Here is a 144,179-nt window from a genome sequence, read left to right on the forward strand (position 1 = left end):
CACATAATACCCCCTGTAACTCTCTCACAGTGCAGCCATCCCCCCTCCTCCCCTGTCTCTGTGACTGTCACATAATACCCCCTGTAACTCTCTCACAGTGCAGCCATCCCCCCCTCCTCCCCTGTCTCTGTGACTGTCACATAATACCCCCTGTAACTCTCTCACAGTGCAGCCATCCCCCCTCCTCCCCTGTCTCTGTGACTGTCACATAATACCCTCTGTAACTCTCTCACAGTGCAGCCATCCCCCCTCCTCCCCTGTCTCTGTGACTGTCACATAATACTCCCTGTAACTCTCTCACAGTGCAGCCATCCCCCCTCCTCCCCTGTCTCTGTGACTGTCACATAATACTCCCTGTAACTCTCTCACAGTGCAGCCATCCCCCCTCCTCCTCTGTCTCTGTGACTGTCACATAATGCCCTCTGTAACTCTCGTGCAGCCATCCCCCCTCCGTCTCTGTGACTGTCACATAATACCCCCTGTAACTCTCACAGTGCAGCCATCCCCCCTCCTCCTCTGTCTCTGTGACTGTCACATAATACCCTCTGTAACTCTCACAGTGCAGCCATCCCCTCTCCTCCCCTGTCTCTGTGACTGTCACATAATACCCCCTGTAACTCTCTCACAGTGCAGCCATCCCCCCTCCTCCCTTCTCTGTGACTGTCACATAATACCCTCTGTAACTCTCTCACAGTGCAGCCATCCCCCTCCTCCGTCTCTGTGACTGTCACATAATACCCCCTGTAACTCTCAGTGCAGCCATCCCCCCTCCTCCCCTGTCTCTGTGACTGTCACATAATACCCTCTGTAACTGTCTCACAGTGCAGCCATCCTCCCCCTGTCTCTGTGACTGTCACATAATACCCTCTGTAACTCTCTCACAGTGCAGCCATCCCCCGTCCTCTCCTGTCTCTGTGACTGTCACATAATACCCTCTGTAACTCTCTCTCAGTGCAGCCATCCCCCCCTCCGTCTCTGTGACTATCACATAATACCCTCTGTAACTCTCTCACAGTGCAGCCATCCTCCCCTGTCTCTGTGACTGTCACATAATACCCTCTGTAACTCTCTCACAGTGCAGCCATCCCCCCCTCCTTCTCTGTAACTGTCACATAATACCCCCTGTAACTCTCTCACAGTGCAGCCACCCCCCTCCCCTGTCTCTGTGACTGTCACATAATACCCCTTGTAACTCTCTCACAGTGCAGCCATCCCCCCTCCTCCTCTGTCTCTGTGACTGTCACATAATACCCCCTGTAACTCTCTCACAGTGCAGCCACCCCCCCTCCCTCTGTCTCTGTAACTGTCACATAATACCCCCTGTAACTCTCTCACAGTGCAGCCACCCCCCTCCTCCTCTCTGTCTCTGTAACTGTCACATAATACCCCCCTGTAACTCTCTCACAGTGCAGCCATCTCCCCCTCCTTCTCTGTGACTGTCCACATAATACCCCCTGTAACTCTCACAGTGCAGCCATCCCCCCCTCCTCCCCTGTCTCTGTGACTGTCACATAATACCCCTTGTAACTCTCTCACAGTGCAGCCATCCCCCCTCCGTCTCTGTGACTCACATAATACCCCCTGTAACTCTCTCACAGTGCAGCCATCCCCCCTCCTCCCCTGTCTCTGTGACTGTCACATAATACCCCCTGTAACTCTCTCACAGTGCAGCCATCCCCCCTCTCCTCTGTCTGTGACTGTCACATAATACCCCTTGTAACTCTCTCACAGTGCAGCCATCCCCCCCTCCTCCCGTCTCTGTGACTGTCACATAATACCCCTGTAACTCTCTCACAGTGCAGCCATCCTCCATCCTCCCCTGTCTCTGTGACTGTCACATAATACCCCCTGTAACTCTCTCACAGTGCAGCCATCCCCCCCTCCTCCCCTGTCTCTGTGACTGTCACATAATACCCTCTGTAACTCTCTCACAGTGCAGCCATCCCCCCTCCTTCTCTGTCTCTGTGACTGTCACATAATACCCCCTGTAACTCTCTCACAGTGCAGCCATCCTCCATCCTCCCCTGTCTCTGTGACTGTCACATAATACCCCCTGTAACTCTCTCACAGTGCAGCCATCCTCCCCTCCTCCCTGTCTCTGTGACTGTCACATAATACCCTCTGTAACTCTCTCACAGTGCAGCCATCCCCCCTCCTCCCCTGTCTCTGTGACTGTCACATAATACTCCCTGTAACTCTCTCACAGTGCAGCCATCCCCCCTCCTCCCCTGTCTCTGTGACTGTCACATAATACTCCCTGTAACTCTCTCACAGTGCAGCCATCCCCCCCTCCTCCCCTGTCTCTGTGACTGTCACATAATACTCCCTGTAACTCTCTCACAGTGCAGCCATCCTCCCTCCTCCCCTGTCTCTGTGACTGTCACATAATACCCTCTGTAACTCTCTCACAGTGCAGCCATCCCCCCTCCTTCTCTGTGACTGTCACATAATACCCCCTGTAACTCTCTCACAGTGCAGCCATCCCCCCTCCTCCCCTGTCTCTGTAACTGTCACATAATACCCTCTGTAACTCTCTCACAGTGCAGCCATCCCCCCTCCTCCCCTGTCTCTGTGACTGTCACATAATACCCCCTGTAACTCTCTCACAGTGCAGCTATCCCCCCTCCTCCCCTGTCTCTGTGACTGTCACATAATACCCCCTGTAACTCTCTCACAGTGCAGCCATCCCCCCTCCTCCCCTGTCTCTGTGACTGTCACATAATACCCCCTGTAACTCTCTCACAGGGCAGCCATCCCCCCTCCGTCTCTGTGACTGTCACATAATACCCCCTGTAACTCTCACAGTGCTGCCATCCCCCCTCCTCCTCTGTCTCTGTAACTGTCACATAATACCCTCTGTAACTCTCTCACAGTGCAGCCGTCCTCTCCTGTCTCTGTGACTGTCACATAATACCCTCTGTAACTCTCTCACAGTGCAGCCATCCCCCCTCCTCCTCTGTCTCTGTGACTGTCACATAATACCCTCTGTAACTCTCTCACAGTGCAGCCGTCCTCTCCTGTCTCTGTGACTGTCACATAATGCCCTCTGTAACTCTCTCACAGTGCAGCCATCCCCCCTCCTCCCCTGTCTCTGTGACTGTCACATAATACCCTCTGTAACTCTCTCACAGTGCAGCCATCCCCCCTCCTCCCCTGTCTCTGTGACTGTCACATAATACCCCCTTTAACTCTCTCACAGTGCAGCCATCCTCCCTCCTCCCCTGTCTCTGTGACTGTCACATAATACCCTCTGTAACTCTCTCGCAGTGCAGCCATCCCCCCTCCTCCTCTGTCTCTGTGACTGTCACATAATACCCTCTGTAACTCTCTCACAGTGCAGCCATCCCCCCCTCCTTCTCTGTGACTGTCACATAATACCCTCTGTAACTCTCTCACAGTGCAGCCATCCCCCCTCCGTCTCTGTGACTGTCACATAATACCCCCTGTAACTCTCAGTGCAGCCATCCCCCCTCCTCCCCTGTCTCTGTGACTGTCACATAATACCCTCTGTAACTCTCTCACAGTGCAGCCATCCTCCCCTGTCTCTGTGACTGTCACATAATACCCTCTGTAACTCTCTCACAGTGCAGCCATCCTCCCCTGTCTCTGTGACTGTCACATAATACCCTCTGTAACTCTCTCACAGTGCAGCCATCCCCCCTCCTTCTCTGTGACTGTCACATAATACCCTCTGTAACTCTCTCACAGTGCAGCCATCCTCCCCTGTCTCTGTGACTGTCACATAATACCCTCTGTAACTCTCTCACAGTGCAGCCATCCCCCCTCCTTCTCTGTGACTGTCACATAATACCCCCTGTAACTCTCTCACAGTGCAGCCATCCTCCCTCCTCCCCTGTCTCTGTGACTGTCACATAATACTCCCTGTAACTCTCTCACAGTGCAGCCATCCCCCCTCCTCCCCTGTCTCTGTGACTGTCACATAATACCCCCTTTAACTCTCTCACAGTGCAGCCATCCCCCGTCCTCCCCTGTCTCTGTGACTGTCACATAATACCCTCTGTAACTCTCTCACAGTGCAGCCATCCCCCCCTCCTTCTCTGTGACTGTCACATAATACCCTCTGTAACTCTCTCACAGTGCAGCCATCCCCCCTCCGTCTCTGTGACTGTCACATAATACCCCCTGTAACTCTCAGTGCAGCCATCCCCCCTCCTCCCCTGTCTCTGTGACTGTCACATAATACCCTCTGTAACTCTCTCACAGTGCAGCCATCCTCCCCTGTCTCTGTGACTGTCACATAATACCCTCTGTAACTCTCTCACAGTGCAGCCATCCCCCGTCCTCTCCTGTCTCTGTGACTGTCACATAATACCCTCTGTAACTCTCTCACAGTGCAGCCATCCCCCGTCCTCTCCTGTCTCTGTGACTGTCACATAATACCCTCTGTAACTCTCTCTCAGTGCAGCCATCCCCCCCTCCGTCTCTGTGACTGTCACATAATACCCTCTGTAACTCTCTCTCAGTGCAGCCATCCCCCCCTCCGTCTCTGTGACTGTCACATAATACCCTCTGTAACTCTCTCACAGTGCAGCCATCCCCCCTCCTTCTCTGTGACTGTCACATAATACCCTCTGTAACTCTCTCACAGTGCAGCCATCCTCCCCTGTCTCTGTGACTGTCACATAATACCCTCTGTAACTCTCTCACAGTGCAGCCATCCCCCCTCCTTCTCTGTGACTGTCACATAATACCCCCTGTAACTCTCTCACAGTGCAGCCATCCCCCCTCCTCCCCTGTCTCTGTAACTGTCACATAATACCCTCTGTAACTCTCTCACAGTGCAGCCATCCCCCCTCCTCCCCTGTCTCTGTGACTGTCACATAATACCCCCTGTAACTCTCTCACAGTGCAGCCATCCCCCCTCCTCCCCTGTCTCTGTGACTGTCACATAATACCCCCTGTAACTCTCTCACAGTGCAGCCATCCTCCCTCCTCCTCTGTCTCTGTGACTGTCACATAATACCCTCTGTAACTCTCTCACAGTGCAGCCATCCCCCCTCCGTCTCTGTGACTGTCACATAATACCCCCTGTAACTCTCACAGTGCTGCCATCCCCCCTCCTCCTCTGTCTCTGTAACTGTCACATAATACCCTCTGTAACTCTCTCACAGTGCAGCCGTCCTCTCCTGTCTCTGTGACTGTCACATAATACCCTCTGTAACTCTCTCACAGTGCAGCCATCCCCCCTCCTCCTCTGTCTCTGTGACTGTCACATAATACCCTCTGTAACTCTCTCACAGTGCAGCCGTCCTCTCCTGTCTCTGTGACTGTCACATAATGCCCTCTGTAACTCTCTCACAGTGCAGCCATCCCCCCTCCTCCCCTGTCTCTGTGACTGTCACATAATACCCTCTGTAACTCTCTCACAGTGCAGCCATCCCCCCTCCTCCCCTGTCTCTGTGACTGTCACATAATACCCCCTTTAACTCTCTCACAGTGCAGCCATCCTCCCTCCTCCCCTGTCTCTGTGACTGTCACATAATACCCTCTGTAACTCTCTCGCAGTGCAGCCATCCCCCCTCCTCCTCTGTCTCTGTGACTGTCACATAATACCCTCTGTAACTCTCTCACAGTGCAGCCATCCCCCCCTCCTTCTCTGTGACTGTCACATAATACCCTCTGTAACTCTCTCACAGTGCAGCCATCCCCCCTCCGTCTCTGTGACTGTCACATAATACCCCCTGTAACTCTCAGTGCAGCCATCCCCCCTCCTCCCCTGTCTCTGTGACTGTCACATAATACCCTCTGTAACTCTCTCACAGTGCAGCCATCCTCCCCTGTCTCTGTGACTGTCACATAATACCCTCTGTAACTCTCTCACAGTGCAGCCATCCTCCCCTGTCTCTGTGACTGTCACATAATACCCTCTGTAACTCTCTCACAGTGCAGCCATCCCCCCTCCTTCTCTGTGACTGTCACATAATACCCTCTGTAACTCTCTCACAGTGCAGCCATCCTCCCCTGTCTCTGTGACTGTCACATAATACCCTCTGTAACTCTCTCACAGTGCAGCCATCCCCCCTCCTTCTCTGTGACTGTCACATAATACCCCCTGTAACTCTCTCACAGTGCAGCCATCCTCCCTCCTCCCCTGTCTCTGTGACTGTCACATAATACTCCCTGTAACTCTCTCACAGTGCAGCCATCCCCCCCTCCTCCCCTGTCTCTGTGACTGTCACATAATACCCCCTGTAACTCTCTCACAGTGCAGCCATCCCCCCTCCTCCCGTCTCTGTGACTGTCACATAATACCCCCTGTAACTCTCTCACAGTGCAGCCATCCCCCCTCCTTCTCTGTGACTGTCACATAATACCCCCTGTAACTCTCTCACAGTGCAGCCATCCTCCATCCTCCCCTGTCTCTGTGACTGTCACATAATACCCCCTGTAACTCTCTCACAGTGCAGCCATCCCCCCCTCCTCCCCTGTCTCTGTGACTGTCACATAATACCCTCTGTAACTCTCTCACAGTGCAGCCATCCCCCCCTCCTCCCCTGTCTCTGTGACTGTCACATAATACCCTCTGTAACTCTCTCACAGTGCAGCCATCCCCCCTCCTCCTCTGTCTCTGTGACTGTCACATAATACCCTCTGTAACTCTCTCACAGTGCAGCCATCCCCCCTCCTCCCCTGTCTCTGTAACTGTCACATAATACCCTCTGTAACTCTCTCACAGTGCAGCCATCCCCCCTCCTCCCCTGTCTCTGTGACTGTCACATAATACCCCCTGTAACTCTCTCACAGTGCAGCCATCCCCCCTCCTCCCCTGTCTCTGTGACTGTCACATAATACCCCCTGTAACTCTCTCACAGTGCAGCCATCCCCCATCTCCTCTGTCTCTGTGACTGTCACATAATACCCTCTGTAACTCTCTCACAGTGCAGCCATCCCCCCTCCTCCCCTGTCTCTGTGACTGTCACATAATGCCCTCTGTAACTCTCTCACAGTGCAGCCATCCCCCCCTCCGTCTCTGTGACTGTCACATAATACCCCCTGTAACTCTCTCACAGTGCAGCCATCCCCCCCTCCTCCTCTGTCTCTGTGACTGTCACATAATACCCCCTGTAACTCTCTCACAGTGCAGCCATCCCCCCTCCTCCTCTGTCTCTGTGACTGTCACATAATACCCTCTGTAACTCTCACAGTGCAGCCATCCCCCTCTCCTCCCCTGTCTCTGTGACTGTCACATAATACCCTCTGTAACTCTCTCACAGTGCAGCCATCCCCCCCTCCTTCTCTGTGACTGTCACATAATACCCTCTGTAACTCTCTCACAGTGCAGCCATCCCCCCTCCTCCTCTGTCTCTGTGACTGTCACATAATACCCCCTTTAACTCTCTCACAGTGCAGCCATCCCCCCTCCTCCCCTGTCTCTGTGACTGTCACATAATACCCTCTGTAACTCTCTCACAGTGCAGCCATCCCCCCCTCCGTCTCTGTGACTATCACATAATACCCTCTGTAACTCTCTCACAGTGCAGCCATCCTCCCCTGTCTCTGTGACTGTCACATAATACCCTCTGTAACTCTCTCACAGTGCAGCCATCCTCCCCTGTCTCTGTGACTGTCACATAATACCCTCTGTAACTCTCTCACAGTGCAGCCATCCCCCATCTCCTCTGTCTCTGTGACTGTCACATAATACCCCCTGTAACTCTCAGTGCAGCCATCCCCCCTCCTCCCCTGTCTCTGTGACTGTCACATAATACCCTCTGTAACTCTCTCATAGTGCAGCCATCCTCCCCTGTCTCTGTGACTGTCACATAATACCCTCTGTAACTCTCTCACAGTGCAGCCATCCTCCCCTGTCTCTGTGACTGTCACATAATACCCTCTGTAACTCTCTCACAGTGCTTCCATCCCCCCTCCTCTTCTGTCTCTGTGACTGTCACATAATACCCTCTGTAACTCTCTCACAGTGCAGCCATCCCCCGTCCTCTCCTGTCTCTGTGACTGTCACATAATACCCTCTGTAACTCTCTCACAGTGCAGCCACCCCCCCTCCTCCCCTGTCTCTGTGACTGTCACATAATACCCTCTGTAACTCTCTCACAGTGCAGCCACCCCCCCTCCGTCTCTGTGACTGTCACATAATACCCTCTGTAACTCTCTCACAGTGCAGCCATCCCCCCTCCGTCTCTGTGACTGTCACATAATACCCTCTGTAACTCTCTCACAGTGCAGCCATCCACCCTCCCCTGTCTCTGTGACTGTCACATAATACCCTCTGTAACTCTCGCACAGTGCAGCCATCCCCCCTCCTCCCCTGTCTCTGTAACTGTCACATAATACCCTCTGTAACTCTCTCACAGTGCCGCCATCCTCCCTCCCCTGTCTCTGTGACTGTCACATAATACCCTCTGTAACTCTCTCACAGTGCAGCCATCCCCCGTCCTCTCCTGTCTCTGTGACTGTCACATAATACCCTCTGTAACTCTCTCTCAGTGCAGCCATCCCCCCCTCCGTCTCTGTGACTGTCACATAATACCCCCTGTAACTCTCTTATAGTGCAGCAGACGGGACAATGGCTGCGATTTACTCTGGAATCCACCTGAAGCTGAGGAACCCTAAGGTCCCCTGGGGAGACAGGATAAAGCTGGCCCACTTCGCCTGGGTCACTCATCAGTGCTTCATTCCTAACAAGGAGCAGGTAAAGCGCGGCGTTACGCAGAGGCCGGAGTGCCCTGACGCTTGTCCTCCCAGGATATGGGCGCATTATGGTGCAGGCCGGGGGTAACGCTCTGTATCCCAGGTCTATTAAGCTTCTGTCTCTTATTGTTCATGCAGAGATATCACCACGTCTAGGGAACCGTCCATTGTGTGTGTCTCACATATTCATATTTCTCCCAAATTCTTCTCGTCTTTGTTATAGGACAGTAAAGGAATTTATTACACACACTCTGCTGTTATACTGTTATAATTGTTACAGAATTTTCACACTTTTTCTTTTGCTGATCTGAGATGCCCGTCCCTGTCCTTTACCATGTAACTAATAACATACAATCCTCTCATGTAACCCCTGGTGCAGTCCCCGCGTACAGGGGGCCCTGGTACAGTCCTTATGGTGTATTTACAATATAATTATCATAAATAAATTAAGAATAAATAAACCTTAGACACTAAACAGTACAACATGGTTGATGCAATATAACATTATAATGATAGCACCTATTCACCAATGCTGTGTTGTGCAGCTGATCTTTATGTACTGCGCCCCGTATATAGTTTATTTCCCTTTTTGCTACTGTCCTCATTGTGTGCAATGATTGTGTACCTATGTTTCCACCCTTAAGCTGGGTACACACTGGGCCGACATATCGGATCCTGGGTACACACTGAGCGATGGGCCGACATATCGGATCCTGGGTACACATCAGACGGGCCGACATATCAGATCCTGGGTACACACTGAGCGATGGGCCGACATATCAAATCCTGGGTACACACTGAGCGATGGGCCGACATAACGGATCCTGGGTACACACTGAGCGATGGGCCGACATATCAGATCCTGGGTACACACTGAGCGATGGGCCGACATATCAAATCCTGGGTACACACTGAGCGATGGGCCGACATATCAGATCCTGGGTACACATCAGACGGGCTGACATATCAGATCCTGGGTACACATTGAGCGATAGGCCGACATATCAGATCCTGGGTACACACTGAGCGATGGGCCGACATATCGGATCCTGGGTACACACTGAGCGATGGCCGACATAACGGATCCTGGGTACACACTGAGCGATGGGCCGACATATCAGATCCTGGGTACACACTGAGCGATGGGCCGACATATCAAATCCTGGGTACACACTGAGCGATGGGCCGACATATCAGATCCTGGGTACACATCAGACGGGCTGACATATCAGATCCTGGGTACACATCAGATGGGCCGACATATCGGATCCTGGGTACACATCAGATGGGCCGACATATCGGATCCTGGGTACACACTGAGCGATGGGCCGACATAACGGATCCTGGGTACACACTGAGCGATGGGCCGACATATCAGATCCTGGGTACACACTGAGCGATGGGCCGACATATCAAATCCTGGGTACACACTGAGCGATGGGCCGACATATCAGATCCTGGGTACACATCAGACGGGCTGACATATCAGATCCTGGGTACACATTGAGCGATAGGCCGACATATCAGATCCTGGGTACACACTGAGCGATGGGCCGACATATCGGATCCTGGGTACACACTGAGCGATGGCCGACATAACGGATCCTGGGTACACACTGAGCGATGGGCCGACATATCAGATCCTGGGTACACACTGAGCGATGGGCCGACATATCAGATCCTGGGTACACATCAGACGGGCCGACATATCGGATCCTGGGTACACACTGAGCGATGGGCCGACATATCGTTTCCTGGGCACACACTGAGCGATGGGCCGACATATCGGATCCTGGGTACACACTGAGCGGTAGGCTGACATATCGGATCCTGGGTACACACTGAGCGATAGGCTGACATATCGGATCCTGGGTACACATCAGACGGGCCGACATATCGGATCCTGGGTACACATCAGACGGGCCAGCTTATCAGATCCTGGGTACACACTGAGCGATGGGCCGACATATCAGATCCTGGGTACACATCAGACGGGCCAGCTTATCAGATCCTGGGTACACATTGAGCGATGGGCCGACATATCAGATCCTGGGTACACACTGAGCGATGGGCCGACATATCGGATCCTGGGTACACATCAGACGGGCCGACATATCGGATCCTGGGTACACATCAGAACAAGGTAATGATCCCACCTGCAATGGGGCCACATGCGATAATGTCCATGTTGGACGTGCAAAACCGCGCGTGTCTGAAAAGGGGGCGGGGATGAATTACGATAGGCCACATCCCCGTACGTCACGCCTCCCATTTATCGTCAGGCTGGGTGTGAGCCTAGCACTACGTCAGTAGCTGGGCTGCCCCAGCGCTCTCCCTGCACTGAATGGATGCTGCGTGCATGCCAACGGCATCCATTCTTGTTCCCAGGCGCCGGCACCGACGAACAGCTGCGGCGGTGGTGCTGCCCAACTACCCGACCACCCACGGGACATTTCGTCCCACGGGTGGAACCGGGGCATTGCCCGAAAAACGGGACTGTCCAGCTGAAATCGGGAATGGCTGGGAGGGGTGCGCCCCTGTTCGATCGCGCTGGTCGAACATGCCTCGAGCCGGCCCTGCCGACACCGTCTCAATGTTTACCCAGCTTTAATTACAGCTTTATCTATTGTATTCTATTAGATCCTGCTTTTTGCCCGTCATAGTTACTGCTATTGCCACTTCATTATACCATGGCTGCCCTTAGACAGGGCATAAGTACATTCTGTATAAGTAGAATATTTCCCGGTGTGTTTCCTGCCTCTCGCTTTCTCAGCTTCCAACGCCATGGTTTTTTGTTTTTCCCATCATACCCCATAAAGGTAAAGTGGCATGTTGTGGTACCGTATTCTACCATTGTGTGCAAAGCCGACATCGCGGCCACACCACACATCACGGAGAATTGCATGTGTGAGCCCAGCAATATAGTTTTAGATATGTCAACAATGCCTATCGGAAAAGTTGCCAATGACCGTGGATGTGACAAGCGAGCGATCCTGCGCCTGAGCCTCGGCCAAGTTCAGCCGTCCTGTGTGTCAGCAATGAGTATAGAGACAAAGTGGTTACTATTTGTATAGATCACGGCTGCCTGACAGTATCCATACAAACACTTTCCCTGTCTGCATCTATAATTATGTATGAAGTGTTCCCCCTCTTGTACAATCAGTTTTACCTCCTTGTATAATATTAAGAGGGGTATTCAATATGAAAGGTTAACTTCCCTGGCGAAGTTAACGTTTCATATCGGAGAATTTTTCAGCGTAAAAGTATGGTGCGCGCTCCCGCTTATCCCCGTATTCAATATCAAATTAACGAAAACGGGAAACTCCGAAGTTGGATTTGCGTAAAGTTACGAATTTTTCCTTAAAATGATTGTAAGACCCCCTAAAGTTGTAAAAACACGGGGGATCACTATGGATACCCCCGTTTTAGCCTTTAATTGAAAGTCGGGGATTTAAATAGCCGCAGCAGGTGCTTTTTTCCCGACATTGAAGAAGTGATGCAGAAGAGCACTTAGGTTATTTTTTTATTTTTTTTAAGTGCTCCCATCAAATTTGGGGTACATGAAAATGGGTACTAGCATATTTTGGTGACCCTGAAGTAGTTTTTTAAAAATTCTGCATTTGTGCACCTGCCGCTATAATTCTATTCTAGAAAACACCTGCCGCTAATAATCTATTCTAGAATACACCTTCCGCTAATAATCTATTCTAGAACACACCTGCCACTAATAATCTATTCTAGAACACACCTGCCGCTAATAATCTATTCTAGAATACACCTGCCACTAATAATCTATTCTAGAACACACCTGCCGCTAATAGCCTATTCTAGAATACACCTGCCGCTAATAATCTATTCTAGAATACACCTGCCGCTAATAATCTATTCTAGAACACACCTGCCGCTAATAATCTATTCTAGAACACACATGCCACTAATAATCTATTCTAGAACACACATGCCGCTAATAATCTATTCTAGAATACACCTGCCACTAATAATCTATTCTAGAATACACCTGCCACTAATAATCTATTCTAGAACACACATGCCGCATTCTTGCAGAATAGCCCTGAACCTATTTCCCTATTGTTTAACAATTTCCCATTTATTTTTTTTTTGCACCCTAATTTTTAAATTAATTTTTTGGGGTGTCCCTATTTTTTTTTTTAACTTTTTTTGACCCAGTTCTTTTTTAAATGTCAATCTCAGGGGTGCAGGCTATTTTTTTTAAGCCTGCACACCTAAACCCCAATTCTGCACTTTTTCTCGACACTTATTCAATGGTGAAAAGTTATCCCTGTTTTTTATCAAAGACTTTTCAAAACTGCGATAAGTCTTTGAAATTGAATAGGGTGTAAAAGTAAAACAAATGATATTAACGCAAAAAACGATGTTATCGCACCCATATTGAATACCCCTATATGTATCATCTCATAAAGGAACAGAGCTGGGTAAGATGCGGACTTTATAAAGGATGATAATGATGGATTTCAATTGCAAATTCCCTCTTTGAAACATCTAAAACAAATGTTATTAAACTGAGCATAGTGTTAGGAGAGCCCGGCCTTTCCTGCAATACATAGTATCTGTCAGATTGTTATGTGCTAACGTGCTGGAGAGAGGTGGCGCCATTTATCAGAGACCATTGTTATGTAAGTTTCTGGTGAGGAAATTCATAGCTACTAACAGCAAGATATGCCTATAATAAAATGCCATTTATTAGTCTGATGTGTGATCTTTTCTTCTAGGTCTTACTGGACTGGGTTTGCCACGCTTTAGTTGGTCATCATACAAAGAAGCTGAATCTGAAACTAGATGTTGAACAGAAACTTTGGGGCTTTCTTGACAACGTTTTACTCAGCAAGAGGCTGCAAAGTCTGGTGAGAGAGGGAAAATCTGTGAAACTTCGCTTCGCTATTGCGCAGGTAATAAAAGTGAAGTGGCCGACGATTTCTGGTGCATTGAGTGGCCCTGTTATGTGTGAGTAACAAGAGCATTCCTATAATACCCCTTTTCCACCAAAAATCCTGGGTCTGACCTAGGATATGGAACACTGGGCCTGATTCAGAGCTGAACGCTCTGACCAGAGCGCTCGCTCTGAATCAGGGCTGTCGCAGCTAAATTTGGAGCGGCCCCCTGGCCGCTCGCATAGCTGTGGGTGACCACCCACAGCTTATGCGAGTGGCCAAAAAGATGGTCGCGATGATCAAAGACCATCGCGACCATCGGGCTTGCGGCGAGATTCTGCGGTAGGGTCTTGCTTCCGCAAGCCCAGGAGTGATTTTGGCTCTATCAGAGCCAAAATCACTCCCACTGACATCATTACTGATGTCAGTGGGGCCGGACTCAGACGGTAGGCGTTCCCATGGGAACGCCTCCGTCTGGCAGTCACGCCCCCGGTACGCCCACCAAAGGGGGTGTGCTGCCAATCACCATCGACAGCACGCCCCCTTTGGTGCGAGACCCGGAGCGACGGAGAGCCCTTCGCTAACCGGGTCTCGCGCATGCGCACGACGGAGTTCCCCCCGTCGTACGCATGCGCAGTGGGGCAACATCGACCCGTTTGCGAGTGTCCTTTGCTCGCGAACGGGTCTGAATGACCCCCATTGTTCCAAGCCGGGTCAGACTTGGGATTTACCCCATTTCCATTGCACGTCGACCTGCATCGATGTTGTTCTCGCTGGACCTGGGTGCAGTGCTGGTGCTTGGCGATGATGTCATGACCAAGCGCCGGAAAGTACAGCTCTCCCCTGAACGCCGAACCAGGGCAGGCCGGTGACCAGGTGAGGGGGTCCTTCCGGGAGGGGGAGTGGCTGTCATTTGGGAAGATGTCTGTGACAGCTGGCACCGGGCAGGGACAGACTACAGTCTCCACGTATGAAGCGTTGATGGGGTAAAAAGCGGAACAGTCCGGACTATACGGGGAGGCTGTAATCTCTCCAACACAGACAGCCTCCCGAATGGCAGCCAATCACCATGCGGGAAACTGGTCCCGGGTCGGAAGACCCAGGTAACCCGTTTCCCTTGAGCCTGAGAGCAGGGTTTTACCCGCGTAAAACCCTGCTCGAGACCCAGGAACAAATGATTGACCCGGGATTTTTTCCTAGGACCGTTTTCCACTGAGCCGCTATCCGGGTTGACACTGCAATAACCCAGGTATTTTGACCAGTGGAAAAGGGGTATTAGTGACACCTGTAAATGTCATCAATATACCTGCATAGAGCAAGGAACATAATTTTCACCTGTTGCAGCCATTACAGACATCTGCCTGGAGGTACATCCACACTTCCAAAGCAGGTATAAATGGTTCCCATTTATCAATGAGTTTTATCACTCACAATGAGCGTATGATAATGGTTCTCCAGCCAATCGGCTCCCAAATGCCATTTTTCAAACCGATCAAAACAATCAATAAAGGTATGGGTGTCGGCGCTATCCTATGAGAATGTATAAAATGGGCAAAGGTGTGTAAAGATGTCCTCAAATTTATTATGCAAAAACACAACGACAAATAAATTGAAAATAAGATGATGACACAATAAGCAGTCTAAAGTGACAGAGTGCATGTAAAGTACATGAATGGTTCTGAAGGGTGGCACAGTACCCTAAGAATAAAACAAATAGCAACAATATGGTTTCATATGAAAAGTGGCACCGTGCAATAACATTCCTTCTTAAGCCCACATGGGTTCATGGGGAAGGAAGTGACAGTGCGAAGATTTCCAGTCTGAGACGTGATGCAATCATATAGTTCTCACCCCTTTCTGGTGCTGCGGTGGGCTAGTCAGTGAAGACAGAAGGTCCCGAGCTGGAGAGCTCGGCACCTCCGCAGAGAGCGTTTCCAACCAAAAAACGGGGGCGTTCTTGAAAAAGGTTTGATACCGAAACGCGTTGCACGGAGGACAGATCAGGAATCAGTGGATTGGAATATCCCCCCGTGTTTTGGTTGGAAACTCTCTGTGGTGGTGCCGAGCTCTCCAGCCCGGGACCTTCTGCCTTCACTGCCTAGCCCACCGCAGTGGGTACGGAGCTCCATGTCATAGTCCTGTACCACTTCCTGTGGGCTACGTTCTCTGGTCTTCTAGGCTTAACCTCTGTCCCTAAAAAGGCAAAAAGTATCACTTTTATATAGAGCGCTCCATGGTGACAGCAGCCTACAATATCCTAAGTTTTATCATCTAGCCAGAACCAAGAAGCCTATACAAACAAAGGATACGTGTGGCTATTGAGGCCTTGATAAAGACCTACCTGAGAGGTTGAAACATGTTGGAGAGGAGGTGGCTTACAGGAGGATCAACAACACCAGGACATATGCACTGGGGCCCGTCCATTTCCATCCCCATGATTTGTTCTGCCGGAATTCTTCGAGGTTCGGTGGTCAAGGGGTCCCATTGCATACCAGCTTGGTATGTGCCCATCCTACCTTCACTATACTAGTTTATTATAACATCTCCCTAAAAGGTTTTTTATACTTTTTAGGGTAATTTATTCATTTTAACACTGCTGTTCTTATATTGTTTTTATTGTGTTTACACTTAGTTTAAGGGTAATGTGCGTATAATAAATGCTTTCAAGTGATTAATATACGGTACTAAGGATTAATATTTATTTCTCTACTTTGATGTGTGTTTGAATGTATTTATGGGGATAGGCGCCACCTCAATATCCACACTTACCCTTTAACCTCTGTCCCTGGCTGACCAGTTGGGCCATGTCATTGGGCTGTAGCCTGAGAGTGCTATTTACCCAACCTCCAGGAACCATTATTTCGGTACCTTTTGATGCTTCGTTCCTTTCTCCAGGTCTGGAATAGACCACCTGTTTCTGTCTTTGCTGATCTTTTGGGTAAGGAGTTTTTTCGTCTCCGTTTTGGGTCGAGAATCTGTCTTGTGCTCCCTGGCCCGGTCTTGTGTCCTCTGCGGAAGGTCAGGGTACCACTTTGATATTGCAGTCATTGTCTGTCTGTACTATGGGCTGGTCTTATCGGCTGAATTTGCTTATGCGGCTCAATTCCTCCTATTTGGTTTTGATTTCTTAGGAGGGTTGCAAGCTTGGCTTCTTGGGAGATGAGGGCCTGCCGTGTGACACATCCATTTATCGTTGGATGGTTGCGCTCCTGGGTGCAGGTTCCACTTGCAATGTTAACTGGCGATTCTAACATTTACGGATGTCCATATGTCCAACTCTCCGGTTTCTGCTGGAGATCTGGTGCACTGCTCAGGATTGAGGAGGATTCCATTTTCCTTTCTCTACGGTCTTCCTTCCATCGGGGCTTCTAGGTTGCACATAGCAGTATTGTAGTCAGGGCTTCCGGGTCAGTTTGTGTTTGAACGTTCTCCTTGGTCAGGTCGGTATCTTCCAGCATGAGGCTCCTTTTTTGAGTTTTTTTACTTTTTCAGCCCCTCACGGGCTTTCCGAGGCCATTTTTTCTTTTGGAGTTTTTTTTGTTAGCTCCTAGACTTGGTGGCTGTGCTCCTGTGTATTGTTCTCTTGGAACTACACTTGTAATTTAGCATTTAATGTGTGTCCCTTGTTGATAGTTTCAGCTTATAGTTTTATGCTGGCATCTCAGTACACTTTCATTGTCACTCCTGTGCTATTTGGCTGTCTGGTCACGTTTCTGCCTTTATCGTTCCTGTTTAAGGAACGTCTGGCCTTATTCCAGACATTCTACCATTTCTACTGAATGTGCCACATGTACGGCCCTCTTCTGTTCTCTTGGTTGAGGTCTTGGGATCTCCATTGGCCTTGGAGGTGCTTTTTCAGGTTCCTTAATTACCCTGGAGTGGCTTACTTGGAGGGTGATGTCCTGTTGGCCATTGTTTCCGCTGGGAGGATCTCTGAGCAGCTCCGTTTGCTAGTGCTCCATTCCTGATTTATTTTTTTACTTTGCCCAGGTGATGCTCAGCACTATGCTGTCTTCCAGTCTTCTACACTTCTTGTATGTTATGTTATCCGAGCTTTGTGGATTTTGTGGCTCTGGCCACGTCTGCTTGATGGTCGGATGGCCTCTCGGCCCTTTATGACTCTCACCGGTGGGGCGTACATGCCTCCAAATTGTCTGTTACTTATGCTATTCTGTATGCTTACGACTCTTGGGTCAACCGGTGTCTGACCCTTTCTGGGTGCATTTTCCTTGGGCCGTGAGTGCCTCTTGGACATCACGGCATGGTGCCTTGGTTGAGCAGCTGTGCCGGATGGCTCCTTGGTCTTCCATACAGTCTTTCTCTACCTTTTTTCAGGTTCCCTTTCCACGCTTTGTGACCACTGATGCCTGCTTGAGACTTAGGAACTCCCACAGTCTGCAGACTCCCCCAGATTGGATGAAAGAGGATTGTTGTTTTTTTTTTTGTGTCTCAGTAAAATCCATTCCTTTGAGTCCATGTGGGGGGGACACTGTGTACCCTTCCTAGTATTTATTGTTGTGCTGGTGTATGGTGAGGTTTTCTTTCGGCTTTGTTAGATGAGTGACTGAGTGCTGCAGCTGGGATGGGGTGGGGGAGGGAATGAGTTTCGGCTCCAATAGTTTTAACTATTTAGTGCCTTCTCCTCAGCCTCCCCTCTAAACACACAGTCTGCAGCGTCCCCCAGATTGACTCGGAGGAATTGATTTTGCATGGAGTACAAAACAAATCCTCTTTACAAACATAACTCATTTTTATTAATATTTGCTGCATACCTGATGTATGGAAGAGTTTATAAAGGAATTACATCTCCTGCAGCTCCTGTGACCTTTAGGAACTGACGGTAGCGAGTCCTCTGACTAAAGTCTGTCTCCTCCATAGTGTCATTCTGCTGATCGCGAGATCAAAGAAGATCAAAAAGCAATTTGTTAGTGTGTGATTTCTGACATGTTGGAGGGGACTGGATTTATATAGTGAGCTATGGCTGGTTTCATGGGGATTGCAGAACCTGCAAGAACATGCAAATAAATGCACTATACTAAAGTGTGTGGATGTTTTGGGGATTTGTTATATGGACCTTTAAGGATACAGTTACTAAAATGCGGGTTTTTTTAGAAGTGGAGATGTTGCCAATAGCAACCAATCAGATTCTACTTAACATTTATCTACCACCTTCTAGAAGATAATAGCTAGAATCGGTTTGGTTGCTATGGGCAACATCTCCACTTCTAAAAAAAACATGCACTTTAGTAAATATATCCCTTAGTATCAGATTGAACACTCCTCAAATATAAATTAGTGGACTGAGCGTTTAATTTAATTTTTCCGGTGAGAACTTTTGGAAATATTATGTTGTATTACAATATAGACCATAGAAATAGGAGTTTCCTTAATCTTATCGTGTGATTGATTCTTTTATTAACTGTCTTAATAATCCAATGTAATATTTAGATCCTGGTTTGGGATCATTTCAAGTTTGCTCACTAATTCATTTTGGTTTTCCAAGTGGCTACAATAAGGTGTTTGCTTGTGGGTTGTGTTGTATTTATCAAAGACCTCTCACTGACTTTTTTTTACATTTTTATTTTATTTTTTTAATTTTAGGTTATGAATGATTTTATTGAAATTTCATCTACGAAAGAAATCCCTCCGGCTGGTATTGGATTGGTTTTAAGCTGCTGTCGGAGCGTTCTCTCTACGCCAGCTCTTGCCTGCGTCTACACAACCAAGTATGAGCTGATGGTAGACCTTCTACGTAAGCTCTGTACATTAGCTCGTCACTGCTTGGCTTCAGATCAGACCGTCACACCCCAAGTGCTAAGTCTACTTCACTTGTCTCTTATACAGTATCTGCAGGTACAGAGACAGCAGAGCAACCCAAACAGAGTTTTTACACATGTGCTCGCCCAACTTTTTCAACCATGTTTGGTTTTAAAGAATGCTTTGGGCATCCATGTGTTTGGTAAGAACAATAACCGTGAATGTTACAACCTAACCAAAGACCTTGAGCGTGACCTAGATGCTGTACTGCACAGTGCTCTCTTCCATGACGAGCTCCTGTCTTTCTACAAAGATGAGCTGCTTCCTGAATTGGACAAGTCCGAGAAGAAAAAGGGGTCTCTTCGAGCGCTTTTGACTCCGGCATCGTCCATCATTACAAAACTGGAGGACGTGACCTTCTGTGACCCAGAAACGCATCTCTCGGTTGTCGCCAGTTCTGTCCCTCTTTTGTATAAACTATTTCTAGACTCTTACTGCAAAGACGGAAAGGAGTTAGTCTGCTTTCACATGCTGGTCAAACTGTTTACGTGTATCCAGTCATCCATTACAGTGAAGCGAAAGGTTCCTCAAGTAGCTTTCTCAGGCCGGGCCGTGGCGCTCTCCTCTCTAGAGCAGCTGCTAAACCTTGTTCTCACTCACAATATTTACAATGTTGCCGTGGACCACATACGGCATCATGATGTTCAGTACCAGTTCTACCGCACGTTGGCCGAAAAGCTAGTGGGAGAACCGTGCGCCTCTTCAGCTTCTTGGTTTCGTTGCCTGAAAAACTTAACCCTATTAAACCACCTTATCATTGAACCAGACCTGGCAGACCTGCTGTCACGTGCATGGGTTGGTGCAGACATTTCAGACGTTCCCGTCAGGAAAGCGCAGGAAGCTTTGATAAGCAGCCTTCTGCAGACCTATGCCAAGCTTCGCCAATTTCCAAAACTCTTTGAAGCAATTTTAATGGTTATATGTAAGCTGACAGGTGATGAAATAAGACCACCACCGATTCTTTCTTCTGGGTCAACTGTAAATCTCACGGAATTTCTTGTTCAGCTGCCCCCTAATCAAATATTGGATATTTGGGACTTGGTTTTGGAGAGGTGCAATTGCTTGATCCTTCCAGACCTAAAAGAAAACCCAGATCTTTGCTTAAAATTCTTTTCTCTAAGCTCTATTCTTCATTTCTTGATGTTTAACATAAAGACCTTAGACAATAATACCCCAGTGCCTGTCCTCCAGCGGTTCCAAACTCTAATGAAACAAATGACCGATGAACTGATATGGCCGGCTCTAAGTCTTCTTAAGGATGCAGCTGCAGGGCCTTCAACCTGGCTTCAGCAGCTCTGTGATGCTGCCCTCTTACTCCTCTACTCGTGGATAGAAGTGGACACTGTGACTACACTGAATTGCAGCAAGTATGATTCTCCGATCAGGAGACCGTCTCTTCCGTCAGACTCTAAGATTGAGGGTTGGGACATCTCATTATTTTATGAAGATAAAGACTATTGGAGGAAAATCTATAGACTTTGCACAACATCTGAGGCGGTGGGCAAGTTCTGCCTACAGCTTCTCTCCATTCAGAAGCTGAAACATATCTTAATGCAGATTCCTTCCCCAAATGACCATGATCAGCTCACTGTCCGAGCAGCCGCTGCTTTTGTTGTGCATTCCGGTAGCTGTTTTACAGTCCCCAAGCATTACGAACCTTGGAGCGGAAATGCTTGTGCGGTCAATGTGAACTGTTTCCCTGTGGCCCGTTGGCACCTCGTTGTATCAAATCTCCTGCTCCTCCTTCCGTATTTACCTATGGACGATATCAACGATATCACAGATTTTCTCCTTGAAACGGGGATGTTGGCCCAAGACACAGATGTCCAAATCTACAATGAGTCTTCAATTAGTTTAGAAGAAGTATCTGTAAGTTTCCTCCGCAGTGATCTATTTCCTGAGATGCCCGTTTTGCAATGTGCCTTTATAAACAGTATCCTAAAGAAGTGCGCCCTGATACTAAAAGCGCAAACTGCTTTAAGGGAGATCCTTAATCTCCTTTCTGCAAAAGACATACGTTGGCATGAAGATTTTGTTTCTGCACACAGTAAGGCTGCAGTAAGTGCGAATCCCAAAATTGGCGCCTCCGGTTCGGAAGACTCAATTGGCATGAAGAATCTGGAGGCTGTCGTACACCGTATATCCTCAATGACCAAAACAAACGTCGCTGTAAACGTAAGCGAGTCTGATCTCAACGATCTGATCAATGTGATAGAATTTATTTCCGCGTTGAAGTCCGACAGCCTGGCGCCCTCAGACCAATGCCGCTGCTTTCTCCTGCTGTTGTCTTTAGCCAGTTCCAGTTCTCTTCTCAACCTGCGACTTGTGCGGGTTTGTTACAGACTGATGACTTTCCTCTTAAGTGGGAAAAATGCAAATTCTTTATTCAAGCTGTTTCACGCTAGTGACATCGTAACGATTGTAATGACTGGTATTCAGTCTGCCAGGTGGCAGTTGGCCGACTTTGAGAAGGAGCGGCAGTGGGCAGAATTTCTCCAAGTCATTCAGTGTTTCTTTGAAGCCTTCCTCACTTTGGTCTTTGAGAGAAAACAGAGCCTCCTTCTTAATCTAGAGAAGCTGACAACCTTCTTGGTTACTTCCTTCCCCACTGCAGACAGCAAAAACTGGAACTCGAGTGTTGGACAACTGTTTATTGCTGCACTCAACAGTCTGTGCGGCCATTTAGCAGCTCACGTCCAGAAACAAAAGGCGGATAAACAGCGGACTGAAACGTTTTCTTCTCTCTTGCAACAAGTTGTTGTGAAAATGAACATGGTTGTCCAACAGTGCATAAAGGCCAGTGAACCGTGTGCGGTTCTCCCTTCATTCCTGGTATCCTGTACAGCCACTCTACTTGAAGCGGAGCTTAACTGCCACCCTAACGACAGCCTTCAGAACATTGAACTGTACAGAAGTTTTTGTGCACAGATTCTGAGAGAGCTTTGTTATGCCAAGGAGCAAAACGCGTTTCTGACGTCTGCCCTGCGTTATTTGAAAATGTGTATTGGGGTAAAAGACATTCGGACTGCGCAGGAAACAATGGTCGTCTCTGTCTTCATAGCTCTGAAAAAACTACTCGCTAGTAAGTATTTTCTGTTACATTTTATATCCTTACCGCAGCTGGGCTACTATGTAATTAGTATACCGCACAGTGAGTCATTTACTATCATTGGTAAATAGCTTTTATCTATCCAGTTCCACTTACACCAGTGTTTCCCAACTCCAGTCCTCAGGGATCCCTAACGGTGCAGGTTTTACACATCCCCCTCAGTATCGCATTTAAAATAATTAGCTCTACCTGTGGTTCTTTAAAATTTGTCAGCCAGTAAATTACACACCTGTGCACCAACTAGGTAATCTAAAAAACATGCACTGTTAGGGGTCCCTGAGGACTGGAGTTGGGAAACACTGACTTATGGCCCCCATACATTAGCGGCGGATTGCAGCGTTCCTGCGATCCAGAGATGCCGGGTTGCAGGATCGGTGAAATCCAACGTGTGTTGGACTTCATTGATTTTTCGATCACGATCAGAATATGATCGTGATTCGCAAATCGGTGAAATTTAACATCGAGAATTTCGACGATCCTCCGACAGATCGCGGAACAGCGATGGCAGCTGGTCGGCATTTCCGATCCCGTCGCAGGAGTCGGCATTTCGTCAGATAGTGTTTGGGGAGCCTTTAGACAATGAACACAAATGTTTGGTTACTTTAGTTTACTAACCTGGTTCGTTGATGCAGATCTGCACTATATAAACCTCTGCTAAAAAATAAAATGTAATTGTTCACCTCCAAAGAGTATTAGCAGTGTTTATATAGCATCTTTCTCCCTAACGCGCTTTACATATTTGCAGAGGGTAAGGCAGTCATCTTGGGTGTGCTCAATATTCCTTCACATTAGTTCCCTCGCTATTCGTCCTCCCCAGTCCAATGTCCCTACCACTCACAGAACACACTTTGGGCAGATTCGATTAGTTTTGGGGCTTACCGTGCAGCTGTAGCCCTGTCCTGCGCTATTCACTTACTGACTCAGGAGCTGCAAGGAAAAATCTGCATTGAGCGCTCGCCCTGGGGCTTTCCGCGCACGGGATTGGCACAGCCTCGGGCACTTTACCCAGGAGCTATGAGTTAGCGCATGTGAAAATTGCAAAGTAATTGAATAGCTCTGGATGTTTAATCCGAGAGCTTCAGCTGGGTGGAAAATCCCGGGACTAAGTGAATCTAGTTGGCTGATTGGAAAGAGAACCTTTAGATGTGTGGCCAGCTTTAGGGTGCCGTGAGGCCCGAGTTAGGGAAACGCTGTTCTGAGGAACAACCTTACTAAGCAGTGACTTGAACTACTCCCCCGCAGTGTAAAGCTGGAAATGTAACGCTGCAATAATACTATTCGCAGAAAAACGCGCCAGGATTTCCTTTGAATAATAATGCTGCCTTAATTTTCTTACTTAAACACGTCCAGTAGAGGGGTCTTTTGCAAGCCACCACCTCGTAAATGTACCCCGAAGGGGGCAGTGCAATTTGCAGTAATGGCTGCAATGTACTTACAGATCTGTGGCACTTTAAACCACCAACATCACCAATTTCCCTCTCGGCCCATAAAGGGGTGCAGGAATATTGGTGATGTTGGGGTGTCATATTCTACCCCATGAGGAATTGAATACAGGCTTTAGATTATTGTTACATGTAATAGTACATTTTTAACGCTACCCACTTACTTGATCTGACGATGAATAGTCAGATCGGCCAGCAATATCGCAATACGTGAATACAGAACGCCCGCATGTTAGGATAGATGTAGCAAGTGTCAGAATATGAATTTGCCACTCTTAATGGAGCCTTTCAGTTAAAATTAGTGACCGTGGTCCTGTAATGTCTGTACTGCACTAGAGTGAAACTAAATTAAGAGCAAATAAGTATATATCGGGTGTACATTACACATCACAGGTTTTGATATTCATTCATGTCCAAAAGTTGAATTACCATTGTATAAATCTGAATTACTGCCGCAAAGGGTTTAAGTTCCCCACTAAAATGGCTGTGGAGGGTGAATTTCAGCAGGAGGACCAATCAGAAGTCACAATCTCTGCAGGGCTTCTGATTGGTTGTTCTAGCACCCTCTGCAGCATTGCACAGATCCAATTATCATCCAGGGCTGTGAGGCGAATCACCCAAAGCTCACCCTCCCTGGTTACCGCTCGCTGGTGCCCTGGGTGCTGCTCTGTGACTGGGGCTCCTGTAAAAGACACCCATGGGTATGGTAAAATATTAACCAACCTCAGATGGCCGCATTAAAGGATACATTAACACCTGAGGTTGTGGAGGCGCTTTGTGTGTCTGTGTATAGACATGAGAGGTTTAGGTCATGTACAATACATCAGGAGCGGATGCAGCCTTAGGGGGATATTTGCCAAAATTGTATCCAGAAACAAAAACAAAGAAAGAAGATATTCCAAAAATGGGGCACTCGCAGGGTTACCAATTAATCCTGTTCACATTTTACCAATCCTTAATCTGGTGAAGATGAATAAAGGTTTAAGCTCTCATACATAAAATATAACTTTTAATAATTCATTAAAATTTACAATCACGCGAAATATGACATTTGATTGTTCTATTATTTAATATAGTATAATTGTCCAACAGCTCATCTCTTATCATTTCTATATGTATCCAATCGTTCACGAAGTTGTTTGATGACTTGTATCCCTATATTGTTTCACACAAGTGTATCCGTATCTGAAGATTGTGAAATGATTAGTAACGAAGATCCTAATAATTCACCTAGTGTCATATATTACCAGATAAGTCCTTCAGTAATTTTAAGGACATTCGTATTACATGAATATATAGATGTCACATGAAACACATATACACAATAAGACCACGGAAATAGCATATAGCGTATATTAATTCCTATTGTATCATGTGGCCAGTTAGAGTATAGTGGTCTCTTCCTCACATTTCCATATTAATGGCTTCCTTATAATCAGTGAGTGCAATGGATCACGGACACGCTACACATAGGATCCTGCTATTGTGTGTCCAATAACGAGGAATATTATTGGATCAGCAGGATACACTAATGATCCTCTATGGATCAGCTGTATCCTATCTCTTCTGTCATAATCAATGAGCTAGGAGATGAGATACCCTCTTCATGTGACCTAATATGTCGATTACGTATATTGGGATCTCTCACTGGGTATAACAAATAAATCCCTCTTAATGTTCATTCATCAACATCGTTGTAATAATTAAATTGTCCCAATATTGTGCCACAATTAACAACAATGTTATTTAAGTGACTCCCCGTTTAGTGTAAATTCACAAACCCTGCTGCCCCGACGTACGTTTTGCAGAGGATTAATCCTATGACTAAGCATGTTGTGCGAAACGTACGTCAGGGCAGCCGTGCACGTGGCTAGTGTGTTCTGCGGTTTTACCAGTTACAATATCTCCACATTGCTCCTAAACTGTTTGTTACAAACAAGATACAGATTAACAGAAATATATGTGAATCATTAGGGTTTGTTAATGCTAAATAACTACTGTGTGTCTGTCCACTACTAGATGTAATAGCGACATTTGATAATGAGCTAGGACGTCACTGAAATCTCCATTGTGCTCTATGCTTATATAAAGCGATTTACAATAAACGGGGAGTCGGTTGAATAACATTGTTGTTAATTGCGGCACAATATTGGGACAATTTAATTATTACAACGATGTTGATGAATGAACATTAAGAAGGATTTATTTGTTATACCCAGTGAGAGATCCCAATATACGTAATCGGCATATTAGGTCACATGAAGAGGGTATCTCATCTCCTAGCTTATTGATTATGACTGAAGATAGGATACAGCTGATCCATAGAGATAATTAGTGTATCCTGCTGATCCAATAATATTCCTTATTATTAGACACACAATAGCAGGATCCTATGTGTAGTGTGTCCGTGATCCATTGCACTTACTGATTATAAGGTAGCCATTAATATGGAAATGTGAGGAAGAGACCACTATACTGTAACTGGCCACATGATACAATAGGAATTAATATACCCTATATGCCATTTCCGTGGTCTTATTGTGTATATGTGTTTCATGTGACATGTATATATTCATGTAATATGAAGTCCTTAAAATTACTGAAGGACTTATCTGGTAATATATGACACTAGGTGAATTATTAGGATCTTAGTTACTAATCATTTCACAAGAGATGAGCTGTTGGAGACAGTTATACTATATTAAATAATAGAACAATCAAATTCACATTTTAAACATAGTCATATTTCACATGCTTGTAAATTTTAATGAATTATTAAAAGTCTTATATTTTATGTATGAGAGCTTAAACCTTTATTCATCCTCACCAGATTAAGGATTGGTAAATTGTGAACAGGATTAATTGGTAACCCCATTTTTGGAATATCTTCTTTTCCTTTGTTTTTGTTTCTTAATGTATGACTATATTCCCGGGAGCACACCTTCATCAATTATATTCACAAATAAGATAAGATACAGGAGGTTACATACATTCTGAGCTGGTCTGTGCGGACACAATTATTTTCACAATTGTATCAACCAATCTAAAGAAACGTCCTGTTTTGTATTGTTAGTATAAAAGTTGTAACTCGCTTTACACTTTCTCCATGTCTGAGGTGCCTGGGCGGACGGTGGATTTGTTCAAAAGGCGGACGTCCAGATAAATGACTTATTTACTGAGATGACCGAGAGCTGCAGCTGTGAGGAGTTCTGCGCTATAATGAGATCTACATTATATGGACTCCAAGTCTCCAACTTGTGGAAAAACAATTATAAGGTTGGATGATTTTTTTATATATATATATATATATATATATATATATATATATATATATATATATATATATATATATATATATATTTTTTTTTTTATTTTTTTTTATTTTTTTTATCAGATCTTTTGAGAAAAAAAAAAGGTACAATTATAGGGATTAAATCAGCGCACTGTACGTCACAATTGCAAACCATTAAGGTCCTGTTCAGTGTTTCTGTATTATTTGCAATTTGGAAAACTTACTTGAAAATGTTCAATCTTCGATCCCCAAGAGGTATCGCTATTATTGAGAACTGCTGTCCTCTCGGGAGCGCTGGATAAAACTTGTTTACTGCTATTATTATTTTAAACCGATTTTTCTCACAAGAGCGAGGTGCGGCAGGACACTGATGGGATGCAGGAAGTGAAGGGGTTAATGAGAGATACATATTAGACATGATTTGGTGCACAAACATCATTAAATGTATTTTCTATGTATATACATACACCCGGGCAGACCAATAAATGGGCAAAACCGCACAAATCCCGCAACTGGGGCACTGAAAGCCTCTGCCCTGTACGACGGTACATTAACAGAGTAGAGATCGCTCATCTCCCCCCTCCTGTAAGTCTATGCGAGGTGCCCTCCGTTAGTAAAGTTTATAGATCTGCTTTTGTTTGCTCCAGCACTACAGTTCTTTAAACCTTATACTTTTACTTGGCGGTTTGGCCTGATTGGGGCCTTGGCGGTTTGGCCTGATTGGGGCCTTGGCGGTTTGGCCTGATTGGGGCCCTGGCGGTTTGGCCTGATTGGGGCCCTGGCGGTTTGGCCTGATTGGGGCCCTGGCGGTTTGGCCTGATTGGGGCCCTGGCGGTTTGGCCTGATTGGGGCCCTGGCGGTTTGGCCTGATTGGGGCCCTTTTTGACTTAAGAATCTGTCAGAACCTGAGCGTGCTCAGCAATATGAGAGCCACGGGTGAGGTTTGGGTTGTCTGCGACGTGGTCTGCACGTGTCCTTTCATTTCAATGAGAATTTGTGACCGGCTCACTCGTACACCAAAGGTTTTCTGATACCGGTGGTGTGGTTTGAAGCACTTTATTTCAGCATTTTGATAATTTAGCCTCCAATGGATGTTTTGCATCGTGTAGAAGGTATCTTACCCTGTACACTTTATTTTAGTTTTTGTATCTATTCATATGAGATTCCTGCTGATGAGCACACAGAGATTGGTCCTTTCTACTTCAGGGTCCATAGGGGGTCCACAGGGTTGACCTTGGGGTATAGGTTGGGAACCAAATCCGGGCACCACGCAGTTAAAGCTTTTAGCTCTCAGGATGCACTGGGTCCACTCTCCCTATAACCCCACCCCCAAGCCAGAGGCACCTCAGTTTAAGTTGGTGCCCGGCCGGAGTCGGGTCACCGTTAGCGCAGGGGGAGCTGATTAGCAGCCCCTAAGCTTATTTTATTTATTTTTTTAGGGACAAAGTTTATTCATGGACTTTGGACTCTTCAGAGCGGCAGCGTCGGACTGTCCATAGGACGTCTAAGCTGCCGCTCCGTCACTCCGCTGGCGCTGAGACGCCAGTACAGATCTGGGGATCTCAGCGGGACCCCAGAGTCTGTACTAGCCGGACTCTGCGGGCGCCCAGGACTGCTGCCGGATCCACGGGGAGCAGGTAAGGTCGCGGATCACCGCTTGCGGTGATCCGCGCATTTCAAATGCAGTCCTGTGCCTCCGGTCTCAGGGGACAGACCGGAGGTGGCGGCGGGCCCCCCATACCCCGTGTGTCCACTAGACCACCAGGGACTTAACGATCGGTGCAGGGAGCCGGCGTCCCGGGGGTTAATAGCCGGCCAGGGGAGGCAGCCTTCCCTGTTACAGCGGCTCCTCCCCTCAGCTCAGCGCGCCTTTCAGTATCCATAGTCTGGCGTCGCTGAGCTGCTTCCTCCGCGGGCCACGCTTCCTCTGAGGTCTCCAGCGGCCATTTTATCTCTGTGGTGCAGCAGAAATCTCTCAGGATGGCAGTGAGTCCAGTCCCCCTGCGTACCTCACCATCAGGTCAGTGTACACAGCGCTGTAGCCTTCCCAGACACTGAATCTGGGCAGTTGAATGCAGTGTAATAGTGCAGTATATTATATGACATGTTTATGTATATATGTATATATCTGCATTGTATGTGACTTATGCTAGTGCTGACTGTACTTTATTCTCTCACCTGTCAGTGTATATCTATCCCTTTCCTTATCTGCCCTAATACAGCTGTACTTGGGGTGGTTCTGAGACCTCACATTTATATACTTGTTAATATTTGTGTGGTTTGTCACATACTGTTGCGTGCTGCACGTTGCCATATTTTAGATGGAACTGTGTGTTGCATACGCTGAAAATGGGTCCCTGCAGCTAATTTTTGGCATCAGTCAGGACCAGTATAGTGCTGCTTAATATTTCCGCCAAGATTGGTCAGATATGTCTGACCAGGAGATAGAGCGTTATACTGCACCCATTTTTACTATCCTGCAAGTCATGTGCTGCAGGTGTTAGTGCGGAGGATTTGACTCATAAAGGGTTCTGTATGTGGCGTCATCTGGTGCCGGCCTCTTTCACGACCCCCTTGGGCGGTTTGTTTTCTCGGGATCCTCTCAATTGCGGATCGCCGGGCGGGCCCCATTGTTGTACCTCACTTGGGGTTACTTCACCATACTGCCCTTTTCATCTCAGGGTATCTCGCAGCTTCTTGCACTCTTCCCCTGTGACACAGGCTACCGCTCCCTGCAGGGGTTTTTCGCAGTATATGAATTCCCCCTGGTGCCACAATAGTCTGTCATTCCCCTTGCAGGGATTACCACAACAGCCACCCTGGGTGGATGTCGTTTTCTACGAAACGCTAATTGGCGTGGTTGACGCCCTGTGGTTACTTCCCAGTTGGCTCTGCCGTGAACTGGGTACTGTTCGGGGCTCTTTCCCTCTTACACGGGGGGAAGCCTATTTCAGGTATTATTATCCCTGCTTTAGGGCTGGTAGCAGGTCCATTCTGGTTAGAGTGAATGTTGACCTGCACCTGTATCATACACCCTCAGTATTGCGTGCCTTCGGGTGACCTGTTGCTGACTAGTGGGTGGATCGCATAGCGGGACTCTGGCTGTTGCCAGATAGGAGGTGTTACAACAGTGTTTGGCCTCCTGTCCCAAATTCCCTGAGGGTCATCACGAGCCCCTCCTGGGGGGGATGGGCGTGTTACTCGTCTGATTACAGACGTTACTACGCCTCCCATTCCTGCGTGGTCGGATTCTTCGGATCCGTAGGTGGTAACTCTGCCTGAAATCAGTATACTTGCTTTCAGGAGTTGTTACCCATCCTACCATGGCTATAGCATGGTTGGTTAATACTATTGCATATTGGGTTGATGCATTTGTAACGTTTTTTCCCCTCCAACACGTCGGGGGTTCAAATGTATTTGGTCGCTCACGTAATATATGCTGTTGTCATAGGTGGAAATGCCTATATTGGATACCAGTCTCCTAACTTTCAGAGTTCCGGCTGCGACTGTATCCTCCGTAATACCCTATGGCTGCGCTCTGGGAATGCAGAGGTGCAGATACCATCTTTAGGGTTGATTTTGTTTGGTCCTGACCTTGACAAGATTGTAGTAACATTGGCAGTATTACTAACGACAAGTTTACCGCTTTCAGCTATGCCCACTACAAGGCCTCAGACTAAGTCTGTTAAGTCTTTTTTGTCCTCTGGGTCAGCCTAAAGGTCTGTTTCTTCGTAGACTGTCGGCATCTACAAGGGCCGACATATCCAGTACCGAGCAGGCCTGGACTGCCAGCCGATCCTGCTTCTGAACCTACGGATATCTCTTCAGTCTGACGGGACAGGCCTACAACTGGGAGATACCGATTTTCTCAGTTCGCCCGGTAATAGTGTCAAGTTGCCGCGGCTACGTGGGTAGGAGGGTACGCCCTCTTTACAAGGGCCTTACAGATCCAGAAAGCTATGCAGTTGTTGCGGTAAGCGGAGCTAATTAGGCCATCCCCACTATCTCAGTGAGGGACTGGTTGTTCTGTTTTCTTTCTGGTGCGGTGGCTGAATGGTCCTCTTTGGCCTATTCTCTGTCTCAATTCCCTGAACCAGTTCCTAAAGCTACCTGGGCTCAGGAGGAAATCCCTATGCTCCATCATACGATGTTTGGAACCTGGGGACTTTAGGGTATCACTGGATATACAGGACGCGTGCCTACGGGTACTTACAGAGACCTTTCCTCAGCATGGGCTGAGGTTTGCTGTATCACAGCAACACTTACAATTTTTCGGGCTCTGCCTGTTGGGACTGTCCTCAGCGTTTTGGATTTTCTGACAGTTCTTCTGTTCAGTATATCCCAATGCTCCTGTACCTGGACGGCCTCCTGCTCTTAGCGGGATCACCGGGGTACTTTACGGCCAGGTCAGGATGACTGTGGCTTCTTCAGGGTGCAGACGTTTAATCAACGGGGAAAAAGTCCTCCCTGCATCCCTCTCTGGATATTCTTCATCTAGGATCCCTGCTGGATTCTCAGAATCTGAGAATTCTTCTGGCGTAAGACGGAATCTCCTCTCTTCCATTAGGAGTACATGGTTGTCTGCGCAGTCGACAGATGTCTTTACACTCTGGGATGCATGGTGGAATGGGCTCAGTTCCATTCCAGGCCTTTCCATAATTGGCTCATCTCCAGATGGAATGAGTTTTTTCTGTCGGATAACTGTTCAAACGATGATGCTCTCTCCGGAGGCAAGTCGGTACCTGTCCGGGTGGCTATGGCCATCTCGTCCAGGGTTTTCTTTGCTAGGGACAGTGTCTGGATCGAATCCTTTTCAGTGCAGTTGGACGTCTGTCGATTCCACCCTGTCAATTAACTTACTCTGGCATAACTCTTGTTTCCCGGTGAACCTGAAAAGGTTCAGTCCGACAGGGTCAGGACAGTGGCTTCCTTTTTAGCAACACTGTTCGTTGGGTGGCAATGACAGGTATGTCACATATTCGGACATAGTCCGAGGGTCTCCTCCCGACCATCTCGGCAGCGTTCATTTCAGGAGCTCTCCATTGGGAAGCGGGAGTCCTCAGCCGTCACGACGTGCATCCCGGGGACTAGTCTCTTCCCCAAGAGAGGTTTCATCTCCTGGTGAGCAGGGGGGGCCCCCCTGAGGTGACCCTCATGGCCTTCTGACTTTATCACACTATGGTGTTACAGTTCAGCTCTGGGGATTCTGAAGCAAACTTCAGCGACTCTTTGTCGGTGAAGTGGTCCTTCCACTTTGTGTACCTGTGTTCTCCGGTCTCCCTTCTTCCTCGAGGTCTTTGGAAGTGTTTTCAATCGAGACGGAGATGCTTTCCTGCTGGTGGCTCCTGATTGCCCCAGATGTCAGGGGTACTTGGATCTTCGGAGTCTCTACATCGATACTCCATCCCTGATGCTTCACTGCCCGGACCTGTTGTCTCAGGGTCCTTGGTTTTGCCTTGGACCTGGGTCGTTTGTCATTGACTGTGTCCTTACAGTGGTCTTACGGCTTCCCTGGCTTTGTCATCGTTGGAATGATTAGAGCACATGGATCAGCTTTTGCTGGGACCTACCACAAACTGTGGCAGCCATAAATCTTATGGTATTGTACCTGTCGATACAATCCTCCGGTGTCCAGGATTTCCAGATATTCTGGCATTCCTTCCGGCTGGCTTGGGTTTCACACTTGGCCTGGTCTTCCTGACAGTGCGGATCTCTACACTGTCAGTATGGTTAAGATATGGAATTGCTTCACTCTGGTATCCAGTTCATCCTTTGGAGTGTTTTCTTGATTATGCCTCCATTTGTCCTCCCTAGGGACTCCTTGGGAGTAAGTAGTGGTTCTTCGTTACCTCCGGGGACAGTCAATGGAACCGCTGGTTGTGATAGCCATTACATGGTCTATTGCTTAGGCTCTCTCTTTCTCTCAGGGTGTTTATATCAACCAGGAGAGTGTCTGAATTGGGAGCGTTCTCATGTGGCTCCCTCTTCTGGAGGGCATCATGTCAGGGTGGGAGTTGCTCTCGCCCTGTGTTTCTTCTTAGTGGTTTTCAGGTTCCATATTATTCTGGAACTTATGGTACGGCCATTCTGTCCCCAGTCCTCTCGGCTGGTGTGGCCTCATTGACTGTGGTCTGGCCTCTTTGGATTTATGTGATCCGTTCAGGTTCCTTACGGAAATCGGACTCCTTATTGGTGGTCTGAGATTTCTGGTTTTCACAGGAAAGGATGGCCGGCCTATAACCAAATGTTGGCTTGGATGGCCTCGTAGGTCTTCCTCAGGGGCCTACCCATGGGTAGGCCTTCCTGTTGTTGATGCTTGTTTTTTCTCGGGCCATGTGACCCTCGTGTGCGGCTCGCTGTGGCGCCTCGGCTGTTTTGCCTTACTAGGTGGCCACGTGGTCTTCTGTCCACACCTTTTTAAGGTTCTAGGCATTGGTTTCCTTTGCCTCTCAGGATGCTTCCTTTTTGGCGACGGATTCTCCTCTCAGCACAGGAGCGTCCCCACCCTTGGTTGAACTGCTTTGGGACATCCCCAAGGTCAACCCTGTGGACCCCCTATGGACCCTGAAGTAGAAAACAAGAGATATGGTAAGAACTTACCTTTGTTATCTCTGTTTCTACGAAGTCCATAGGGTCCACAGGGCGCCCGCCCTGACGCACCTGGCTTCATATGGGCTGTGTGGCTGGTCACCGGTTTTCCGTCTCCCATTTCGGTGAGTATGGTTATTGAGTGTTCCAGTTTTCTCTCTCTTTTTCTCTCCTCCTCCGGCCTTTGGCTACTTACAAACTGAGGTGCCTCTGGCTTGGGGGTGGGGTTATAGGGAGAGTGGACCCAGTGCATCCTGGGAGCTAAAAGCTTTAACTGCGTGGTGCCCGGATTTGGTTCCCAACCTATACCCCAAGGTCAACCCTGTGGACCCTATGGACTTCGTAGAAACAGAGATAACAAAGGTAAGTTCTTACCATATCTCTTGTTTTTTGTGTCCTGTTTTGGAAAGTTGTTGTTGTGTTTTGCAGGAAGTGTTTGCCAGCGTCACAATGACCAAACTGCTGCTGAATTCTCCATTAAAAGAAGACAAAAGAAAATTGTTCTGGTGCACAGCGTCTCAGATTATATCCGCGCTCGTGGTAGGTATCAAGCGTTTCCATTAATCCAGTATCCAAGGACTTTGCTGTGAAACAACATTTAAATAAATGAATTGTAATAAAATTATAAAAAAACAGCTGAGGTTCTGCACAAAGCTAAAAACAAACCCAGGCGATTGGGAGGCAAAAATGTTTTTTTTTATTATTATTATTATTTATGTGATTCTTCTATCATCCAAAATATTTTAGCAAATCTGCATGTTGCCTAGAAATAGTGTAACATATGTGTTTATGCATCTTCTGTAGACTCTGTGCACGGAAGCGTGCAAGGACCGTTCGCTGCTCGCCAGTATTGCGGTGCCCGTGCTAGACACTATTGCCTTGTTGCTAAGACGAGGAGAAATGGATCTGATGAATCCCCACCATGTTACGCTCCCGTTCAGCGCAGTCCTATCTGTGCCGCTGGACCACTTGAAGGCTGAGGAATATTACAGCGTGTTTCTGGCACTACACGAAGTGCTGTTTTCCTGTCTGCAGTGTCATTCCAAGGTAGTTTCACCGTCTGTAAGGGTACAAAAATGTTGCCATTAACCCTTTCTTATAAGAGTGCGAAAGATGTTTTGTTTGTTTAGCTATTGTTTTCTAAACAGTTCCCAACCCTAAAGTGCCAGCTATCCCAACCTGCGTAAAGGGGAAATGCCCAGTGACTATTGTTGGCAGAAAATCTGTCTGCTAACTGGCAGTATATGCCCGCCAGCATCCTGTTCAGAGAAAAGAGGGCTAACGAGCAAAGAACCCCAGACACGAAGTTGTACACTATCCGTACAATAGAAATGTCAGTCCAATCCAAGTGCCTACTGTATCCATATTCCAACCAGACTGCAGTAGAAATGTAGCAGTGCCCTTATTACCTTCTTTGTAAGCTTCAACCATAATGGCACCCCCCTGGGGCTCCCATAACACCCGCAGTGGGGTAATCTGTGACCAAACCACTTTAATGTGGAGTCAATGGAAAAAATGTTACCCGAATGAGTCTTATTCCTGTGATAGAGTCTAGGTTATACCCCCTAAGTGTGTAATCCGCCGCTCGGGGGCACCCCACCTTGCTAATTCGCAGAGAGCAAAGGGTTAAGATGAGGCCATCTCATTGGCAGGACACCCACTCACCGGGCCGCACCTAATTAAAAATGGTAGATAATGCCTTCGTCTTGACATAGTGATGTGTGTAATGCAATTAGCGCAAAGGGAAGTATCCATGTTCTGGAACTGATTGTTGTTACTTATTAATGAGAGGAGAGAGGGGACCGGACAGCCTGCAGTATCCTCATTAGTGCGAGCACATTGCTATATGGATACTTGCTAGCCGTACTATCGAGGGACTACTAGAGAGGTGGTAGCATCGGCTAGGTAATGCGCCGACTGGCTATATCACCCTCCTGAGCCACCGCTGACCACGCAGGAAGGGACTGAGCGGGTGGAACAGCTGGAAGCCCATGTGGCCGAGCCGGGGCATGCTGGACGCAACGGGTAAGTAGGGGAGGGACAAGGGGGATACTAAGTACAACAACAGATTAGGGAGGGGGGGTGAGCGCAGGGAAGGGGGAGTGGCTTCAGTATGACATGAGGAAGGCCTGGCAGCACAGCAGGTGAGTGCCAATGAGGAAAGGCGGGCAAAGAAACAAGCAGGAAGAACGGAACAAAGATGGAGGGTGAGCTGTACAGATGTGTCCTCCGACACCTAGCCTCAGTACGCCATGTGGGGCGAGTGAGCCGCCAGGTCCCATGTGCTAGTTCCAGGCGTCTTTTTGCGAATGCCGCCAGGTCTATAGTGAAGGATCTGCCTGCAGCATGATTACGGCTCGGGCAGTGTCAGCCCTGCCAATTACCGTTCACTGTTACAGCTTGTGATGCCGTCCTCCCAGGCTGGGGTGCAGATGAAGCTTCCGATGTCGGTGGGCCCAGATATGCACGAGGAGTGAGACACCTGATGGGTGACTGGTGTAGTCCTGCTCACATCGCTGCTAGTTACACTACCGGTGATGATGTGACAACAGGTGTCATGTGACAAGCGCGCCGTCCCACCTGTAAACCTGCTCATGGCGTCAGTAGGGAGAGTTATCGTTGGGCACAAATGAGGGGGGGGGATGAATCTATCAGGGTGATAATGGCACTCTGCATAAGAGCAGGACGGGGGGTGGCAGAACCCCACTGAGATAAGTTAGTGGGAACACTAGATGTGCATGCAGAAGCTTTCACTGTGTCCTTTTATTATGAAGTTTCAAACCTTTTATTTTACATTTTTGCTGTTCCTTCTATTACTAATTTTATTGAGAAGTTTGCAATGCCTCTATAAATAGCAGTAGTGACATTTGTAGTATTTATATATTGTACATGTTTTGCAGTACTATTTTTATCCTTTTTTTTTATTTCTCCCTCACTTTAATGTGTTTTTTTTTTTTCCCTACGTCACCTACAGGTAATGTTAAAAGCAGTTGCAACGTTTTTGAACAGTTTTCACCGATTGGTTGCGTCAGTCATGCTCGAGGGACGACAGAAAGGAGAGAAAGGTAATCTTAGTGACATTTTAGTGCCAAACTAATATTACGCACTCGTCATTCACCGGGTCACCAGTGACAGCTGTGAGCGGAGCCTCCCTCCAGCCCTCTAGTTGTCCTGTGCCAGACATGGCTCTAGCTTGTTATATGATGTATCTGCACACCTGAAAAGGAAAACAGACCATTTGCACAGGAACCTATTGGGCAAAAATTAGTATCGGTAGATGGTAACGTGGACTCGTCTTGTCTTTATTTCCACCAGCCCTAATCAACTTTGGGTGTAAATTGTATTCCAGCTTATTGAGTGATAATTACTTCCACACATTCCGCGGGTTGTAGCCACTATCATATAATGCGTTTTTCATTGTGCTTCTTCTACCACAGGTACCGCTAATGAATTGGAGACCGTCCTAAAATGTGCACGACTGGTGGAACGCATGTATACTCACATTGCTGCAAAAACTGAGGAGTTCACTGTGTTTTCTACGTCCATGGTCTCACAATACGTCCATGAGCTGCAGAAGGTATTGTGCCCGTTGTGCGTGTGCGTGCCCTTTACCTGGCTGCTTTGTGCGTGCGTTTCTCCGTTTCCTGCGCAGGGTCTGTGGGCTTGGGTCAGTTATTCTGCAGCTAAAGACGTATAGACATGAGAGCGAATAGTTTTCTTAGCGGCGGTTTAATAAATTACAACCCACACATTAATGGAACTACGGTGAAATGGTTTAATTTCTGGGATATTGCAGCAGATTTCCTTTTGTTAAAATATGGGCCTCATTCTGCGTTGTACGCTAATCCAGTCACAACTGCGACTTTTTACGCAACTGCTGTGTGAAAATATGCAGCCCCGCCCCACTGAAAGTTGATTCTCCCCCCCCCCCCCCCCCCCCCAGTGGTATTATCCCCTACCCCCATGGGACATTACCCCTTCCCACATGCAGAGCACAGCGGAGCATGCGTCGGGGGGACTGATGATCCGTCCCCCGTGGCTGCAGCTTATCTCTGCAAAGGCGTCAAAATACTGACACCTATCTTAATCCCGACGCCGAAGGATGCCAAGCCAAACGAGGTAAGTCCGGGGCGCCCTTAGAGTTAGCTGCGCTTAGGTTTAGGGAGCGTAGCGGGGTTAGGGTTTTAGTGTTAGGTTTAAACACTAATGGGGAGGGTTAGGGTTAGACTACAATAAGGGAGGGTTGGGGGAGGATGAGGGAGGGTAAGTATACTTATCCGACCTCCGTCATAATACCATCCATCGGGATGCTGCTGTCTGACAGGAGGCACCCCGACAGCCGGCATTACACACCCATTCCGTTTTAACGAGTCCCTTCTCCTCTAGGTGACGCTTCAGCCGGCTGTAAAGAAGCATTTAACACAGGGAATCTTCCACATTATGGACCTGTGCATTGAGCGTGACATTAAGTTCCTAAATGCATCCTTACAGATGGAAGTGAGAGAAGTGTTCAAAGAATTGTACCAGGAGTATTCCAGCCAGCACAAAGCCAGGGAGCAGGGAGAGGAGAGATATACAGCATTATAGTGGCTCCCTATTGTCTGCATGTAACAAGCTGGTGCCAAGTCTTTTCTGACGCTACACATCACCGATGGATTGTCGCCATTCCCTGATCCCCAGACGCCAGGGACATCGGTGAATTCCAACATGTTGGCTTTTCCTGATTTGCTAATCCCAACCAACATATGATCAGGATCGGTGAATCGGGGGGATTTTAACATGAATAATTTCCCAGACTGATTAGCAATCATCGATGGCGTTTCCGATCGGCGAATCGGCCGTCTCTGTCAAATCGTGGAAACGGCCGCCTGATTTACTCAGCCCGTCACCTGTACTATGCCAGGCTTATTAACTATTATCATATGTACATCCTCACCAATTGTATAGTCTCTTGGGAATAAGCTTATTGGATACCCGACTCCCTCTGCCAGTATGTAATAATATAACTTGTGTGCTGACCAATCACCAGTGACTATGGTTACCGCGCTGGCGTGTATTACTGCTGAATACGAACGTTCTCTATTAGGAGCCAAACCTAATGATTTGTTTCAGCCTGGAATGTGCTGGATACACTGTAGAAACAATATTCTGTCTGTAAGTGCATTATATCTATACTAATGGACCTTCTAGCGCAGTATTACTTAGTAGCTAACGTTCAGAGAGCGCACACTCCAACTTCCGACAAGGGAAATGTGTTTATGGGGCACAGCTGGCGCTGGAGCCAGTCGGTGCTTTGTAGGCGGAAAATCATATTTGCTGAATTCTTGCAAAGAAGTTTGGCCAAAGTTTATACATCCAGTGTAAATGATATTTCTATTTTAGTAATTAAAAAAAAAAATGAATTCTATTTTCATGTGAGAAATTATAGACGTAGATGACTTTTAATACATCGGGTATACAATTCCGTAATCAAATTGGTTTATGGATGAATTTGATATTGCAGTGTGCAACATTGAAACTGTATGACAAAGAAATATTACTTACTGCTAGTGCATTATACAGTAGCTGCAGTAAAGCATTTTGATTTGAGAACCTCTGTTTTTTTTTTTTAATACAATGTTTCTTATGGAGGGATAACAGGAGCTACCTGACAACTTGTACAGGTGCTCGGCCTAATTCCTTCAGTCTGTCTTGCAGGGCCCTGTGCCCGCCATGCCCCCTGTGCCATGACATCATGCCACCCACAAGGCACTCCCCTAGTGTTGGCCCTGTTGTCTTGTGGTCTCCGGGCTGGGTCACAGAGCCAGGCAAACTGCTCAATAACATCAGAAGAATAATTCCAAAACTGCCCTCGGGGAACTCCCTGGGGTCTAATGATTATTTGAATGAGCATTACTATCATATAACATAATTCACATCAGCCCCCTTGGAGCCTATGGTCTAAATTTCCTAACCCACACACATTGGGTCCATTGTTGCCAAGCCAGTATGATTTTCGGCTATGGGAGGGAACCGGAGCACCCTAAGGAAACCCCATAAACATGGAGACAACCTACAAACTCCACCTGGTTAGGATCTGGCTGTAAACACACCATGGTTGGTTTTGAACTAACTATAAGCTGACGGCTATTGCAGGATTGGACAAATGGTGAAACCACAAGTCCCAGCATGCTCTGCCAGCTGATAGCTTGTTCCACGTAATCCACGGGGTAACAGCTGGCACTCACCCTGCTGTTGGATGGGCATGCGCCTTTGTGTACAAAGTGTCTGTTATCACGGTAGGGAGATGGCATTTGGGAGTCCCTCGTTTCCATAGCCATAAAGGCACCGATGTGGTTAGACAGACCCTCTGATCATTTTTGTTCCGGAGCTTGTGATCACTAGAGACGGCCCTGTCTCTTGCATTCAGCCTAGCACAGAGTACACCAATATGCTGCCTTCTCTGACGTACGGGGGGTCCGGGTTTTCAGACCCCCTAGAACTGTCATTGCCAGTACATTGCCTGGTGAGTAATGTCTGTGTCCGAGATGGAACCTGTTGCCTTTAGAAGGGTGGGCAAAGCCAAAATAATTTTGTGAGGGTCCATTTCTATTAGAAGTACCCAGATCCTTAGAGACTGTCTGTGGGTCTGGCTGCTGTGATGAACAGTGGGCACCGTTTTATAATGTATAATGTAGAGGTTTTATCATGGAAATCAATTGGGACTTCATTACCAGTGTTTTGTTATTGGTATAGAAGACAACAATGATCGAATTATGGCAGAACATGCAAGATCCTAAATAATAATTCATCCTATTTCATGTAACCCTTTCTGTATACGTATTATATATAATACTACTGATCACTGGGCCTGATTCAGAGCTGAACGCTCTGACCAGAGCGCTCGCTCTGCATCAGGGCCCTCCTCCATAAAAATGCAGCGTCCTCCTGGACGCTCGTATAGATGTGGGTGACCACCCACAGCTATAGCGAGTGTCCATGATGATGGTCGCGATGGTCTTGACCATCGGGCTTGCGACGAGACCCTGCGGTAGGGTCTCGCTGCCGCAAGCCCTGGAGTGATTTTGGCTCTATCAGAGCCAAAATCACTCCCACTGACATCACTAGTGATGTCAGTGGGGCCGGCTTGAGACGGTAGGCGTTCCCATGGGAACGCCTCCATCTGGCAGGCACGCCCCCGGCACACCCACCAAAGGGGGTGTGCTGTCAATCGACAGCGATGGAGAGCCCGTCGCTCGCCGGGTCTCGCGCATGCACACGACGGAGCTCCCTCCGTCGTGCGCATGCGCAGTGGGGGAACATCGACCCGCTTGCGAGGGTACTGCCGCTCACGAGCGGGTCTGAATGACCCAACAGTGTACTGTTTGACGTTTCAGAACGTAGTCTCTTTTTTTTTCAGGGAATGACAAGTAACACAATACATCTTCCCTTTACATAAATAACACAGCCGGACCCACGCATTCAGTCTTACCCCACATAAAGAAGTTATTGCAACAAACAGTTGGTTCTACCAAGTACTAGTTGGCAGGGGTTGAATACTTGAGCAGTATTTTATTTTTATTTTTTTAACAAATAATGAATTGTCTGTTTAAGAGAGTAATAAAAACTGTCTGGAACAATCCGTGTAATTGTCATTTGTACTGCAGACAAATCTGTTGACTTTTTAGGGGTTGAATACTTTTGCAAACCACTGTATATAAAATATAGGTTTAGCCATGTTATGAAACATTTTAATGGTAGATGGATTTGGGTAGGCAAAGGTGTTGAGGAATGGGTATGATATACCGCCGGCCGCATGGCCAGCGGTTCGATTCCCATCAGCGGCAGCCCGACAGGAGCAGAGTGCGACGCAGCGGAAGCCCAACAGCACTGGAAATCCCGATCGTGGATAGGTAAGTATCCACTAACCTAACCTAACCCCCCCCCCCCCCTAGCATGCATTAAGGACCCCTAACCCTCCTTAGGGGTGCCTAACCATAACTTCCCCCCCAAGTGCCTAACCCTAACCACCCCCTTCCCCGCTACCTAAACCTAAGTCCCCCCCGGGGGTGCCTAACCCTAACCCTCCCGGGGGGTGCCTAACCCTAAGTCCCCCCCGGGAGCCCTAAACCTAAAAATTCCCCCAGGCCCCCCCCCCCCCCCCGCGCGGCTGTCCGCACGCGGCGCCCGGCATCACTACGATCGTGATGCCGGGTGCCGGTCTCCCGGCATCGGGGAAATGCGGGCATCTACATCTAGACGCCCGGCATTTTACCCATGCCGGGATAAGACACTCGGGAAGCCGGCTGCTGGTATATAGGCAGTCGGCTTCCCGATTGCTTCCCGGTGTAGACATCCCATTGTAGCATGCATTAAGGCCCCCATACATCAGAGATTAATTGCAGCAATCGTGCAATTTGCAATCATTTGTGTATAAAATCTTTCCCTTTTTCAATCGATTGCAAATTGCACGATTGCTGCAATCAATCTCTGATGTATGGGGGCCTTTAGGGAAGGTCAATATAAATAAATATATTTGTAAAATGTGCCACTGTAATAATTCCTACATCTCTGCTGAAGTCTGAGGATGACTGAAGAAATGGTAGCAGTAGAGGCACTATGCTGGCACTGCCCTGCTGTAATATCATATATAGAGTATTTACATCTCAGATTATTACTTGTTACAAATTGTCCACGCTACCTTCTAGGCTTCCCTTATGCTGGTATTTAGATCAGCTTCTCAATCCTGTTACTGCTGCTATGTGGAAAGCCCACTTGTTCCTCCAATAACCCGTGGGAAGGAAAACCTGTGCATCTGCTTGAAACAGAACACGTACAGTACCTGGCGAGCTAATAATTACAGCGATTCCACAGGATTTATATGGCTTCCGCTGTGTTCCAGATATGACCTTACAAACTCCCTCTCAATGTATCCAACTATTGCAATTTTACTCTCAGTAGCTCTCCAGCAATGTAATAATCTTCTCTGACAAAACTGTGGGATCTATGTATTAATAATCAGTTTTGCTTCGGATATTTTATTTTTATTTTTTTATATATATATATATATTTTTTTTTATTTTATTTTAAACCGAAGCAAGGAAATCATTGACATGTACATTGTATACACGTAAAGAAAAGAATATACATATAATACAGAGTTCAGTTATATACTTGAAATCCATCACTGTTTAGATTTTTTTCCGTTAATCTTAATCTCAGTATTACATGCTGTCACACATTTCTATCAATCATTTCTATCATATATACAACATACATTTGTATTTAAATAATTCTCAATAGAAAATATGAAAACATATAACATAGTAAATCTCCGTCTGGCGTCCGCCCATTGATCACGTCCACACTCTCTATTTGAGTGCACAATCTACCTTAACGGCAGTTAAATTAATGAGTCTCCTACCAATAGCTTTGACTCATACCATTGTGTTTTTCGCATACAGTTATACATTTGCATTGTGTTTGACAAGGTGGGGATATAACTCTCCCAAGTGTCAAAAAAAGAAGAGGCCTTCCTTTCTCTATTAAACATGGTCTCCACCCAATCCATTCTGAAGATAAATCGCAGTTTTTCTTTATACAATGTGAAGGTTATGGGAGTGAGTGGAATGGATCCATTCCTGTAAGATAGTTTTCTTACCTGCAGCACTTATTGCTATCAACAGTTTTCTGCTGCCTTGGGTAAGTCTCTGCCCCCTTGGGAAAATACCCAATACCGCCCATTCAGGTGTGAAGGGTACGTAGTTACTAGGTGTCGTTCAGCGTCTTGTTTGACTTTTCTCCAAAAGCCCTGGCCTACTGGACATTGCCATATGCAATGATATAAGTCTGCCTCTATTGTATCACATCTAGGACATGTATGAGTGTCTGACAGACCCATTCTGTATCTTCTATTGGGAGACAGATAAGTTCTATGGTAAATGTTTAAAATGAACTCATTGTATGTACTAGCACTCAGCAGTGCAGGTGATCTTGATAGCCCTCGTACCAGGTCTTTCATTGTGAGGGTTGGGAATTGACTCAACCATTGTCGCACACCTTGGCTAACCAATGCATGATCCAATTCTTCGCCAAGAAATGTGTAATATATGGATATGGCCTTCTTACTGGGATTCTGTCTACCTATTAATCTGTCTAATGGATTATTCCAATCAGAAGGTGAGAATACCCGCGTTATTGATGTGATATAATGTTTTGCCTGGAAATATGCCAGGGGATATGCCCTTAAAGTCTCAAATTTTTCCGTTGCCTCTAGGAACGTCCGGGGTCTTTTCTCATTAAATTCCAACAAATTACCTATATTATGCACCCCTGCGGCCCTCCAAATTGTAAAGGGATATGTTGCCTTTCCTTCTTGAAAATCCAAATTACGCAGTAATGGGAGATATATTGATTGGTATGCTTTGAGTCGTTGTTTGTGACGTAATATATGCCACAAACGTCTAGTTGTCATGAGCAGAGGGTTATCTTGGATTTCTATTGGTACTTCTTGATCATGTATGTGTAAAAAATATTTTAAATCCATAGTGGGAAGGAATTGTGACTCTATTGATGTATTAGTGTAAACCTCCCTATCATACAGCCAATCTATCAATATCCTCAGCGGTGATGAGTGATTGTAATCAAGAATATTTGGGAAGTTTATTCCTCCGTTTGCCTTAGGTTGACATAACTTCCTTTAACTTATCCGGGCCCTACCATTCTGCCATGTAAAAGACCTAAATAGTTTATTAATAAGTTGAATGACTTTTGATGTGAGTAAAATAGGTAATGGCTGTAGCACATATAGAAGGCGAGGAAATGTCATCACTTTTATTAAAGTCGCTCTCTCCAAGTATGAGAGAGTTAAGTGTTGCCAACTCCGAAGCTCTTCTGTAATATTTCGAATAGTACGAGTGACATTTTTTGCATATAAAAGAGCGGGATTTTTTGGTATTTGAATACCTACATAATCCAAATGTGAAGAGGCCCTGGAAAATGAGAATGAGGAACCCCACGACGGGATGTGTAGGTTAGGATGTAATAACATCGCAGTGGATTTGTTTTCATTAATTTTAAGCCCCGAAATATCACCAAACTGTTCGATCCTGCGTATAATTTTCGTCAAGGTAAATTGGGGATCAGCAATGTATAACAGAATATCATCTGCGTAAACTGTGAGTTTTATATTATGTGCGCCTATCTTAATCCCACAAAATTCTGGCCACTGCTGAAGGATACGGAGCAGTGGCGTAACTTCATCCCAGGTGCCCGGAGGCAAGATAAATGTTGGTGCCCCCTCAAACTAAAATGTACCACCCCCCCAGCACCTATGCCAGCCCCAGCTGCGCCGCCCCCCTTATGCAGTTCCTTTTATATAATGCTCCCAGTAGTGGTCCCCCTATGCAGTGCTCCCCAGTAATGGTCCCCCTATGCAGTGCCCCCTGTAGTGAGGCCCCTGTAGTTGCCCCCAGTAGTGAGGCCCCTGTAGTTGCCCCCAGTAGTGAGGCCCCTGTAGTTGCCCCCAGTAGTGAGGCCCCTGTAGTTGCCCCCAGTAGTGAGGCCCCTGTAGTTGCCCCCAGTAGTGAGGCCCCTGTAGTTGCCCCCAGTAGTGAGGCCCCTGTAGTTGCCCCCAGTAGTGAGGCCCCTGTAGTTGCCCCCAGTAGTGAGGCCCCTGTAGTTGCCCCCAGTAGTGAGGCCCCTGTAGTTGCCCCAGTAGTGAGGCCCCTGTAGTTGCCCCAGTAGTGAGGCCCCTGTAGTTGGCGCCAGTAGTGAGGCCCCTGTAGTTGGCGCCAGTAGTGAGGCCCCTGTAGTTGGCGCCAGTAGTGAGGCCCCTGTAGTTGGCGCCAGTAGTGAGGCCCCTGTAGTTGGCGCCAGTAGTGAGGCCCCTGTAGTTGCACCTTGTAGTTGCCCCCAGTAGTGAGCACCCTGTAGTTGCCCCCAGTAGTGAGCACCCTGTAGTTGCCCCCAGTAGTGAGCACCCTGTAGTTGCCCCCAGTAGTGAGCACCCTGTAGTTGCCCCCAGTAGTGAGCACCCTGTAGTTGCCCCCAGTAGTGAGCACCCTGTAGTTGCCCCCAGTATTGAGCACCCTGTAGTTGCCTCCAGTAGTGAGCACCCTGCAGTGAGCACCCTGTAGTTGCCCCCTGCAGTGAGCACCCTGTAGTTGCCCCCAGTAGTGAGCACCCTGTAGTTGCCCCCAGTAGTGAGCACCCTGTAGTTGCCCCCAGTAGTGAGCACCCTGTAGTTGCCCCCAGTAGTGATGGCCCCCACCGCGCGCACACACAAAAGAAGCAAACACTTACCTTTATCCCCGCTCCAGTGCTGCTGCCGTCCATCCCCGGTATCCGCTCCTTGGCACTATGGGAGTGATGTAATTACGTCACTCCCATAGTGCACTGCGGGACCCGGAAGACAGAGCTCACTCCTGAGCTCCGTCCCCGGCATCTGCTCCTCGGCACTATGGGCGACCGCACCTCTTGCACCCTCCGTAGTTACGCCAATGGAGGTGGAGCGCCGATCAGCGGCGCTCCTTCTCCATGCAGCTCCCGGGGACAATGGAGCCAGGTGCCCCCTTCAGGGCTGACGCCCGGCGGCAAATGACTCCATTGTCTCCGGGAGTTCCGCCACTGATACGGAGAAGAGGATCTATTGCAAGATTGAATAGTAAGGGTGAAAGTAGGCAGCCTTGACGCGTACCTCGACCCAGTTTTATCGGTGGACCACATATTCCATTTATTAGCAATGAGGTAGTGGGTGAATTATACAAAAACCGGATCAGTCTGATAAAATCGGGTAAATTGTCTTCAAGAAAAAATTTCAAATAAGTGTGGCCAAAGGACCGTATCGCACGCCTTATGAGTGTCAGGGCTGAGAAGTATATTTTGAGCGTTAGGTAGTTTGCTAGATGCAATAATAGCGGCTAAAGCAGCACGAATACCCTTCACTGAATGTCAGGGATATTTAAATTTTTAATGAAAATATCCCTGCTATGTACTAAGTGAAATTCGCAGGGACAGCTGTAGTAATAACCGCGGTCCCTGCGAGTTACTTCCCTGGCGTTTTGGGGGAGTCTTTCTCATTTGTGAAATACTCCTCTGGGGGATCAGACACTGCCCACGTAAGAGCAAAGTGAGTGACCTGGGAGAAGAGATGTGGCTGTGGGTGATCTGACACTGCCCATGTAAAGTGAGTGACCTGGGAGAAGAGATGTGGCTGTGGGTGATCTGACACTGCCCATGTAAAGTGAGTAACCTGGGAGAAGAGCTGTGGGTGAGACTCGCTGCCTGTCGTCATCCGCAAGGCAATGCCACTTTTCAAGCGATCAGTGCACAATCAGTTAAATGTCTCTTCCCCCGGCTCTCTCATACCCAGGTGCTGCAGATTAGAGCGAGTCCTCTGTCCCAGCTTCAGCGCTTGTTGCTAGGCAATGGTTTCCTTTCTGCGTCAGAGTACACAGCACAGGTGCTTCTTCTTAGTTATATAACATGTGCTCCTGGGGCTGACCCTCCAGACTCTCTCCTAATGGTTCTCCAAACTTATTAAGGCTTCCTCTCATATACTAGTTATAGTTTAGTCAAACCTCGGGGCATATTCAATTGGGTGTGAGGTTTAGCGAGGAAAAAAACCTTGCGCCCAATTTTGGATTATCGTGGGTATGCGTGCTCCCGATACCTGTGGTATCCAATAAGAAAAAAGTGGCAGTGTAAAAAAATAAAAATAAAAAAAAAAGTTTCTTACCTGTCTGGGGGTCTCCTGTGGTCGCTGCGGCTCCTTATGGCCTCCCATCAATCTTCTCACTGGGGAAGGGGCTGCTAGGAGATGTAGCTCTCCCAGCGCCCAATACAGGGGGGCATACTTACACTGGGGACATGCGCACACTCACATAAACACGCACACACACTGACATACTCTATGCAGGAGACTAAGTCCCGAAGCTGGATGCAGAAGACGGCACTTCAGAAGGTGAGTATTACTGACTAAGCTAATTGGAAACCCTCCATTTGCTTAATTAGTCATTAGGAGGGGTGCCGCCGGGGACCCAGAGCATTTCCCAGCGGAAAAATTGGTCGTGCTCTGCAGGTGCACCAAAAAAAAAAAAAAAACCTCCCAGTGCTCAAAAAAAATCAAAAACCCGGCTCCTAATTGCATAGGAAAAATCCCGGACATGCAGGCTAAACCCCCGCGGGTGAGGGATTATCGCTATTCTCGCCCCCAATTGAATATGCCCTCTGGTGTATTGATCCTGACTTCCTGTGAATCTTTCCCTGTTGTGACCTGGGACTGTCTCCAGTTTCTGATTCTGCCTCCTGGCCTGATGATGTCTTATTATTGGACTTACTCTTAGTTGGTGCCTGCCCCTGACCTCGGATTGGACCTGCTCTTGTTTGCTACCTGCCCTCACCATTCTAAAGCGGGCCCTACACTTTAAGATTATCTGTCCAACCATCCAACTAGTTGGCTGGTTTGAATGTAAATCTTGTGATGTATGAGAGCAATTTACAATAGCCCATTTGTTCCCAAACACCTGCAGACAGTTGTTCAGACAAATAGGTTAAATCAAATAGATTTACCAAATTTGTCACGATTTTGTTCACAGTTTTTTTTGTAATAGGTCATCTCTATTTACTTTCGTATTTTGCAAAAATATAATAGATACAAACCATAAAGGATTGTTCTGCTATATACAACCGTAATCTGAAGCGGTTGTATATAGCAGTGGTTCCCACACGGGGTGCTGTAGGGCGCATGCAGGGGTGGTGCCATGGGTTGGTGGCTCAGGGCCAAGTTATTTGCGGGTAATGTTATTGGCAAAACCAGGGCTGGTAGTGGCTGATCGTAAATATGTGGACAAACACAAGCGCGCAGCCCTGGCCACCACCACATAACTGAGCCTAAATTCATTTAATATTTTTTTTCTGAATTTCTCCATAAACTACTTTTGGCCATTGGGGTTTGAGAACCGCTGGTCCTTAGCACCTATTGCAGAAGTCACACAGCAGCCTCGGCCTGGACATCATTTATCAGAATCGGACAAGTTTCTGATGTTTGACGTGTGCCTACAAGGGAACCGGTATGACATACAGACGGAGGAGATACCGGATGTCAGTACACTCCCGCCAGGAGAACAGTAATGTTCCCCTGTCCTATTTACCCCCTAACCCTCCTTTATTGTACCCGAACACTAACCCTCCCTACCCCGCACCCTTACCCTCCTGATAAGTGCCTAAACCTTACCCTCCCCCCTTATTCCCTAACCTCCCCCCTCCCGCAGCCTAATCCTAACTTCTCCTGGGGTGCTTAATCCTTGGGATATTAACGACATCCCCCTACAACAAGTGACAAGCTATGAGGAACCGTGATGACTCCCAAATCATCCCAATAATGAGTCTTGATGTTGCTGAAATATAATATTAGCGATATAGAAAGTGGATAAAGTTTCCATATGTCACAATGTCTTTCTTTTGTCCTCTGCTGATGACCCAAGTTTTATCTGTATTATTTGTAATACATTTTTTTTTTAGATATAGCCCCTCAAACACCCCTTCACCAAATTAACATGGCAGAATTGGGGGGGGGGGGGGGTTTGCAGTCAGCCTTCATGTAAATGCCCTAATAATGAATACAGAGAGGGGCATAACTAGAATTGTTTGGGCCCCATAAGCTAATTGGTGATGGGGCTCTTTACGCACAATCATGGGTCATAACTATCACCCCTTTACAAGTAATAGCTGCTAACGCAATTGGAGTAATTTGCCTATTTATTTATATACCATTTGGGTTCAGTATATTATGTCGGCAATGACCACGGTGACATTGATAATTGTATTATTATTATTTTGTTCTCGGGGGCGTTGTTCCTCCTCACTAGCAGGGGTACGGCACCGCACCTTCAACCACGAGATATGAATCTGCATAATTGCAGGGACTTACTATATGTGCCCAGCCCCTCCCACTTACTATATGTGCCCAGCCCCTCCCACTTACTATATGTGCCCAGCCCCTCCCACTTACTATATGTGCCCAGCCCCTCCCACTTACTATATGTGCCCAGCTCGTGGGGAGATCCAGCTGAATGTAATCAAATGAAATCACTGGGAAGTGAAGCCTCAGAGAAGCAGCTGTTACATTACGGATTTGCTGAGCTGCTCAGGTTCATGAGCGAAACGGCATCTTCAGCGAGACGGCCTAGTGCACCAAAGGCATCCCACCAGTATCCAGCCCTGTGCTATATTGTGCTCACCTGTACATTATTTATTATTGCACACAATGTGCAGCGCTTTACCAGGGAATATTAAGTCATTCATAGTAATCCCTGCCCCAGAGGAGCTTACACTCTATATCCCCTACTGCATGTAGACACGTGTACACTGGGGTTAATTTACCTGTATGTTTTTAGGGTGTGGGAAGAAATCAGAGTTGAAAACTGGAGCAAACACGGGGAGAACATAAAAACCCCACTTCAGATTTTGTACAGGTCAGGAATTGGGCTCATGACCTCAGGGTCGTCCACATTTAGTACCCCGTCCCCAGCACAGTCACACCTCATATAAATTCACACCAACTATTAGACATATCTACAGAAGGAATCCTCTCATTGGTCACGTTGCCCGCGCCTCCTCCATTGGCTATTCGCTGCTAATATTTACCTCACATTAAAAGGGAAAAAATTTCTGCTCTCACACTCTAATATTCTGTTTTATGGTATATAGCAGAGGTTCCCAAACTCTGTCCTCAGGGCACCCCCATCACCACCATACACCTCACCCCCAACACTACTATACACCTCACCACCAACACTACTATACACCTCACCACCATCAGGGCCGTACACCTCATCCCCAACACTGACATGCACCTCACCCCCAACAGGGCCGTACACCTCATCCCCAACACTGTCATACACCTCATCCCCAACCCCGCCATACACCTCACCCCCAACACTGCCGTACACCTCACCCCCAACACCGCTATACACCTCACACCAACACTACTATACACCTCACCCCCAACCCCGCCATACACCTCACCCCCAACACTGCCATAAACCTCACCCCCAACACTGCCGTACACCTCACCCCCAACACTGCCGTACACCTCACCCCCAACAGTGCCGTACACCTCATCCCCAACACTGCCGTACACCTCACCCCCAACACTGCCGTACACCTCACCCCCAACAGGGCCGTACACCTCATCCCCAGCACTGTCATACACCTCATCCCCAACCCCGCCATACACCTCACCACCATACACCTCACCCCCAACACCGCTATACACCTCACACCAACACTACTATACACCTCACCCCCATCACTGCCGTACACCTCACCCCCATCACTGCCGTACACCTCACCCCCAACACTGCCGTACACCTCACCCCCAACACTGCCGTACACCTCACCCCCATCACTGCCGTACACCTCACCCCCAACACTGCCGTACACCTCACCCCCAACAGTGCCGTACACCTCACCCCCAACAGTGCCGTACACCTCACCCCCAAAACTGCCGTACAGCTCACCCCCAAAACTGCCGTACAGCTCACCCCAACACTGCCGTACACCTCACCCCCAACACTGCCGTACACCTCACCCCCAACACTGCCGTACACCTCATCCCCAACACTGCCGTACACCTCATCCCCAACACTGCCGTACACCTCATCCCCAACACTGTCGTACACCTCATCCCCAACACTACTATACACCTCACCCCCAACCCCGCCATACACCTCACCACCATACACCTCATCCCCAACACCGCTATACACCTCACACCAACACTACTATACACCTCACCCCCAACCCCGCCATACACCTCACCCCCAACCCCGCCATACACATCAGCCCCATACGCCTCACCCTGACACCGCTATACACCTCACACCAACACTACTATACACCTCAACCCCAACCCCGCCATACACCTCACCCCCATCACCACCATACACCTCACCCCCAACACTGCCTTACACCTCACCCCCATCACCACTATACACCTCACCCCCAACAGGGCCGTACACCTCATCCCCAACACTACTATACACCTCACCCCCAACCCCGCCATACACCTCACCACCATACACCTCATCCCCAACACCGCTATACACCTCACACCAACACTACTATTCACCTCACCCCCAACCCCGCCATACACCTCACCCCCAACCCCGCCATACACCTCAGCCCCATCACTGCCATACGCCTCACCCCGAACACTGCCTTACACCTCACCCCCATTACCACTATACACCTCACCCCCAGTACTGCCGTACACCTCACCCCCAGTACTGCCGTACATCTCACCCCCAGCACTGCCGTACACTTCACCCCCAACAGTGCCGTACACCTCACCCCCAACAGTGCCGTACACCTCACCCCCAACAGTGCCGTACACCTCATCCCCAAAACTACCATACACCTCAGCCCCAACCCCGCCATACACCTCACCCCAACACTGCCGTACACCTCACCCCCAACACTGCGAAACACCTCACCCCCAAAACTACCATACACCTCACCCCCAAAACTACCATACACCTCACCCCCAAAACTACCATACACCTCACCCCCAACCTCTCCATACACCTCACCCCCCCCCCCCGCCGTACACCTCACCCCCCCCCGCCGTACACCTCACCCCCAACCCCGCCGTACACCTCACCCCCAACCCCGCCATGTTACCAGGACACGTCCCCGCCCTACCTCCAAACACCGCAGAATGTTAATGCTCCAGCCTGGTGGGAGGGGTCTGCGAGCGAGATCACAGGACCCGTTCTGCACATGCACAGTCCTTATACCATCGGAGATGTACGCTAACCATCGTGCTAGCGTACCATTCTGAATCAGGTTTCATATGTCTCCCCCTCTATCTCTCCACTTTATCTCTTTCCAAGATTTGATACATCTCCCCCTGAGTTACTTATCAGGGTTTTCATCATGTCTGCCAAGGTCATGTCCTATAACTATATTACAACAATATTCAGCAGACGGCTTACAGATCATTCATAAGGGGCTGCGGGCCGGCAGGATACAGACCACCCTCCGCTGCCGTACATGCTGCGTTACATGAAGTCTCCATTTAAGCCTTTGCCACAAGCACATGTATTGGCTGTGCCCTCGCAGTATATTCCTGCCTCGTGCACGCCATTCATTTCCAATCTCCATTCCCATTTTGTCAGCTTGAATTTAACAAGATAAAGAATTGTTGTTCCTTCTCAGTCCATTAAGTGTGCTTTATGTGAGAGCTGCTTATTCATATTTAAATTGCTAATCTGGGTCTTAAGATAACTGGCTTTCTGCCTCGTTCTCTCATCATTACGCTGGGTGAGCGGGATCAGATTGAGGGAGGATTTTCTTGAGCATACAAAACGCATTAAAAAAAGATGAGACACAATCTGCGCGGCTTCTGTAGCACCTGATAATAGACTCAGGAGCTGTAAAGTGAGCGGATATCTTGCGCTCGCTGAGATACGACTGCCTCTCCTTTGTTGCCTCTGTAATCATATCATGCCTGGCGCCCTATTCATTACATGACAACACTGCCAGCGCCTTTTGTACAAGACCAATAACCGGCTGATTGTCAAGTGGTGTAATCACCTTCATGATCAATTCCTTTTGTTCCTGCCTTAGTCCTGATCCCTCATTTAATTAAAGATGAAAAGCAAAGTTAGTTTTCAAATTATTCAGCGAATGTCATTTCCGTCGCTTCTTGATCCGCAATCTTACGATTCAGCAATTTAGGGGGTTTTTTTGTTTACATCTGAAGGAGATTTCAACATATAAAGGTCAGAAGCAAAGTGAATCACTGGTTCTGGGCTGAGATATTTTATTAAGTCAGCGGGACCTGGCGTTTACGCATATAAATATTCCTTTATGTTAATGATAAGAAACACCAAAAACTATTAGATTTACACATTAAGGAAAATAATTTAGTCTAAAAAATGATTACAACTACAAATTCATGATTGCAGCAGTGTCTGGCATTGAGGTATATGGAGCTGCCTACTGTATCCCGTAAGCTAGTCCCAAAGGGGGCTAGTAGTCCCACATCTTCCAATGAACTAAGATCCGTCAGCAATTTAGCTACATGTAAAATAAAAAGGATACGCCTAATATGCTGACGCATGGGATGCCGACATTTCGAATCACGACCCCCAGCATCCAGAAGGTAAGTAGCAGGGTTGGGGGGAGGGTAAGGGGTTAGGCACTGGGGGGGAGGGTTAGGATACCTACTGACAAGTGTCGGTATCCTAACCCTGTCAGAGGGCGGCGGCGGGATTTTAACCGCCGGGATCCCGAGCATCGGCATCCTGTACCCATCCTGTAAAAAACTAATGTACACCTGCAGTGATTCAGTTTGAATGAATTGGAATGCCAACACTCCTAAAGCCCCCCCCCATATACACAGATGGGGTCCTCGTGCCGTGCTTCAGGATAAATTAGCACAGGCCTGGCCAACCTGTGGCTCTCCAGCTGTTGTGAAACTACACGTCCCAGCATGCCTTGCAACCGTTTTAGCATACCCTATTAGCAAAACTGTAGCAGGGCATGCTGGAACGTGTAGTTTCACAACAGCTGGAGAGCCACAGGTTGGCCAGGCCTGAATTAGCAGATACTCTATCACCAAATAAGGTAAGCACTGATCGATCAGAGCAGCGGAGTCCATCCATAAGATATTATTTATTAATCATCATGTGCCCTGGTAAAAGCCCGTCACTGCAAAAAGGGAAAAGTGCAGTAAGGTGGTAGCTAGCTAAGTGCGCAGCCAGTGGACAGAGCTTGAGCGAGCATTAAAGGAATTACATTAATGTAATCTACAGGATACAATGGCGTTAGCTTTTGGGGAAGGGGGGGGTTTGGGGCAAAAGCCCTGAATGCTTTGTACATTTGCCGATTTCGCAGTCCCTGGAGAAACCTATGAGTCCACTCCTAATGCATTCCTGCAAAACTTCCAGGTTAGCAAACTGCATTTTGGAGGATTTTCTGCAAAAAAACGAATAAATCTTCCTCCATATCCCCAATGTTGGAGCTATGAATTTAGGTCCTGGAGATGAAAACTTTGATCCTTACATCCCATGCACTCACTAGTCTGACTTCTGTAACTCTCCAGCTTCACCAGCTTTGTTATGGAGTCAATTAAAGTGTCACTAACCTACACAATTCACCCCTTCACCAGTTACACTCACATCAGTGGATTTGTCTCCTTTCTTTTACTAGAGGAAGATGAAATCTGTTCTGTGGGTATAAAACCCCTCCTGCCCTTAGATGAGGCCCTGCCGCGCTTAATACAAAATCCGTCCCTGTGATCTCACATCAGGACCTGTTCAATGAACACCGATATGATGTGTTTTCCTGTGTCTTTTAAATGTTTGTTTTTATTATATTTTAATGTACAAGAGCAGATGGTACAAATTGCACTTTACATACAGAATAAGAGAAATTATACTCAATAATTAGTCCAGTGGTTCCCAAACTGTGCACCGTGGCACCCTTGGGTGCCTCAGGTTGGTGGTCCAGCACCAAATCAAATTATGGTCAGTGTCATGTAAATATGTGGAAAAACATAAGCGCAGACCTGTCCCCACCACATAACTGACCCTAAGGGTGACAGGTCAGCACATCCCTGTCCCCACCACATAACTGGCCCTAAGGATGACAGGTCAGCACATCCCTTTCCCCACCACATAACTGACCCTAAGGATGACAGGTCAGCACATCCCTGTCCCCACCACATAACTGACCCTAAGGATGACAGGTCAGCACATCCCTGTCCCCACCACATAACTGACCCTAAGGATGACAGGTCAGCACATCCCTGTCCCCACCACATAACTGACCCTAAGGGTGACAGGTCAGCACATCCCTGTCCCCACCACATAACTGACCCTAAGGGTGACAGGTCAGCACATCCCTGTCCTCACCACATAACTGACCCTAAGGGTGACAGGTCAGCACATCCCTGTCCCCACCACATAACTGACCCTAAGGATGACAGGTCAGCACATCCCTGTCCCCATCACATAACTGACCCTAAGGATGACAGGTCAGCACATCCCTGTCCTCACCACACAACTGACCCTAAGGATGACAGGTCAGCACATGCCTGTCCATGACCACATAACTGACCCTAAGGGTGACAGGTCAGCACATCCCTGTCCTCACCACATAACTGACCCTACGGATGACAGGTCAGCACATCCCTGTCCTCACCACATAACTGACCCTAAGCGTGACAGGTCAGCACATCCCTGTCCCCACCACATAACTGACCCTAAGGATGACAGGTCAGCACATCCCTGTCCTCACCACATAACTGACCCTAAGGATGACAGCTCAGCACATCCCTGTCCTCACCACATAACTGACCCTAAGGATGACAGGTCAGCACATCCCTGTCCCCACCACATAACTGACCCTAAGGGTGACAGGTCAGCACATCCCTGTCCCCACCACATAACTGACCCTAAGGGTGACAGGTCAGCACATCCCTGTCCCCACCACATAACTGACCCTAAGGATGACAGGTCAGCACATCCCTGTCCTCACCACATAACTGAACCTAAGAATGACAGGTCAGCACATCCCTGTCCTCACCACATAACTGACCCTAAGGATGACAGGTCAGCACATCCCTGTCCCCACCACATAACTGACCCTAAGGATGACAGGTCAGCACATCCCTGTCCCCACCACATAACTGACCCTAAGGATGACAGGTCAGCACATCCCTGTCCTCACCACATAACTGACCCTAAGGATGACAGGTCAGCACATCCCTGTCCTCACCACATAACTGACCCTAAGGATGACAGGTCAGCACATCCCTGTCCCCACCACATAACTGACCCTAAGGATGACAGGTCAGCACATCCCTGTCCCCACCACATAACTGACCCTAAGGATGACAGGTCAGCACATCCCTGTCCTCACCACATAACTGACCCTAAGGATGACAGGTCAGCACATCCCTGTCCCCACCACATAACTGACCCTAAGGATGACAGGTCAGCACATCCCTGTCCTCACCACATAACTGACCCTAAGGATGACAGGTCAGCACATCCCTGTCCCCACCACATAACTGACCCTAAGGGTGACAGGTCAGCACATCCCTGTCCTCACCACATAACTGACCCTAAGGGTGACAGGTCAGCACATCCCTGTCCCCACCACATAACTGACCCTAAGGATGACAGGTCAGCACATCCCTGTCCCCATCACATAACTGACCCTAAGGATGACAGGTCAGCACATCCCTGTCCTCACCACACAACTGACCCTAAGGATGACAGGTCAGCACATGCCTGTCCATGACCACATAACTGACCCTAAGGGTGACAGGTCAGCACATCCCTGTCCTCACCACATAACTGACCCTACGGATGACAGGTCAGCACATCCCTGTCCTCACCACATAACTGACCCTAAGCGTGACAGGTCAGCACATCCCTGTCCCCACCACATAACTGACCCTAAGGATGACAGGTCAGCACATCCCTGTCCTCACCACATAACTGACCCTAAGGATGACAGCTCAGCACATCCCTGTCCTCACCACATAACTGACCCTAAGGATGACAGGTCAGCACATCCCTGTCCCCACCACATAACTGACCCTAAGGGTGACAGGTCAGCACATCCCTGTCCCCACCACATAACTGACCCTAAGGGTGACAGGTCAGCACATCCCTGTCCCCACCACATAACTGACCCTAAGGATGACAGGTCAGCACATCCCTGTCCTCACCACATAACTGAACCTAAGAATGACAGGTCAGCACATCCCTGTCCTCACCACATAACTGACCCTAAGGATGACAGGTCAGCACATCCCTGTCCCCACCACATAACTGACCCTAAGGATGACAGGTCAGCACATCCCTGTCCCCACCACATAACTGACCCTAAGGATGACAGGTCAGCACATCCCTGTCCTCACCACATAACTGACCCTAAGGATGACAGGTCAGCACATCCCTGTCCTCACCACATAACTGACCCTAAGGATGACAGGTCAGCACATCCCTGTCCCCACCACATAACTGACCCTAAGGATGACAGGTCAGCACATCCCTGTCCCCACCACATAACTGACCCTAAGGATGACAGGTCAGCACATCCCTGTCCTCACCACATAACTGACCCTAAGGATGACAGGTCAGCACATCCCTGTCCCCACCACATAACTGACCCTAAGGATGACAGGTCAGCACATCCCTGTCCTCACCACATAACTGACCCTAAGGGTGACAGGTCAGCACATCCCTGTCCTCACCACATAACTGACCCTAAGGGTGACAGGTCAGCACATCCCTGTCCCCACCACATAACTGACCCTAAGGATGACAGGTCAGCACATCCCTGTCCCCATCACATAACTGACCCTAAGGATGACAGGTCAGCACATCCCTGTCCTCACCACACAACTGACCCTAAGGATGACAGGTCAGCACATGCCTGTCCATGACCACATAACTGACCCTAAGCGTGACAGGTCAGCACATCCCTGTCCCCACCACATAACTGACCCTAAGGATGACAGGTCAGCACATCCCTGTCCTCACCACATAACTGACCCTAAGGATGACAGCTCAGCACATCCCTGTCCTCACCACATAACTGACCCTAAGGATGACAGGTCAGCACATCCCTGTCCTCACCACATAACTGACCCTAAGGGTGACAGGTCAGCACATCCCTGTCCCCACCACATAACTGACCCTAAGGGTGACAGGTCAGCACATCCCTGTCCCCACCACATAACTGACCCTAAGGATGACAGGTCAGCACATCCCTGTCCTCACCACATAACTGAACCTAAGAATGACAGGTCAGCACATCCCTGTCCTCACCACATAACTGACCCTAAGGATGACAGGTCAGCACATCCCTGTCCCCACCACATAACTGACCCTAAGGATGACAGGTCAGCACATCCCTGTCCCCACCACATAACTGACCCTAAGGATGACAGGTCAGCACATCCCTGTCCTCACCACATAACTGACCCTAAGGATGACAGGTCAGCACATCCCTGTCCTCACCACATAACTGACCCTAAGGATGACAGGTCAGCACATCCCTGTCCCCACCACATAACTGACCCTAAGGATGACAGGTCAGCACATCCCTGTCCCCACCACATAACTGACCCTAAGGATGACAGGTCAGCACATCCCTGTCCTCACCACATAACTGACCCTAAGGATGACAGGTCAGCACATCCCTGTCCCCACCACATAACTGACCCTAAGGATGACAGGTCAGCACATCCCTGTCCTCACCACATAACTGACCCTAAGGATGACAGGTCAGCACATCCCTGTCCCCACCACATAACTGACCCTAAGGGTGACAGGTCAGCACATCCCTGTCCTCACCACATAACTGACCCTAAGGGTGACAGGTCAGCACATCCCTGTCCCCACCACATAACTGACCCTAAGGATGACAGGTCAGCACATCCCTGTCCCCATCACATAACTGACCCTAAGGATGACAGGTCAGCACATCCCTGTCCTCACCACACAACTGACCCTAAGGATGACAGGTCAGCACATGCCTGTCCATGACCACATAACTGACCCTAAGGGTGACAGGTCAGCACATCCCTGTCCTCACCACATAACTGACCCTAAGGATGACAGGTCAGCACAATTACTTCACTGTACTAATTTTCTTTTCTGAATTTCTCAATAACAAACTTTTGGCCGTGCCGTGAAAACAATGCTGATACTCTAGGGCGCCATGATTCAAAAAAGTTTGGTAACCACTGAATTAGTCTATAAAATAGGGACATTTCCACAGGCAATAACATCCACTGCCGCCTTTATAAGTCTTGCGACTGGCCCTATGCAGTTATGGAGTCTCTTACCACCAAAATCATAATATCTCATTTATACAGATAGATAGATATGAGATAGATAGATACTGTATGAGATAGATATGAGATAGATAGATATGAGCAGTGACGTAACTAGCGTATTTGGAGCGCAAGGCAAGATGAAAAATGAAGGCTCCCGCCCCCCCTATGTATGCGGGCCAAAAAATGGGCGTGGTCGTATGTCACAAGGGGCGAGGCCACTGAAAACGGGCGTGTCAACATGACACACCCCTTTGTCGTCACTCTGGGAACATTCCCTTCCATACCATATGCACCTTGATGCCCTGAGTAGTAGTGCCCCTCTTGCAATGCCCACTGTAGTAGTGCCCCTTATGCAATGTCCCCAGTAGCAGTGCCCCCAGTAGTGCACCCTTATGCTGTGCCCCCCTATGGAGGCCCCCAGTAGTGGTCCACCTTATGCAGATCCCCAGTAGTGCCCCCAGTAGTGATCCCCCCTATGCAGTGCACCTTATTCAGTGCCCACCAATAGTGATACAGTGCCCCCGGCCAGTAATGCATAACACCCACACACAGACATACACACAGACATACATACATACACACAGACATACATATAGACATACACACAGACATACGTACATACACACAGACATACATACATACATACACACAGACATACACACAGACATACATACATACACACAGACATACATACAGACATACATACATACACACAGACATACATACAGACACACAGACCATACATACATACACACAGACATACATACAGACACAGACATACATACATACACACAGACATACATACAGACATACATACATACACACAGACATACATACAGACACACAGACATACATACAGACACACAGACATACTTACATACACACAGACATACATACAGACATACACACAGACCATACATACATACACACAGACATACATACATACACGCAGACATACATACATACACACAGACATACATACACACAGACATACATACATACACACAGACATACATACAGACACACAGACATACACACAGACATACATACAGACACACAGACATACATACAGACATACAGACACACAGACATACTTACAGACACACAGACATACTTACATACAGACACACAGACATACATACAGACACTCAGACATACATACAGACACACAGACATACATACAGACACTCAGACATACATACAGACACTCAGACATACATACAGACACACAGACATACATACACACAGACACACAGACATACATACATACATACACACAGACATACACACAGACATACATACAGACACACAGACATACACACAGACATACATACAGACACACAGACATACTTACATACACACAGACATACATACATACATACACACAGACCATACATACATACACACAGACATACATACAGACACACATACATACATACAGACATACATACAGACATACATACAGACACACAGACATACACACAGACATACATACATACACACAGACCATACATACATACACACAGACATACATACATACAGACATACATACAGACACACAGACATACACACAGACACACATACATACACACAGACATACATACAGACACACAGACATACATACATACATACACACAGACATACATACAGACACACAGACATACACACAGACATACATACATACACACAGACATACTTACAGACACACAGACATACATACAGATACACACAGACATACATACAGACACATACATACATACATACACACAGACATACTTACATACACACAGACATACTTACATACACACAGACATACAGACAGACATACATACACACAGACATACATACAGACACACAGACATACATACATACACACAGATATACATACATACACTCAGACATACATACATACATACATACAGACATACATACAGACACACAGACCATACATACAGACATACATACATACACACAGACCATACATACATACACACAGACATACATACAGACATACTTACAGACACACAGACATACACACAGACCATACATACAGACCATACATACAGACCATACATACAGACACACAGACATACATACAGACACACAGACATACATACAGACATACATACAGACATACATACACACAGACCATACATACAGACACACAGACATACATACAGACACACAGACATACTTACATACACACAGACATACACAAAACACTGGTTTACCTGAATCCCTGCTGCGCCCAGCGCTGTCTGCTCCTCCATCCTCCCGCTCGGTACTATGGAAAACGTCTCTCCCATCACCCACTGCATGAGTGAGCTCCCCCCCGGCTCTGGCAGTAGGCGCAGCAGCCAATGAGAGTCTGTCTGACGCTCATTGGCTGCTGAAACACACACATCGCCGCCAGGTAGTACGAGTGTGCTACCCAGCGCCGGCGGCTATGTGTGTGTAACCGTGTAGTGCGGACCGCACTCACTGCAGTCCGCACTACACTGACTGACTAGGGCGGACCTGTACCATGGCCACCGGTGCGTTTTCCCCCCCCCTCCCTTGCCACAGATCCCATGGCGCCCAGGGCACGAGCCCCAGCGCACCTGCCCATGTTACGCCACTAGATATGCGATACTGTAGATAGATACATTTATGAGAGAGATAGATAGATAGAAAGACATGTATAAAATAGATATAGAGATAGATATGAGATAGATACAGTAGATAGATAAATAGATATGAGATAGATAGATTGGAATGGGTATGAATTACCGCCAGACCAGAGCCCGGCGGATGAAATACTGACACCGGAAGGCCAGCCTAACCCTCCCCACCCCCTGCCAAACCCTCCCTTATGGGTGCCTAACCCTAACCTCCCCCCCATAGCCTCCCCCCAGGGTTGCCTAAACCCCCCACCCTGCACCCTAGCCCTCCCGGGGGGGTGCCTAAATCTAATCTCCCCCCGGTGGTGCCTGACACTAATCCCCCCTTCCCTTCTCTTATCCTAACCCTCCTCCCCCCCCCCCCCCCCCCACACGGCCATGTGCTCCCGACGCCTGGCTTCGGTATGCCGAGCATCGGGATTTCGGCATGGGGCTTATGATAGGCGACGGTATTTAGACGCCTATCATTATTAGTCCCATGCCGGGATTTCACTGTCGGGAAGCCGGCGGTCGGCATTTCGGCCGGTTTCCTGACTACATCACGATAGATGATGGATGGATAGATAGATAGATACTGTATGAGATAGATAGATATTAGATAAATAGATAGATAGATAGATATGAGATAGATAGATACTGTATGAGATAGATAGATAGATAATATATATTAGATAGAAGAGATTGACATATATATACATACACAACACACATGTGTACCCCTGAAGAGATGTGCTGCAGGGGCTGTTATGCAGCAATGAAGCGGTATATAGAATGTGCCCCCCAGCACTTTCTCTGAAGACCCCGTTTCTAGGTCATCTCTCCCTGTGTCAGTGGAATTGAGAAAATTAAACTTTGCTCTTAATTGCAGTTTCTTGCCTCCCATTTGTATTAACCACCTCCAGATACAATTTCACAAATCCATCACTTACCAGGAGAAGTGTCAGCGCGCTGAATTTGCATTCTGCGAGATGAAAAGGTGAAACGTGTCACTGGCAATTATACTCTGGTGATTTGTGATCAATTCTAGAGTTATAAATGGCAATTAACTGACAGGAGGACAAAAAGAATTGACCTTGAGTGTATTTCAGTGTATATGCACAAAGCATGTTATTAAGAATAACAGCGGAGGCGCCTTTCATTCCTCGTTCTCTCCTGAGTACTTTAGCGCTGATAACACTAATGATCTGTTGGAGAGTGACACAGATAAACCATTTATGGCGGTAATGGATTTTGTCACAGGCCTCCACAAGTACTAATGGAAAAGGACGTTTTCTAGTAAAGTGACAAGAGTGTTGTGCTGACCATACAGTATGTGGCGATGTGGCCCAGTGTCGCGGCAGCTATACCGGAAAAGCTACCGGGACACTGGATAATAGGCCGATTGGTATCGGTCAGATCATTATTGGCAATATTGGTGAATGACTGTTATTAACCTGTGTATCCTACTATCTTCCTACCACACTGACCGGCCCCAGTGGCCCTAGAAGGGATCTGACCTCTCCACCCAGGGGGTTAAATGGACCTGGTCCAGTTTCGTCATCGGTGTGGGTGTAGATATTGACCATGTGCACCATCGTTTGTGTCACTGACCGATGTATAGAGACCTTTGTGAAGAGCCAACATCTCTTTATATCCTTGTACTAAGGGACTTATATATTTCTCTTATAAAGGATTTATGTTTCTCTTTACAGTATGTATTAGTCTTTTATATATATTAAAGGATAGATCCACTTAATTTCCATGTACTATTTCCTCAGCCTGATTTGCATTTTTGCTAATTTCATTTTGCAACATCACTGATACATTTTATGAATGAACTTATTTGATACAATGTATTGCAGTTCATTCACACCCCACATGCAGTCTGTATACAAGTAGCCAATCATGTTGTACGTTCCCCGTTATGAGAAGAGCCTGTCATTGCCTGATGCTGGTCACCGCCAGGGCCGGAGTAAGGGTCACATAGGTCTGCCGCTGAAAATGATCAAGGGCCTACTGTGAAAAATTGTTAGGGGTGTGGTCAGTGCTATGTGGGTGTGGCCTGCGCTGTGTGGGATTGGTCTGTTCTGTGTGGGTGTGGCCTGTGCTGTGTGGCTCTGACCAATGCTGTGTGGGATTGGACTGTGCTGTGTGGGTGTGGCCTGTGCTGTGTGGGATTGGTCTGTTCTGTGTGGGTGTGGCCGGTGCTGTGTGGCTATGACCAGTGCTGTGTGTGATTGGTCTGTTGTGTGTGGGTGTGGCTGTGCTGTGTGGCTTTGGCCAGTGCTGTATGGGATTGGTCAGTTCTGTGTGAGTGTGGCCTGTGCTGTGTGGCTTTGACCAGTGCTGTGTGGGATTGGTCAGTTCTGTGTGGGCGTGGCCTGTGCTGTATGGCTGTGACCAGTGCTGTGTGTGATTGGGCTGTTCTGTATGGGTGTGGCCTATGCTGTGTGGCTTTGACCAGTGCTGTGTGGGATTGGTCAGTTCTGTGTGGGTGTGGCCTGTGCCGTCTGGCTGTGACCAGTGCTGTGTGGGATTGGTCAGTTCTGTGTGGGTGTGGTCAGTGCTGTGTGAACGCCTCCCTCTGACCGGCCACACCTCTCTCCCATATTCTCTATTCAGTATGTAGGGAAAGTGAAGGTTTGGAAATATGGCCCTCATTCAGAGCCGTTCGCTATTTGCGTTCGTTCGTTCAAAAACAAGGGGTGGCTATGCAAATGATTCGTTCGCACATTGCAGTCTGTTCACACCTCTAAGTCTGAACGAGCGAGCAAAACATACGCTCTTTTATTTCTTAAAAACACCCCCTGGCCGCTCGCACCATACGTCATGTCCGCTATTTATTAGATTAAGCGAGTACATCGCCCAGCGTATGAACTGCTCGCTATTCTTGTGGTTGGTTTTTTCAACCACTATTTTGCGAGCAGTTCTGAGTTAAAAAAAAACAAGTGACGTGGTCATTGACGCTGCTGTATTAATTATGCACACCCATAAAACGCCCGTTTTGACCTTTAAGCACGCCTGCGAACGGATCTCCACTCCCCGTTTTCAAGCACCTTCCCCTGTTACCACCCACATACGCCTCATTCTGTCACTCAAAATAGCAGGCACTCGCTATATTGCGTACAAATGATTTTCGGCCGCACTGACTGGTTCGCGCATGCGTACTAAAAACCGTACGCATGCGCAGATGTGCGAACATCGCTCGGAACGAGCGTACTGCCGCTAGCGACTGGCTCTGAATGAGGGCCTATGTCCCAAAAATCCTGGCTGATCATGGCAATCCCTAAAAATCAGGACTAGCATGATGAAACCTGGTGAGCTGAGACGTAACTCATATCAGGCCACATAAATGTGCAGCCTCAATATCGGAGAGTCCCATGGGGGCCAAAAAGAATGAGAAACAGAACATTAAATCTCTCACTCTGAATTCACATTTCGTACCTTGTTGCTGACTCCCCAGTAACCCTGACCTGCTGCCCGCCTGGTGCACTGTCTGTCATTAGAGTAAATGCATTTATTATGAGGATTATTGCGTGTAGCTGCTAATGATAAATGGTATAAACCTATATAAGCACTTACTGATAAATATACCACTGTAATCTCTGATGACAAATTCTAGGTACATGTTACCCACAGTGAGGAATAACCTTTGCTCTTAATCAACTCAGTGAATTATCTGACCTCCTGCCCTCAGCATAGGGAAGGACCACTATAAAGGAAAGGGTCCCCAGCACTTAGGAGGTGTGAATATAAAAATGAACAATAAACTATATATAAACACAGCCGCTGCTGACGTCCAAAAATAAGACACAGACTAATAGAATAAAGACCTTTATTCCATATGTACCTGATCTTCTGATGGGAAATGGAGGGTGGGGTGGGAGTTGTATTGGAGCATTTCCCAATCCCTTGATCGCCTGTAATTACTCCTATGTGTATTTTCCTTCATACAGGGGGGACATGATGGAAGCTGGAGTCCTGGAGCCCGGGGACGGATTGGGTGCTGGGGGGTAAGTCACTGGTGATCAGAACACTGTGATGTCATTATTACTTCAGATGTATCACTGCAGCATCCTCCTTATAGGGTGTAATCATTCTATATCCTGATTTCTGATTGGCCATAGTTGTTGTTGATGAATGTATGCAGGGCCGTAGAGATCCGCCCCGGGGGGAGGGAGCGGGGTCTAATCCTGGGAGGCGTCGCCATGCCCACTTAGAAAAAAAAAAAGTATTTGCAGCGCCACGAAGCAGGACGCTTTGAGCCCCTCATCCTGGTGCAAATCCATGTGGGGGATGCGATAAGTGTGATTGCTCCCCCCCCCCACAGGCAGATGGGAGGAGGCTGATGCTGTTGCTGCTCAGCGGCAGTGAGCAGTCTCCCTGATCTCACACTGCAGCACAGCACACAGCAGCGTGTATGGGGCAACTAACAGGTAAGAGGGAGAGGGGGGCGCCGTCTGACCCGGGCCCAGGTAATTAGTACCCGCTCCCCTTCTCTCGGCACCCCTGGGTATATGGGTGACTCTTCCATTGTTTGTCTAATTGCTAATATATTTGGGGAACTACAGTCTCTGCAGAACAAGACATTAGGCTGACTGTACCCTTATGGGACTGTGGCACTTTGCCCTTACCCACTGTGCTGCCATTATATGCTGATCCAAGCTTGCTGTACTCTGGTGACTTTGAGCACTGACTAAGGGCCTGATTCAGAGGTGGCGCCGAATTTGTACACAGCGGCTGTGCGAAAATGTGCAAATGTCGTAGCCACCGGAGGCATCGCAAGCGTGACTGCAAAGATGCATCACCGGACGCAGATCAGCCGATTATCAGACGTAAGCCTATGGTCGCACAGAATGGCAGCTATATATAACTATACTAGTAAATAAATTGACCTGCAGCGTTTACACCCTCCCGTCCCATTATACAAGACCCCCGTTCCCATCCCTCTACCGTCCCGTCACTGCAGCACGCGCATGCACATCACCGCTATCGCGCACGGCACGCAGTGGTCGCTGGGGCACATGCTGTGCAACTTATGTGTGTAGTGTCCATGCGCGTGCCCTAGCCGCCATTAGGTCATCAGGCAAAACGTGATGACTTCATTTTTATCAGGCTACAATTTTATTCTAATAGATGAGTATAATCCCCATCAGGTCTCCCTCTGTGTATGTCCTGCGTGTAGAAGACTATGGAGAAATTGTAATGAAGAACAATTTTGGCATCTAAATCTCCAGATATAGGCGCTGATTCAGACCCACTCGCGAGTGGCTGTCCGCTCGCAAGTGGGTCGATGGTCTGCACTGAGCATGCGCACGACGGAGGGAGCTCCGTCGTGCGCATGCGCCAGACGCGACGAGCGAAGGACTTTCCTTCGCTCGTTGTGTCTGATCAAAGGGGGCGTGCTGTCGATGTTGATTGACAGCACGCCCCCTTTGGTGGGCGTGCCTCCCTGACGGGGGCGTTCCCAAGGGAACGCCTACCGTCAGAAGCCGGCCCACTGACATCACTAGTGATGTCAGTGGGAGTGATTTTGGCTCTGATAGAGCCAAAATCACTCCGGGCCTTGCGGTTGAAAACCTCAACCGCAGGCTCCGGCTCGCAGTGGCGATGGTCGCGATGGTCAAGACCATCGCGGCCATCAAACTGCACGCTCATATAGGCTGTGGGTGGTGACCCACAGCTATACGAGCGTCCAGGAGGACGCTCCATAATTATGGAGGGCGGCCCTCAATCAGAGCGTGCGCTCTGCTCAGAGCTTACGGCTCTGAATGAGGGCCATAGTGTCCAGCCTCAGCCAAAGTGCAAATTGCGGGTGATGTGCGATGAATTGCTACAGGTTTGTAAGGCTAAAATCAAATGCGATATGATCCAAATACCCCCCGGAAACTGGCTCTAGCAGGCGAAATGGCGACACATGAGGAATTTGTGTCTATCCGGTTCTGGCGGTGCTGCCGGCTTACACCGATATTAGCAGCCGGTTGGTCTGCAGACCCTTCTCCTGTGTTATGCTGCACTTTGAATGAATGCACTGATGCTCTTTGCTGACGTCGATATTCCCTCTGATCTCCATCTTAGCCCCCGTGACTCCAGCAGCCGCGCTGTTCTGGCCACTGAGGCTCCCTAATTACACTGCACAACAATGAAAATGTTTCCGATGTGAAAATAGTTACTTCTAATTGATGTCAGCATGCAGAGAATGAATATGACATGTAAAACTCTCAGTTAGCTCTGAGTTCTGAGATATAGCCCATGTATGACGATGTTGGGGTATTCCTAGTGACATGGGCAGAATGGAGAGAATCTCACCAGCAATCTGCGTTCCGCGCAGAGGGGGCGGGGCCTAATGACCCAATTAAATGAATCAGTTATTTGTCCCCTCCCCTTTTCAAATATATGCGATTCACGGGATTAACCACACATGATAACTGTGGTGCACTGAGTGACAGCATAGGGAGCGATTCCACCAAGACATCTCAGCAATGGAACAAAGATATCAGGGTAGGTGACAGTGACAAGAGATGCCCCAGAGGAGGAGTACAAGCGACAAGCAAAGAGAAAGCACCCCCATGAATAGGCCACTATATTACATAGTACTTTCCTATGCTGTATGTATGTTTCCTATGCTGTATGTTTGTTTCCTATGCTGTATGTTTCCTATGATGTATGTTTGTTTCCTATGCTGTATGTTTGTTTCCTATGTTGTATGTTTGTTTCGTATGCTGTATGTTTGTTTCCTATGCTGTATGTTTGTTTCGTATGCTGTATGTTTGTTTCGTATGCTGTATGTTTGTTTCCTATGCTGTATGTTTGTTTCGTATGCTGTATGTTTGTTTCCTATGCTGTATGTTTGTTTCGTATGCTGTATGTTTGTTTCCTATGCTGTATGTTTGTTTCCTATGCTGTATGTTTGTTTCCTATGCTGTATGTTTTTTTCTTATGCTGTATGTTTGTTTCGTATGCTGTATGTTTGTTTCCTATGCTGTATATTTGTTTCGTATGCTGTATGTTTGTTTCCTATGCTGTATGTTTGTTTCCTATGCTGTATATTTATTTCGTATGCTGTATGTTTGTTTCGTATGCTGTATGTTTGTTTCCTATGCTGTATGTTTGTTTCCTATGCTGTATGTTTGTTTCGGTTTGTGTTCTTATTTGTGATTGAATTAAAACAACTGTTATTTATTTTCTATCAAGAAAATATCAGATTATTTTAAAATAGCTTTTCACTATGACTATATTACTAATGTACATACAGTATAGTGCAAGTAGTGTAGCTCAAAAAAATAGAGCTAGTAAAAACATTCTGAAATCATTTTAGTTTTTCTTGACCTCAAATTAGTAATGTATGACTATCTTTAGAAAGGAAACAAATTAAAAGTATTAATTTGTTGTACAGTGTTATAATCAACCAGGGCCGGCAAGTATTTTTGCACCCTGCTGGGATGATATTGGTTTTAGAAACCTGTGAGCCCTGGCTGTAAATATGCTTGGTGCCCCCCTTGCCCTCTTGCCCAGGTGTTTGTTTTCTGTCCATTTCCTGCCTTTATATTATTTATTCATATTCAGGCATCTGGTGCATCAGACATTTCACTTTCAAGCTGAACAAGAGGCCAATCCGCCATGTTTGCAAAGTGTCCAAAGTTTCCTTTCTCCTTAAGCATAAAATGTAAATCTAACAATTCCTGTGGTTCCAAACGACTTTCACACAAACTTTGTGGTAAATGAATGTAGCTTAAAGTATAGTAATTTAACAAGAAGGGTCCAGACCTGGTTGAATGAGACACATTTTTAACGCGGCCGTCACAATCTATCTCAGACAAGCAGATAGCATCTTTTGTGAGGAGAGGTAGAAAAAAAAGAAACATTAGGAAATAAAGATCAGCCTGAACAAGTGAGAGACGCTGAGGAGTGTGTCAGAATATAAATAAAGCTACTGACTGCGAAATCCATTTTCTCCTTGGATGATTTTCACTTGGAACACATTGCAACTCCGAAGACGCTGAGTACCAATCACAAGGAGCGGCGAGATTGATTATTGTAATGGCGCTTATGAATGCGGCCGCTGCTGATGAATGGGGTTGTACCGCGTGCATCTAGTCCATCTGTGATTAAACACTTTAAGATATAGATGTCTGCTCGCCGCGTCCTCTAAATGAATTAGCGAGTTGCGGCTCTGCGGCTCACCTTGATTATTAAACGTTTGAGGACAGCTTTTCATTTGATGTCTTTGCTGCTTGGGAAAATTAAGTCCAGTCTGCCGGAAAATTATAAGATATATATTAATTATATACTAATCAGCTAAGGCCCTGCAGAGCGTCTTTAAATTAAATATATATGAAGGGACACTGTGCTGAAACACTTTATTCAAAGGAAAAAATACAAGTTACTCTTTTACCAAAAAAGAAAGGATGACCCAATATTTTATACGCTGATCATTATTACTGACATGTAGTATGCTGCAGAACTGTAATATTAGAATGCCAGACTTTTTGGACTGAAAGGGAAGTTCATGGGCCAAGAAGGGGGCTGTGTGATGATGGTGAACAGACAGGTAATCCAGGAGGGTGGCCTCCAATAGTGGGAGTCTAGGAGGGCTACCGGAAATTCTCAAGTCTCTCTGACATGCCGGTAGGGTAGGCAAACAAGTACAGTAGGTCGCCCACTGTGGAGAAAACTTACAACTTTAGAAAATCACAATCTTAACTTTTTTTCTTTGGTCTCCCTTTGGCTAGTACAGTGGTTCCCAAACCATTTGGAATCACGGCACCCTAGAGTATCAGCATTGTTTTCATGGCACCCCGGGCCAAGAGTTTATTAAAAAATTCAGAATAAAATGTAGTAAAGTAAATTGTGTCATCCTTATGTTCACTTATGTGGTGGGGGACAGGTTTGTGCTTCTGTTTACATTATATTGACCATAAATAATTTGATTTAGTGCTGGATCACCAACCTAAGGCACCCCTGCAAGTGTCCCGAGGCACCCCAGAGTGCGAGGAGGCACTTTCAGCACCTCTCACTAGGTGTGTATCTAGGTATTCGAGCGCCCCTGGCAAGGTAATGGACTGGCGTCCCCCTCCCCACATAATTTCAGGAAGTGCCCCCAGTAGTAGTAGTCCCTATACAGTGCTCACAGTAGCGGCCATCCCCCCCATAGCATGCCCCCAGTAGCCCTCCGCATAACGTGCCCCCAGAAGCAGCCCCCCCCATACAGTGCCCCGTAGTAGCCACACTCCCCCCCTGTGCTGTGCCAGAAAAAAATACAGAAGAAAAAAAAAGCAACTTACCTGATCCCCGCTCCTGCCGACGTCCGCCACTGTCCACTCCTCCGGGCCTTCTCTCACTCTGCACTATGGGATGGGAGAGACGTCATGATGTCTCTCCCATCACCCGCTGCGGGGGGGGAGCCGGAAGGCGGAGCTCATGAGTGAGCTCCAGCCAGCTCCCTCCGTAGACGCAGCAGCCAATGAGAGTCTGTGTGTGTGTTTGTTACTGTGTAGGGCAGATTGCTCTCACTGCGGTCTGCCCTACACTTGTGGGGCCCGGGGGACTAGAGGGGCTAGTTCAAGCCCCTGGGGTAGTCCACCCATTGCCTGTTGGTGGCATTGAAGGGCGGCGCCGTCCCTTTGGCCAACGCCCCTGGCGAGTGCCATTCTGGCCAATGGGTAGATACTCCCCTGCCTCTCACCTTGCTCTAGAGTAGGAGCTTCAACATTATTCAGCTTTAACCATCACATCAGCTGTGCCCCAGATCAGGGGAGCCCAGCTGGTAATCCAGGAGATGGAGAAAGACCCCCAAAGTTTTAATAGCTTTCTCTAAGGACCCTCGTAGACTCTACTTTATGACTTGCTTTTTCCTGATGGAACTAGGCCAGCAACCATGTGGTAATAGAATTTATGTGGCCATCTTGGTAATAACCCTCGCACAGCTTTATTGCAGAGCCATGGCATAAACGGCTGTAACATTCACAAAATCAGCTTTCAAATAATAAAAAAAAAATAAATGCTATTTAAATCTGGTTGCTTTGCTGAGCGGCGCATTCAGCTGCCTCAGACAAGTGGATGAAATGAAGCTGGATTGTAAAACACAGGCTCCGGAAGGGGAGCGCGATTTCATGAGGACGGCAGGGAAGAATTAGGGTGACAAAGCGCAAATGTTTCAGTACTAGAAATACCATAGCACTTTACATAATTTCTCCATGATGCTAATGCATTTCATAACTCAGACACTTAAGTGCCTCGCAGTTACCTGAAAAGGTTTATGGTAAAAGATTTCCGTAAATGTCACATCTTCTGTCACATTATAAAGGCAGGAAAAGCATTTGTTTTCTCCGCAGCTTAGTCCTGTAACATTCTCCGATGTCTGAGTCCTACCGTATAATTTCCATGATTCTATGGAGGGCGTCGTGTCCTGCTGATGTACGATTCGGTTCCCGGGGGAATGAAGAGAGATTCAGCGGAAGTTGGTGCTAAAGTTAAAATCCGTTCAACGCAGCTAAGAAAATGCGCTAATGTTTGCAAAGATCCCCTGAGCATAAAGACGGCCACTGTTGCCTTCTTACCTGCATAGATATCGGTACCATCGACGCACATCGGCAGCCATCTTGGCCTTGCGGCAGATTTGAGTAGGGCTCTTATGCTGTATATGCTCTCGCAGTGGCTAGTTTATGCACGGCCATGTAAAAGCGTTTAATCGGACAGGCACGTCTGCGTTTTTTTGACCACTCCCCCATTACCACCCCCAAATGCTAACAGTCTGTCACTTACTTTGCGATGGATTCCTCTGTGCGTTCATAATTGCAGTGCGATTGCTGCGTATGTGCAGTGCTGCTTTTGCACAATGGCAAACAATCACTCGACCTGCGTGGAAATCGCATTAGTGTCCATTTCTGAATCGGCTCCTAAGGCTTTCACCATATAATATTGAAGAAAATATACTATCGACCATTTAAAAATATTTATAATAAATACCAGTGATGTACAACTTACAAATTATATTCAGCAAATAAAATTGTTTTCCCACCTAAATTCTTGATGTTCACATAATTAAAATACTTATAAATGAAGATTTCACACTGTTGTAGTTTTAAAGTCTTTTGTAATTCTCGTTAACATGCTAAACAGTCTTCAACATAGATTCTTGTTAACATGCAAATTAATCTTGTTAACAATCACTAACATTGAACATGTACACATCAGTTTGGTAAGATACAGATATTAATGTCTCGTGTTACTCTGGGTGTGAGGCTTTTTCATTGTATGTTATAAGATTGTCCCATGACAGGTGTATAACAGGTGTGTCTTACATACGCCTAGTGGGATATTCGTCATATAACAAAGACTCCCACATATTCTAGAACAGTTGATACTAGAGCAATATTCCAAACTAAGGGTCTGATTCAGACCCCTTCGCTATATGCGTGCGCTCGCAAGCGGCCCGATGTTCTGCGTACGCGCATGCTTCGATCTGCGCGTGCGCGAACTACTCACTGCGATCGCATACCGCTCGCTCGCCCTGCAAAGACAGCCCAGTGTAATGAGTGACAGGAGGGGCCGTTTGTGGGTGGTTACAGGGGCAGGACACTAATAACGGGGGGTTGGAGATGCGAACGCAGGTGTGCCTGAGTGTTTCAGCGCCGTTTCAGAGGCGTGCATAATTAACTGGCAGCGTCATAGTACACGTCACTTGGCTTTTTTTTACACTGAAATGCTCGCAGAGCTTGCAGTAGGGTAAGGCTACCACAAGCGCTTGCGTTCACATCCGATGGTCCTCGATGTACCAATGTTTTAATACACTTCCTGGAGATGACGTGCGCTAGTGGGCATCTCTACATACGCTAAGGGGTGTCTGCATACGCAGAGCGATCGCTCGCACCGCCAAAGTGGGTGTGCTTATGCCTTGGCGAGCGATCGCATCCCATGACGTCAATTTGGAAAACTCAGTGCGAGCGTACACATCTAGCAACCGGGTCTGAATCAGGCCCTAACTCCTATACAACCAATGAGTTTTCATATTTCACTATTACACAGATATAACTATATGTATATAAAACAGCAGATTGTTAAGAGAACATGTTTTTCCAGTTATCACCTTACAATCTATATGAATACCTGCTATATACCCAACTATATTGTCTTCCTAATACTAATGTTTCCTTATACATCTTTGAAGCAGTCGCACTAAAAGCCCCTCTTGGCGCGCCAGGTCCTGTGACATTCTGTTAGCGCCATTTGTCTTTTTTGTGTGTAACTTGCAATGCGATGCGACTAGGATGCTCCGGCAGGAAAAGGTGAATTTGCAGTGCGCTAATCTGGAGTAAATGGGAGCTGATAAAAGCTGGAGGTCACCACTATCCCATAAAAAGAGAATAAGGAAAAATCAGCTTGCGCTCAACCTCATTAGTGCGGTTAGGTGATAACTGGAACATTAATTAAGTATTCACAATGATAGTTTAGTAAAGATGTAAATTCATTTTATTTTAACTCATATGAACAAATTTAGGACAGACAGACCAACATGAATAACATAGGGAGGGGTAGTGAGAGGAAAAGGGGGGTAGGGTGGATAAGAAAAAAAAAATCAAAAATATAAAAAAGTACAAAAAGAGAAATAAAAAAATGAGGGAGGGGATTACAAAATAAATCATTGAGATGATATGTTAATTCCGGTCCAATGTTTATTAAAAACCAAATTAAAAATGAAAAACCAACTTGTCATGGAGTACCCAGGAAAATAAATGATAAAGGAACAATGCATCAATCGAGATTAATGTGTCCAAACATTTGAAAGTTACTTTCCATGAAGGTTCCTCCTGCCCATGTGGGCACTTTTTAGTGCAACTGGTGGTCTATGATGACAGAGATAATGTATGAGAATATCAACTGCACAGACCCTTAGGAGAACCGGACCCCCATGCTGCTTATGCAAGTGGGCTGTCAGTTCTGCAGTGGCTGGCAGTCTCTCCCAGAGACGGCAGGGTGGTGAGGGTGAGTGCACTTGCAGAGTTGCACGGGACCTGGCGGCTCACTCATGCCAGGCAAGTTGCGCTGCGTGGCGTATTGAGGCTGTCACACGCCAGCCTGGAGACCCCAGAATCAGACCCCGTCGCTTACCTGTGCGGGCGCTGACCCGCGCTGTCTTCCGGCTCCCGCGCTGTACGCTCCTTCCTCTTCTCCCAAGGCAGTCTCCGCTGTTGTCCTCTGGAGGGTCCCGCTGCTGTGCTGCTCCCACGCCGGCTCCTGCTCACCGCTGGTCCCCGCTGACTATCTCCAGGAAGCGCTGTCCTCCGGTCCATGGGCGCGGCCATCTTGGATTGCCCATGTGACTCCACTACCACCAATGAGGAGCCTTCTCCTTCTCTCTCAGCCTGTCAGCTCCCAGTGTCCACTATAAAAGGATCCCCAATGCTCACACAAGTTGCCAGTGCAACTAGTTTCTTAGTTTAGCTCAGTAGCCTTCCCACTGCGCTCCAGCCGCTCCACGTAGCCGCTCAGCTACCAACGTCTACCCACGGCTATCCAGCCGCTCCACGTAGCCACTCAGCTACCAACGTCTACCCACGGCTATCCAGCCGCTCCACGTAGCCACTCAGCTACCAACGTCTACCCACGGCTATCCAGCCGCTCCACGTAGCCACTCAGCTACCAACGTCTACCCACGGCTATCCAGCCGCTCCACGTAGCCACTCAGCTACCAACGTCTACCCACAGCTATCCAGCCGCTCCACGTAGCCACTCAGCTACCAACGTCTACCCATGGCTATCCAGCCGCTCCACGTAGCCACTCAGCTACCAACGTCTACCCACGGCTATCCAGCCGCTCCACGTAGCCACTCAGCTACCAACGTCTACCCACGGCTATCCAGCCGCTCCACGTAGCCACTCAGCTACCAACGTCTACCCACGGCTATCCAGCCGCTCCACGTAGCCACTCAGCTACCAACGTCTACCCACGGCTATCCAGCCGCTCCACGTAGCCACTCAGCTACCAACGTCTACCCACGGCTATCCAGCCGCTCTACGTAGCCACTCAGCTACTAACGTCTACCCACGGCTATCCAGCCGCTCCACGTAGCCACTCAGCTACCAACGTCTACCCTAGGCTATCCAGCCGCTCCACGTAGCCACTCAGCTACCAACGTCTACCCTAGGCTATCCAGCCGCTCCACGTAGCTTCCTAGCTATCTCGTTACTGCCGCATTCCTCAAACTCCTGTCAGTTCGCTGCACCCTCTCATGCGGAGAAACTTCATTAAGCCAAGCCTCCTCCAGCGAGCGTCTGCGCCAAGTAATACAGATCCAAGGCCCAGTCCGGGAACACAGCTCCTAAATTCCACGCTTGTGACAGTTTGCACTGGCCAGATGGACTCGGCAAGTGGTCAAGGATCTGGGATAGAAGCCTCGCAGGATGTACTATCCCGTCTGGAAAGACAGGAGACCTCTCAGGCTCAGCTGATCCAATTTATCCAAGATATGTCGTCACGCCTGGACAACATTCAGTCCTTACTGGCTCATCCCGCTCCCGCTGGCTCCCAAGCCGCCTCTCCTCCTGTGGTGTCACCTGCTCCTCCGGTTCTACCTCCTGCTCGTCTTCAGCTCTCCCCTCCGAGCAAGTTCGATGGCAACCCCAAATTATGCAGGGGTTTTTAAATCAATGCGAAATCCAATTCGAGCTTCAATCCGCCAACTTTCCGATGGCCAGAACCAGGGTGGCATATATCATCTCTCTACTCTCTGGCCAAGCACTCGATTGGGTCTCGCCCCTTTGGGAGAAGTCGGATCCCCTGCTCTCCAACTACCCCGAATTTGTTGCTACATTTCGCAAAATCTTTGATGAACCCGGAAGAACAAACCTCCGCATCAGCTGATATTCTACGCCTCCATCAGGGCAGCAGGACCGTCGGCCAATACGTAGTCCAGTTCCAGACTCTGGCTTCAGAACTCAATTGGAACGAGGATGCCCTCATCGCTGCCTTCTGGAGTGGCCTTTCTGAAAGGCTCAAAGACGACCTAGCTTCCCGTGACCTTCCAACCAGTTTGGATGGGTTAATCTCCCTCTGCAACAAGGTGGATCTCCGTCACAGGGAGCGTGCCTTGGAAAGAGGCAGATTTGATCGTGGAAGGCCACGTCCAGTTTCCCGCTTACCCTCTCCTCCTCTGGGCGAAGAACCCATGCAGGTCAACCGCTCTCATTTATCGGCTGAGGAGCGTCAGAAAAGGCGGAGGCAGAACCTCTGTATGTACTGCGGATCTCCTCAACATTTAATTAAAACTTGTCCCATTCGTCCGGGAAACGCCTCCTCCTAACTTATGAAAGAGAGGTTAAGTTAGGAGTTGCCATTGAATCACAAAAGAAGTCTGATTCCACCATCCAGGCTCATTTAAAGTGTCCTCGAGGTTCCAAAGCTGTATTAGCTCTCCTGGATTCCGGAGCGGCAGAGAACTTTGTCACTACTGAATTTGTCCTGAAGCATCAAATCCCCATGGAAGCGTTGCCTCGAGTCATCACTTTAACCGCCATCGATGGTAGTCGCATTTCTAGTGGAACCATCACCCATCGTACAACACCACTTAAACTTACCATTGGGGTGCTCCATTCCGAACAATTATCCTTCCTAGTGATTCCCAAAGCCTCTCATTCTTTAGTCCTCGGATTACCCTGGCTACAGAGACATTCACCTCAAATCGATTGGACCACCATGCAAATAATCTCCTGGGGTTCCAATTGCTTCAAAGGTTGCCTTCAGCGGGTAATACCTATCAGATCTTCCATTGTACGGGATTCTACAGACCTGCCCAAAGCCTACGATGGGTTTCAGGACGTCTTTAGCAAACAGAGCGCAGACCTGTTACCTCCCCATCGTGATTGGGACTGTCCCATAGATCTGATTCCCGGGAAGAATCCTCCTAGGGGCCGAACCTATCCTCTATCTCTCCCTGAGACTCAGGCCATGTCGGAGTACATTACGGAAAACTTAAATAAAGGCTTCATTCGACCTTCCACGTCTCCAGCAGGGGCTGGATTTTTCTTCGTAAAAAAAAAAGATGGTGGCTTGCGCCCGTGTATTGACTACCGGGGTCTTAATGAAATAACTATTAAGAATCGCTACCCTCTTCCTCTCATTACAGAGTTATTTGATAGAGTCAAGGGAGCCACAGTTTTTTCCAAACTCGACCTAAGAGGAGCCTATAATTTAATTCGTATCCGTCCAGGCGATGAATGGAAAACGGCCTTCAACACCAGGGATGGGCACTACGAGTATCTCGTTATGCCCTTCGGCCTCTGTAATGCTTCGGCCGTCTTCCAGTTTTTCGTCAATGAAACTTCCGGGACCTCTTGTACAAGTGTGTGGTCGTTTACTTAGACGACATTTTGATTTTTTCTCAAGACCTCCAAACTCATCGAGACCAGGTCAAACAAGTCCTTCTGAGGTTGCGGTCCAATCAACTGTTTTGCAAATTAGAGAAGTGTCTGTTTGAGGTCTCAAGTGTACCATTCCTGGGATACATTATCTCCGGAACAGGCCTTCAAATGGATTCGTCAAAACTACAAGCCATTCTTGATTGGTCTCTTCCTTCTTCCTTAAAATCCATACAAAGATTCCTAGGATTTGCCAATTACTATCGCAAGTTTGTAAAAGGTTTCTCGACTCTGGTAGCTCCGATTACAGCCCTCACCCGCAAGGGAGCAGATCCAACTATATGGCCCGTCGAAGCTACCTCTGCATTTCAACTTCTTAAACAAGCCTTCATCTCCGCTCCCATCTTAAAGCAACCAGACTCCACCCGGCCCTTTATCCTGGAGGTGGACGCATCCTCTGAAGGTGTCGGTGCAGTGCTCTCCCAGCGATTTAAAGATGAAAAACTTCATCCCTGTGGTTTCTTTTCCCGGAAGTTTTTGCCTGCAGAGAAGAACTACACCATTGGAGATCAAGAGTTACTCGCCATGAAACTAGCCCTCGAAGAATGGCGATATCTTCTAGAAGGAGCTCATTACCCCATTACCATTTTTACTGACCATAAGAACCTCCTTTATCTTAAATCTGCAAATTGCTTGAACCCTCGTCAAGCCCGGTGGGCAATGTTTTTCTCCAGATTTAACTTCAAAGTCTCCTATCGCCCCGGTTCACAAAACCTCAAAGCCGACGCACTCTCCCGTTCCATGACGAGCAACCCTGATCTACCCATGGAACAGCCCCAACCAATCTTGAATTCCGCTTCCTTCGCCTCTACCCAATTATCTTCTATACCCCCGGTTGGGAAGACTTTCGTCGCTCCGGAACTCCGCAAGAGGTTACTGCATTGGGCTCATGCTTCCCGGTTCTCTGGTCACCTGGGTATGGATAAAACCCTAGAATTTATCCAGCGGTCCTATTGGTGGTCTTCGATGAAAAAGGACGTCAGGTCTTATGTGTCTTCATGCATCAAATGTGCCCAACACAAGATACCTCGGCGGGTTCCACACGGTCAACTCCAACCTCTTGCAATTCCATCTAAGCCATGGACTCACCTATCTATGGATTTCATCACTGATCTTCCTCCATCTCGGGGCCACAACACAATTTGGGTTATCGTGGATCGTTTTTCTAAAATGGGTAATTTCGTACCACTTACTGGGCTTCCGTCTGCACCTCTACTCGCCCAGAGCTTTATAAAAGAGATCTTCAAGCTCCACGGCCTTCCTCAAGAGATCATCTCCGACAGGGGAGTACAGTTCGTAGCGAAGTTCTGGAGGTCACTCTGCTCAGCCCTTCAGGTAAAACTCAAATTTTCTACCGCTTATCATCCCCAGACCAACGGTCAGACCGAAAGGGTCAATCAAGACCTGGAACAGTTCCTGCGCACTTTTGTCTCCTCCTCCCAAGATGACTGGATTGAACTTCTTCCTTGGGCCGAATTTGCCCACAATAATCATTATCACACATCCACCAGCTCAACTCCTTTTTTTACAGTTTTTGGTCAACATCCTCGAGTGCCAGATTTCCTTCTTCTTCCCACATTAGATGTGCCTGTGGCCAAAATGTCCCTTCAACGATTCTCCAACATCTGGGAAAAGGTTCGTTCCTCTCTGACTAAAACGTCAGCCCGGTACAAGAGATTTGCTGACCGCCAAAGACGAGCGGTTCCAAATTTCCGACCTGGGGATATGGTCTGGCTCTCTACCCGAAACCTAAGGCTCCGAGTACCCTCGATGAAATTTGCTCCGCGATTCATTGGTCCATTCCCAATCATCAAAGTCTTGAATCCTGTGGCTTACAAGTTAAAGCTTCCTCCATTTCTTCGCATTCCAAGTTCCTTCCATATTTCTCTTTTAAAACTACTAGTCTTAAACCGATTTCAGAAGGTCCTGCCTAAAGCTTCTAGTGTTCAAACACAGCAGGGAGAGGAGTTCGAAGTTGACAGAATCATAGATTCCCGTTGTCGATACAACCGTCTTCAATACCTTATCGACTGGAAGAATTATGGTCCGGAGGAACGAATCTGGATAATTGCCTCCGATGTCCATGCACCCCGTCTGGTCAAAGTGTTCCATATGAAATTTCCTCATAAACCAAGGAAGTGTCCGGTGGCCACTCTTGAAGAAGGGGGTACTGTCACACGCCGGCCTGGAGACCCCAGAATCAGACCCCGTCGCTTACCTGTGCGGGCGCTGACCCGCGCTGTCTTCCGGCTCCCGCGCTGTACGCTCCTTCCTCTTCTCCCAAGGCAGTCTCCGCTGTTGTCCTCTGGAGGGTCCCGCTGCTGTGCTGCTCCCACGCCGGCTCCTGCTCACCGCTGGTCCCCGCTGACTATCTCCAGGAAGCGCTGTCCTCCAGTCCATGGGCGCGGCCATCTTGGATTGCCCATGTGACTCCACTACCACCAATGAGGAGCCTTCTCCTTCTCTCTCAGCCTGTCAGCTCCCAGTGTCCACTATAAAAGGATCCCCAATGCTCACACAAGTTGCCAGTGCAACTAGTTTCTTAGTTTAGCTAAGTAGCCTTCCCACTGCGCTCCAGCCGCTCCACGTAGCCGCTCAGCTACCAACGTCTACCCACGGCTATCCAGCCGCTCCACGTAGCCACTCAGCTACCAACGTCTACCCACGGCTATCCAGCCGCTCCACGTAGCCACTCAGCTACCAACGTCTACCCACGGCTATCCAGCCGCTCCACGTAGCCACTCAGCTACCAACGTCTACCCACGGCTATCCAGCCGCTCCACGTAGCCACTCAGCTACCAACGTCTACCCACGGCTATCCAGCCGCTCCACGTAGCCACTCAGCTACCAACGTCTACCCACGGCTATCCAGCCGCTCCACGTAGCCACTCAGCTACCAACGTCTACCCACGGCTAACCAGCCGCTCCACGTAGCCACTCAGCTACCAACATCTACCCACGGCTATCCAGCCGCTCCACGTAGCCACTCAGCTACCAACGTCTACCCACGGCTATCCAGCCGCTCTACGTAGCCACTCAGCTACCAACGTCTACCCACGGCTATCCAGCCGCTCCACATAGCCACTCAGCTACCAACGTCTACCCTAGGCTATCCAGCCGCTCCACGTAGCTTCCTAGCTATCTCGTTACTGCCGCATTCCTCAAACTCCTGTCAGTTCGCTGCACCCTCTCATGCGGAGAAACTTCATTAAGCCAAGCCTCCTCCAGCGAGCGTCTGCGCCAAGTAATACAGATCCAAGGCCCAGTCCGGGAACACAGCTCCTAAATTCCACGCTTGTGACAGAGGCTAGCTGTATGAGGATACATCTGTACATAAACATATTATACCCTATTTTATATGGAAACAGCCTAATAGCCTACAATGCACACAGTGATATAAATAGTACAATGCATATGGACTGGATAGAGCCATTAGATTGGGGGCGAGTGACATTGTAAGGGAAGGGGATGGAGATGCTGCCCATTTCTATAGACCAACATGGCCAACTCTTTTTATAACCCTTGATCTGCTGTTAATCCGACTGCACACAGCCTTATTGCTCAATATAAACACACTGCAAATCGTCTATAACTCAGGCACAGACTCCTATATTGTGCCACGAGGCTGCACATCTCCATTGCTAACTCCAGATACAACCCGAAACGAAATAAACAAATTACCCTTTAAACAATCCTCACTACAGCCAATTGCTCCCCTGTCAGGTGTGTATGTTACTGACGGGGTACCCAGGCATGAGCACAATCCCTAAATGCTTTTAAGCAAAGTGGTAAGTGCTATTTGCAAACTCTCTTCCATTGTCTGACTGGGGGGGGTGCTGGTTCTCTGACAGGGGAGAAGATGTCACATTATAAGCCACTTCCATGGCTCTCATGGCTCTAAGAGGTTTCAGGATGACAGACATTGTACGGTGGTCCCGGGGGGCCTAAGCGGCTCATTCATTTCCCTCATTGCCTAACATGCATTGGCCATGGGTAACAATTCCTAGGCACAGTAGGTAATGAAGATCATATTCCACTTTGTGTAACACATTGCTAGCCTTGGGCACAACGCCTGGGTGTTCTCCATAATGTCGGGTTTCCCTTGTGTAACATGTACATTTAATTCCATGACTCCAAAACATGCAGGCTGCCTCCAGTCCCTATGCTCTGCCTTTATACAGCTCACCAATAACGTAATAATAACTAGACAGTAATACGTAGTATGTACAGTCAGGTGCATAAATATTGGGACATTGACAGAATTTTCATATTTTGGCCTCTATTCACCACCACAATGGCTTTGAAATGAAACAAACAAGATGTGCTTTACCTGCAGACTTTCAGATTTAATTTGAGGGTAATTACATCCAAATCAGGTGAACGGTGTAGGAATTACAACGGTTTCTATATGTGCCTCCCACTTTTTAAGGGTCCAAAAGTAATGGGACAAACTAAACAATCCTTTGCAGGCAATTACAGCCTGAAGTCTGGAACGCATAGACATCACCAGACGCGGTTCTAATTCGAGTTGCGGTTCTAATCTCCTGAGGAGATCCGGGTAAATCCTGGTTGCGGTTCTGATCTTTTTGCGGTTCGGAATTCGGATTTTAAATTGGATTGCTTAAATTACACGATTTTAGCTGTTTTTAAAACTTTTTATCTATTTTTTAATTAAAAACTCCAGATCTAAAAACCAAAACACTTGAGGGTGGTTTGCGAAACCAAATCCAGATCTAAAACCTTGAAGGAGGTACAGATCCAAAACCAAAACACGGGGGTCGGTGCACATCCCCCACTCCTCACTTTACAAATACGAAAAGTCAAGGCTTAGTAAATAGACCCTTCAATGCAGATTGCATCATCAAGCTCCCAGAACTCTCACTACACTGGGGAAGTGGGTGGGACCCAGATAGGAAGCATACTGCTAGGTTTATTGGCTTCTGATGAAAAAAATTACTGTAGGGTGTGTGCATTCGTGTGTGTGGCAGTGTATGTGTGTGTGCGTGTGTGGCAGTGTATGTGTGTGTGTGTGGCAGTGTATGTGTATGCGTGTGTGCATTCGTGTGTGTGGCAGTGCGTGTGTGTGCATGTGTGGCAGTGTATGTGTGTGTGTGTTACAGACTGTAAGCTCCTCTGGGGCAGGGACTGAGGTGAATGACTAAATACCCTCTTTAAAGCACTGCTGACTATATGTGCACTATGTAAATATTTGCTTATAAATATATAATAATATTACTAACCAGCAAGTCACTGTTGTTAGTTCACCATTCACCAGCACCCCGTACACATTACTTAGTATTATGACCATACAGAGAGCGAGGTGACAGATTTTACCCAGCAAATAAATTTTTCATAGATGAGGTATCCCGAGGACCCGTACAAAATTGAATATTTGAATAATAAAAAGTAAATAACAATGAAATATTATTCCAGTAACCAGAATGGAAATACGGCATATGTGAATGTCACTTTTATTAAACCTGCTGGGTTTTCACTCTCAGGAAAGAAACTTCCATTTCATGCATTTGGAGGCAGTGAAATTGGGACGCAGACACTGACTTTACAGATGAATTCACCTAATGGCTTTTTGTCACATGTATTTGAATTCTGCATTTTTGCTGGAGAAGTAAAACTTTTCCTCTCCGCACTGTAATGCAGAATGTGTCATTACAGAGCAATCTCCTCTCTCCTGCAATATGTTACCCATGAGTTAACTCACCCTTTGCTTTTCTTAACCTTGTTGAAATCAAAATGAAGTTGTCTGGTTAATAGGACTCCCGGTAGCACCATGCCTGAGATTTATGATATTGTGTCACATAAATGTTTCTGATAATAGAGATAAACCATTTCCTCTGCCAGACACTTTTCTAGGATGTTTTGTAAGTTTTCTAGCAGGAGAGCAATTGTGTAACTTTACATCTGGAAATGAAGCTATGTCCTTCTAGAAGCCATAGTTAGATAGATATATATATATAATGATACCAAGTGTTTATAGTAATGATTTAGCACAGTTATATCTTTCATGAAAACACAGCATTTAGGTGTTATCCTGAATAATAGAGTCTGAAGCTTTCAGGATAGAAATGGGCGGACAGGGGGCCTGATAAGTTGCTTATACTGACCGACTGCCTATACCGAATATCCGTCCTTCTCCATGCGGGAGGCCGGGCCGCCTACTGTTTTACCATCCACATCCGTAATCATTAGTATAGGGGCTTACACCCACCCCATGCTGAGGGCAAAAGATCTGTCTGACACAGATGCCCCATCTTCATTCGCACGCCACAAATGGGCATGGAAGTCGGCCTACGCACCCACGACACTCCCATGTCACTCCTAAGAGAAGGATCAGCTCCTTGCAATTGCATGGTTCCCACTCCGCCCACACACACGCCAATTTCATAGTAAGAGTGATCCATCAGCATACGGATTAATCAGTCCGCACTTTCACTCTCCATTTATGTGTGCAGATGGCGACTGCGTTCTACGGCACATTAACGCAGTTTGCAGATATCCCGCAGGCTTTGTCCACATTTGGACTTTGTGCCTGGCCTAACATTGTCTAACCCTAACCTCCCCTTAGTGCCTAACCATAACCATCCTACCAGCGTCTAACTCTAACCTCCCCCCTAGTCCCTAGCCATGACCATCCCAGCGGCGTCTAACCCTACCCTCCCTCTAGTGGCATATAAGATGCTGCTCTTGGTGTACAAGAAGGTGTTCTTGGCGTATAAGTAGGTGTTCTTGGTGTACAAGGAGGTGCTCTTAGCGTATAAAATGCTGCTCTTGGTGTATAAGAAGGTGCTCTTGGCGAAGAAGAAGGTGCTCTTGGTGTATAAGAATGTTATCTTGGCGTTTAAGATGCTGGTCTTGGCGTTAAGAAGGTGCTCTTGGCGTATAAGAAGGTGCTCTTGTTGTATAAGAAGGTGCTCTTGGAGTATAAGATGCTGCTCTTGGTGTACAAGAAGGTGCTCTTGTTGTATAAGAAGGTGCTCTTGGCATATAAGAAGGTGCTCTTTGTGTACAAGAAGGTGCTCTTGGTGAATAAGAAGGTGCTCTTGGCATATAAGAAGGTGCTCTTGGTGTACACGAAGGTGGTCTTAGCGTATAAGATGCTGCTCCTGGCATATAAGAAGGTGACCTTGGCGTATAAGAAGGTAATTTTGGTGTATAAGAAGGTGTTCTTGGCGTGCAAGAAAGTGATCTTGGCATATAAGAAGGTGATCTTGGCGTATAAGATGCTGCTTTTGGTGTATAAAAGGAGCTCTTGGCATAGAAGAAGAAGCTCTGGCTTTTAAGAAAGTGCTCTTGACATATAGGAAGGAGCTATTGGTTTATAAGAAGGAGCCCTTAGTGTATAAGAAGGTGATCTTGGCATATAAGAAGGTAATCTTGGCGTATAAAAAGGTACTATTGGCATATAGGAAGGTGCTCTTGGCGTATAAGAAGGTGCTCTTGGCAAATAAGAAGGTAATCTTGGCGTATAAGAAGGTGCTCTTGGCGTATAAGAAGGTGCTCTTGGCGTATAAGAAGGTGCTCTTTACAAATAAGAAGGTAATCTTGGCGTATAAGAAGGTGCTCTTGGCAAATAAGAAGGTAATCTTGGCGTATAGGAAGGTGCTCTTGGCGTATAAGAAGGTGCTCTTGGCGTATAAGAAGGTGCTCTTGGCGTATAAGAAGGTAATCTTGGCGTATAAGAAGGTAATCTTGGCGTATAAGAAGGTACTATTGGCATATAGGAAGGTGCTCTTGGCGTATAAGAAGGTGCTCTTGGCAAATAAGAAGGTAATCTTGGCGTATAAGAAGGTGCTCTTGGCGTATAAGAAGGTAATCTTGGCGTATAAGAAGGTAATCTTGGCGTATAAGAAGGTACTATTGGCATATAGGAAGGTGCTCTTGGCGTATAAGAAGGTGCTCTTGGCAAATAAGAAGGTAATCTTGGCGTATAAGAAGGTGCTCTTGGCGTATAAGAAGGTAATCTTGGCGTATAAGAAGGTAATCTTGGCGTATAAGAAGGTAATCTTGGCGTATAAGAAGGTGCTCTTTACAAATAAGAAAGTAATCTTGGCGTATAAGAAGGTCCTCTTGGCATATAAGAAGGTAATCTTGGCGTATAAGAAGGTAATCTTGGCGTATAAGAAGGTAATCTTGGCATATAAGAAGGTGCTCTTGGCATATAAGAAGGTGCTCTTTACAAATAAGAAAGTAATCTTGGCAAATAAGAAGGTAATCTTGGCGTATAAGAAGGTACTATTGGCATATTAGAAGGTCCTCTTGGCAAATAAGAAAGTAATCTTGGTGTATAAGAAGGTAATCTTGGCGTATAAGAAGGTACTATTGGCATATTAGAAGGTCCTCTTGGCAAATAAGAAAGTAATCTTGGCGTATAAGAAGGTAATCTTGGCGTATAAGAAGGTAATCTTGGCATATAAGAAGGTAATCTTGGCGTATAAGAAGGTAATCTTGGCGTATAAGAAGGTCCTCTTGGCGTATAAGAAGGTAATCTTGGCGTATAAGAAGGTAATCTTGGCATATAAGAAGGTGCTCTTGGCATATAAGAAGGTAATCTTGGCGTATAAGAAGGTAATCTTGGCATATAAGAAGGTGCTCTTGGCATATAAGAAGGTAATCTTGGCGTATAAGAAGGTAATCTTGGCGTATAAGAAGGTCCTCTTGACGTATAAGAAGGTAATCTTGACGTATAAGAAGGTAATCTTGGCGTATAAGAAGGTGCTCTTGGCATATAAGAAGGTAATCTGGGCAAATAAGAAGGTATTCTTGGCGTATAAAAAGGTACTATTGGCATATTAGAAGTTCCTCTTGGCAAATAAGAAAGTAATCTTGGTGTATAAGAAGCTAATCTTGGCATATAGGAAGGTAATCTTGGCATATAGGAAGGTGCTCTTGGCATATAGGAAGGTGCTCTTGGCGTATAAGAAGGTGCTCTTGGCGTATAAGAAGGTAATCTTGGCGTATAAGAAGGTAATCTTGGCATATAGGAAGGTGCTCTTGGCATATAAGAAGGTGCTCTTGGCGTATAACAAGGTAATCTTGGTGTATAAGAAGGTAATCTTGGCGTATAAGAAGGTGCTCTTGGCGTATAAGTAAGTGCTCTTGTCAGGACACATTGTGAATCAGCATTTTGTCGCTTGTAGAGGACCCTGAATGAAACAGTGATCTCAGGAGATAAATTAAGCTGTTGTTTTTATTGCACATCTTCTGCCTTTTTGCAGTGGATACTTTCTAAAATCCGAGGGGAAACACACAGTCATTCCCTGACATCCTCATAGACTTCCTCTGTTTCATGAATGCAGTAAGTGAACATCATCCAGAAAAATGAACTTGGTGCCCGACGGTGCGTTATTAAATAAAGTCGCCGTAACATAAGCAACGATTCCTGCACACCAGGGAGGCTTAAATAATGCATGCTGAGTCTTATTGATTATCTGTCTACATTGATTGGCACTAATTTTAATTATTTGTGACCCTTATCCCATGCAGACCTTTTTTCTATTAGCGGAAAATAAAATAAACTTGATGTGCATGCAAACGTTACCATAAATAAAGACTTAAACATAAGCTAATTAATCAAGTGTCTGCCTTGGTTTACCAAGGGACGTGAGTCTACCCAGCACACTATTTTCAGTATGATAAGTAAAGAAACTATTACTGAACGCGGCTTTTATGATATTTATTCTGCTTTATGATCTTCTGTTTCTTTAATATTTTGGGGAATATTTTGATTTTTACGAAGCCCTCCTAACCAGCCACAGGAGAGTCCTTAGGGTGACAGGATGACCTCTGGATGTAATTAGGTCTGTCACTTTACAATCTCAAGGTGCTTCAGTGATGTTCCTGCTGTCAGGAGCGTGCTGCAAATCAGGATGCGTCAGACATTTTAGAAATAGGTTATTATAAGCGTTAGTGAACATTGCAGTCTTATATACTGGGGAATGTAGTCATTATATCGACATACAGATTGTCAACGCCAGAATGCTGACATGGTTGAAATGTTGACATGGCATTATGTTGACATTGTGAATGTCGACTGTACAGGGTTAGGCTGCGGTAAGGGTTAGGGGAGGGATGCGCTTTGGGGTAACAAAGCTTTCGAGCTGTGCTGACCCCACCAGCACTGGGAAGGGGATGTAGTTTATAGACCGTCGAACTAAATGCCGCCTGTCTAAATCCGGATAGCAGAAGCCAAACAAGGGACTTAAGAAATACCGACGCCTATCTTAATCCCGACACCGGAATGCTGAAGAATGCCGGGCCGATTGAGGTAAGTCCTTAGCACTTAGCCGAGGGGGTGGGGGGTTAGGTTTAGGCACTCCCGGTGGTGGGACTTAGGGCTAGGCACCCCCTGGGAAGGGTTAGGCTAGGGGAAGGAGGGGGTTAGGGTTAGGCACCTCCCCCGGGAGGGTTAGCTTTATGGGTAGGGTTAAGTTTAGGCACCCTGGGGTACTTAGGGTTAGGCACCACCCCGGGAGTTTTAGGGTTAGGCACCCCTAAGGGAGGGTTAGGGGTAGGAGCAGGGTAAGGTTAGGTTATTTACATGCTCCGTAGGGATTTGCCTCTGTCGGGCCTCCGGTGTCGGCATTTCATCCTGGCGGCTATTGAGATGGCAGGATTTCATACTCAACCCCTGGGAAGTGCAGCACTGCCTGGATAGTCCTCAGCAGCTGTACTTACAGGCTGCGGGCAGGCACTGCCGCAGTGATACTGGCTGCAGGGTGCCATTCCAGACACCCTGCTAGCCAGAAGCAAGGGCCGTGGCGCTGCGACACTGCCGCCTACAGAGCCCTGAGTTTATTGTACGGTGGCACCAGTTACACAGCGCTAGCTATGGCCCTGGCGTTAGGGCTTTAAAACTTGCTGTGTAGACATGCCAACTATCGGCGTGTCGCCATAATGTCCATGTCAACATTCAGACCATGTAGACATTTTCAATGTCAACATAAACATACCACACCCTATGCCGGGGCATCCGTCCCTATTTAGTAACAGTGACCTAAAGGGTCTTCAACTCCAGTCCTCAAATGCTCCCAGCTGATATTTTCAGGGATTCCTTCAACCCTCGTCCATTGCTATATATGGTCTCTGGATATCTTTATTCCGGTTTGGCCTTGGTGATGCCCGGATATTGTTGGTCCCCTACTAGGAACCCAGCTGACCATGGCACCACCAGGTTGGGTGATGTGGCTAGGAATGGAAGTGTTACTTTTGGCTTCTGGCCAATGAGCGCTGCGCACAACATCCAAAATTAGCGAAGAGGAACCCAACTGCTGCAATGAGACATTTCTGCTCTCCGCTGTCTGCTGCCCTGATAAATCTGCTACAGAACATCACAGAATAAGGGGTCTATTTACTAAGCAGTGTTAGGAGACAGAGTGAAAAGTGATAAGAAAGTGATAAGGTGCCAGCCAATCAGCTCCCAACTGTCATTTTTCAAACACAGCCTGTGAGATGACAGTTAGGAGCTGATTGGCTGGTACCTTATCACTTTTCACTCTGTCTCCTAACACTGCTTAGTAAATAGACCCCTCAATCTCCATTTTGTTTTTCATTTACTGCATATAGGCCCTCATTCAGAGCCGTACGCTCTGAGCAGAGCGCACGCTCTGAATGAGGGCCGGGCTCCATTTTCATGGAGCGTCCTCCTGGACGCTCGTATAGCTGTGGGTCACCACCCACAGGCTATACGAGCGTGCTTTGTGATGGCCGCGATGGTCGAGACCATCGCGACCATCGAAATTGCGAGCCGGAGCCTGTGGTTGAGGTTTTCAACCGCAAGCTCCGGAGTGATTTTGGCTCTATCAGAGCCAAAATCACTCCCACTGACATCACTAGTGATGTCAGTGGGCCGGCTTCTGACGGGAGGCGTTCCCGTGGGAACGCCCCCGTCAGGGAGGCACGCCCCCGGCACGCCCACCAAAGGGGGCGTGCTGTCAATCAACATTGACAGCACGCCCCCTTTGATCGGACACAACGAGCGAAGGACTTTCGTTCGCTCGTCGCGTCTGGCGCATGCGCACGACGGAGCTCCCTCCGTCGTGCGCATGCTCAGTCCATAACATCGACCCACTTGCGAGCGGACAGCCGCTCGCGAGTGCGTCTGAATCAGGCCCATAGTCATTCTACTTTGGATGCAGTCAGCAGTATGGACCTGATTCAGAGCCGAACGCTCTCACCAGAGCCCTCGCTCTGAATCAGTGCCCTCCTCCATGAAAATGGAGCGGCCTCCTGGCCGCTCGCATAGCTGTGGGTGACCACCCACAGCATATGCGAGCGTCCATGATGATGGTCGCGATGGTCTTGACCATCGCGACCATCGGGCTTGCGACAGAGACCCTGCTGCCGCAAGCCCTGGAGTGATTTTGGCTCTATCAGAGCCAAAATCACTCCCACTGACATCACTAGTGATGTCAGTGGGGACGGCTTCAGACGGTAGGCGTTCCCATGGGGACGCCTCCGTCTGGCAGGCACGCCCCCGGCACGCCCACCAAAGGGGGCGTGCTGGCAATGAACATCGACAGCACGCCCCCTTTGGTGCGAGACCCGGAGCGATGGAGAGCCCATCGCTCGCCGGGTCTCGCGCATGCGCATGACGGAGCTCCCTCCATCGTTCGCATGCGCAGTGGGGGAACATCGACCCACTTGCGAGCGTCCTGCGCTCGCGAGCGGGTCTGAATGACCCCCTATGTTTGTAAGATACCGGCCACAGGTTTGGGTGTATTCTGGGAGATACAAGGAACATATTTGCTGTAGTTAAATGACGTCTATTGAATGGAAGGATGCACTGAGCTGTGATACCATAAAATTCTGCACGATTAGCAAACATGCCAGCAACCTGAGGATAATTGCTTAAGGCTTATAAAATATTAGAGATAACAGCTTATGACACCACAGTGACAGTGGAGAATTGCAATTATTTGTATTTATAAGAAGTTAATAGACACGTAGTACTCAGGGTCACTTCTTTGATGAAAGCTTTTATTCACAAGTGAATGCAGATACAATTGCGATATTTACATGCAGTAGAAAGAAATGACCCACCAGGATAGGCTTAGTCAGGGGTGTAGCCATGGTGCCCAGAGCACGTACATTCTGTGCCAGTCCCCACCCCCTGGTCCATCCAGTGTAGCCTTGCCAGAAGAATAGAGGGCCTGAATCAGAGCCGCTTGCTCTGACAGAGCGCTCGCTCTGAATCAGGGCCGGACTTTTTTATTTTTGTAGTGGCCTCTCGGCCGCTCGCATAGATGTGGGTTACCACCCACAGCTATAGCGAGCGGCCATGATGATGGTCGCGATGGTCAAGATGAGACCCTTGTGGTAGGGTCTCGTTCATCGCAAGCCCCAGAGAGCTTTCGGCTCTAACAGAGCCAGAAGTTCTCCCATTGACATCACTTGTGATGTCAGTGGGGCCGCCCCCAAACGGCAGGCGTTCTCATGGGAACGCCTCCATTTGGGCAGCCATCCCCCCAGCCCGCCCAACAAAGGGGGCGAGTTGTCACTCAACATCGACAGCTCGCCCCCTTTGGTGCGAGACCCGGAGCGACGGAGTGCTCGTCGCTAGCCGGGTCTCGCGCATGTGCACGACGGAGCCGGCTCCGTCGTGCGCATGTGCTGTGGGCCACCATCGACCCGGTTGCGGGCGCTCAGCGCTTGCGACTGGGTCTGAATCAGGCCCAGCGTGTGGAGAGCTGCCCCTAAACATGAAGTTGCAGAGACGCCTGATACAGGGAGCATCCTGCTGCTACTTACTTTTTGCTGCCTTCGAACAGGTCATCTTCCCCTCCACCTCCTCCTCAAGTGCCCTTTCCTCAGTGCCCCACTCTAGGGATGGCCATCAACCATTGAAGGCTAACACCCATCAATGGTTAACCACCTATGGCCGATGGTTTTGCCATCGATGGCGGAGATCCAATGGTCCACCACCATCAATGGTACAGAGCTAAGCAATGGGTTTTTTTTCCTCCATGTCCTGGAACATGGAGCTTAGCTTTACTTCCATAGACAGCCCCGGAAGCCTCGTCCCCACTCCCTGACTGGCACGCTGCCCAGCCAGTAGTAAAACAGGGATGACCATCAGTGGATGAAACCATTGGTTCACAGCTAATGGTTTCAGAAAACTGATGTCAACCACCAATTGTACCATCTATGGCGACCATTGATGGTTAACCTACCAATGACCATCCCTACTTCTCTCTCCCCTGACTGCTGAAACACAGGGGGTCATTCAGACCCGCTCGCGAGCGCAGGACACTCGCAAGCGGGTTAATGTTCCCCCACTGTGCATGCGCACGACAGAGGGAGCTCCGTCGTGCGCATGCGCGAGACCCAGCGAGCGACGGGCTCCATCGCTCTGGGTCTCGCACCAAAGGGGGCGTGCTGTCGATGTTGATTGACAGCACGCCCCCTTTGGTGGGCGTGCCGGGGGCGTGCCTGCCAGACGGAGGCGTTCACATGGGAGCCAAAATCACTCCTGGGCTTGCGGCAGCGAGACCCTACCGCAGGGTCTCCGTCGCAAGCCCGATGGTCGCGATGGTCAAGACCATCGCGACCATCACCATGGACGCTCGCTTATGCTGTGGGTGGTCACCCACAGCTATGCGAGCGGCCAGGAGGCCGCTCCATTTTCATGGAGGAGGGCACTGATTCAGAGCGAGCGCTCTGGTCAGAGCGTTCGGCTTTGAATCAGGCCCACAGTCTCTGTTAGCACCAAGCTGGCACCACATTCAAGAATTTTGTGTTGTGAAAATGGGTGTACACCGATCAGCAGACCAAGGAACACATCTTCCCCCGTTATTCTGTTGTATTACATTCGCTGCCTCAATGGTTGGTGCAGATTTTGCCACCCATGTACTAATCTATGTACTTGCCATCTAAGTACTGTATACCAACAGGCACAGATGTTTTCTCTGAGCGGTATCAGGATAAATCAGTGTCTGAGAGGCTGAATGCGCCCGTTATACGACTACAGACATGTAACATTGCTGATTGGTGCCCTTACGTTCCATGTGACTGTCCTCATTCGCCAGTCTGCCGCTATTTGGTGATCAACTCACGAAAGAATGAGTTGGCTTTTTGTCTTTGAAATACACCTTTCTCTAATAACTAAGTAAGTAAATATGAAAGACATTATGGGCTAGATTTACTAAAGTGTGCGATTTGAGAAAACCCAAATATTTTGGTTTGCATTTTAGAAACCGCGCAATTTACTAAAAAAATCATAGTTTTCCAAAGCACCACATTAGTAATCAAATGATATTGCCTCCATGACATAATTCACGCGTAATATTGCCCTCAGCATGTTAATAAAATAATAGAATAATCTGCCCCTCTGATAAATATTAATGGGCTTTGCCCCTCAATAAACAGATAACGATTGTCCTCATAGTAAGTGCGCTGTGCCTCCTCCTGTGCCTCCTCCTGTACTGATGGGTGTGCTATGTTAGGTCAAAGTAACGTCCCTGGTGGCCCAGCGGTCACTTCCCTGGTCCTGGTGGCAGCGGTGTCTCCAGCATCCTCTTCCAGGTCCTGGCTATCATGTGACCGTCAGTTCTGGGGGGAGTGATAAGTATACTCACCCTAACCCTAGTGTCCAATGCTAAATCCCCCCCCTCCCTGCAGCCTAACCATAACTTCCCCCTGCAGCCTAACCCTAACATCCCCCTGCAGCCTAACCCTAACTTCCCCCAGCAGCCTGACCCTAACCTCCCCCCGCAGCCTAACCCTAACTTCCCCCCGCAGCCTGACCCTAACCCCCCCCGCAGCCCAACCCTAACCTCCCCCCTGCAGTCTAACCCTAACTTCCCCCCGCAGCCTAACCCTAACTTCCCCCTGCAGCCTAACCCTAACTTCCCCCTGCAGCCTAACCCTAACCCCCCCGCAGCCAAACCCTAACTTCCCCCTGCAGCCTAATCCTAACTTCCCCCCGCAGCCTAACCCTAACTTCCCCCTGCAGCCTAACCCTAACTTCCCCCCGCAGCCTAACCCTAACTTCCCCCTGCAGCCTAACCATAACCCCCCCCCCGCAGCCAAACCCTAACTTCCCCCTGTAGCCTGACCCTAACCTCCCCCCTGCAACCTAGCCCTAACTTCCCCCTGCAGCCTAACCCTAACCTCCCCCTGTAGCCTAGCCCTAACCTCCCCCTGTAGCCTAACCTCCCCCTGTAGCCTAACCCTAACCTCCCCCCTGCAGCCTAACCCTAACTTCCCCCTGCAGCCTAACCCTAACTTCCCCCTGCAGCCTAACCCTAACCTCCCCCTGTAGCCTAACCTCCCCCTGTAGCCTAACCCTAACCTCCCCCCTGCAGCCTAACCCTAACTTCCCCCTGCAGCCTAACCCTAACTTCCCCCTGCAGCCTAATCCTAACCTCCCCCTGTAGCCTAACCCTAACCTCCCCCCTGCAGCCTAACCCTAACTTCCCCCTGCAGCCTAACCCTAACCTCCCCCTGTAGCCTAACCCTAACTTCCCCCTGCAGCCCAACCCTAACCTTCCCCTGTAGCCTAACCTCCCCCTGTAGCCTAACCTCCCCCTGTAGCCTAGCCCTCCTGGCAGCACCTAATTGTTGGTATTCTGAGTGTGTCAGCTTGGTCACATGCTGATTGGCTGATAGTTGTGCCAGCTTTTCCAGCATGTTTTACCCCTCTGTGGTTTTGCAGATTTGAAAGTGCCGGTTTAAATAGTTTAAACTGGCGGTTTAAATAGTTGCCTCCAATTCACTGGACAATAATTCAATAGTTTGGAGGTGAAATCTATCGGCCATGTGTGTAGGTTTGAAACCTCAATTTTTTGTAAATTTTACCATAGGCCTAAATACAAACCATTGTGCATTTCAGCAATTAGTACACATGGTTTATACAAATAGTGATACTGTAGTCAGGAAGTCACAGCTTCACTCTCAGCTATGACCTGGAAGAACCCCTATAATGCAGATTTAGGGTGTTGGACATTACATTTTGAAAATAACATTACTGAAAGTTGACATGTCGGTGATGTAGCCATCACTGTACTTTTCCTAACCATGTCTGTATTCACCGGCAATAATCATGTCAGTATTCACCGGCAATAACCATGTCTGTATTCACCGGCAATAACCATGTCTGTATTCACCGGCAATAATCATGTCTGTATTCACCGGCAATAACAACCATGCCTGTATTCACCGGCAATAACCATGCCTGTATTCACCGGCAATAACCATGTCTGTATTCACCGGCAATAATCATGTCTGTATTCACTGGCAATAATCATGTCTGTATTCACCGGCCATAACCATGTCTGTATTCACCGGCAATAATCATGTCTGTATTCACCGGCAATAATCATGTCTGTATTCACCGGCAATAACCATGTCTGTATTCACTGGCAATAATCATGTCTGTATTCACCGGCAATAACCATGTCTGTATTCACCGGCAATAACAACCATGCCTGTATTCACCGGCAATAACCATGCCTGTATTCACCGGCAATAACCATGCCTGTATTCACAGGCAATAACCATGCCTGTATTCACCGGCAATAATCATGTCTGTTTTCACCGGCAATAACCATGTCTGCATTCACCGGCAATAACCATGCCTGTATTCACCGGCAATAACCATGTCTGTATTCACCGGCAATAACCATGTCTGTATTCACCGGCAATAATCATGTCTGTATTCACCGGCAATAATCATGTCTGTATTCACCGGCAATAACAACCATGCCTGTATTCACCGGCAATAACCATGCCTGTATTCACCGGCAATAACCATGCCTGTTTTCACCGGCAATAACCATGTCTGTATTCACCGGCAATAACCATGCGTGTTTTCACCGGCAATAACCATGTCTGTATTCACCGGCAATAACCATGTCTGTATTCACCAGCAATAATCATGTCTGTATTCACCGGCAATAACCATGTCTGTATTCACCGGCAATAACAACCATGTCTGTATTCACCGGCAATAACCATGTCTGTATTCACCAGCAATAATCATGTCTGTATTCACCAGCAATAATCATGTCTGTATTCACCGGCAGTTACCAATGTCTGTATTCCTAGGCAATAACCATGTCTGTATTCACCGGCAATAACCATGTCTGTATTCACCGGCAATAACCATGTCTGTATTCACCGGCAATAATCATGTCTGTATTCACCGGCAATAACAACCATGCCTGTATTCACCGGCAATAACCATGCCTGTATTCACCGGCAATAACCATGCCTGTTTTCACCGGCAATAACCATGTCTGTATTCACCGGCAATAACCATGCCTGTTTTCACCGGCAATAACCATGTCTGTATTCACCGGCAATAACCATGTCTGTATTCACCAGCAATAATCATGTCTGTATTCACCGGCAATAACCATGTCTGTATTCACCGGCAATAACAACCATGCCTGTATTCACCGGCAATAACCATGCCTGTATTCACCGGCAATAACCATGCCTGTTTTCACCAGCAATAACCATGTCTGTATTCACCGGCAATAACCATGCCTGTTTTCACCTAAAATAACCATGTCTGTATTCACCGGCAATAACCATGTCTGTATTCACCAGCAATAATCATGTCTGTATTCACCGGCAATAATCATGTCTGTATTCACCGGCAATAACAACCATGCCTGTATTCACCGGCAATAACCATGTCTGTATTCACCGGCAATACCCATGTCTGTATTCACCGGCAATAACCATGCCTGTATTCACCGGCAGTTACCAATGTCTGTATTCCTAGGCAATAACCATGTCTGCATTCCTCGGCAATAATCATGTCTGTATTCACCGGCAATAATCATGTCTGTATTCATCGGCAATACTGTATTGACCATAATTGTTAATAGACTGAGGTGCTCCCATCCTTAGCAGTAAGAGTAGATCAGATGGACTAGGAATATTTATAGATCCACAATGTAGTTTAGGTTTGGAAGACTGTACTGGCTACAGCCCGGTAGTTGTTATTATGAGTTTAACAAGATTATTAGAGGATTCACATAAACAAACTAAAGAATAGAAGCAAATCTAATGTATGCAATTGGGTGGGAATAGCCGATAGATGTCAATCCCAAGGGGGAGAATTTACGAAGCAGCGGCTTAGCTTCCCGGCGGATTGCAGGTGAATTTTTTAAATGGTACTCGGAGTTGGTGTAAAGCCTTGCGTGGTCTACCTTGACTTCAGGTGCCGTTTTAAATATGTACCCGCAATCCGCCGGGAAGCTAAGCCGCTGCTTTGTAAATTCTCAGAAATGGACAACACTAAAGGGACAATTATACCTTTTTTACACCAGAGCTAAAACCCAGGTTATAGCAGGGTTAAGATGGGTAGCGCCTTGGTGTAAAAGGGTAAAGGGTTGGATTCCTGGGTGGAGTGACCCGGCAATCCAACCCAGGTAACTTGCACGGTTTAACACAGGAATAACCCGTGAAACCCTGCAGTATAAACGGCGCGTTCCGGGTCACGATGACCTGGAGCGCGCGCGCATGGCGGCCGATTGGTCCGGCTTCAGTGGCGCTTGGAGATGACGTCATTTCCAAGCGTTCACTTCAACGCCGGAAAAGCCGGGTCAATGCAGAGCCGGCTCTGGTGTGAACGGCGCCAACTCAGGAATATCCTGGGTCAGTGCTGCGGAAATTCTGGGTTTGATCTGGGTTGGAACTCTGGGCCTGATTCAGAGCCGCTCGTAAGCGGCCGCTCGTTCGTTCCTACCGATGTTCGCAAAACTGCGCATGCGTACGGATTTTAATACGCATGCGCGAACCAGTCAGTGCGGCCGAAAATCGTGTACTCGCTAAATAGCGAATGCCTGCTATTTTGAGTGACAGGATAAGGCGTATGTGGGTGATAACAGGGGAAGGTGCTTGAAAACGGGGAGTGGAGATCCGAACGCAGGCGTGCTTAAAGGTCAAAACGGGCGTTTTAAGGGTGTGCATAATTAGCAAAGCAGCGTCATTGACCACGTCACTGGGCTGTTTTATAGTCAGAACAGCTCGCATGATTGTGGTAGGAAAAACCAACCACAAGAATAGCGAGCAGTTCAGAAGCCTTTCGATGTACTCGATTAATCTAATAAATAGCGGAGATGACGTATGATGCGAGCGGCCAGGGGGCGTTTTTTTCAAAATTACGTTCGCATGTTTTGTTCGCTTGTTCAGACATAGAGGCGTGAACAGACCGTAAAGAGCGAACGGTTCATTTAAATAGCCACCCCTTTTTCTGAACGAGCGAGCGCAAATAGCGTCCGGCTCTGAATCAGGCCCTCTGTTCCAACTCCGGGTCAGACCCGGAATGTCAGTGTAAAAGTGGTATCACAAAGATGAGGCCCTTGTCCACAAACCACCTCTATACATCATGTAAGCTTGTGGTTCCTGCCGCATTGAGCTCGTACAGCACAAGGTGGAACCGGCGACAAGCATCATTGTCTGGGGGCTGTGATATTGGTGCCCCAGCTCACACTCCTAACCCCCGCCGGAAGTCATTGTACATTGCATCGTACATGTTATCACTTATGATACATAAGGCTTGCGTATATATATATATATATATATATATATAAATAGATTCTTACAGAACTTTTCAAGATTGAATTAGGAAAATGACTTCAATTTTGATTTAAACTCTTTATTTTTCCAAAGTACCAAGTTGCTGACAGCTGATCGCCTCAAGGTGACTTTTAAAATAAAAAAGCATGACTGAAGTTAATATCAGATTCAGTTTTCCAAGGAAAAAAACTCAGATACACGGTGACAACTACGGGTTATATTTAAATGTCTGTCTTCTTTCCCACCCCAGTCCCCTGGAAACCCATTGTCATCGCCAATTAAAACTAAATAAGTTCTCAACCTGGTAATTAAAAAGTTGACTGACGCTCAGTAAAAAGTGCCAAACAGTTGATTTACTTGATTGACTCTTTTTAAATGCATTAACGAGTTCAACATTCAGTTTTGTCTATTTGATGCCAATTTGCCAGATAAAACGGATCTGCCCGCCCTGTGGATTCTCATTCGTTAGCGATATATTGTAAATCACAGTCATACAAAGAGAGTAATTAGCTTTTACAAGTTGGTTCATAGTATAACTTTTGTAACTTTGTAAAGGCAAAAAGTAAGTCTCGCCCCTCGCACCTCTACGAAGATCTCACTCTTCATTTTCATCATAATTACCCCTTGATTGGGGGCTAAACTCTCTATGCAGCAGTCAAGAGGAAATCATTATCTTTTTATCATATCCAAAGGGAATTAATTCCACTTGTTTACTGATATGTGTGTGAGACTGAGGGAAATGGTTTCTAATTAGCATATCTGAAATAATTATTGGTCTATGTGGAATCATAATTAATGCATTACGAAGAATTTACAATGTGTTGAGGCAAAATATATTAGCATAAACAAGCTTGTTTTAGTTGCTGCGTGTTTGGCAGTATGTCTTCTGTTCTACGGGAAGAGATGACATGCCATTAATTTCCTAAATTCTGAGCTGAAGGAAGGAACAGGCAACAACAAGACCAATCGCCTGACGAACAAGTTTACGAGCTAGTACTTATCGCTTTTGATGAGCAAGTATACATCTATCGGAAATCATATACATTGTGTATACTCTTGTGTTCCCTGACAGCCACTCACTGCTTTATAAGTGCAGAACATCATCTGACTAGGACGTACAAGGGTTTCTCTTTCTTAGAAAATGCTAAGTGCTGTTGTTGAATATGACGCCTGTTTTGCTTTTCGTTTGTCTGTATGCTCGTTATAAACGTCTATATGGCATGGTTCCTCGAACCTGGCCCCGAAGCAGGTCATCTTAGGACAATTTCATTAGTGGGAACAGGTAACGTAATCAGGGCCGGTGCAAGGTTTCTTGGCACCCTAGGCATAGCTGCAGCCTAGCGCCCCTCCCTCGGATAACTACACATAACTACCAATGCAGTGCCCCCAGTAGTGGTCCCCCTATGCAGTGCCCCCAGTAGTGCCCCTTATATAGTGACCCTTATACAGTGCCACCAGTAGTGGTCCACCCTATGCAGTGCCCCTTATACAGTGTCCCCAGTAGTGGTCTCCCCTATGCAGTGCCTCTTATACAGTGTCCCCAGTAGTGGTCTTCCCTATGCAGTGCCCCCAGTATTGGTCTCCCCTATGCATTGCCCCTTATACAGTGTCCCCAGTAGTGGTCTCCCCAATGCAATACCCCCAGTATTGGTCTCCCCTATGCAGTGCCCCTTATACATTGCCCCCAGTAGTGCTCTCACCTATGCAGTGCCCCTTATACATTACCCCCAGTAGTGCTCTCCCCTATGCAGTGCCTCTTATACAGTGTCCCCAGTAGTGGTCTTCCCTATGCAGTGCCCCCAGTATTGGTCTCCCCTATGCAGTGCCCCTTATGCATTGCCACCAGTAGTGCTCTCCCCTATGCAGTGTCCCTTATATAGTGCCCCCAGTAGTGCTCTCCCCTATGCAGTGCCCCTTATATAGTGCCCCCAGTAGTGCTCTCCCCTATGCAGTGCCCCTTATATAGTGCCCCCAGTAGTGCTCTCCCATATGCAGTGCCCCTTACACACAGACAACAACAAATAACAGAAAACTTACCTGAATCCCCGCTACTGCGTCCGCCACTGTCCGCTCCTCCGTCCTCCCACTCGGCACTATGGGAGAGATGTCATGATGTCTCTCCCACCACCCACTGCGGGAGCCGGAAGGCGGAGCTCATGAGTGAGCTCCGGCAATGATCGCAGCAGCCAATGAGAGTCTGTCTGACTCTGATTGGCTGCTAAAACAAACACAGTACGAGTGTACTACCTGGCGCCGGTGTGTTTGTTGCTGTGTAGTGTGGACCGCACTCTACACACTACACTGACTGGGACCACGGACATGTTTTTTTTTTCTAGACCCAGTGGCGCCCTCCAGTGGCCGGCACTCACGGCAGTTGCCAGAGGCCTATTTCACACTTGCCGGTTTTGACCGGGCGGCAAAAGGCCGCCCGATTTTTTACTGGTGTGAAAAATAGTGGTGGCTGAAAGCAGATGCCTTCTTTCACACAGCACGGGCACGGCACGGTCGCCGTGTTACAGCCAGGAATATCCACTGTGCAGGACGGCTGCCGTGCCGTATCCGTCCCGTCCCTGCACGCCAGTGGTGTATAGGAAACGATGTGCAGCAGCTGTGCATGCCCAATAGATTAAAAACAAACACATTGAAAACGGCTCAAAGCCGCTGCTTGTGAAAGTCACCGAATGCCTGAAAGAACCCAGCCGGCTACCGCCTGTATCTTGCCTAGCCGGTCAAAACCGGCAACTGTGAAATAGGCCTAAAGCTGCCCAATGGTAGCGCCGGCCCTGAGCGTAATTACTGACCAGTGAGATGATTCCCATACACATGATTAATTCCACAATACTTCAACTGGCGGAGGTACCTGAGAAGGGGAGTGATTAGGAGTCTATGCCGCATCCCTTAATTTCTAAAAAAGTACATAAAAATGTGCAGATTCACCGAGGCCGTTCATTATATGAGTAATGTACGAGATATCACTGCTTACATCCCCGATCTGGCCCCCTGCCCCCATACACTAGTATCACAGATATCTCCTGCTTAACTTCCTCTCCCGGAATGGCCGCTGTCCCCATACACTAGTATCACAGATATCTCCTACTTACCTTCCTCTCCCAGAATGGCCGCTGTCCCCATACACTAGTATAACAGATATCTCCTACTTACCTTCCTTTCCCGGAATGGCCGCTGTCCCCATACACTAGTATCACAGATATCTCCTGCTTACCTTCCTTTCCCGGAATGGCCCGCTGTCACCATACACTAGTATCACAGATATCTCCTACTTACCTTCCTTTCCCGGAATGGCCCGCTGTCCCCATACACTAGTATCACAGATATCTCCTACTTACCTTCCTTTCCCGGAATGGCCGCTGTCCCCATACACTAGTATCACAGATATCTCCTGCTTACCTTCCTCTCCCAGAATGGCCGCTGTCCCCATACACTAGTATAACAGATATCTCCTACTTACCTTCCTTTCCCGGAATGGCCGTTGCCCCCATACACTAGTATCACAGATATCTCCTGCTTACCTTCCTCTCCCAGAATGGCCGCTGTCCCCATACACTAGTATCACAGATATCTCCTACTTACCTTTCCCACCCCGGAATGACCGGCTGTCCCCATACACTAGTATCACAGATATCTCCTGCTTACCTTCCTTTCCCGGAATGGCCCGCTGTCCCCATACACTAGTATCACAGATATCTCCTGCTTACCTTCCTTTCCCGGAATGGCCGCTGTCCCCATACACTAGTATCACAGATATCTCCTATTTACCTTCCTCTCCCGGAATGGCCCGCTGTCCCAATACACTAGTATCACAGATATCTCCTACTTACCTTCCTCTCCCGGAATGGCCCGCTGTCCCCATACACTAGTATCACAGATATCTCCTACTTACCTTCCTTTCCCGGAATGGCCCGCTGTCCCCATACACTAGTATCACAGATATCTCCTATTTACCTTCCTCTCCCAGAATGGCCGCTGTCCCCATACACTAGTATAACAGATATCTCCTACTTACCTTCCTTTCCCGGAATGGCCGTTGCCCCCATACACTAGTATCACAGATATCTCCTGCTTACCTTCCTCTCCCAGAATGGCCGCTGTCCCCATACACTAGTATAACAGATATCTCCTACTTACCTTCCTTTCCCGGAATGGCCGTTGCCCCCATACACTAGTATCACAGATATCTCCTATTTACCTTCCTCTCCCAGAATGGCCGCTGTCCCCATACACTAGTATCACAGATATCTCCTACTTACCTTTCCCACCCCGGAATGACCGGCTGTCCCCATACACTAGTATCACAGACATCTCCTGCTTACCTTCCTTTCCCGGAATGGCCCGCTGTCCCCATACACTAGTATCACAGATATCTCCTGCTTACCTTCCTTTCCCGGAATGGCCGCTGTCCCCATACACTAGTATCACAGATATCTCCTATTTACCTTCCTCTCCCGGAATGGCCCGCTGTCCCAATACACTAGTATCACAGATATCTCCTACTTACCTTCCTCTCCCGGAATGGCCCGCTGTCCCCATACACTAGTATCACAGATATCTCCTACTTACCTTCCTTTCCCGGAATGGCCCGCTGTCCCCATACACTAGTATCACAGATATCTCCTATTTACCTTCCTCTCCCAGAATGGCCGCTGTCCCCATACACTAGTATAACAGATATCTCCTACTTACCTTCCTTTCCCGGAATGGCCGTTGCCCCCATACACTAGTATCACAGATATCTCCTGCTTACCTTCCTCTCCCAGAATGGCCGCTGTCCCCATACACTAGTATAACAGATATCTCCTACTTACCTTCCTTTCCCGGAATGGCCGTTGCCCCCATACACTAGTATCACAGATATCTCCTATTTACCTTCCTCTCCCAGAATGGCCGCTGTCCCCATACACTAGTATAACAGATATCTCCTACTTACCTTCCTCTCCCGGAATGTCCCGCTGTCCCCATACACTAGTATCACAGATATCTCCTACTTACCTTCCTTTCCCGGATTGGCCGTTGCCCCCATACACTAGTATCACAGATATCTCCTATTTACCTTCCTCTCCCAGAATGGCCGCTGTCCCCATACACTAGTATAACAGATATCTCCTACTTACCTTCCTCTCCCGGAATGTCCCGCTGTCCCCATACACTAGTATCACAGATATCTCCTACTTACCTTCCTCTCCCAGAATGGCCGCTGTCCCCATACACTAGTATAACAGATATCTCCTACTTACCTTCCTTTCCCGGAATGGCCGTTGCCCCCATACACTAGTATCACAGATATCTCCTATTTACCTTCCTCTCCCAGAATGGCCGCTGTCCCCATACACTAGTATAACAGATATCTCCTACTTACCTTCCTTTCCCGGATTGGCCGTTGCCCCCATACACTAGTATCACAGATATCTCCTATTTACCTTCCTCTCCCAGAATGGCCGCTGTCCCCATACACTAGTATAACAGATATCTCCTACTTACCTTCCTCTCCCGGAATGTCCCGCTGTCCCCATACACTAGTATCACAGATATCTCCTACTTACCTTCCTCTCCCAGAATGGCCGCTGTCCCCATACACTAGTATAACAGATATCTCCTACTTACCTTCCTTTCCCGGAATGGCCGTTGCCCCCATACACTAGTATCACAGATATCTCCTATTTACCTTCCTCTCCCAGAATGGCCGCTGTCCCCATACACTAGTATAACAGATATCTCCTACTTACCTTCCTTTCCCGGATTGGCCGTTGCCCCCATACACTAGTATCACAGATATCTCCTATTTACCTTCCTCTCCCAGAATGGCCGCTGTCCCCATACACTAGTATAACAGATATCTCCTACTTACCTTCCTCTCCCAGAATGGCCGCTGTCCCCATACACTAGTATAACAGATATCTCCTACTTACCTTCCTTTCCCGGATTGGCCGTTGCCCCCATACACTAGTATCACAGATATCTCCTATTTACCTTCCTCTCCCAGAATGGCCGCTGTCCCCATACACTAGTATAACAGATATCTCCTACTTACCTTCCTTTCCCGGAATGGCCGTTGCCCCCATACACTAGTATCACAGATATCTCCTATTTACCTTCCTCTCCCAGAATGGCCGCTGTCCCCATACACTAGTATAACAGATATCTCCTACTTACCTTCCTTTCCCGGATTGGCCGTTGCCCCCATACACTAGTATCACAGATATCTCCTATTTACCTTCCTCTCCCAGAATGGCCGCTGTCCCCATACACTAGTATAACAGATATCTCCTACTTACCTTCCTTTCCCGGAATGGCCGTTGCCCCCATACACTAGTATCACAGATATCTCCTATTTACCTTCCTCTCCCAGAATGGCCGCTGTCCCCATACACTAGTATAACAGATATCTCCTACTTACCTTCCTTTCCCGGATTGGCCATTGCCCCCATACACTAGTATCACAGATATCTCCTATTTACCTTCCTCTCCCAGAATGGCCGCTGTCCCCATACACTAGTATAACAGATATCTCCTACTTACCTTCCTTTCCCGGATTGGCCGTTGCCCCCATACACTAGTATCACAGATATCTCCTATTTACCTTCCTCTCCCAGAATGGCCGCTGTCCCCATACACTAGTATAACAGATATCTCCTACTTACCTTCCTTTCCCGGAATGGCCGTTGCCCCCATACACTAGTATCACAGATATCTCCTATTTACCTTCCTCTCCCAGAATGGCCGCTGTCCCCATACACTAGTATAACAGATATCTCCTACTTACCTTCCTTTCCCGGATTGGCCGTTGCCCCCATACACTAGTATCACAGATATCTCCTATTTACCTTCCTCTCCCAGAATGGCCGCTGTCCCCATACACTAGTATAACAGATATCTCCTACTTACCTTCCTTTCCCGGAATGGCCGTTGCCCCCATACACTAGTATCACAGATATCTCCTATTTACCTTCCTCTCCCAGAATGGCCGCTGTCCCCATACACTAGTATAACAGATATCTCCTACTTACCTTCCTTTCCCGGATTGGCCGTTGCCCCCATACACTAGTATCACAGATATCTCCTATTTACCTTCCTCTCCCAGAATGGCCGCTGTCCCCATACACTAGTATAACAGATATCTCCTACTTACCTTCCTTTCCCGGAATGGCCCGCTGTCCCCATACACTAGTATCACTGATATCTCCTGCTTACCTTTCTCTCCCGGAATGGCCCGCTGTCCCCATACACTAGTATCACAGATATCTCCTGCTTAACTTCCTCTCCCGGAATGGCCCGCTGTCCCCATACACTAGTATAACAGATATCTCCTACTTACCTTCCTCTCCCGGAATGTCCCGCTGTCCCCATACACTAGTATCACAGATATCTCCTATTTACCTTCCTCTCCCGGAATGGCCCGCTGTCCCCATACACTAGTATAACAGATATCTCCTACTTACCTTCCTTTCCCGGATTGGCCGTTGCCCCCATACACTAGTATCACAGATATCTCCTATTTACCTTCCTCTCCCAGAATGGCCGCTGTCCCCATACACTAGTATAACAGATATCTCCTACTTACCTTCCTTTCCCGGAATGGCCGTTGCCCCCATACACTAGTATCACAGATATCTCCTATTTACCTTCCTCTCCCAGAATGGCCGCTGTCCCCATACACTAGTATAACAGATATCTCCTACTTACCTTCCTTTCCCGGAATGGCCGTTGCCCCCATACACTAGTATCACAGATATCTCCTATTTACCTTCCTCTCCCAGAATGGCCGCTGTCCCCATACACTAGTATAACAGATATCTCCTACTTACCTTCCTTTCCCGGATTGGCCGTTGCCCCCATACACTAGTATCACAGATATCTCCTATTTACCTTCCTCTCCCAGAATGGCCGCTGTCCCCATATACTAGTATAACAGATATCTCCTACTTACCTTCCTTTCCCGGAATGGCCGTTGCCCCCATACACTAGTATCACAGATATCTCCTATTTACCTTCCTCTCCCAGAATGGCCGCTGTCCCCATACACTAGTATAACAGATATCTCCTACTTACCTTCCTTTCCCGGATTGGCCGTTGCCCCCATACACTAGTATCACAGATATCTCCTATTTACCTTCCTCTCCCAGAATGGCCGCTGTCCCCATACACTAGTATAACAGATATCTCCTACTTACCTTCCTTTCCCGGAATGGCCCGCTGCCCCCATACACTAGTATCACTGATATCTCCTGCTTACCTTCCTCTCCCGGAATGTCCTGCTGCTCCCATACACTAGTATCACTGATATCTCCTGCTTACCTTTCTCTCCCGGAATGGCCCGCTGTCCCCATACACTAGTATCACAGATATCTCCTGCTTAACTTCCTCTCCCGGAATGGCCCGCTGTCCCCATACACTAGTATAACAGATATCTCCTGCTTACCTTCCTCTCCCGGAATGGCCCTCTGTCCCCATACACTAGTATCACAGATATCTCCTGCTTACCTTTCTCTCCCGGAATGTCCCGCTGTCCCCATACACTAGTATCACAGATATCTCCTGCTTACCTTCCTCTCCCGGAATCGCCCTCTGTCCCCATACACTAGTATCACAGATATCTCCTGCTTACCTTCCTCTCCCGGAATATCCCGTTGTCCCCATACACTAGTATCACAGATATCTCCTACTTACCTTCCTCTCCCGGAATGTCCCGCTGTCCCCATACACTAGTAGCACAGATATCTCCTACTTACCTTCTTCTCCCGGAATGTCCCGCTGTCCCCATACACTAGTATCACAGATATCTCCTGCTTACCTTCCTCTCCCGGAGTATCCCTCTGTCCCCATACACTAGTATCACAGATATCTCCTGCTTACCTTCCTCTCCCGGAATGTCCCGCTGTCCCCATACACTAGTATCACAGATATCTCCTGCTTACCTTCCTCTCCCGGAGTGTCCCTCTGTCCCCATACACTAGTATCCCAGATATCTCCTGCTTACCTTCCTCTCACGGAATGACCCGCTGTCCCCATACACCAGTATCACAGATATCTCCTGCTTACCTTTCTGTCCCGTAATGGCCCGCTGTCCCCATACACTAGTATCACAGATATCTCCTGCTTACCTTCCTCTCCCGGAATGGCCAGCTGTTCCCATACACTAGTATCACAGATATCTCCTACTTACCTTCCTCTCCTGGAATGTCCCGCTGTCCCCATACACTAGTATCACAGATATCTCCTGGCTACCTTCCTCTCTCGGAATGGCCCGCTGTCCCCATACACTAGTATCACAGATATCTCCTGCTTACCTTCCTCTCCCGGAATGGCCACTGTCCCCATACACTAGTATCACAGATATCTCCTTCTTACGTTTCTCTCCCGGAATGTCCGCTGTCCCCATACACTAGTATCACAGATATCTCCTACTTACCTTTCTCTCCCGGAATGGCCTGCTGTCCCCATACACTAGTATCACTGATATCTCCTGCTTACCTTTATCTCCCGGAATGACCCGCTGTCCCCATACACTAGTATCACAGATATTTCCTGCTTACCTTCCTCTCCTGGAATGGCCCGCTGTCCCCATACACTAGTATAACAGATATCTCCTGCTTACCTTCCTCTCCCGGAATGGCCCGCTGTCCCCATACACTAGTATCACAGATATCTCCTGCTTACCTTTCTCTCCCGGAATGGCCCGCTGTCCCCATACACTAGTATAACAGATATCTCCTACTTACCTTTCTGTCCCGGAATGACCCGCTGTCCCCATACACTAGTATCACAGATATCTCCTGCTTAACTTCCTCTCCCGGAATGGCCCGCTGTCCCCATACACTAGTATAACAGATATCTCCTGCTTACCTTCCTCTCCCGGAATGGCCCTCTGTCCCCATACACTAGTATCACAGATATCTCCTGCTTACCTTTCTCTCCCGGAATGTCCCGCAGTCCCCATACACTAGTATCACAGATATCTCCTGCTTACCTTCCTCTCCCGGAATCGCCCTCTGTCCCCATACACTAGTATCACAGATATCTCCTGCTTACCTTCCTCTCCCGGAATATCCCGTTGTCCCCATACACTAGTATCACAGATATCTCCTACTTACCTTCCTCTCCCGGAATGTCCCGCTGTCCCCATACACTAGTATCACAGATATCTCCTACTTACCTTCCTCTCCCGGAATGTCCCGCTGTCCCCATACACTAGTATCACAGATATCTCCTGCTTACCTTCCTCTCCCGGAGTATCCCTCTGTCCCCATACACTAGTATCACAGATATCTCCTGCTTACCTTACTCTCCCGGAATGTCCCGCTGTCCCCATACACTAGTATCACAGATATCTCCTGCTTACCTTCCTCTCCCGGAGTGTCCCTCTGTCCCCATACACTAGTATCCCAGATATCTCCTGCTTACCTTCCTCTCACGGAATGACCCGCTGTCCCCATACACCAGTATCACAGATATCTCCTGCTTACCTTTCTGTCCCGTAATGGCCCGCTGTCCCCATACACTAGTATCACAGATATCTCCTGCTTACCTTCCTCTCCCGGAATGGCCAGCTGTTCCCATACACTAGTATCACAGATATCTCCTACTTACCTTCCTCTCCTGGAATGTCCCGCTGTCCCCATACACTAGTATCACAGATATCTCCTGGCTACCTTCCTCTCTCGGAATGGCCCGCTGTCCCCATACACTAGTATCACAGATATCTCCTGCTTACCTTCCTCTCCCGGAATGGCCACTGTCCCCATACACTAGTATCACAGATATCTCCTTCTTACGTTTCTCTCCCGGAATGTCCGCTGTCCCCATACACTAGTATCACAGATATCTCCTACTTACCTTTCTCTCCCGGAATGGCCTGCTGTCCCCATACACTAGTATCACTGATATCTCCTGCTTACCTTTATCTCCCGGAATGACCCGCTGTCCCCATACACTAGTATCACAGATATTTCCTGCTTACCTTCCTCTCCTGGAATGGCCCGCTGTCCCCATACACTAGTATAACAGATATCTCCTGCTTACCTTCCTCTCCCGGAATGGCCCGCTGTCCCCATACACTAGTATCACAGATATCTCCTGCTTACCTTTCTCTCCCGGAATGGCCCGCTGTCCCCATACACTAGTATAACAGATATCTCCTACTTACCTTTCTGTCCCGGAATGACCCGCTGTCCCCATACACTAGTATCACAGATATCTCCTACTTACCTTTCTCTCCCGGAATGGCCCGCTGTCCCCATACACTAGTATCACAGATATCTCCTACTTACCTTCCTCTCCCGGAATGGCCCACTGTCCCCATACACTAGTATCACAGATCTCTCCTGCTTACCTTTCTCTCCCGGAATGGCCCGCTGTCCCCATACACTAGTATCACAGATATCTCCTACTTACCTTCCTCTCCCGGAATGGCCCACTGTCCCCATACACTAGTATCACAGATATCTTCTGCTTACCTTCCTCTCCCGGAATGGCCCGCTGTCCCCATACACTATGATGATACTGGATCAGAACCTCTATATACCCCTGCCTGTACCTTCTAAAATCCTACCTATAAACCTCTAAGGATGACGCCAATTTGCGTACGCAGTCATACAGTAAATAAAAGACTCCAGACTTGGAACGTGTGGTTCCGAAGCACAAAGTATTATTTAAGTAGAAAATACAGTCAGTTACACGCTATTGATCCAGACACAGTTAGACGCAAAGGAATTATACAGACCCCAAGTACAGTATACATACGCAGCGCTTTCTGGTCCAGATGTTAGGTATCAGCGAGAAACCCCTTCGTCATTCAGCATTCAGCAAGAAGACTAAGAACCCAGTGCTTGAGCACACATATTTATACCCCCCCAGAATAGACAGGACAATAGAGAAGTTTCTTGCTTATGCCATTGGTTCCCAGGGGGGAAGCATCTGTTACAGAGCGTTTAACAGGCTGGTTCAAATAGACTCATCCCAGCCTCTAACAACTGGGGGTCTCTGCCCTCCCACCCCATGCAATCATCCTAACAGTTGTTCATATAATATACATTTTGTTGCTTGAAGTCTCTGCGGTCCATAAGTTGAGAATGCATGATGCGATCTCCACACCGATAATACTGGAATTCTGTTGAAAGAGTACGCATCAATACGAAACCAAACACGGCTTTCTTCGCATGTATAAAACCTTAGTTATCAAATATCTTTATTTCACAGCATTTATACTAACTGAACAAACTTAAATCTTATACCTTAAAGCTTATTAAACCTTATGTGTGAATATGTAATGTGTGAGTATGCGGGGTGTGATGTAAAGACGCTAGTTAACTTGGGGCAGATGCGTGCGCATGAAGCTAACAACCAGCGTTTTCATACAGGATCTTATGCATTCGCTAATATGTGATTAGTTACCAGCGCAATTGTGCGTATTAATGTGTGTATGAGAAATGGTGCACTTAAATCTCACTTACTAAGTGAACACCTAGCAGTGTGGATTGCTGAGCATTATAGTTCCACATGCCCCCTATCTCAGCAGCACCCACCTTGCCCAGGCTCAAAAGAAAAAGCTCTTTATTCTCCCAGACTCTTGTGTGGTTGCAAATTAACCCAGCTACAAGAGTCAAACCTAAGATAACACTCTAGGCTTTAAAGTTATTTCATTGCAGGAAGCTTGCTAATGTAAGGTGTTTATTCTAGCCGGGCCACCTGGAGTGAGAGCAGACGTTATCCAGGAAGCTTATCTACACAATGCTAGTTGTCACTTTGCCATTTGCTCTTTTCAGCTAATGCAATCCAATTTTGACATACTGTAAAGCCATTTCTGAAATATATCCTTTATAGTACGTAAAGTCATGAAATGGGCTTTTGGTGAATCGCCGTAACTTATGGCGATGGTCACGGATGCAATCGCATGATGCTAATAGTATTATCGCCACATGTACTAAAGTGTGAGTTTATCTAAAATGGCGCTTAGGTGGCCATTCGCAAAATGGCGTCTTGCGGCCAGTCGCAAGATTGTGTCACTGCGATTCAATTTTTAACTGATCTTGTCTCAGCCAATAATCCAGTTTCAACAACTAGTATCACAGATATCTCCTACTTACCTTCCTCTCCCAGAATGGCCGCTGTCCCCATACACTAGTATCACAGATATCTCCTACTTACCTTCCTCTCCCAGAATGGCCGCTGTCCCCATACACTAGTATCACAGATATCTCCTGCTTACCTTCCTCTCCCTGAATGGCCGCTGTCCCCATACACTAGTATCACAGATATCTCCTGCTTACCATTCATCCCCGATCTGGCTCGCTGTCCCCATACAATAGTATCACAGATATCTCCTACTTACCTTCCTCTCCCGGAATGGCCGCTGTCCCCATACACTAGCATCACAGATATCTCCTACTTACCTTCCTCTCCCGGAATGGCCGCTGTCCCCATACACTAGCATCACAGATATCGCCTGCTTAACATTCATCCCCGATCTGGCTCGCTGTCCCCATACAATAGTATGGGGACCTAAATTCATCAAGCTCCGAAAATACTATATTTCCTGAACTTGACAGCAGGAACTTTCACCATGTACAGATGACACCTCTGCTCCTGCCTATGGGAAGAATGGATCTTCTTCCCGTAGGCAGGAGCAGAGGTGTCATCTGTAGGTTTGGGAAGAGGGATCCAATTAGATCACTCCACCCCTGTTTGGCTCCTCCTGGCGGATTCAGGGTTCTTGTGCCCATGTGTGAGCACTACAGAGTCAGATTGGGCAATGCTGAGTGTCACCACTACTAAAGTGGCAGTGATGGGAATCGTGGGGACAGGTATGTGCACTGGAGCAATGTTGAATTGATTCAATGGTTTTGTGTTACCGCAGCTATTCGCACCCAGGTCCCAATAATTAACATTTGGAATAGTTCCCGTAAAGTCATCACTATTCTAGACCCTACTGTATTCGATGACCAAAATCACTGCTACATTAAGGGACATTAACATAACATTGTGCTCTTTGCTGCCTTTATGGCCAAAGGACAGCACAAAATGAAGTACACACACTGATTAAAGGCCAAAACTATGGCAGCTCATACCTGCTTTATATTATCCCAATAAATAATGACATTTCCAGTGACAACTATTGGCTTCCAAACACCAGATAAACCCAATTTCTGACACCTTTTAACTACCCCAAATGTTACCAATTGGATGTAGTCAGGATCCCGACGATGAGTATTAGGGTGAGTATTAGGGTTAGGCACTAGGGGAGAGTTAGGTTAGGGCGAGTATTAGGGTTACGCACTAGGGGAGAGTTAGGTTAGGGTGAGTATTAGGGGTAGGGGTTAGGGTTTGGAACTAAGGGAGGGTTAGCTTAGAGTGAGTATTAGGGTTAGGCACTAGGGGATGGTTAGAGTGAGTATTAGGGTTAGGCACTAGGGGAGGGTTAGGGTGAGTATTAGGGTTAGGCACTAGGGGAGGGTTAGGGTGAGTATTAGGGTTAGGCACTAGGGGAGAGTTAGGTTAGGGTGAGTATTAGGGTTAGGGGTTAGGGTTTGGCACTAATGAAGGGTTAGCTTAGAGTGAGTATTAGGGTTAGGCACTAGGGGAGGATTAAGTTAGGGTGAGTATTAGTGTTTGGCACTAAGAGAGGGATAGGTTAGAGTGAATATTAGGGTTAGGCACTAGGGGAGGGTTAGGTTAGGGTGAGTATTAGGGTTAGGCACTAGGAGAGAGTTAGGTTAGGGTGAGTATTAGGGTTAGGCACTAGGGGAGAGTTAGGTTAGGGTGAGTATTAGGTTTAGGGGTTAGAGTTTGCAACTAAGGGAGGGTTAGCTTAGAGTGAGTATTAGGGTTAGGCACTAGGGGAGGCAGGGCCGGACTGAGGGCCACATGGGCCTGGAGCTGAAAATTACCAAGGTCCTATTATGAGAAGAGAGGAGGTGCGACCAGTGCTGTGTAGGTGTGGCCAGTGCAATGTGGGCGTGTACACCCCTATACTCTCAGACCCAATGTCTCCCTAAATATGTAAAAGAAAAAAATGCTTAATGTTGTGAGGTAAATAGAAATAGAATTTTTATACTTATGATTTATGGCCAACTTTGTGGAGAGCAGATGGCCAGTCAACATCATGTTGTCATGACAATGGGCCTATTTTTATGTGGAGGCCTGGAGCTGTAGCTCCATCCACCCCATTGTTAATCTGGCCCTGAGGGGGGGGTTAAGTTAGGGTGAGTTTTAGGGTTTGGCACTAAGAGAGGGTTAGGGTAGAGTGAATATTAGGGTTAGGCACTAAGGGAGAGTTAGGGTGAGTATTAGGGTTAGGCACTAGGGGATGGTTAGAGTGAGTATTAGGGTTAGGCACTAGGGGAGGGTTAGGGTGAGTATTAGGGTTAGGCACTAGGGGAGGGTTAGGGTGAGTATTAGGGTTAGGCACTAGGGGAGAGTTAGGTTAGGGTGAGTATTAGGGTTAGGGGTTAGGGTTTGGCACTAAGGGAGGGTTAGCTTAGAGTGAGTATTAGGGTTAGGCACTAGGGGAGGGTTAAGTTAGGGTGAGTATTAGGGTTTGGCACTAAGAGAGGGTTAGGTTAGAGTGAATATTAGGGTTAGGTACTAAGGGAGGGTTAGGTTAGAGTGAGTATTAGGATTAGGCGCTAAGGGAGGGTTAGGTTAGTGTGAGTATTAGGGTTAGGCACTAAGGGAGGGTTAGGGTGAGTATTAGGGTTAGGCACTAGGGGAGGGTTAGGTTAGAGTGAGTATTAGTTTTAGGCACTAGGGGAGGGTTAGGTTAGGGTGAGTATTAGGGTTAGGGGTTAGGGTTTGGCACTAAGGGAGGGTTAGCTTAGAGTGAGTATTAGGGTTAGGCACTAGGGGAGGATTAAGTTAGGGTGAGTATTAGTGTTTGGCACTAAGAGAGGGATAGGTTAGAGTGAATATTAGGGTTAGGCACTAGGGGAGGGTTAGGTTAGGGTGAGTATTAGGGTTAGGCACTAGGAGAGGCAGGGCCGGACTGAGGGCCACATGTGCCTGGAGCTGAAAATTACCAAGGTCCTATTATGAGAAGAGAGGAGGTGTGACCAGTGCTGTGTAGGTGTGGCCAGTGCAATGTGGGCGTGTACACCCCTATACTCTCAGACCCAATGTCTCCCTAAATATGTAAAAGAAAAAAAATGCTTAATGTTGTGAGGTAAATAGAAATAGAATTTTTATACTTATGATTTATGGCCAACTTTGTGGAGAGCAGATGGCCAGTCAACATCATGTTGTCATGACAATGGGCCTATTTTTATGTGGAGGCCTGGAGCTGTAGCTCCATCCACCCCATTGTTAATCTGGCCCTGAGGGGGGGGTTAAGTTAGGGTGAGTTTTAGGGTCTGGCACTAAGAGAGGGTTAGGGTAGAGTGAATATTAGGGTTAGGCACTAAGGGAGAGTTAGGGTGAGTATTAGGGTTAGGCACTAGGGGATGGTTAGAGTGAGTATTAGGGTTAGGCACTAGGGGAGGGTTAGGGTGAGTATTAGGGTTAGGCACTAGGGGAGGGTTAGGGTGAGTATTAGGGTTAGGCACTAGGGGAGAGTTAGGTTAGGGTGAGTATTAGGGTTAGGGGTTAGGGTTTGGCACTAAGGGAGGGTTAGCTTAGAGTGAGTATTAGGGTTAGGCACTAGGGGAGGGTTAAGTTAGGGTGAGTATTAGGGTTTGGCACTAAGAGAGGGTTAGGATAGAGTGAATATTAGGGTTAGGTACTAAGGGAGGGTTAGGTTAGAGTGAGTATTAGGATTAGTCGCTAAGGGAGGGTTAGGGTGAGTATTAGGGTTAGGCACTAGGGGAGGGTTAGGTTAGAGTGAGTATTAGTGTTAGGCACTAGGGGAGGGTTAGGTTAGGGTGAGTATTAGGGTTAAGGGTTAGGGTTTGGCACTAAGGGAGGGTTAGGTTAGAGTGAGTATTAGGGTTAAGGGTTAGGGTGAATATTAAGGTTAGGCACTAGAGGAGGGTTAGGGTGAGTATTAAGGTTAGGCACTAGGGGAGGGTTAGGGTGAGTATTAGGGTTAGGCACTAGGGGATGGTTAGGGTGAGTATTAGGGTTAGGCACTAGGGGAGGGTTAGGGTGAGTATTAGGGTTAGGTACTAGGGGAGTGTTAGGGTGAGTATTAGGGTTATGCACTATTGGAGGGTTAGGGTGAATATTAAGGTTAGGCACTAGGGGATGGTTAGGGTGAGTATTAGGGTTAGGCACTAGGGGAGGGTTAGGGTGAATATTACGGTTAGGCACTAGTGAAGGGTTAGGTACTAGGGGAGGGTTAGGGTGAGTATTAGGTTTAGACACTAGGGGATGGTTAGGGTGAGTATTAGGGTTAGGCACTAGGGGAGGGTTAGGGTGAGTATTAGGGTTAGGCACTATTGGAGGGTTAGGGTGAATATTAGGGTTAGGCACTAGGGGAGGGTTAGGGTGAGTATTACGGAAGAGTTAGGCTGCGGGAAAGGACGGTTAGGGTTAAAAAAAAATGTAATCCAGACATTTTTCTAAATTAATTAGAAACAAAAAACTGAAAATAAGATTGCATTAGTATTCGCACCCTTGCTATATACATACTAGGTTACCTCTGAGGCACCAGAGACTTTTTCTCACAATAGTAACATTGCTAATACTTTATGCGGTTGCCGTGCGTATGCATTAATTAGCATATATTCGCAATGGCCGAGTGCGTGCATGCGCACACTTGAATCAGGAACTCAGGACCTCATTCAGAGTCGGTCGTTGCGGCCGCACAGTCGTAAGGTAAAAGGGGCCGGATATACAAATGAAGCGCTCGCAAGTTGCGCCGTTAAAATGGGATCGTTAGCTGGACGAGCGAGGGTATGGATGCGGCCGTAAGACTAAAAATACGCCCCCTTCTCGTTCCCATTACATGTGATCTCCGGGCATATAGGGATTAATCGAGACCATAGGGAACCATCGGAGCTGCTCGCAGAGCTTAAGGTTGACCATACCCTCTCTTAAGCACTACGATCTAGTCAGTGTAAAAACCTCCCATGTCACATGTACCATGACACTACTTAGTTAATTATGCACTCCCATAAAACGCCGTTTGCATAGTCAGGCATGCCTGCGTTCGGATCTCCACTCCCCCGTTCACAAGCACCTTCCCCTGTTACCACCCACAAACGCCTCATCCTGTCACTCAAACTAACGACCTGGCCAAGTTCAAGGAGAGAGCAATTTCTGATCGTGATAGCTAGTTTGCGCACGTGCATTGCGAATTTTACGAATCCGCAGTTTAGCGAGCATCGGTGGCGTACGACCGAGCGGCCGCAACGACCGACTCTGAATGAGGTCCTCAGTCACTAATCTGGGTAGAAAGGCAGAGTTCCGATACAAGCCACCTGTGCCATGCCTCGTGCCTCAATGCCTCATTATCCTTCATCTGTGGCTTTATACCAATTCTCTTGTGACAAAAATACTAATCTAGTGTGCCCTGGTGCACTACAGAGGACTTTGTATGCGGCTACAATGTGAATAAGATGCAAAATTCAGAATAAAGTATGATTACTACTATGGCGCAAAAATACCAGGTGACTGAGGACAAATCTCTATGGGGATGTATACAGATCTATGGGGTTATATACAGATCTATGGTGTTATATACAGATATATGGAGGTATACAGATGTATGGGGATGTTTACAGATCTATGGGGTTATATACAGATCTATGGTGTTATATACAGATCTATGGTGGTATACAGATGTATGGGGTGTATACAGATGTATGGGGTTATATACAGATGTATGGGGGTGTATACAGATCTATGGAGGTATACAGATGTATGGGGGTGTATACAGATCTATGGAGGTATACAGATCTATGGGGTTATATACAGATCTATGGGGGTATTATACAGATGTATGGGGTGTATACAGATGTATGGGGTTATATACAGATGTATGGGGGTGTATACAGATCTATGGAGGTATACAGATGTATGGGGGTGTATACAGATCTATGGAGGTGTATACAGATTTACGGGAGTATACAGATGTATGGGGGTGTATACAGATCTATGGAGGTATACAGATGTATGGGGGTGTATACAGATCTATGGAGGTATACAGATCTATGGGGTTATATACAGATCTATGGGGGTATTATACAGATGTATGGGGGTGTATACAGATCTATGGTGTTATATACAGATCTATGGTGGTATACAGATGTATGGGGGTGTATACAGATCTATGGAGGTATACAGATGTATGGGGCTATATACAGATGTATGGGGGTGTATACAGATCTATGGAGGTATACAGATGTATGGGGATGTTTACAGATCTATGGAGGTATACAGATTTATGGGGTGTATACAGATCTATGGGGGTATACAGATCAATGGGGGTGTATACAGATTTACGGGAGTATACAGATGTATGGGGGTGTATACAGATCTATGGAGGTATACAGATTTATGGGGTGTATACAGATCTATGGAGGTATACAGATATATGGGAATGTATACAGATGTACGGGGCTATATACAGATGTATGGGGCTATATACAGATGTATGGGGATGTATACAGATATATGGGGATGTATACAGATGTATGGGGATGTATACAAATGAATGGGGATGTATACAGATATATGGGGCTATATACAGATGTATGGGGATGTGTACAGATGTATGGGGCTATATACAGATGTATGGGGCTATATACAGATGTATGGGGATGTATACAGATATATGGGGATGTATACTGATGTATGGGGGTGTATACAGAGGTATGGTGTTATACACAGATGTATACAAATGTATGGGGATGTATACAGATGTATGGGGTTATACACAGATGTATGGGGATGTATACAGATGTATGGGGATGTATACAGATCTATAGGGATGTATACAGATGTTTGGGTGTATACAGATGTATGGGGGTATATACAAATCTATGAGGGTGTATACAGATGTATGGGGATGTATACAGATGTATGGGGGTATATAAAAAATCTATGAGGGTGTATACAGATGTATGGGGATGTATACAGATGTATGGGGATGTATACAGATCTATAGGGATGTATACAGATGTTTGGGTGTATACAGATGTATGGGGGTACATACAGATGTATGGGGGTGTATGCCTATGTATGGGGATGTATATAGATGCATGGGGATGTATACAGATGTATGGGGATGTATACAGATGTCTGGGGGCGTATACAGATGTATGGAGAGAGAGAGAGACTCATCTGGTTGGGGCACTGGGGCAGGGACGTGCAGTCAGGGGAGGGGAGGCACTCACTCACCAGCTTTGTTGAGCTCCCTGGGACTGCAAGGAGAGGGGAGATGAGGCAGCTACAGCTCGGCCTCGCTTCTTTATAGGGATGGCCATCGACCATCATGATTCATAATCATCGATGGTGTATGGCTGATGTTGAATGCTTTTGCCATCGATGGGGGAGAACCAGATTTTTTTCCCTAGATCGATGTCTAAGCATAACGAAATGTTGTTTTTTGTTTTTTTTACAAGGTGTCGGGACACTGAGCATAGCTGCGCCCCCTGGCACCATCTAAATCCCGCCCTTAGGTTCTGATTGGCCCTTAGGCCAGTCAATAAAAAAAAGGGATGACCATCAGTTGGTGAAACCATCGATGGTCATCCATTGCATAGTTGGCAGCCATCGCTGGCTACTTGCAATTTTGCCATTGATGGTAACCATCGATGATAACCACACCGATGGCCATCCCCACTTCTGTACAGTCAGATACTGCTTTCAGAGTTGGGTGCGGGGCCACACCAGAGGCAGTAGGCTCCACAGAAAGAGAGCTAATAGAGGCATGCCTCTGAATAGGGGGGGGGGGGGGCGCGTGCCTGATGGACACCTTGGATGTGTCATGTGACCAGGAAGTGCACTGCAGTGTTTAGAGATTGGAGCTCAGTCGGCAGCACCAGGAGAAGATACAGTGATGCAGATAGGAGAATCAATGCACACTAAAGCTTAGTGTAGTGAGGGGAGAGTTACAGTGAGTAGGGGGTGTGACAGGCTCCCAGCACTCAGACCCATCTCCATGTGACCTCACGTCACTGCACTGGGGGAGGTGTATCAAAGCTTCTAAAGAGTGGTCAAGTTGCCCAAAGCAACCAATCAGCTCCTACTCCTGACTTTATAGAATGTGCTGGATAAATGCCAGTCTAGAAGCTGACTAATTGCTATGAGCACCTCCTCCCCTCTATGAAGCTTCGATACATCTCCCCCACCGTCGTAAGTATATAGGAGGTGATTTTCACTGTCTCTAATAGAGTGGGACATTAATACTCTATTACCATTTACATTCTAACAGCTGCCCCGGTGATCAGATCTGAAAGGATACTGTATATATTACTTTTATCCTTCATATACATTTCAATATTGCTGTAAGCAGTACAAGATCTCTGTAAGGATTTCATAAATAAGGCATAATCTGAGATATTAGCCCTAAGACACATTGCTGTTTATATTCATCAGCATTAATCTATTCTATCAGCAGGTAGTGTGCCCATAATGTATAATAATACCTCATTAATAAATACGTTTAGAGCCCTGTAATACAGCGTTTGGCTGACACGATGTAGAGCAGCACAAGCCCCAAGCAAGGAAAATGTCCTGTATACAAGGTTCCACTAGGAAAGAGTTTATCCTCCAGAAATAAATAAGTAATTAGATGCAGCAATAGCGGTTCCAGGCATGTAATGTCACTTAGGCCAAATACATCTGAATAATATGTTACTTGCAGATTGGAGTCACGTCATTATGCACAATTACTGTATGCGCTATACTCCTAGCGAGGAGACCTGGAGGATACAGCGCGCCCATACTAATCCTCTCCGGTGCCGGAAGAGGCCTCTGGCTGAATTGATTGATTTTTTATTTAATTTTCCCTTTTTTTACCGTTTCTGCTCAGTAGTTGAAGCGTTTGTGACTGTATAAGGAGTAATGAGGGTCTGCGTGTAACAAACAAATGCATCGGATATAAATGAAAATATTGTAACATTCACAAATAACGATATAGACATTTCCATACTGTCACAATGCAATGAAAGCGTAATTAGGGCCTGATTCACTACGGGACGCTATTCTGCTTATACGCCCGCAACGCAGTTGCTAAAATCAGCGGTGATATGGAAATGTGTGCATTCGCATTGCGATCGCAGCCTGACATAAGGACGCCCACTTCCCCTTACATCCGTATACTTGGCAACATAGCGAAACAATCGGTAGCATCGGACCCATACGCACAGATAAGGCAGGTCAGACCCTACTCCGGAATTGCTTACTTATGCACACGCTATGAGGCCTCAGGTTGCGCACTGTATCGCAGTGGCTAATTTATGCACGCCCCTGCAACGCCGTTGAAATGCACTGGCACGCCTGCGTTCTCCCGACCAACAAACGGCACTTCCTGTCAATCACACGCCATGTGACTGCATATCCTCTGCCATCGCAGTCCCAATCGCAGCGTCTGGTTCGGGCACGCACACTGGGATGTATACGCATGCGCAGTGCAAATTAATCGGCCAATTGCGTGCGTATAAGCAACTGCGACAATTGCTGAATCTTGGCCTTAGGGCCTGATTCAGAGCCGCTCGTAAGCGGCCGCTCGTTCGCTCCGAGCGATGTTTGCACAACTGCGCATGCGTACGGATCGTTATACGCATGCGCGAACCAGTCAGTGCGGTCGAAATTCATGTGCTCGCAAAATAGCGAATGCCTGATAATTTGAGTGACAGGAGGAGGCGTTTGTGGGTGGTAACAGGGGAAGGTGCTTAAAAACGGGGAGTGGAGATCCGATCGCAGGCGTGCTTAAAGGTCAAAACGGGCGTTTTATGGGTGTGCATAATTAATACAGCAGCGTCATTGACCACGTCACTGGGTTATTTTATAGTCAGAACTGCTCGCAAAATTGTGGTAGCAAAAACCAACCACAAGAATAGCGAGCAGCTCATACCCTGGTCGATGTACTCGATTAATCTAATAAATAGCGGACATAACGTAGGATGCGAGCGGCCAGGGGGCGTAGTTTCCCAAAAAACGACCGCAAGTTTTGTTCGCTCGTTCAGACCTAGAGGCGTGAACAGACCGGAAAGAGCGAACGGTTCATTTGAATAGCCACCCCTATTTTCTGGACGAGCGAGCGCTAATTGCATCCGGCTCTGAATCAGATCCTTAGTCCACTTCCATTGACTATTTAAATCAGGAGTGAGCAATAAGTAGCCCTCCAGCTGTTGTTGAACTACACATCCCAGCAGGGACTTATAATGGGTGCAGTGTGTGCGGGGCACACCCGCACCACACACCCTACACCCATATTATTAATACTTACCTCTCCAGAGTCCCACGTCAGCGCTGAAAAAATTGCCTGCAAAATGGCCGCCGTGCCATTTTCCTGGTGACCTGCGCAGACGCCGTAGACTCTGAGCATACTACTAGTCCCGCAGAGAGAGGAGGGGGCCCCGGACGGAGACTGCACATGGCCCCCTCCTCTTTTAATACGCCCCTGCATCCCAGCATGCCCTTCAACAGTATTAGCATGGTCAAATAGCAAAACTGTGGCAGAGCATGCTGGGATGTGTAGTTCTACAACAACAGGGGGGGGGTCCGTGTTTTGCCCACCCCTGATTTAAATACAGATTTTATTATTGTTTATTTATGGATCGCCATCATTTTTATTTTGAGGTTATAATCCAATTAGTAAGTTTTTAGGGCGTGAGACCACCCAGAGGAAACCCACACACAAACATGGGGAGGACATATAAACCCCACACAGATAGCCCATGGCTGGGAATTGAACTGTGAAGCAGCAATGCTAACCCTTACACTGCCGTGCTGTCCATGTATCTCTGAGATACAGTATACATCTCAATACTGAAACTCCCAGCGCAGGGTGGACGTAGCCAACGTATAACAGTGCGACGCTCCGCATGTCAGGATGAAATATGGACTCTGTAACGTTATTCATAGAGAAACCATTGTGCTCCGGCAGCAATGATCCTGTATCTCTGTTCCCATAATGACATACGCGCAGGGTACAGAGTTCTGTCATACTATAAATCACATGTCAATAACACCATTCCCATCACTGCGATTCTCAGCCTCAGCAACACGCTGCGAGCTTGGGGGGGTGCCAGTTATGCAAATATATACTGTATAATATCTGTGCCAGCTTATCTGTGCCACCACCAATGCCATTCCCCAGAAACGCTTTCCATTCTTCCGCCTAGATACAATTAGTACAAAGGGAACCCAATTGTTTGTTGCCGTTATTGTTTATCGTATTTAACGGAAAGTAAATTGAGGCTTGGTTGCTGCTTTTGATAGCCAGCAAATTAACTCTATCATGGCAGGTCGCGTTCATTCATACACATTCACATTCCAATGTGATGCAAACGATTTATAATGCATCAGGGGAAGTACGGCTCTTCTGGCCTTTGCCCTTCCCAAAAAACTGGTAAACCCCTCCTACAGGGGCGAAAACAGCTCCTTATGAACGCACCCCTGGTATTGTACTTGCACCTACAATGTATTAGTTGCACAAGGTGCCGAGCTCTAGTTGCTGGAATTAGAACTTGTTGCTGTTGGTCCTTTGACAAATTTAGGAATAATAAAAATCTGTGAATGCCCCATTGTATCTGCTTGTACGGAACGGCTCCTTATCCAGACCAATAGGACTGCAATAAAGGGGAACCCTCACTTCTTCATCTGTGTAAATTGTCCCCCCCAAATTCTTAACGTACACGCACTCACTGAATGTTGCTTACGTGAGATCGCCCCTTTAACGCCCAGATACGCCTCTTTCGCCATGAGTATAAACTGGTGCCAGCTCGATCCATGGGCCTAACTCAGCAATGCTAATCACATATTCCCGATGTTGGGGCGTCTGCGCTAGCACTCTGCAATAATGCATGGCGTTCAGCGGCAGACCTGCCGTTTCGGGGCGGGGATGGGGCAGCGACGGCCTCTGTTTCTCAAAATGGAGGTGTGTTGCCGCCGTTGGGGGGGGAGTAGGGACGCCGGGATCTCTGTCGGCTGACAGTGATTGGTGGCCTACAAGAGGGACCCCATGGTCACTAGATTCGATCACTGATGATCCGATGCTGAGTCCTTGGATGCAGCTCGGATCAGTAATGCATGCAGGCGGTGTGAGGCCTCTTGCTGCATTACAATATTGCAGCTGCGATAGCTCCTGGGTCCTCTGCTGAATCACCCCCCGTGATTGTTATGTCCACCAGATAAGCGATATACCGGCTGTTTTTATGTACAGAGCTGCCATTTGTTTTTACATGTCATTTACATTTATGGTAGGTCTTGTGCCCTTCTCTCTGTATATTTGCTGTACCCTCTGGATGAAGTAGAAGTGAGGGTTCCCATTCATTGCAGTCCTATCGTACGGCTAACAGCTAAGGCGCCCCGGACTTACCTCGTTCGGGCTGGCGTTATTCTGGATTTCGGCGTCGGGATTAAGATAGGCGTCAGTATTTCAACACCTATCTTAAGTCCCGTGTGGGGCTTCCCCCTTCAGGATTCAGACCGGCGGCATGCCATACGATGGTCAGATAACTACATCTTGTGTTTAGCCGAAAGCCTCCTTTTTCTAACGTTCTTTTATCAAAGGTGATTTACTAGTAAATCTGTCTTTTCAAACCAGGACCTGCAATAGTATTTGGTTCGGCGGCACGAGGCACCACATTATCTCAGCTCCAGCGTTTTAATCTCCCACTCTCAGCACGCGCAGTAACTCGCATTAGCTCTAAATCTCCCTTCTTACAGCGCCAATAATGAGGGCTACATAAGTATAAGGCAACACTTATATTATTATTACTTAATTTTCAAAATACTACAGCCATTATTTTCCTGTTGCCGAATCACTTTAGAACGTGAAATTAGGCAGTCTTCATTTTGCAGTACTTTACCTATTGTTTTCTTTAATAAAATAGGTCATTCCACAAACCACTCTCTATTCACTAAATGGGGAAAACATATAAAACGCAAACTTAAAACAACAGAGCACTTCTGCCGCTGGGAAAAACCTGCAGTGTTTAGGGGCTTTAGTTTTGCAAAAATCTCATTGAAGTGATGGAAGATTGGACGTGTGTTTTGTGTGCATCATGCAAGTTCTGTATTGCTTCAGGCGCGCTCCATGGAAAAACACCCGCAAGGACGCAAGCTTGGAATCGGTCCTAAGTATATCTCAAGTTTATGGCTTTGGTTTTTCCCACCGGCAGAAGTGCTTTGTTGTTTCAAGTTTACGCTTTATATGTTTTCCCCATTTAATTAATATACAGTACAGAAGTGGTTTGTGTTCTCGCATGCAATAAAATCCTAGCCAGCCGTAAGAGCGCTCTCCTCACTCCGAAGAAAATACAACTGTTTGACAAGTAAATCCTGCAAGTGTTCTGTTCCTTAACTGACACTGAAAACTAATGGTAATTTCCCCCTACAGCTGTTCTTTGTTTATTAAACAGGATTACAGAAATGTGGCGCTGCATCTGGCGCCCTCGGAAGATCGATTCAAAGTGCTTTTGGCATTCTCTAGTCGCGCTGTTTCACTGCGTGCGGAAGTACTTATAACGCTCTTTAATTACAACATTTTTGATTGACAGGGAAGACAGTCAATGAACGTCCTACATCAATTACCGCAACCAGTACGGCAAACAAGTACGACGATCGTACGAGTCTCAAGCAAATCGCTGCCATAAAAACAATTCCGTGCTGCAGTTTCGTTTCGTTCTGTCATTGCGGCTTTTTATGACCAAACTGGGAGCATTTCTTCCAGAAATAGCCTAAATATCAGCGGCTTTGTTGTTAGCGCTCCTCCGGGAGCTCGTCGTGAGATGGTAACACGGCGAACGCTTTGTGTTTGAGCCTCTTTTTTCTTTGCCTGTTATAAAGCGTGCGAGCGCTGCCCTAGTTACTTTGGAAATTTTTTAATGTCAATGCTCCAACAATATTCGGGGGAAATCAGAGAGAAGGCAGAAAACACAGCATTATAATTAAAATGCCTATATTAATCAGCGGCAACAAATGGATGAAAATGCTGCTGATATTTTTAACTCCGCTCAATTCAAAATGACCTCGTTTCCTAAATGAAAGGAGTGATTAATTAATTTATTTTCTTGATTGATGATCAAATGATTTTTCTTTTTTCCTGCTGTCGTCGGGTCTTTAGGCACTAACGTCAAAATACATTATTTTATTAGGATTTCTTTAGCCCTAGTAAAAGCATGTAAACAGGTTTGGTTCCAATGAACGCGACCCCAGTGGGTCACCAGAAAATGTATCGTGTTCCCTGCAGAGCTAAGGTTACCCGTTTTGCCGAGAGCTGGTACATTATGGTAACATAGTAACAGATGACGGTCACGCTCTAGTGTGAGGAACTAAGAGGTGACAGACTTTACTTAGTACATATATTTGTACAATGTGCTACATTTATCATTGATAGGAAGCCAGCGACCCTGCACATAAAAATGTGATCGCATTCGGCATCCATTGTGTGTCTGGAGCTGGAACGTGGGGATGGGGGTTCGTGGGGGGGGGGACGGGTCGGTGGGGGGGGAATGTTAGACTCCCCTCTGACCCCTTTGCAGTCACTCACAGTAAACATGAGCGAATAGAGGAGACAGTGATGAAATAGCTCTGCTGTCCAGAGGTGCGGTATGGGGGCATTGGAAGCCCATCCCTGTTACATGCTTATACTAGTATAAAAGATACACTTATTTTATTATTATTTTATGTACAGGCACCGACCGTATTATGCAGCGCTGTACAAAGAGCGGTATCGTTTAGTCCCTACGTTACCTGAATCAGAGACGTGCGCAGTAGCACAGCCAGGGCGTCTTTGTACACAGCTGTGCTACTATACGCTAGAAGCCGCTTGTGTAAATACACGCCTCCTGACGGCTTCTGGGATGCGCTGCAGAGTTGAACGTAAACCATCAGGTGCTAATAATTCCCATGACCACACTAATGGGCAGCACAGATGGTGCAGTGGTTAGCATTACTGCCTCACAGCACTGAGATCATGGGTTCGATTCCCACCACAGCCCTAACTGTGTGGAGTTTGTATATTCTCCCTGTGCTTGCGTGGGTTTCCTCCGGGTACTCCGGTTTCTTCCCACACTCCAAAAACATAAACTGGTGGTAGGTTAATCATTCAGATGTTATTAAGAAACAATAATCGCACTTTTGTGGCTTATTGTGTTTCACCTGCTGGCACGTGTGCTAACCTGCGGGGGCTGGGCGGCTTCTGTGGGGGGCTCAGACTGCGCATGAGATCTTGTGATGTTTGCGAGATCTCATGCAGGCGCACGATGCTGATGCATTGTGGGTCATGCACGGATAGCCAGAGGGGGAGTGTACTCATGCCCACTCCCGTGGCTGAGATGTTAATACAGCTCGGCCTTATTGCTTCATGCTTTACCGTGATAACTGGCAAAGCAGGAAGAGCTAGAGCGGCACCATAACTGCCGCTATCATATGCGCACGCAGGGGGGAGGGTTTCTGATTACCCAGAAACCACCCTGCCCGCTGATCAGTAAGTGTAGTACAGACCACAGTGAGTGCGGTCCACACTACACAGTAACAAGCACACCGCCGCCGGCGACGGGTAGTTCACTCGTACTACCTGGTGGCGGTGTGTGTTTGTTTTAGCAGCCAATGAGAGTCAGACAGACTCTCATTGGTTGCTGCACCCACTGCCGGAGCCGACCTGGAGCTCACTCATGAGCTCCACCTTCCGGCTCCCGCAGTGGGAGTCTGCGTACATACGTTGCCACTCCACCTAAAGAATCTCACAGAATCAAAGTATCAGGGACTTGTGGACACTATTATGCATTCCGTATATGTCCTTACTCCGTGGAGTCTGCTGTGTGTGGGTGTAGGGGGCAACGCTAAGGTATACTATGACCCACTATATAACATCAAAAACTTGGAGTAATACAATATATTGATTGATGCTATTCACTTTATGCTCTTGGTAACTAAAAACTATACTGTACCTCTCTCCATTTTTTCATACTTATTTGGCAAGATTGTAAGGCGTACACGTCTGCATTGTACCAGTGACTGTAAGGCGTACACGTCTGCATTGTACCAGTGACTGTAAGGCGTACACGTCTGCATTGTACCAGTGACTGTAAGGCGTACACGTCTGCATTGTACCAGTGACTGTAAGGCGTACACGTCTGCATTGTACCAGTGACTGTAAGGAGTACACGTCTGCATTGTACCAGAGACTGTAACGAGTACACGTCTGCATTGTACCAGTGACTGTAAGGCGTACACGTCTGCATTGTACTAGTGACTGTAAGACGTACACGTCTGCATTGTACCAGTGACTGTAAGACGTACACGTCTGCATTGTACCAGTGACTGAAAGGCGTACACGTCTGCATTGTACTAGTGACTGTAAGACGTACACGTCTGAATTGTACCAGTGACTGTAAGGCGTACACGTCTGCATTGTACCAGTGACTGTAAGGCGTACACGTCTGCATTGTACCAGTGACGGTAAGGCGTACACGTCTGCATTGTACCAGTGACTGTAAGGCGTACACGTCTGCATTGTACTAGTGACTGTAAGGCGTACACGTCTGCATTGTACTAGTGACTGTAACGCGTACACGTCTGCATTGTACCAGTGACTGTAAGGCGTACACGTCTGCATTGTACCAGTGACTGTAAGGCGTACACGTCTGCATTGTACCAGAGACTGTAAGGCGTACACGTCTGCATTGTACCAGTGACTGTAAGGCGTACACGTCTGCATTGTACCAGAGACTGTAACGAGTACACGTCTGCATTGTACCAGTGACTGTAAGGCGTACACGTCTGCATTGTACTAGTGACTGTAAGACGTACACGTCTGCATTGTACCAGTGACTGTAAGACGTACACGTCTGCATTGTACCAGTGACTGTAAGACGTACACGTCTGCATTGTACCAGTGACTGTAAGGCATACACGTCTGCATTGTACCAGTGACTGTAAGGAGTACACGTCTGCATTGTACCAGTGACTGTAAGGCGTACACGTCTGCATTGTACCAGTGACTGTAAGGCGTACACATCTGCATTGTACCAGTGACTGTAAGGCGTACACGTCTGCATTGTACTAGTGACTGTAAGGCGTACACGTCTGCATTGTACTAGTGACTGTAAGGCGTACACGTCTGCATTGTACCAGTGACGGTAAGGCGTACACTTCTGCATTGTACCAGTGACCGTAAGGCGTACACGTCTGCATCGTACCAGTGACCGTAAGGCGTACATGTCTGCATCGTACCAGTGACCGTAAGGCGTACACGTCTGCATCGTACTAGTGACCGTAAGGCGTACACTTCTGCATTGTACCAGTGACTGTAAGGCGTACACGTCTGCATTGTACCAGTGACTGTAAGGCGTACACGTCTGCATTGTACCAGTGACTGTAAGGCGTACACGTCTGCATTGTACCAGTGACTGTAAGGCGTAGACGTCTGCATTGTACCAGTGACTGTAAGGCGTACACGTCTGCATTGTACCAGTGACTGTAAGGCGTACACGTCTGCATTGTACCAGTGACTGTAAGGCGTACACGTCTGCATTGTACCAGTGACTGTAAGGCGTACACGTCTGCATTGTACCAGTGACTGTAAGGCGTACACGTCTGCATTGTACCAGTGACTGTAAGGCGTACACGTCCGCATTGTACTAGTGACTGTAAGCCGTATACGTCTGCATTGTACCAGTGACTGTAACGCGTACACGTCTGCATTGTACCAGTGACTGTAAGGCGTACACGTCTGCATTGTACCAGTGACTGTAAGGCGTACACGTCTGCATTGTACCAGTGACTGTAAGGCGTACACGTCTGCATTGTACCAGTGACTGTAAGGCGTACACGTCTGCATTGTACCAGTGACTGTAAGGCGTACACGTCTGTATTGTACCAGTGACTGTAAGGCGTACACGTCTGCATTGTACTACTGACTGTAAGGCGTACACGTCTGCATTATACTAGTAACTGTAAGGCGTACACGTCTGCATTGTACCAGTGACTGTAAGGCGTACACGTCTGCATTGTACTAGTGACTGTAAGGCGTATACAGCTGCATTGTACTAGTGACTGTAAGGCGTACACGTCTGTATTGTACCAGTGACTGTAAGGAGTACACGTCTGCATTGTACCAGTGACTGTAAGGAGTACACGTCTGCATTGTACCAGTGACTGTAAGGAGTACACGTCTGCATTGTACCAGTGACTGTAAGGAGTACACGTCTGCATTGTACCAGTGACTGTAAGGCGTACACGTCTGCATTGTACCAGTGACTGTAAGGCGTACACGTCTGCATTGTACCAGTGACTGTAAGGCGTACACGTCTGCATTGTACCAGTGACTGTACGGCGTACACGTCTGCATTGTACCAGTGACTGTAAGGCGTACACGTCTGCATTGTACCAGTGACTGTAAGGCGTACACGTCTGCATTGTACCAGTGACTGTAAGGCGTACACGTCTGCATTGTACCAGTGAGTGTAAGGCGTACACGTCTGCATTGTACCAGTGAGTGTAAGGCGTACACGTCTGCATTGTACCAGTGAGTGTAAGGCGTACACGTCTGCATTGTACCAGTGACTGTAAGGCGTACACGTCTGCATTGTACTAGTGACTGTAAGGCGTACACGTCTGCATTGTACTAGTGACTGTAACGAGTACACGTCTGCATTGTACCAGTGACTGTAAGGCGTACACGTTTGCATCGTACTAGTGACTGGACTATAAGGTCTGTAAAGAGTCCCCTTGGCAAAAAAAAAAAATGATGTGGCTCTTGTCACATGTTCATGTCAGTATGTTCCTCGTGTAACATAACTCAGGGGTGGGTTTGGATATCCAAAAATAATATTACTGATTTTGTTGAGCACACCATTTGGTCGTATGTACCTGGTGTATTTGCTGATAAATGAGATACCCCCATTCTAATCTACAGATGAATATCGGTCAGCTCCCTGCAGAGTCCCTTCCCTAATAAAAATTCCCTATTTATCAGCCAACATTCATCCATTTGTGATGTAAAACACAGATTCTTATCAGAGTTCTGTAACCAGCTTTATAAAGGCACCGGTGTGTTCTGTATCCCTTATTACATTTATACAGATGAGCGGGTTGTAATAAAATATATAATAGAATAAACTTGATTGTGTTTTTGTTCTTCTTTGCTGTTTTGTAGGAGATGTTTGTCGCGCACATTTCCTCCAGCTGGTAAACAAGTTACCGTGTGCCAGAACATAAGCTCAAAATGTCACTGACTACACAATCATACATTAAATATTTGCCTTAGCTGTGCTTGTACAATGTGCCGCAGCGTTTTTCTTACAGTACAATCATCTTAGAGGATGCATCAATTCAAGTAGGAAGTAGGGAGGGGGGGGATGTGCTTTTACCAACTGCCAGTTAGAACACACAAACAAAAATATGCGTGCTGTATATATCTATATACTAATAGCAGAAGGACGACTTTTATGAGTGACATATCACTATGATGCCGTGGTCTGAACAGGGCACATCATATACCAAATTAAAGGTCTTGGTCCGTAGATTTGCAGAAACATATTGCCATTGTAATTGGTTACTTTTTTTTGGAGTTATGTGGCTAAACGTCCACCCGCCATTTACAAGGCATCACCATTGTGCTCTGGAAAATGTGCCAGTTGGTGAACTCTCCCTGTGCACCTGCTGGGTGACCTGGAACATGTGACCTGCTGGGAGGTCTGGAAACTGTGTCAGTTACTGAACTCTCCCTGTGCACCTGCTGGGTGCTGCTCTGTGTGTTCATGGGTGCAGTGTTGTCTCGCTGGGTCTGCAGTGCATAAAGAGGGGCTGCTGCTGTGTCACTGTTGTCCTGTCAATTAAGGGGTTGGGGTGGCTGCAGTAACTAAAGGGCTGCTGCTGCTTTGTTGTCCATAAAGGGGCTGGGACTGCAGTACATAAAGTGTGTGTGTGTGGGGGGTGCTGCTGTGTCACTGTTGTCCTGTCAATTAAGGGGTTGGGGTGGCTGCAGTAACTAAAGGGCTGCTGCTGTGTTGTCCATAAAGGGGCTGGGACTGCAGTACATAAAGTGTGTGTGGGTGGAGCGCTGCTGTGTCACTGTTGTCCTGTCATTCAAGGGTCTGCAGTACATAACAGGCTGCTGCTGTGTTGTCCATAAAGGGCCTGGGTCTGCAGTACATAACAGGCTGCTGCTGTGTTGTCCATAAAGGGCCTGGGTCTGTAGTACATAAAAGGGCGCTGCTGTGTTGTCCATAAAGGGCCTGGGTCTGCAGTACAAAAAGGGCCTGGGTCTGCAGTACATAAAGGGGGGCTGCTGTGTTGTCCATAAAGGGACTGGAGCTGCAGTACATAAAGGGGCTGGGGCTGCAGTAAATAAAGTTGGTGTGTGTGTGGGGGGGTGCTGCTGTGTCACTGTTGTCCTGTCAATTAAGGGGTTGGGGTGGCTGCAGTAACTAAAGGGCTGCTGCTGTGTTGTCCATAAAGGGGCTGGGGCTGCAGTACATAAAGTGTGTGGGGGGAGTGCTACTGTGTCACTGTTGTCCTGTCATTCAAGGGTCTGCAGTACATAAAGGGCTGCTGCTGTGTTGTCCATAAAGGGCCTGGGTCTGCAGTACATAAAGGGCCTGGGTCTGCAGTACATAAAGGGGGGCTGCTGTGTTGTCCATAAAGGGACTTGAGCTGCAGTACATAAAGGGGCTGCAGTACATAAAGTGTGTATGTGTGGGGGGTGCTGCTGTGTCACTGTTGTCCTGTTATTCAAGGGTCTGCAGTACATAAAGGGCTGCTGCTGTGTTGTCCATAAAGGGGCTGGGGCTGCAGTACATAAAGGGGTGCTGCTGTGTTGTCCATAAAGGTGCTGGGGCTGCAGTACATAAAGGGCTAGCTGCGCTATTTTTGTTTGGTGACACTGCCAGCCAGACCACAGTTTATCATCCACATATTTGTGACTCTGCATGTGGTCCGTCCACACTCCGCAGGGGGGCTTTGTTGTCCAGAAAGGGTTGCTGTATTGTTCATTAAGGGGCTGCTGCCTCGTCCATGGGTGCTCTTCCCCAGTGGAAAAAAAATAAAAGTGAAATAAAATTAGCATTCAACAAAACATAAAAAAAATATTTATTTTTCAGGTTTTTTTTGTGTGTGCTAGCTGAGCTATTATTGTTCGGTGACACTGAAAGCCAGACCACAGTTTATCATCCACGTTTTGAGATGCTATAACTCGTAGCGCAGTGTGTTACACTTATTCATAAAAATCTTGTGACACTGTAAGTGGTAGCGCAGTGTTTTACTCAAAAAATATTGTGACACTGTGGGACCTATTCATGATGTTAATAATTGGGGTCTGGAAGGACCCCGATAATTCACATCCTAACTCGCCGCGGCTACCGGAGCAATCAATCATTGCTCCGGCGTGGTGACAGCTGATGCAAAATCAGCTGTGCCCACGAGCAGCTTCACTGCTCCTTTCGGAGCAGTGACGGGACTGCACAAGAGCCCCAATGTCTGGCAGAAGGAGCCAAACAGGGGTGGAGGGATCCTAAAGGATCCCTAATCGCAACCCGGACCTCCTTCCCATAGGAAAGGAGCGGGTTGCGTTCCCAGAGCAGGATTCTGAAGATGGCGAATGCTCTCGCAGGCAAGCTCTGAAATTATTATATTTTCGGAGCTTGATGAATTCTATCCCCATACTAGTGTATGATGACAGCGGGCCATTCCGCAAAAGGAAGGTAAGTAGGAGATAATGATATCTCCTGCTTTTCCTTCTTGATGAAAATGTGCATTTTCACCTGCTTTTGTGAAAATTAAGTGATGATGAATAGGCCCCTGTAAGTGTTAGCGCCGAGTGTTATTATTTTCTTATTCATAAAAAATCTTGTGACACTGCAAGTGGTAGCGCAGTGTGTTATTCTTTTCTTATTCATAATAAAATTGGTACAAATTAACGCGTGTGCTGTACCCTACTTCATTTGTGTTTGTTGATATGGAGAACGATCAGTTGAGAGGAGAGCAGGAACCATATACTAGGGCTGGAGCTGCTGCCAGTGCCACCAGTCATGACGATACTAGTCCGTCTACATCATCTACTAAAGCCGATGCCCAAGGGCATACAGGGCTTAAGTCAGGGCATCTAAAATCAAAGAACCAATCTTTTACATTGGTAAAGAAAAAAACATCAAAGGGAAAGTTATCTGCAGCAAGACATAAAATTGGCAATATGCCTTTCACCCCACAAAGTGGCAAGGAAAGGCTAAGGCCTTGGCCTTTATTTATGACTGGTGGTTCTGTCTCTTATGATGATGTAAGCCCTTCTCCCTGTAGACGTTTAAAAAAAAATGAAAATTGTTAAGGCACAGGAACCAACTGTGTGCTCAGAAATGTCACAAATCCCTGAGGAGAGTCTAAGTGTGTCGGCGGATGTCATATGTGAGTCTGAACTTTCCAAAACTGTACTTGAAGAGGAGCCTCCTTCCACCACTTGTGCGTCCTCTGCAAATGTGGGGATTAGCAATACAAGTGAACATCCTGACATAGAAATTAAGGACGTGTTTGTGTAAATCAGGCCCCAGTCGAAACAGTTGTTGCCCATGAAAAGGAAAAGCCCATTGTCATGCCGAGACATAAAACAAAAAAAATCCACTTCTTATGTGTGGAATCATTTCTACCCAAATCCGGATAACAATCCTCAAGTCATTTGTACCCGTTTTCATGCCAGAGAAAGTAGAGGTAGGGACCCTAACCATCTAGGAACCTCCTCCCTGTTACATCATCTACAGTACATCCATCAAATTTGTTTGCAAAATTCAGAAACTTTGGCTAAAATAGTAACTACAAGCAGTCCAGCATCAGCTAGCTCCCTTCTCTCTGCAAGATCCAAGCACCTGGCATCTTCACCGCCAACACCTTCATCAACAATATCTTCAATCATGATCAGAAGTAGTCCTGCATCCAATTGATAAGGCCAAGTTAGTCCTCCCCTATCCTGGATTCCTCAGAAGAATCCTTGCGCGCTATGCCTACTGCTGCTGCTGCTGAGAGTGTATCTTGATCCCAGAAGGGGACCGGGAAGACTACTAGTAGTAGTTCTAAAAAAACAAGTGACTGTTAAACTATCCTTTGCAAGGGGGAGAAAGTATGACAGCAGTCACCCAGTTGCACAGTGGATCACTGACGCCATAACATCTATGTATTAGGTGTACGTCCGATATCCGCCATTAGTGCACTGGGTTTTAGACAGTTAATTGAGGTCCTCTGTCCCTGCTACCAAATCCCATCTAGGTTCCACTTCACTAGAAAAGCAATTCCAGCCTGTACAGGGATATTAAAAGAAACTTAATTAGTGTCTTCCAAAATGCCATTGTACCCACTTTCCACTTAACCACAGATATGTGGACACTTGGAACAGGGCAAATACAAGATTACATGACTGTAACAGCCCACTGGACGGGTGTATAAAATCTCACGGAAGTCATAGCAAATTGGCTTACCCCGCTTGGACTCTCCTCGGAATTTGTGATTTCTGACAATGCCTCCAATATTGTGAGAGCATTACAGCTGGGTGAATTCCAACACATCCCATGTTTTGCTCACACGATTAACTTGGTGGTGCAAATTTTTTTTTTAAATGACAGGGCCATGCAGGAGATGCTCTCCATGGGCCACAAAATTTGTTAGCATTTTAGCCATTTATCAGGTGCATGTAGAAGATTGCAGCACCAACAAGAAATGTTGAATTTGCCCTGTCACCAACTGAAACAAGACGTAGTTACGAGGTGGACCTCCACCCTTTATATGCTTGAGAGGATTAAGGAATAGCAAAAAGCCATCCAAAACTACACAACGAAGTGTGACATAGGAAGAGGAGGGGGACTGTACCTTACTCAAGCTCAGTGGAAAATACTTTCCATGTTATGCAGATTGCTGAAACCCTTCGAAGTAGTCACCTGTGAATGAGTTCAGACACTGCCAGCTTGAGTCAGGTACTGCCCCTCATTAGACTGTTGGAAAAGCAGCTTGAAAAACTGAAGGAGGAGCTGAAACAAAGCGAATCTACTATGCATGTTGGATCAAGTGCTTTATTCGCTTCGCCAGGATCCAAGGGTTGTCAGGATCTTCCAATCGGAGCAATACATTTTGTCGACCATGTCCAACCCCAGGTGTAAGTCATACATTGTGTCTTTCATTTCTTTTAATAAATACTGGACCACCACAAGAGCTCAACTGGGACAAGGACTGATGTGAATGAGTCAAATATTCTTTAAAAATGACTCCCTACTCCCTCATAAACTTACTTTGGAATCAAAAACATAAATTAAATTTACTATGAATCAACCCTTCCTTTCCCTGCCTTCAACTACATACATACTCCATCTCCCTCAGACCTCTTGATTAATGAAAACATATGTTTCCTTATGTGCCATGTTTGAAGTTGAACTGCCACGTGTTTGTGCCGCCCACTGCTGGCATTTAGCTTAGTACTAATTATGGGCCTAAACTGGATGAAAACAATATTGTGAGCTGTGAGATGGTCAAAATTGACTGAAAACGAGTGGAAATTAATGTTATTGAGGTTAATAATACTGTAGGAACAAAAATAGCCCACATTATGTGATTTCAGCTGTTTTTATGATTTTTTAGAAAAAAATACAGATCCAAAACAAAAACACGAAAGGGTGGGTTTGCCAAAACCAAATTCAGATCCAAAGGAGAAGGAGATACAGCTCCAAAACCAAAGCACAGGTGTAACAGCCAATCACACATTTGCTTTCATTAACCCAACCTACACAGGACTGATCAAAGCTAATATCTGATTTGTAGCTGGAGGTTAGAGCATTAATGTGTTGTTTTTCTATTTGACTCTGGTAAGGGGGAGTCAGCAGAAGCGGGGAGCGTAAGGATTAGATGTGAGCGTCATCTGAATACTATAGATATTGCAGTGAGCCGGCCGTATTCACCCCCTATAAATACCTCATGTAGTAGTTGGTTGGTTTTTCCGTTTAATAATCTGCATTCCCTGGCCAGATTTATTCCCCTGTCGCAATGTTTCCTAACAAAGATATGTGAATGGAAAAAGCCGTTTGCCTGGATTTTAAACAGAAAAGAGCTTATAATTGAAATTACAAACTTTAAAAGAGCTAATCAAAACTTAATGCATATTTAGCGAAACTGAGTGGAAGCACTTAAAGGAAATACAAGAAGGTTTGAGCGGCGCGTAGAGTCAGGTCTCGGAGGATGGCGCCTTCAGTAACACAGGGATGATTTGCGGTTTCATTTCTAGAGAGTGCCCATTTCATTGTGTTTTATGCGTTGATTTTCTAAATGATCTCCCGGCTTCATGAGACAAGCATCCAATACAAGATAAATCTCCCTCCCATCTAAATGTCTCTGTGGATAATTTTACTGTAATAATCGGTGAACATTTCGGTGGGATGGGAGGTTGTCACCGAGTATAAAACTATTCATTTTCTCTTCTGATTGTGCCTGAGATGGAGACCAGCAGTATTACTGTTTAATTGACCCTTTGACATTCATTTTATGGCCTCTTCTTGTCAGCACAAATCCTAAATGCGTGGTATACTTATATATACTAGCGTTACGGCTATACATTACCTCTCCGCTCATGTGGATCAGAATTTCTCAAAGGGTATCTGAGAAAATAGATCTCATGTATTTCCAGTAATGTGGATAAAGCATCGTATGCAGTGTTCCAGGGCAGAATCGGGCAGAACGGGCAGCTGCCTTAGGTACACAGCAGGGTGGGGACGCTGGAGAAAGTACTTTATTCAGCTGGGGATCCTCAGTGGTCACAGCAGATTCCTGGCTTTGCACTGTCCTATTTGATTCATTTGTGGTATTCAGACCAGACAGCGTTACTCGGAAATCACCACAGGATTTAGCTGGTGCCTTAACGCTAGAAAATATACTGTATAGCCAAACCCCATTTGACATTGGTGTGTGCTGGATCTTTTATTGCCCCCACCTGGAGGTTCTGGGGGTATTTGCTTGTTAGTTTCTCTCTATTATCAGATTAATCCAGTGGTTCTCAAACTCGGTCCTCAGGGCCCCAAACAGTTCATGTTTTCCAGGTCACCTGTGCAAGGGCGTTTTAAGAGGGGAGGGGGCCCATGTGCAGCCTCCATGCAGGCCCCCAACTCTCCGGCAGCACAGTAGCATTGAGCCTGAGAGTACTGCGGATGCACGGGCGCCATGTTTCCGGGGACATCACTACTGCAGCATTTTCCCGGCGATTAAAGTCAAAATAGCCGGCCAACATGGGACTCTGGACAGGTAAGTATACTTATATGGGTGCAGGGTGTGTGGTGTGGGGCCCCCCTGGACCCAGGGGCCCATGTGCACTGCACCCATTATAAACATGCACCTGTACCAACTGTCACATTTCAAAGAACCACAGGAAAACATGAACTGTTGGGGGTCCTGAGGACGGAGTTTGAGAACCAACGGATTAATCTGATGCACCATTATAGATGGATGGAGGAGGGCCCTGATTCAGAGCGAGCGCTCTGGTCAGAGTGTCCGGCTCTGAATCAGGGCCTTACTCCCCCCGAAGTGTCATGGACACAACAAGCCATGGATTATGCTTTTACTGGTTTTGCTTATGGAGGGAGGGTCACCACAATTGCAGTACACAACACACACCACATAGAGTTGGCGCAGAGGGTAATCCGCCAACACGTCTCTATGCATGCGTGTGTATGTGCAAAATATCTCTCATAACCGCATCTGAATATTATCTGTGGGCAGCAATATCTGGTGGATTCAGTCTTCGTTAAGAGTTATTGTTTAGTGTAAGGAATCGGCTCCTCGCTGTATACTGGAGAATCAGACGCCAGCATGGAGAGTACAGAGGCGTGGGGAAAAACTCAGGGCTCGATTCAGCTCCGGGCGCTAGATGCGTTCGCTCGTTCCCAGCATATGCAAATTCGGCCTAATGACGTCAAGGCAGGCGATCACACAGCAAGGCATAAGCACGCCCACTATGTCATGGCGAGTGATCGCTTTGTGTATGCAGACGCCCACCAGCCTGTCTTAAGACGCCCACTTGCGCACGTCATCTCCAGGAAGTGTATGCAACCATCGGTACATCGTAAGCGAATGCAGCACTTGAGGTTGACTATACCCTACCGCAAGTACTGCGATCACTTCAGTGTAAATATCAACCAGGTGACGTGTACAATGATGGTGCCTGTTAATTATGCACGCCTCTGAAATGGCGTTATGACGCTTGGGCACGCCTGCATTCGCACCTCCACTCCTGGCCTGCCCCTGTTACCACCCACAAACGGCGTCTCCTGTCAGTCATTCAGCCGGGCTGTCTATGCTCGGCGAGTGTACGCTTCCCGACCGCTCGGACTAGTCACACACATGAACTGCAGTACATATCCATGCGCACATTGCTAAACATCGCCAGCTACGAGCGAACGCTTCCTAGCATCCGGGTCTGATTCGGGCCATCGGGCCAAGTACATCTAATATAATCAGGCACCCTAACAAATGCATAATATCACGAGACTTCAACTAAACTAGCGGTCTCTGCTGTCCCCCTCCCACCTCCTCACAACACCTTCTTATTGCCCCTGTACTCCTGCCCATGGACTGCTGGAGACGTCTATGGATTATGCTGAGAGCTACACTGTGAGAAGTTGCTAGGAGGAACCGCAAATAGCCGCTTCAGAAATGGGTGCAGCGGCAGAACAGCAGCGTTAGGGGCGAGAATCAGTGATATTTTTCGCAGTTTGGCGATTTTTTGTGATCTGCATATGCACAGGAGCGACACTGCGCAAGTGAAGATCAGGTCCTGCAATGTTGTGATTGACATGCTGCTAGCGTTTGGGGGCAATGACGGACAGCGTTCCATAAAACAGGGTCTGCATCATTTTATGTAAAACACAGTGTGATACATAGGTCCTATAGCCCTTAGTACAGGAAGCAGAGGATTGTTACATGTTACAGCTTTTCTATATCAAGCACTGAACATTAGGTGCTAATGGATGTGACATTGGGGCCTATTCATCAACACTAAAATAAAGTTTTTAAGGACATTTTCCTTAAATAACGTAATTTTGGTATTCATGAACAGACTTAGCACAGGAGATATCACAGATATCTCCTTGCTAAGTTCCCCTGCATTAATTTCTACACTCCCCATACATTAGTACATTAGTACGGGGATATTAGTAAGTGGCTACATGAATACCAAAATAACGTTATTTAAGGAAAATGTCCTTAAAAACTTTATTTTAGTGTTGATGAATAGGCCCCATAGTCATTTCCATACCAGCTTCCAGATCCCCAGAGCCTCAGGTACTAGTCAGTTATTATCTGGTACAAATAATATTGAGATATCTGGGAGCTCAGGACTGTAAATTAATATCAGGATCTCCAGATTTTCAGGCTTCTCTCTCATATGAGATTCGGGGACATAAATTGAGATACAGGAATAGAATTGTGAGTGTTTCTCTGCTAAATCTTCCACCGGAAAATGTACTTTATATTCCAGAATTATTATTATTCCCCTTCGTCTCTATTTAGCAGATTTACCATAGGAGTAAATACTCTGTGACGGAGATAATGTGGAGAATAAATTGTAGTCGCTCACAGATATATAGAAGTTTAATCAGTCAGTTCTGTAAAACATGAGAGTGGTTCTCCTTCACGTCGTCCTGTCACCCCTAACACCCACCATGTGCACACATAACACGCGTGACGTTTACTCAGCCCACGGATGTTACACCCACCATGTGCACACATAGCACATGTGACATTTACTCGGCCCACGGATGTTACACCCACCATGTGCACACATAATACGTGTGACGTTTACTCAGCCCACGGATGTTACACCCACCATGCGCACACATAACACGTGTGACGATTACTCGGCCCACGGATGTTACACCCACCATGTGCACACATAACACGTGTGACGTTTACTCAGCCCACGGATGTTACACCCACCATGCGCACACATAACACGTGTGACGTTTACTCGGCCCATGGATGTTACACCCACCATGTGCACACATAACACGTATGATGTTTACTCAGCCCACGGATGTTACACCCACCATGTGCACACATAACACGTATGACGTTTACTCAGCCCACAGATGTTACACCCACAATCTAAGAAGCTCTATGAGATTTGCCCTTTCATGTCTGTCTGTTACCCCTTGTAAGAAGCAGGTTTTTCGGGGCAGCTGCGTCTCCATAAACTTCCAAGCGTCAGAGGCGTGCCCTGTGTAACACATGGGATAAAATACCTTCTTAATAAATGATATGAAATAAAGACTAGGAGACATGAGATCTGGCAGAATAATTAGTTGGTAATTTATTAAAATTATCTAATGAGTATTAAATTACTTTAAACTGATTGGAGATATGGTGGGAAAGAAAGGACGCAACATACAGCTTACTCCAGACACGCGGCACACAGACACGGGGCACACAGACACGGGGCACACAGACACGGGGCACACAGACACGCGGCACACAGACACGCGGCACACGGGCAGGGCCGGATTTACCACTTTCTATTCTAGGCGCTCGCCTAGGGCCCGGCAGGAGACAAGGACGGGCCCCTTTGCCTGAACAAATCCCCCGATCACAGCACTCCCAAAGGAGCACTGCGCGAGTACCGCGTGACGTCACGCGCTCCCGCCTCCACTACTAGTGAGTCCCGTGCGGCTGTCAGTGCTCTCTCGGAGAGAGAGCCTGTGTGTGCGGCTGCCAGCCTGCACGCGGCATGAAGTACTCATCCATCTAGCCCCGCCGTGACCCACCCCAGCAGCCACTCTGCCAGCCTTCCAGCCCCTCCGCAGCCCACCAGCAGCAAACAGCATCAGTGCTGCACCCAAGGCCAGGCAGGTAGGGGCCTGTATTACCCTGACGATATATATATATATATATATATATGTGTATGTGTATGTATAAATATATGTATGATGTATGTATATATATATTTATATATATATGTGTGTATGTGTATATATATATATATATATATATATATATATAGTGTGTATATATATATATATATATATATATATATATGTGTGTATATATATAGGCGTGTGTATATATATATATGTGTGTGTGTATGTGTATATATATATATATATATATATATACTAGGGATGTGCTGCACATCCCTAATATATACATACACACAGACAGATGGTGCAGCACTCTATGCGCTTAAAAAAATCCATTAAGCGCATGGAGTGCTGCACCATCCGTCTGTCTTTGTGAGTAACATGTGCGGATATATATATATAATTTATTTTATTTTTTTCTTCTCGTCCAGTGACATTGTAAAAACAGTATATATCCAGTAGGTGTCACTAGGTCAAGACTATATATATATATGAATGAAATGGATCATTCCCATTGAGATATATATATATATATTAGGGGTGAGCGGGTTTGGTTTTACTCGGATCTTTTTATTGGCTATCGCCGAACACGTGTTTTGGATAGCGAATAAAATCGAGCCGAATTTGCAGTAAAGTGGCGATAAGAACCGAGTAAAACCGAACCCGCTCACCCCTAATTATATATATATTTTAATGTTTTGATGTCCGTAACATTCAAAGCTTTAAAAAGTTATATAAAATATAACTAATATAAGGAGGAAAAACAAAAAAATTATGTAAGGGCATGAATCAGGAACTCAAATATAGGGTTATGGATTGTTTGAGGGAGGGGGCCCCAAACTAGTATCTTGCCTAGGGCCCCATGAGGTCTAAATCCGGCTCTGGACACGCACCGCTGATTCCTCTACTGCTGCGCCGCCGATTCCTCTACTGCTGCACCGCTGCTTCCTCTACTGCTGCGCCCGCTTCCTCTACTGCTGCACCCCTGCTTCCTCTACTGCCGCACCCCTGCTTCCTCTACTGCTGCCCAATGCCGCGCTGATCATCATTTCCACATATAGGAAACACGTATATCTCACTCTCACTGCCCAATGCCGCGCTGATCGTCATTTCCACGTATAGAAAACACATATATCTCACTCTCAAAGCCCAATGCCGCGCTGATCGTCATTTCCACGTATAGAAAACACATATATCTCGCTCTCACTGCTCAATGCCGCGCTGATCATCATTTCCACGTATAGAAAACACATATATCTCACTGCCCAATGCCGCACTGATCATCATTTCCATGTATAGAAAACACGTATAGCTCACTCGCACTGCCCAATGCCGCGCTGATCATCATTTCCACGTATAGAAAACACGTATATCTGACTCTCACTGCCCAATGCCGCGCTGATCATCATTTCCACGTTAGAAAACACATATATCTCACTGCCCAATGCCGTGCTCATCATCATTTCCACATATAGAAAACACGTATATCTCACTCTCACTCCCAATGCCGCGCTGATCATCATTTCCACATATAGGAAACACATATATCTCACTCTCACTGCCCAATGCCGCGCTGATCATCATTTCCACGTATAGAAAACACATATATCTCACTCTCACTGCCCAATGCCGCGCTGATCATCATTTCCACGTATAGAAAACACGTATATCTCACTCTCACTCCCAATGCCGCGCTGATCATCATTTCCACATATAGGAAACACGTATATCTCACTCTCACTGCCCAATGCCGCTCTGATCATCATTTCCATGTATAGAAAACACATATATCTCACTCTCACTGCCCAATGCCGCGCTGATCATCATTTCCACATATAGAAAACACATATATCTCACTCTCACTGTCCAATGCCGCTCTGATCATCATTTCCACATATAGAAAACACATATATCTCACTCTCACTGTCCAATGCCGCGCTGATCATCATTTCCACTAGGGGTGTGCACCGGCCACTT

The 144,179-nt window shown here is 47.3% G+C and overlaps 1 protein-coding gene across 1 annotated transcript; it reads left to right on the top strand.

Moving 5' to 3' along the window:
* The first annotated feature begins 2,771 nt into the window (after positions 1-2,771).
* URB2 (URB2 ribosome biogenesis homolog) lies at positions 2,772-39,420 on the top strand. Its single transcript, XM_088453296.1, has 9 exons — positions 2,772-8,671; positions 13,422-13,598; positions 19,182-22,479; positions 27,064-27,224; positions 34,258-34,368; positions 34,633-34,875; positions 36,803-36,893; positions 37,266-37,405; positions 38,215-39,420. The coding sequence occupies exons 1-9, from the start codon at positions 8,546-8,548 to the stop codon at positions 38,413-38,415; spliced, it is 4,548 nt and encodes a 1,515-aa protein (XP_088309422.1). The 5' UTR covers positions 2,772-8,545; the 3' UTR covers positions 38,416-39,420.
* The last annotated feature ends 104,759 nt before the right edge of the window (positions 39,421-144,179 follow it).

Source organism: Taudactylus pleione, unplaced genomic scaffold (genome assembly GCF_031769625.1).
Source record: "Taudactylus pleione unplaced genomic scaffold, aTauple2 ptg000577l, whole genome shotgun sequence".
NCBI lineage: Eukaryota > Metazoa > Chordata > Amphibia > Anura > Myobatrachidae > Taudactylus > Taudactylus pleione.

What these genes read in the sequence shown, in the direction of transcription:
- URB2 (XM_088453296.1), top strand. Translation starts at nt 8,546, where the DNA reads ATGGCTGCGATTTACTCTGGAATCCACCTGAAGCTGAGGAACCCTAAG. An exon ending in TCTGAAAAAACTACTCGCTA is followed by an intron (nt 22,480 to 27,063) that starts GTAAGTATTTTC and finishes TCCATGTCTGAG; the next exon opens with GTGCCTGGGCGGACGGTGGA. An exon ending in ACGACAGAAAGGAGAGAAAG is followed by an intron (nt 36,894 to 37,265) that starts GTAATCTTAGTG and finishes CTTCTACCACAG; the next exon opens with GTACCGCTAATGAATTGGAG.